Source organism: Heterodontus francisci, chromosome 5 (assembly GCF_036365525.1).
Source record: "Heterodontus francisci isolate sHetFra1 chromosome 5, sHetFra1.hap1, whole genome shotgun sequence".
Lineage (NCBI taxonomy): Eukaryota > Metazoa > Chordata > Chondrichthyes > Heterodontiformes > Heterodontidae > Heterodontus > Heterodontus francisci.
In genome coordinates this window covers 15,854,330-15,969,024 of record NC_090375.1, presented here as the reverse complement: position 1 = coordinate 15,969,024, position 114,695 = coordinate 15,854,330, and the positions used below count along the sequence as shown (strand labels likewise).

Here is a 114,695-nt window from a genome sequence, read left to right as displayed (position 1 = left end):
CCCTGCAGCCATGTCTCCGTAACCGCAACTATACCATAACCTTTTATATCTATTTGCACTGTTAATTTATCTACCTTATTGCGAATGCCCCGCGCATTAAGACACAATGCCTTTAGACTTGTATTTTTTAACATTGTTATTCATCTTACCTTTATTTTGCACTATGGCCCCATTTGTTTATTTCCCTTGCTTTCTCTGCCTTTGCTTCGTTCCTTTCTGTCTTTCATTTCTATCCTTGTTTCCCCCTCCTCTGTCTCGCTGCTCAGATTCCCATCCCCCTGCTATTCTAGTTTAAACCCTCCCTGACAGCACTAGCAAACAACGCCCCTCCCCCCCCCCCCCCCCCCCCCACAAGGAAATTAGTCCTGGTCCTGCCCAGATGCAACTCGTCCAGCTTCTACTGGTCCCACCTTCCCCAGAACCGGTCCCCAATGTCCCAGGAATCTGAATCCCTCCCCCCTACAGCTATATATTCATCTGACATATCCTGCTATTTCTGCTCTCACTAGCACGTGGCACTGGTAGTAATCCTGAGATTACTACCTTTGAGGTCCTACTTTTTAATTTACGTCCTAACTCCCTATATTCAGCTTGTAGAACCTCATCCCTGTTTTTACCTATGTCGTTGGTACTGATACGTACCACAACAACTGGCTGTTTGCCCTCCACCCTCAGTATGCCCTGCAACTGCTGAGAGACATCCTTGACCCTAGCACCAGAGAGGCAACATACCATCCTGGAGTCTCTTTTGTGGCCGCTGAAATGCCTGTCTGTTCCCCTTACGATTGATTCCCCTATCACTATAGCCCAGCCACTCTTCTTCCTCTCTTCCTGTGCAGCAGAGCCACCCATGGTGCCATGAACTTGGCTCTTGCTGCTTTCCCCTGAGCCATCTCCCCCAACGATATCCAAAGCGGTATATCTGTTAGAGAGGGGGATGGCTACAGGGGATTCCTGCACTACCTGCCTTCCTCTACTCAGCCTGGTGGTCACCCATTCCCTTTTTGCCTTTGAAGCATCTGCCTGCAGTGTGACCACCTCACTAAATGTGCTATCCACGATGATTTCAGCATCGCGGATGCTCCACAGTGAATCCACCTGCAGTTCCAGTTCCATAATGCAGGTAGCCAGTAGCTGCAGATGGATACACTTCCTGGATACACACTGGAAGCGTCCCTGATTTCCCACATAGCGCAGGAGGAGCATATCACGGGTGCAAGCTCTCCTGCCATGACTTACCTTTAGATTACTTAGTTACTCCCTTTAATTGCAAAATACTAATTACGCTAGGGGTCTTGTTCTACTCCAAACACTACCCACTACAATCTAAAGTCCTTACCTTTACTTTTGACGCTACTGATAAATCCTACTAAAAGTCAATACAGTTCACTCGTTAAAATAAACCTTACTCAAAAAAATGTTACTCACTTGTTCCTTATTATTAAGCTATTTACACATGCACCCTAACACTGGTGTACGAACCCAGCTATTTAGAGTTATTCCCTAACAGCAGTTACTCACCAAGCAATCACCTTGCATTTTTCCTGTGACATCACTGTTCACTTTGTTTTCAAACTCTGGCGCACCTGGACTCCTCTCTGCTGCTCTCCCGGAAGGTAAGTGTACTAGGCCGTGATCCTCGGGCTGTATTTATCTGCTCCTCATTCCGTGTTCTTCCCGCAGGTCCACTCCTCCCCGCTGCTCTCCCGGGAGTTAAGTGTGAGAAATAAGAGGACGGACTGCAGCTCAAGATACAACCTGTGAGGTAATGGAAGGAAATGGCCAGTGTAAATGAGGGTCCAGGTAATTCCAATTGTGAGATAAATGAGTCTGGGATCGGAGCTGCAGTATCTGAGGACAGCAATGGGTCAAGACTGGACGAGCACAGGGAGAGATACAACACTGTACTGTGGTAAAGGGAAGGGGTTAGGTGTCTTAGGTTACAGGAAGATATAGACGGGATGGTCAAATGGGCAGAAAAGTGGCAGATGGAATTTAACGCTGAAAAGTGAGAAGTGATACACTTTGGAAGGAGTAATGTGACACGGAAGTATTCAATGAATGGCCTGAAACTGGGAAGTTCCGAGGAACAAAGGGACCTTGGCGTGTTTGTCCATAGATCTCTGAAGGCAGAAGGGCAGGTTAATAGAGTGGTGAAAAAGGCATATGGGACACTTGCCTTGATCAGTCGAGGCATAGATTATAAAAGCAGGGAGGTCATGTTGGAGTTGTACAGAACTTTGGTAAGGCCACAGCTGGAATACTGTGTGCAATTCTGGTCACCACATTATAGGAAGGATGTGATTGCATTGGAAGGGGTGCAGAGGGGATTCACCAGGATGATGCCTGGGATTGGACATTTAAGCTATGAAGAGAGGTTGGATAGGCTTGGGTTGTTTTCGCTGGAGCAGAGAAGACTGAGGGATGACCTGATTGAGGTGTACAAGATTATGAGGGGCATGGAGAGGGTGGATAGGGAGCAGCTGTTCCCCTTAGTTGAAGGGTCAGTTACGAGGGGTCACAAGTTTAAGGTGAGGGGTGGGAGGTTTAAGGGGGATTTGAGGAAGAACTTTTTTACCCAGAGGGTGGTGACGGTCTGGAATGCCCTGCCTGGGAGGGTGGTAGAGGCAGGATGCCTCACATCCTTTAAAAAGTACCTGGATGAGCACTTGGCACATCATAACATTCAAGGATATGGGCCAAGTGCTGGCAAATGGGATTAGGTAGACAGGTCAGGTGTCTTTAATGCATTGGTACAGACTCGATGGGCTGAAGGGCCTCTTCTGCACTGTATTATTCTGTGATTCTGTTATTGCAGAGATGAAGGGATTAAGGGACAGTTTATACTGCCTCGGAATCTATTCAAAATTGTGCATGAGCAAATATTTCTTGTTTTACATTCACGATTTTCTGTATTTTGTCATCATGGATAATGCTGTCTGGGCTGGAACGCAAAGTTGACTCTTGTGTTTCCACGTTCTTCCTTTCCTGTAAAACATCCCTAGCAGCTTATGATCAAGCTTCTGCTCAGTGCTTCTAACCTCTGTTTCTTAGCTCAGCATCCATTTTTGTCTGATGAAGCCTCTGAAATATCATAGGATGTTCTGCTGTGTTAAAGACATTGTATAAATGCCTCCTCCCCTCTTTCAGGCAGCGTATTCCAGATCACAACAACTCGCTGTGTAAAAAGAATTCTCCTCAGATTTTTACATTTCTGTCATTTAGTTATTGATCCTTCTGCCAGTGGAAACAGTTTCTCCCCATTTACTCTTTACTACTAATGATTTTGAACATGGGAACACCACCCCCTGCAAATTCCCCTCCTAGTCACACACCATCCTGACTTGGAACTATATCGCCGTTCCTTCACAGTGGCTGGATCAAAATCCTGGAATTCTCTCCCTAACAGCACTGTGGGTGTGTGGAACCTGAGGTGAGCCACCCTCGGACAAGGGGTGTGGGTTTGCCTGGTCAGTATATTTCTCACACTAACTGTTCCTTAGGAATGTGTCATGTCTGGGTGATGAGATAAGAAGAGTGTTGTTGAAGCATAATGTCTCTTTCTGTTATTGCGCTGTACCAGCTGCAAGGCCAATGGTGAGATAGATATGTAAACGAAGGATTGAAAATTACTGTATCTTATTCGTTTAGAGCAAAATCTGAATTGTAATATTATTGGTGCTTTAGAATGCAAATTAAGGATTGAACTATTGTTGTAAGATTATTGGTTGCAGAATAGTATAATTGCCATTGTTTTACTGAAATTCTTCAGAACATCGCACTGAGTCTCAATGTGAGCTCCACTGTGTTTGTTCTCCTTGTGCACAAGTTAATAAAAGTCGGTTGCGAGTACTCCCCGTGCCAAGTCTGATTATTTTACTACAGTTTCTTCGACAGGTGTACCCGCACCACAAGGACTGTAGCGGTTCAAGAAGGCAGCTCACCACCACCTTCTCAAGGGCAATGAGGGATGGGCAATAAATACTGGCGTTGCAGAGAAAAAGACCTGAAATTGTAACAGCAACAACAGCAACCTTATTTTAAAAAGGTTGGGACAAAGAGCCATCCATCTTGAAGCACCCTCTCCTATTTACCTTCCATTACAGCCTGCTGCTCCTATCAAGCTGGAAGACCTCTGATTGATCCTCCAGCTTCGAGAGCCCGCCCACCATCCTTAATTGGACAGAGAATCTGTCTCCGGGCCAATCAAGGGGGCACCTCCCATGAAAACCCCAATGAGTGACTGCTTTCCCACACCACGGGCAGATTCAGAACCCAGGAACAGTCCCGAACTCTGTTTCCCACCCCATCCAGCCCTTGAACTCCGTCCCATGCTCTGTAGAATCATACAGTGCAGAATGAGGCCCTTCAACCCATTATGCCTGTGCTGGTTCTTTGAAAGAATGACTTTACTTCAAGGAATCATAAAATGATACAGTACAAAAGGAGGCCATTTGGCCCATCACACCTGGGCTGTGCTGGCTCTTTGGCGGAGTTAATAGTCTCACTCCCCTCCTCATAGCCTTAAAACTTTATTCCTTTTTAAGTATTTATCCAATTCCCTTTTGAAAGTCCCTATTGAATCTGCTTGCACCATCCTTTTAGGCAGTGCTTACCAAATCATAGCAACCCGCTGTGTAAAAATAATTCTCCTCTTCTCCCCTCAGGTTTTTCTGCCAATTATCGTAAATCTGTGTCCTCTGGTGACTGACTCTTCTGCCAGTGGAAAATTTTCCCTACTTACTCTATCAAAACCTCTCGTAATTCTGAACATCTCTATTAAATCTTCTCTTCAGATTCCCTGCTCTAAGGAGAACATTCTCATCTTCTCCAGTCTCTCCACGTAATAGAAACTCCTCAGGCCTGATATCATTCTAGTAAATCTCGTCCACACCTTCTCCAAGGCCTTAGACCCTTTCTAAAGTAGTATTGATAAAGTAGAGGAAAACAAGTTCATATGATCATGTGAACATACAAATTAAGAGCAGGAGTAGGCCATTTGGCCCCTTGAGCCTGCTCCACCGTTAGATAAAAATCATGGTTGATCTGATTGTGGCCTCAACTCTACTTTCCTGACTATTCTCTATACACTTTGACTCCCTCAATCAAGAATCTATCTAACTCAGCCTTAAAAATATTCAATGACCCAGCCTCCAATGCTCTCTGGGAAAGAAAATTCCAGAGACTAACGACCCTCTGAGAGAAATAAATTTCTCCTCATCTCCATCTTAAATGGGAGACCCCTTATTTTAAAACTGTGTCCCCTTGTTCTAGTCTCTCCCACAAGGGGAAACATCATCTCAGTATCCACCCTATCAAGTCCCCTGAGGATCTGATATGTTTCAATAAGATCACCTCTCATTCTTCTAAACTCCAATGGATACAGATCCAACCTGTCCAACCTTTCCTCATAAGATAACCCTCTCATCCCAGGAGTCAGTCGTGTGAACCTTCTCTGAACTGTTCCTACTGCAATTATATCCTTTCTTAAGTAAGGAGACCAAAATTGTATGCAGTACTCCAGATGTGGTCTTGCTAACACCCTGTACAGCTGTACCAAAACTTCCCTATTTTTATATTCCATTCCCCTTGAAATAAATGACAACATTCCATTTGCCTTCAGGATCACGTGCTGTGCCTGCATACTAACTTTTTGTGAATCATAGAAATTTTAAGGCACAGAAAGAAGCCACTTGACCCATCATGTCTGTGCAGGCCGAAGAACGATCCACCTATTCTAATCCCACCTTCCAGCATTTGGTCCGTAGCCCTGCAGATTACGGCACTTGAGGTGCATATCCAGACTCCTTTTGAATGAGTTGAGAGTTTCTGCCTCAACTACCCTTTCAGACAGTGAGTTCCAGACCATCACCACCCTCTGGGTGAAAAAGTTTTTCCTCATCTCCCCTCTAATTTTTCTACCAATCACTTTAATTCCATGCCCCCTTATCAATGACCTCTCTGCTAAGGTGAATAGACCCTTCACCTCCACTCTATCCAGGCCCCTCAAAATTTTGTACATTTCAATCATCTCCCCTCAGCCTTCTCTGTTCCAAGGAGAACAACACCAGCCTATCCAATCTTTCCTCATAGCTGCATTTTTCCAGTCCTGGCAACATCCTCGTAAATCTCCTCTGTATCCTCTGTAGTGCAATTACATCCTTTCTGTAATGAGGTGACCAGAACTGCACACAGTACTCGAGTTGTGGCCTAATCAATGAGTTATACAGTTCCACCATAACCTCCCTGCTCTTTTATTCTATACCTCGGCTAATAAAGGAAAGGATTCCATATGCCTTCTTAACCACCTTATCGACCTGTCCTGCTACCTTCAGGGATCTGTGGACATTCACTCCAAGGTATCTTACTTCCTCTACACTTCTCAGTATTTTTTCATTAATCGTGTATTCCTTTGCCTTGTTTGACCTCCCCAAATGTATCACCTCACACTTCTCTGGGTTGAATTCCATTTGCCACTTTTCTGCCCATCTGACCAGACAATCAATATCCTCCTGCAGCCTACAGCTATCCTCCTCGCTGTCTACCACACGGCCAATCTTTGTGTCATCTGCAAACTTCTTGATCATGCCCCCTACATTTACGTCCAAATCGTTAATATATACCACAAGCAGCAGGGGACCCAGTATTGAGCCCTGCGGAACGCCATTGGAAACAGCTTTCCAGTCGCTAAAACACCCATCAACAATTACCCTTTGTTTCCTGCCACTGAGCCAATTTTGTATCCACCTTGCTGCATTTCCCTGGATCCCATGGGATTTTATTTTTTTAACCAGTCTGCCATGTGGCACCTTGTCAAAAGCCTTGCTAAAATCCATGTAGACCACATCAACTGCACTACCCTCATCTATCTTCCTTGTTACTTCTTCAAAACATTCGATCAAGTTGGTTAAACAAGATCTTCCCTTAACAAATCCATGCTGGCTATCCTTAATTAACTTGTGCTTTCTAAGTTTATCCTGTCTCTCAGAATAGATTCCAATAATTTTCCCACTACTGAGGTTAGATTGACTGGCCTGTAATTATTTGGTCTATCCTTCGCTTCCTTTTTAAAGAGGTACAGCATAAGCAATTCTCCAATCCTCTGGCACCACACCTGTATCCAGTGAGGACTGGAAAATGATGGTCAGACCTTCTGCTATTTCCTCTCTTGCTTCTTTTAACAGCCTGGGTACATTTCATTTGGCCCTGGTGATTTATCAACTTTCAAGGATGCTAATCCCATTAATACTTCCTCTCTCCCTATGTTTATCACATCCAATACTTCACACAATACTTCCTTAACTACAATATCTGCATTGTCCCCCTCTTTTGTGAAGACAGAAGCAAAGTATTCATTAAGAACCATACCAACATCTTCCACTCGTACACATAGGTTATCTTTTTGGTCTTTTATGGGCCCTACGCTCTCCTTAGTTATCCTCTTACTCTTAATGTATTGATAAAACATCTTTGGGATCACCTTGATTTTGCTTGCCAATATTCCTCTCTTTGCTTTCCTAATTTCCTTTTTGATTTCACCCCTCCACTTTTTATACTCCTCTTGGTTTTCTGTAGTATTGAGTTCTCGGTGTCGGACATAAGCTTTCCTTTTCTGCCTTATCTTACCCTGTAGGCTCCTTGACATTCATGGGGTAGTTGAGGCAGAAACCCTCAACTCATTCAAAAGGAGTCTGGATATGCACCTCAAGTGCCGTAATCTGCAGGGCTATGGACCAAATTCTGGAAGGTGGGATTAGAATCGGTGGATCGTTTTTCGGCCTGCACAGACATGATGGGCCAAGTGGCCTCCTTCTGTGCCTTAAACTTTATATGATTCTATTAGACTTATACATTTTAATTTAGATGGGGGGGGGGGGGGGGTCTGCCATTACTAGTCCATTTGAATAGGGAGTCCTTCAACCAAAAATGTTTAAAAGATGCACAAATGAATAACCTGGCCAGAATTTACCATCTGATTGTCACTTCATTGTGCATGAAGATTCTGTGACTACTGCCTCGCTGCTTGACGCAGTACATGTTAATGACTGAGTATTTTTGGCGGCGGGGGGGGTGCAGGGTAGTGGGTGGGGTGTTAATATCTGCATCGTCCCCCTATTTTTGTGAAGACAGAAGCAAAGTATTCATTAAGAACCATACCAATATCTTCCACTCCTACACATAGTTACTTTAACTATGCAGAACAGGAGGGTATGGTTCCCCCTAAATGTGCTGAGTTAACTGATATTAGTTGACTTCGAACAGGATGCAATTGTTGGAATGCGCACCCTGGACTCAGGAGGGGGGAAAAAAACACAAGCTGGCTAACCCACTCCTGTTTGCCATCCAGCGACCACACTGGAAACTGCAGTTGTGGGCACTGAGCCAGGGCAGAATCTGGCGTGATTGTGATGCCACCATAGTCAAATAGCTTGTCAGCTGCCTAACTTCACTCATCCAGTGGCGACGTGAGTAAGCCATGTGAAATTTGGGGGGGTGGGGGGGGGGGGGAGTGGGTGGGCTGGTAATTCTGACCTGTGGCCTCTTACTTTGTAATGCTGTGTGTGAGTGCTTCAACCCTGGGCACGGCGTTACGCTAACTGTTTCCAGTTTAAATAAAAAGGTGAATGCAAGACTTAATTTTTTTGGGAATGCTCATATAATTAAGTTTCTATGAAATTGGTTCATATCAGGGCAATTAGGGATGGGCAACAAATGCTGACCTTGCCAGCGATGTCCACATCCCATGCAATGAATGAAAACAAAATTAATCGTACATTTAGAAGACTTCTCAAATGCAGTTTACAGACAATGACAGTATTTCTGACAGTAGCTGCATTCTGACTCAAAATTCATCGTGAGTTGAGAATCACTGTTAAGGTCATTGCAACATTGACGTACAGCACATTCTTAAATCTTGAATTATGCCCTTTGATAATATATTATAAGACACCATAATGTAATTAGTGAAACACCCGGAGCTCTGGTGTGAAATGTGTTGGTATTTTAATGTGTGCAACTGTCATCCAAGCTTCGTTAATTGTTACATTATTTTTGCAATTCATGTTTGGCATTTTGTTGCATTGTTCAATATTTGGTTTTGTTTTAAAACCATCAAGTTACAATTTACAAGCAAATATTCTTAAAGCAAAATCGCCGTTCACGAATTGATTATGATTTATTTTGGGACACCACTGCTTGAATCTTCCTCTGTCTTTTCCATGCCTTGAGACGTCTGTCCAGCTATTTCACATCCGGGCCTGCTGTAAAGCCTGTTATAAAGGTTTATAATGGTTTACAATGAGAAATAATGTGTTGGCGAGTAGACCTATTGGAAAAATGTCATTAATTTATATAAACAACTTCTTTAGTAGGCCAGTTGGCAAATGCAGTGCCCAGGGGACAGCTTAACTATACAGAACAGGAGGGTATGGTTCCCCCCAAATGGGCTGAGTTATCTGACATTAGTTGACTTCGAACAGGATGCAATTGTTGGAATGCGCACCCTGGACTCAGGAGGGGGGAATAAAAACACAAGCTGGCTAACCCACTCCTGTTTGCCATCCAGTGACCACTCTGGAAACTGCAGTTGTGGGCACTGAGCCAGGGCAGAATCTGGCGTGGTTGTGATGCCACCATAGTCAAATAGCTTGTCAACTGCCTAACTTCACTCATCCAGTGGCAATGTGAGTAAGCCATGGGGGGGCTGCTGAAGGCTGTGGAAATGTACACATGAGCACAAAAACACAAGAAATAGGAGCAGCAATAGACAACGTGGCCCATTGAGCCTGCTCTGTCATTCAATACGATCATGGCTGATCTTAGGTTTCAATTCCACCTTCCTGCCCGCTCGCCATATTCCTTGATTCTCTGAGAGACCAATAATCTATCTATCCCAGCCTTAAATGTATTCAATGATGGAGCATCCACAACCCTCTGGGGTAGAGAATTCCAAAGATTCACAACCCTTTGAGTGAAGTAATTTCTCCTCATCTCAGTCCTGAATGATCGGCCCTTTATCCTGAGACTGTGTCCCCGTGTTTTAGATTCCCTGACCAGTGGAAATAATCTCAGTGTCTACCCTATCCAGCCCCTTCAGAATCTTGTATGTTTCAATGAGATCACCTCTCATTCTTCTAAAACTCCAGAGAATACTGGCCCAATATACTTAGCCTCTCATCATAGGACAACCCCCTCATCCCAGGGACTGCCTCCAATGCGAGTATATCTATTTTATTTATTTAGAAATACAGCACTGAAACAGGCCCTTCGGCCCACCGAGTCTGTGCCGACCATCAACCACCCATTTATACTAATCCTACATTAATCCCATATTCCTACCACATCCCCACCATCCCTCAATTCCCCTACCACCTACCTATACTAGGGGCAATTTATAATGGCCAATTTACCTATCAACCTGCAAGTCTTTGGCAGGAAACCGGAGCACCCGGTGGAAACCCATGCAGTCACAGGGAGAACTTGCAAACTCCACACAGGCAGTACCCAGAATTGAACCCGGGTCGCTGGAGCTGTGAGGCTGCGGTGCTAACCACTGCACCACTGTGCCGCCCCATATATCCTTTCTTAAATGTGGAGACCAAAACTGCACACAGTATTCCAGATGTGGTCTCACCAAAACCCTGTATAATTGTAGCAATACTTCCATATTCCTGTACTCCGATCCCTTTGCAATAAATGCCAACATGCCATTTTCCTTCCTAATTGCTTGCTGTACCTGCATGTTAACTGTCTGCATTCCTTGTACAAGCACACCTAAGTCTCTTTGAGCATCGACACATACAAGTTTCACACCATTTAAAAAATATTCTGCTTTTCTATTCTTATGACCAAAGTGAACAACTTCACACTTCCCTACTTTATACTCCACCTGCCATCTTGTTGCCCACTCACTTAACCTGTCTATATCTCTTTGCAGCCTCTTTGTGTCCTCCCCACAGCTTACCTTTCCATCTACCTTTGTATCATCAGAAAACTTAGATACATTTCTCTGTCTCTTCTTCTAAGTCATTAATATAGATTGTAAATAGCTGAGGCCTCAGCACTGATCCTTGCGACACTCCACTACTCACTGCCTGCCAACTTGAAAATGCCCTGTTCATGCCCACTCTTTGCTTCCTGTCTGTTAATCAATCATCTATCCATGCTAATATATTACCCACATCTCCATGAGGCTTTATCTTGCCTATTAACTTTTTGTGTGGCACCTTATCGAATGCCTTTTAGAAATCCGGGTATGCGACATCTACTGGTTCCCCTTTATCTACCCTACTAGTTATGTCCTCAAAAAACTCTAATAAATTTGTCAAATAGGATTTCCCTTTAGTAACCCCATGTTGATTTGTTCTAATCATACTGGGCTGGATTCTAAGAGCCGATTGTGGCAGCAAGCTCAAAAAATGGCAGCCCGCATGCCAGAGAGCCACTGTGATCTCACGCATGACAGCTGATTGGCCCACCCACCCCCCAATCTCATAGAGGAGGCGGGTTGTCCATCCCCGGCAATGGCGTCAGCTGCCTGTATGCAGATGTGGTGCCATTTTTAAAGGGCAGCCAGTCCTCCCGGTTAATTTGAATTTTAAAGATACACCCCCCCACCAAAATTTATTAAATAAATTTCTAATGCCCCTTTCTCATCCCCCAATAACAATTACATTCACTGTTTGTCCTTCCTCACCCCCCCCAAAAACACTTACTTTTTAAATCTGACCTTCCCCCTGCCCAGTCTGCACAAAGTTTAAAGTTTACCCTTTTCCACCATTCCCTACATCCATTATGTTTATTTGACCCCATCCCCCACCCCGCACTGAAAATATTAACTCCTCCCCTTTCCCCACCAGTGTCACGCTGGCTTTCCCCGGATGGGGAATTGGAAGTGCTGGACTGCCAGTCACCGCGCCGAAGAATGGTGCCACCTGGAGGATTGGGTTGGGCCCTCCTGGCATCACTCTCCGTAGCGGACCACTGCCGGTCCCATCCTTTGACCTCCACCCTGCCACGGAGCCCGGCATCGAGGGCTTGGCCAAATCCTGCATGCTGTGTTTTTCTAAGTGCATTGTTGAAACTTCCTTAATAATAGATTCCAGCATTTTCCCAACGACTGATGTTAGGCTAACTGGCCTGTAGGTGCCTCTTTTCTCTCTCTCTCTCCTTTCTTGAAAAGCAGTGCAACTTCCAATCTGATGGGACCATTCCCAAATCTAAGGAATTTTGGAAAATCATAGTTAGCACATTTACCATCTCTACAGCTATCTCTTTTAGAACCCTAGGATGTAGGCCCACCAGGTCCTGGGAATTTATTGGATTTTAGTCCCTTAAGTTTCTCCAATAGTTTTTGTCTGCTGATATTAATTTCCTTAATTTCCTCACTCTTGTTAGCCCCTAGGCTACTGTCTATTTCCCATATGAAACTTGTGTCTTCTACTGTGAAGACAGACACAAATTATTTGTTCAATGCCTCTGCCATTTTCTCATTCCCCTTAATAATTTCTCCTGTCTCTGCTTCTAAGGGACCAACGTTTACTTTAGCTACTCTCTTCCTTTTTATATACTTATAAAAGCTCTTGGAATCTGTTTTCTATTACTGGCTAGTTTACTCTCATTCTGTTTTTTCCTTTTTTATCAACTTTTTGGTGGCCCTTTGCTGGTTTCTAAAACACTCCCAATCCTCAAACTTGCTACTCTTTTTTACAACTTTGTAATCCTCTTCTTTTAATCTAATACTATCCTTAACTTCCTGAGTGAGTCACGGATGTGTCTGTCTTGCTAAGTTATTATTTTTCAAAGAAATGTATTTTTGTTGAACATTTTTAATTGTTTCTTTGAAGTTTTCCTACTGTTCATTTACCACCATACCTTTTAGTCTATTTACACAATTTACCTTAGCCGGTTTGCCCCTTTTACCTACGTAATTGCCTTTGTTTTAAGTTTAAAATTCTTAAAGTTAAGATTTAAGTATTCCCAACACACGTCAGTTAGGTTAATTTCCTGCCTGGGGCCTGCAAAAGAAAGTTAGTGTTTGTCTGGTGGAGTGGTGGGGAGGGGTGGTGGGGGGGATGGGGATTAGGGTGGAATGTGGGGAAGATTCCAGTAATACTGAGTCCTCACTCCCTTTCTGCCTTCGTCAGAAAATGCACTCTGTGGTGGGGATGGGAAGGAGGAGTTTACAATGTCAAAACAATGACAGAAATATCTCATTCAAAGTATTACCCAGTAGTTATACCCTATACCTCTGGGGCCCTTCTAGCCATTAAGACTCTCCTTAAAAATCATCTCTTTGACCAAACTTAGTTACCCTCCTAACAGCATCTTCTTTGGCTTAGCATCCATTTTTGATTATGTTTCTGTGAAATGCATTGGAACATTTTCTCCATGTTAATGTTGCTATATAAATGCAGTTGTTGTTTCTTTGCTTCTATATAATGACTATTTTACTAAATAAACTGGATTGCTGGTTTTCACCTGAACAGTACAGTCTGACAGTGTGGTACCTTCCACTTTTCAGTGAACAGGAGTGCATGGTGGGTTGCCTTTGCTGTCTGTAGTGCAAGATATCAGTAAACGGATAATGGCTAATGTCAACAGAGTTCAGAACCAGAACCCAGAGATAAAAGGGCCCAAGTTTTGACATTATCCTATTGCTGAGGCTATAGAGTCAGCATTACACATGGACAGGTGACCTCACTGGACAAACCATGGATATAATTTTGTGGTACTCCAGCACACTTTTCATGATGTGATAAAATTATTAAAGATGATTAAAAGAGTTGATAGGTAGGTGGAAGGAAACTATTTCCTCTGGTAGGTGAGTCTAGAGCAATGGGGAGTGGGGGGGAGGCGTAACATTAAAATTAGTCTTAAGCCATTCAGGGGTGATGTCAGGAAACCTTTCTTCACACAAAGGGTGGTGGAAATCTGGAACTCTCTCCCAAAAAGCTGATGAGGCTGGGGGTCAATTGAAAATCTCAATACTGAGATTAATAGATTTTTGATAGGCAATGGTATTCTGGATTATGGAACTAAATGGAGTTAAGATACAGATCAGCCATGATCTAATTGAACAGTGGAACAGGCTCGAAGGGCTGAATCGCTTCCTCCTGTTCCTAGGTTATTACGACAAGTCATGGTTGCAGTATCCGATGCTGGCGATGTGAAGAGCAATGGGCTGCCTGCTGTCTGCTGGACAGTTGTCTGATGTGAAAGGAAAGGGAAAGGGGTCCTGGGAGAGCACTGGACAAGGAGCATAGAGGGCCCCGGAACTTTATTTTGCAAAAAATCAGTAGTGGCCTCCCCTTCAATGCCTCCTCCAAATGGTGCTTTGTGGCTGGAGGAATGCTTAAGTATTGAGGAAAGGTGTAGTGGGGGATGGTAGAATGGGGGCTTGTTAAATTGGGAGCCTAATACAAACTTGGGTGTAGGTTCCTAACCAACCTTGTGCTCAACACTGGCATTGACCTATGGTGGGCACCCCATTTATCCTATGGGTTTCATGCCTCTGCACCCAATAGTAAGCAGCAGGTGCCCAATGTGTCTTTGTATTGCTAGCTTATATGCCAGCTGAAGCAAAAACAATACAGCTCCCTATTGGGCAAAAATATTGTCATCAATTGCCAAAGTATGCTCTAACTGTATTTAAATATTTGATTTACTGAAAATCAATCTTTAATGGATCGATTTCAAACACTCACGTCGGCTAAACAAGTTCCTTGATTTTTTTCAGTCTTGCTCATCTTTGTCTTGTATTTTCGCCTCAGGCAGTATACACTAATCAGTGTGATTAACAGCATGACAAGGAACACGGCTACAGATGAGACCGCTGCAATTAAAACAGTGTCTTCCTGTTTGCTGTGAGTCTCACAGTATTTGCCAGAATACCACCAATCCCCACCTGTTGGGCACCTGTAAAAGAGTAATATTTCAGGTGAATCCTGTGATAGGATGATGCACTCAGTACTGAGAACGAAAGGAGTTTCTTTGTTTTATTGAATAATATCTAATTAAGATCCAGTATTTACAAATATACACAAGGAATTTTCTTGAGGCTTACATGGAATTTTACAGCACAGAAACAAGCCATCAAGGATAGCAGGCAGGCTCTTGATGCTGCAGGCCAAATCAGAGGGTCTGGAGCTTGGGCAGCCCCACAAGGGGAGGTGGGCGCCGCTGAGGCAGTTCAGAGACCGCGAGGGTGCCTCAACCTGGAGGAACCTCGCCGGTTAACACATCAGTCATGAAAAAAAAACTGGGGTCTCGACCAGTAGGTGAATTAAAGTGGAGGGGAAAGCCCTCTGCTGGATCGGCCTCAGCTGCAATCGCTGGCTTTTCATGAGCGCAGCCCCTCTTTGGGGCATGGAGCCTCCAGCTCAGGTTGGACCCCAGCCTGCCTCCAAGGGGGCTGTTCCACCAGTGGCAAAAGACCAGCCACACTGCGAAATTGCCCCTAGTTGGGGCCTTTACACTGTTAATTGACGGTCCGCCTCTCTCCGCAGCCTGCCCCGGGAAACTTTCCCGCTGGTGGGAATCTGCGTTGGGGAGCCCTCCCCCGATACAAATTCCCACTGGTTTCCCATCCCCTTGCCTCCAAGCCCACCAACAGGGCACCAGGAAAGTCCAGCCCTTCAGTGCAGTACTGAGGGAGTGCTGCACTGTTGGAGGTGCCGTCTTTTGAATGAGACAGTAAATGAAGGCCCCGTCTGCCCTCTCAAGTGGGCGTAAAAGATCCCATGCCACTATTCTAGGAAGAGCAAGGGAGTTATCCCAGTTTCCTGGACAATATTTATCCTCACAACCAACCTTACAAAAGCAGATTATCTGCTCATTATCACAAAGCTGTTTGTGGGAGCTTGCAAATTGGCTGCCACGTTTCCTACATTATAACGGGGACTACAATTCAAAAGCAGTTCACTGGCTGTAAAGTGATGTGACATTGTGAAAGGTGCTATATAAATAAAAGTTCTTTCTAGGTTACGGTACCTTTCTAATTTTTAATAGTCAGTCTAATATTGCAACCATAACAAAAGACATTACCTGCATACAGGTTCGCTATCTTTAACAATGCAGACACCATCATTTTTACATTGAACGCCAACGCATGGTCCTGAGGTATTGGTTGCTGGTTCAGTGGTCATGCTGGCAGATGGGGTGGGGGTAGAGGTGGGTATTGATGGTGTAGGTTGAGGGCCAACAAGATGAGATACATCTAAAAGGACAAAGTGCAACATGCATCATATCTCAACGGACAACTATGTTCTGAATGTAAAAGCAAAATACCGCGGACGCTGGAAATCTGAAATAAAAGCTGAAAATGCTGAAAACACTCAGCAGGTCTGGCAGCAACTGTAGACAGAGAAACAGAGTTAATGTTTCAAGTCAATGACTTTCACTAGAACTGCGTTCTGACAACTGACACGATCGATTTCAATTGGATCACATCTGATCCGATACAATTTCATTTCAATATATGCGCAAAACTCTGTTGTACTGTTTATCCTGCAGCGTTCAGCACTGTCAGGAATGACTTTATCATCATGCTGTGCATAGTGATGTTTATCCAATAACCAAAATAGCAATACATTAATATACTTTGTTGAAAATGGTTTACATATTTAATTAATTATGTAAACTTGTTGAAAAATAAGGATTAGTACCATCTTTTTTTAATTTTTCATGGGATGTGGGCCTTGCTGGCTAGGCCAGCATTTATTGCCCATCCCTAATTGCCCTTGAGAAGGTGGTGTTGAGCTGCCTTCTTGAACCGCTGCAGTCCATGTGAGGTAGGTACACCCACAGTGCTGTTAGGAAAGGAGTTCCAACATTTTGACCCAGCGACAGTGAAGGAACGGCGATCTAGTTCCAAGTCAGGATGGTGTGTGGCTTAGAGGGGAACTTGCAGATGGTGGTGTTCTCATGCATCTGCTGCCCTTGTCCTTCTAGGTGATAGAGGTCATGGTTTTGGAAGGTGCTGTCTAACGAGCCTTGGTGCGTTGCTGCAGTGCATCTTGTAGATGGTACACACTGCTGCCACTGTGTGTCGGTGGTGAAGGGAGTGAGTGTTTGTAGATGGGGTGCCAATCAAGGGGGCTGCTTTGTCCTGGATGATGTCGAGCTTCTTGAGTATTGCACCCATGCAGTCATGTGAAGAGTATGCCATCACACTCCTGACTTGTGCCTTGTAGATGGGGGACAGGCACTGGGGAGTCAGCAGGATTCCTAGCCTCTGACCTGCTCTTGTAGCCACGGTATTTATATGGCTACTCCAGTTCAGGTTTCTGTCAATGATAACCCCCAGGATGTTGATAGTTGGGGATTCAGCGATCATTATGCCAGTGAATGGCAAGGGGAGATGGCTAGATTCTCTCTTGTTGGAGATGGTCATTGCCTGGCACTTGTGTGGTGTGAATGTTACTTGCCACTTATCAGCCCAAGCCTGGATATTGTCCAGGTCTTGCTGCATTTCTACACGGACTGCTTCAGTATCTGAGGAGTCATGAATGGTGCTGAACATTGTGCAATCATCAGCGAACATCCCCTCTTCTGACCTTATGATTGAAGGAAGGTCATTGATGAAGCAGCTGAAGATGGTTGAGCCTAGGACACTATCCTGCAGTGATGTCCTGGAACTGTGATGATGGAGCTGCGATGATTGACCTCCAACAACTGCAACCATTTTCCTTTGTGCTAGGTATGACTCCAACCAGTGGAGAGTTTTCCCCGATTCCCATTGACACCAGTTTTGCTAGGGCACCTTGATGCCATACTTGGTCACAAGGGCAGTCACTCTCACCTCACCTCTTGAGTTAAGCTCTTTTGTCCATGTTTGAACCAAGGCTGTAATGAGGTCAGGAGCTGAGTGGCCCTGGCGGAACCCAAACTGAGTGTCACTGAGGTTATTGCTAAGCAAGTGCTGCTTGATGGCACTGTTGATGACACCTTCCATCACTTTACTGATGATTGAGAATAGGGTGGTAATTGGCTGGGTTGGACTTGTCCTGCTTTTATTATACAGGACATACCTGGGCAATTTTCCACGTTGCCGGGTAGATGCCAGTGTTGTAGCTGTACTGGAACAGCTTGGCTAGGGGTGCGGCAAGTTCTGGAGCACAGGTCTTCAGTACTATTGCCAGAATGTTGTCAGGGCCCATAGCCTTTGCAGTATCCAGTGCCTTCAGTCGTTTCTCGATATCATATGGAGTGAATCAAATTGGCTGAATCTGTGATGTTGGGGACTTCAGGAGGAGGTCGATATGGATCATCAACTTGGCACTTCTGGCTGAAGATTGTTGCAAATGCTTCAGCATTATCTTTTGCACTGATGTGCTGGGCTCCCCCATTGTTGAGGATGGGGATATTTGTGGAGCCACCTCCTCCAGTTAGTTGTTTAATTGTCCACCACCATTCACGGCTGGATGTGGCAGGACTGTAATGCTTAGTTCTGTCTATCGCATGCTGCTTCCACTGTTTGGCACGCAAGTAGTCCTGGTTTGTGGCTTTCGCAGGTTGACACCTAATTTTGAGATATGTCCTCCTGCACTCTTCATTGAACCAGGGTTGGTCTCCCAGCTTGATGGCAATGGTAAAGTGGGGGATATGCTGGGCCATGAGGTTACAGTTTGTGGTTGAGTACAATTCTGCTGCTGCTGATGGCCCACAGCGCCTCATGGATGCCCAATTTTGTGTTGCTAGATCTGTTCAAAATCTATCCCATTTAGCATGGTGGTAGTGCCACACAACACGATGGAGGGTATCCTCAATGTGACGACAGGACTTTGTCTCCACAAGGGGTGTGTGCAATGGTCACTCCTACCAATACTGTCATGGACAGATGTATCTGTGGCAGGCATATTGGTGAGGATACGTTTTTCCCTTACCACTTGCCGCAGACCCATTCTAGCAGTTATGTCCTTTAGGACTCAGCCAGCTTGGTCAGTAGTGGTGCCACTCTTGGTGATGGATATTGATGTCTCCCACCCTCAGTGCTTCTTCCAAGTGGTGTTCAACATGGAGGAGTACTGATTCATCAGTTGAGGGGGTGGGGGCAGTAGGTAGTAATCATCAGGAGGTTTCCTTGTCCATGTTTGACCTGATGCCATGAGACTTCATGGGTTCCGAGTCAATGTTGAAAACTCCCAGGGCAACTCCTTCCTGACTGTATACCACTGTGCCACCACCTCTGTCCTGCCAATGGGACAGGATATACCTGGGGATGGTGATGGCAGGTCTGGGACATCATCTGTAAGGTATGATTCCATGAGTATGACTATGTCAGGCTGTTGCTTGACTAGTCTGTGGGACAGCTTTCCCAACTTTGGCACAAGCCCCCAGATGTTAATAAGGAGAACTTTGCAGGGTCAACAGGGCTGGGTTTGCCATTTCTAGTGCCTTGGTTGATGCCAGGTGGTCCATCTGGTTTCATTCTTTTTCAGCTGTTTGATACAACTGAGTGGCTTGCTAGGCCATTTCAGAGGGTAGTTACAAGTCAACCACATTGCTGTGGGTCTGCAGTCACATGTAGGCCAGACCAGGTAAGGACAGCAGATTTTTCTTCACTAAAGGGCATTAGTTAACCAGATGGGTTTTTACAGCAATGGACAATGGTTTCATGGCCATCATTAGACTCGCTTTTAATTCCAGATTTATTAATTGAATTCAAATTCTATTTTTACCATGGTGGGATTCGAACCCATGTCCCTGGAGCAATACCCTAGGTCTTTGAGTTATTAGTTTAGTGACAATACCACCATACCACCACCTCCCCTACTTACCTGAGAATTGATAAACATGACAGGTGTGTATATCGTCTGTTTTCTTTAGAACTAAACTGTGCACATTCTGGTCGCTGCATTATATAACGGATCTGATGGCTCTTGAAAAGGTGCAAAAAATGGTGTATAAGGATGACACCAGAACTGAGAAGTTATAACAGTCAGGAAAGACTGAATAGCCTGGGGTTCTTTTCTGTAGAAAAGGGAAGGCTGACACATGTCCTCATAGAGGTTTCTAGAAGGGGTTTGATAGGGGAAATGCAGAGAAGATATTTCCACTTTTTGCAGAGTCAAAACTACAGGCCATATTTATAAGATGTAATTATAAATATAAAGCCATAAATATAAATATTCAGCAGAATCTTCTTTACCCAGAGAGTGGTGAGAAATGTGGAACTCGCTACCACAGGGAGTGGTTGAGGTGAATAACATAGATACATTTAAGGGGAAACTAGATAAACACAAGAGGGAGAAAGGAATAGAAGGATATGTTGATGAGGTGAGATGCAGTAGGGTAGGAGGAGGCATGGATCTGTTGGGCTGAATGGCCTCTTTCTGTGCTGTAAACTCTATTTAATTTTATGTGAGGCAAAATGCTCAGTTTAAAAAAAACTGGTGACATCTTGTATTAGTTAGACAGTACTCTACTATGTAATATAAATAGCTTGTAGCCTTATCTCATTGTCTACTTTAAAGTGCTTGAACTGTAAGGTGTAAAAGTGTCCAAAGCATAGAATCATACCTTCCATGGTTAGGAGAAAATAGGCACCATCTCCCTTGATAAACTCTCTGCTTTTCAATCTCTCATGGGATAGAAATATACTGGTTCCCACTCCTGGCCCCCGATAATACTTGGTACCATCAGGTTCTGTCACCAGGATTCCTACCTTCTCAGGCTTGTCCCAAAGGAAGTGTGTTTTATTATCTATAAAGCAAAGCCAGACAACAATTAATGTGGACAGCCAAAATCAGAAATGAATACAGAAAGGCTAATTAAGATATTTACCAACCTTCAGTGTAGGTTTCATTAGGATCTGTTGTTACACTTCTTTGCATGGACATACGCCGTCTAATGTCTGGATGTTGATCCATTAACAACATAGTCCCTTGCTTCCATGGGCATGGCCATTGTAGACTGTTATCATTATTTCCACTGACCAAATGGAAATAAACAGCAAGGTAAAAGGGTCTGTTCCTTGTCCCATTTACGTACAAGCTGATCTGAAATGCATATCCGTCACTGGAGTAGTATCTCGGACTGTAAATTTGGCCAGCCGTTCCTGAGGGACTTGTGTTTAAGATGTGGGTAAAGTTCTTGATGTGCCACACGTGTGTGGGGCAATGCATTTCTGAGAGGTTGACATCATCGATGGAGATGCCTCCGGTGGAGCTACTACCTCCTTTCACTCCTTCAAAAGCAACACGGAACTTTGTGGAGACAGTCAGGCTAATGTGGTGAAGCTGCCAATAGTTCAGACCAGCACCTGTCATTAAAAAAAAATTCAAAATATATTTTTCTGCAGTCGCTGAGCCATTTTGAATTTATCTATACTTTGAGTGTAGAAGGTACAAGCTGCGCATTTAAGAATGGTGAATTATATCGAAATATTTACATGCAAGCTCTCCACCATTGAGGTTTTTTTTCTTGTGCTATTTCTGGGCTTGTTGTAGACTTATTGACAGAGATTGCTCGCTATGATTAGTCAACTACTCCACATCACTGTGCTGTGAGTCTACCAGGATGGATCGTGGACTTTTATTGGCTATTCCTATACATCCAAAATGAAAATCAACCCCTGTTTCCTGAAATATTGATTTTCCTCCAAATTACCCCCTGCCCCTCCCCCATAACCACCCTAAGAAATCCAAAGCATTATATTTGAAATGGTTATCAGGCCCATCCAATTTAATTGCAATCAATTCATCACACTGATAGCAACATAGGAACAGGACAAGGCCATTCAGCCCCTCAAGGCTGTTCCACCATTCAATGAGATCATGGTTAGGATTTTACTCGGGCAACAGAGGTCTCGACGTCTGGAAAAAGCAACGTTGAGCACCCAGCATCGCCTCTTCTCTGGGAGGTCCGCTGAATCTAGGGCCAGTAAGGCACTTAACTGGACAGCGGTGGGCCTTCCATGGGATCAATCTCCCTGGCGACAGACGTCTCGCCTGCTGAGATCTGCCGGGCAATCAGAGACTAGATGCTTTTTGACTGAGCAGCGCCACCACGGAGGCGCTGGCTGCTGCCAGTTGAGCACCCACCTGAGGTCCAGGAGCAGCGCTGGACCCAGGCCACAGGTAGGTCAAGATGAGAGGGCTGTCATGGTGTGGAGGCCATGGGTGGGGGGTGGGGGGGGGGTGATGTAGAGGGTTGGTAGCAAGAGTGGAGTGGGGGGGAGCGGGCGGTGGTGACTCTCAACAGGCCTCTGCTTCCTGACGCTGGATCCCTTGTTCAAGTACGGCTAATTGCGGTGGCGGTGGGATGAGGTCCTTAAATTGGGCATTAATTGTCCAGTTAAGGGCCTCAATTGGTGCACTTGATAATAGCAGAGGCGGGATCCCCTCATACACCATCCTACCCGATTATATACTCTCCCTGCCTCCAAAACCCCCGCCCCTGCCATGGCTGATCTGTAACCTAACTCCATATGCCTACCTTTGCTCCACATACCTTAATACCTTTTGCCAGCAAAACTCTATCAATCTCAGTTTTAAAATTAACGATTAACAATTGATCTAGCATCAATTGCTATTTGTTCTGAACTTCTACCATGCTCTTTATGAAGAAGTATTTCCTAATTTCTCTCCTGAAAGGTCTGGCTCCAAGTTTCTGACCGTGATACCCTAGTCCTAGACTCGCCAACTAAAGGAAATAATTTCTCCCAATCTACCCAACTGTTTCCCTTAATATCTGAAAACTTTGATCAAATCACCCCTTAACTTTCAAAATATGGAATACAACTTGAATTTGTTTAGTCTCTCTTCATAGCTTGGGCGGGAGTGTGAGCTGTGAGGAGGATGCAGAGAAGCTCCAGTGTGATTTGGACAGGTTGAGTGGGTGGGCAAATACATGGCAGATGCAGTATAATGTGGATAAATGTGAGGTTACCCACTTTGGTGGCAAAAACAGAAAGGCAGATTATTATCTGAACGGCGATAGATTGAGAAAGAGGAAGGTGCAGCGAGACTTGGGTGTCCTTGTGCACCAGTTGCTGAAAGTAAGCATGCAGTTGCAGCAGGCAGTTAAGAAGTCTAATGGTATGTTGGCTTTCATAGCGAGAGGATTTGAGTACAGGAGCAAAGATGTCTTGCTGAAATTATGCAAGGCCTTGGTGAGACCACATCTGGAGTATTGTGTACAGTTTTGGTCTCCCTACCTGAGGAAGGATGTTCTTGCTATGGAGGGAGTGCAGCGAAGGTTCACCAGACTGATTCCTGGGATGGCAGGACTGATGTATGAAGAGAGATTGGTTCAATTAGGCTTGTCTTCACTCGGGTTTAGAAGAATGAGAGGCGGTCTCATAGAAACCTACAAAATTCTAACAGGACTGGACAGACTAGATGCAGGAAGGATGTTCCTGATGGTGGGGGAGTCCAGGACCAGGGGTCACAGTCTAAGGATAAGGGGTAAGCCATTTAGGACTGAGATGAGGAGGCAGACCTGTGGAATTCTCTACCACAGAAAGCAGTTGAGGCCAAATCATTAAATATATTCAAGAAGGAGTTAGATATAGTTCTTAGGGCTAAAAGGATCAAGGGATATGGGGAGAAAGCGGGAACAGGGTACTGAGTTTGGATGATCAGCCATGATCGTATTGAATGGCGGTGTAGGCCGAATGGCCTAGTTCTGCTCCTATTTTTCGATGTTTTCTATGTTTTCTAACTCTTGGAGTCCAAGTATCATTCTAGCGAATCTACGATGCACTCTTTCCAAGGACAATATGTCATATTCCTGAAAGCAAATTGGTGAAGGGTAGAACTGGAGCCAATCTTTACACATCTTTATAAGCATTTATTTACAGTGTTGCACATTACAAACAAGCACCTGCTAACCCAACAACCAGAGGAGTGCCTTAAAGGAGGAAAGCAGGTTGGAGAGGCAGAGAGGTGTAGGGAGGATATTCCAGAGCTTGGGACCGAGGCAGTTGAAGACACAGCCACCAATGGTAGTGCAATTAAAATCAGGGATGCACAAAGAGGCAAGAATTAGAGGAGCGCAGAGATCTTGGAGGGTTGTGAGGCTGGAGGAGATTACAGAGGTAAGGAGGGGCAAGGCCAGAGAGGGATTTGTAAACAAGGATGAGAATTTTAAAATTAAGATGTTACTTGACCCGGAGCCAATGTAGGTCAATAAGAACAGGGGTGATAGGGGAATGGGGCTTGGTGCGAGTTAGGATATGGGCAGCAGAGTTTTGGAATGACTTCAAGTTTACGGAGGGTAGAATGTGGGAGACCAGCCAGGAGTGCGTTGGAATCGTCAAGTCTAGAGATAACGAAGGCATGGATGAGCAGTCTCTAAGCAAACCCTCAATGCTGCATTATTAACCCTGATGTGATGTAGTTCAATGCCTCATCTATCCCCAGATTCTCTGCACTTGTGAAACGGATAACAATTTTACAGAGCAGCCTTGCAAATGTATCAATCTAACTAAACTTGTAAAAAAGTGTAAACGGGAGGAAAGATTTAAATTATCAATAATGAGGTACTCTCTTTGGCCTCCTTATCTCGAGAGACAATGGGTAAACTGTGAAGAAATCTGCAATCTAGGTTTTGATGGAGTGGACACAGGGAGGGTGTTTCCACTTGTGGGGAAGAGAAAACCAGAGACCATCAATAAAAGATAGTCACCCAGAAATCCAATAGGGAGAAATCCAGTGGTGAGAATAGGGAACTTGCTACTACAGGGCCCATACCGTAGATGCATTTAAGAGGAAGCTAGATAAGCATATGAGAGAAAAGGAAACAGAAGGGTTATACTGATAGAGTCAGATGAGGAAGGATGAGAAGCCAAAAGTGATGCAGAAATGCTGACATGGGCTGACTGGCTTGAATGACCTTTTTCTGTGCTGCATATTCTATATATCTGTGGAACCTTACACGCTGATCTCATCATCTCCATCAATCTCTCCACTCTCTAGAAACACACTCAGCTAACCATAAAATGCTTTGATTTATTAACTTCAAATGAGCTTTCCTGGTAACTCTTCCTAAGAATTAATTGCACTTTGTATAAAATATTCTGCCTAATCTCCCTTCTTACACCTTGTTTGTTTCTCCTTGGTATCTGAACTAATTGCCATGATAAAAACAAAATTTTCTGAGGCAACCTTGTCAATCGATCATGGAATCATAAAATCATAAAATCATGCAGTACAGAAGGAGGCCATTTGGCCCATCGAATCTGCGAAGAGCAATCCTCTTAGTCCCACTCTCCTGCTCCGTCTGCATATCCCTTTGGAAAGCAACTATTGAATCTGTATCCAGCACCCCATCAGGCAGTGCATTCCAAATCCTAACCACTTGTTGTGTAAAATAGTTTTTCTTCATGTTGTCTCTGCTTCTTTTGTCAATCACCTTAAATCTGTGTTCCTTGGTTATCGACCCTTCAGCCATTGGAATAGAACATAAGAACATAAGAACTAGGAGCAGGAGTAGGCAATTCAGCCCCTCGAGCCTGCTCCGCCATTCAATACAATCATGGCTGATCTCATCTTGGCCTCAACTCCACTTTCCTGCCCATTCTCCATAACCCTTCAACCCATTACTAATTAAAAATCTGTCATCTCCTCCTTAAATTTACTCGATGTTGTGGCATCCACTGCACTTTGGAGTAATGAATTCCACAGATTTACGATCCTTTGAGAGAAGTAATTTCTCCTCATCTCTTATTTAAATCTGCTACCCCTTATCTTAAAACTATGACCTCTCGTTCTCGATTGCCCCACAAGAGGAAACATCCTCTCTACGTCTACATTTTATATTCCTCAATTAGATCTCCTCTCATTCTTCTAAACTCTAGAGAGTAAAGGCCTAAACTGCTCAATCTCTCTTCATAAGACAAATCCCTTATTCCTGGAATCAATCTAGTGAACCTCCTCTGAACTGCCTCCAATGCAACTACATCCCTCCTCAAGTAAGGGGACCAAAACTGTACCGCAGTACTCCAGGTGCGGTCTCACTAATGTCTTGTACAGTTGCAGCAACACTTCCCTACTTTTTTATTCTATTCCTTTGGCAATAAATGCCAAAATTCCATTTTCCTTCCTTATTACCTGCTGTACCTGCATACTAGTTTTCTGCGATTCATGCACGAGGACACCCAAATCCCTCTGCACCGAAATACTCTGAAGTTTCTCTCCATTTAGATAGTAATTTGCCTTTCTATTCTTCTGACCAAAATAGATAACCTCACACTTATCCACGTTAAATTCCAAATTTTGGCCCATTCACCTAACCTATCCATATCCATTTGTAAATTTCTTATTTCTTTATTGCAACTTACTATCCCACCTATTTTAGTGTCATCTGCAAATTTGGCTATAGTACCTTCTTTCCCTGCATCCAAGTCATTAATATATATTGTAAATAGTTGGGGCCCAAGGACCGAACCCTGTGACACCCCACTGATTACATCTTGCCAATCAGAAAAAGACCCATTTATCTCGACTCTCTGTTTTCTGTTGGTTAGCCAATCCTCTATCCAAGATAATAAATTGCCCCTAACTCCATGTGATCTTACCTTTTGTGCGGCACCTTATCAAATGCCTTCTGGAAGTCCAGATATACTACATCTACAGGATCCCCATTATCCACTCTGCTCATCACAGCTTCAAAAAACTCTAGCAAATTAGTTAAACATGATTTACCCTTCATAAAACCATGCTGACTCTGATGGATTGTGTTTTGACTTTCTAAATGTCCTGTTATGACTTCCTTAATAATGGATTCTAACAATTTCCCAAAGACAGATGTTAAACTAACTGGTCTATAGTTTCCTACTTTCTGCCTCCCTCCCTTTTTGAATAAGGGTGTTATATTAGCTTTTTTCCAATCCACTGGAACCTTTCCCGCATCCAGGGAATTTTGGAATATTATAACCAATGGATCCATTACCTCTGCTGCCACTTCCTTTAAGACCCTAGGATGTAGGCCATCAGGCCCTGGGGACTTGTCTGCCTTCAATCCCAATAGTTTGCTCAGTATTTTTTCCCTAGTAATGATGATTTTTCTATGTTCCTCTTTTTCTATAACCTCTGCATTACCTGTTACTATTGGGATGGTACTAGTGTCCCCCACCATGAAAACTGAGGCAAAATACTGATTTAGTGTCTCCGCCATTTCTGTGTTCCTCTCTATTAACTCCCCAGTCTCATCCTCCAAGGGACCAACATTCACTTTAGCTACTCTCTTACCTTTTGTATACTTATAGAAGCTTTTGTTATCCATTTTTATATTTTGCGCTAGTTTTCTTTCCTAATTTTCCTTTTTTCTTTTTATTACTTTTTAAGCAACCCTTTGTTGATCTTTAAAAGTTTCCCAATCTTCCAGCCTGCCACTGGCCTTTGCAACATGGTATGCCTTAGCTTTTGTCTTTATGTTATCCTTCACTTCCTTGCTTAACCATGGATGTTTTTCCCCCCTCTTAGAATCTTTCTTCCTCTCTGGAATATAGTTTAGTTGGGAGGAATTGAATATCTCCTTAAACATCTGTCACTGCTCATTAATTGTCCTACCTTTTAGTCTTCCTGCCCAGTCCACTAGGGCCAAATCTGTCCTCATGCCTATGTAATTACCTTTGTTTAACTCCAGAACACTAATATGGGACTCCAGTTTCTCACCCTCAAATTGAATTTGAAATCCTAGCATGCTATGATCACTCTTCCCTAGAGGATCCTTAACTATGAGATCGTTAATTAATCCCACCTCATTATACAATACCAAATCTAGAATAGCCTGCTCCCTGGTTCATTCCACAACATATTGTTCCAAAAAAAAATCTCTAATACATTCAATGAACTCTCCCTCGAGGCTACTCTTGCCAATTTGATTAATCCAGTCTATATGCATATTAAAATCACCCATGATTATTGCCATACCTTTCTTACAAGCCCCCATTATTTCTTGGTTTATATTGTGCCCCACTGCGGAACGAGGGTTTGGGGACCTATAGATTACTCCCACCAGGGACTTCTTTCCCTTGCTGTTTCTTATTTCTACCCAGACTGATTCTACGTCTTGATCTCCAGTGCCTATATAATTTCTCACTATAACACTGATCTCTTCTTTTACTAACAAAGCTACACCTCCTCCTTTTCCTTCCTGCCTATCCTTCCGAAATACTGAGTACCCTTGGATATTCAATTCCCAAACCTGGTTTCCCTGCAACCACGTCTCGGTAATCGCCACTAAATCAAACCCATTTGTCTCTATTTGCGCTGTTAACTCATTTATTTTATTCCGAATGTTTCGTGTATTCAGATACAGAGCCTTTAAATTTGTTCTATTATCAAATTTCTCTACTCTTGTACAATTCCTTGGTGCAATATGACGTTCACACATTCTGTCCCTTCCTTTTATTTTCTGGGAACAATCAGCCTCATCAGTAACCTGCATTCCTACCTTCTCCTTTAACTTTGACTTCTTAGTTTTCCATGCAACTGAACCCTCCCCCCCCAACTATTTAGTTTAAAGCCCTATCCACAGCCCTCGTTATGCGATTCGCCAGGACTCTGGTCCCTAAAGATCTCATATTTCTCAAAGCAGACTTTTCCTCTTTGACAGAATTTCTGAGTAACCCTTAAAGTAGGAAACAAATATTGAAGAAGCGACCGTCATGTGGGGAGATTTTGTTAAAATGACTGAAGACAGTAATTTAAGAAAACAAATTTTGATGCAGAGAACATTTTTTCCCCACAAATGTCTGTGAGTTGTGTGTGAGGAACTTCACTGACAAGCGGAAGGACGTGCTCTTTGGTCTCTATCTTTTCTGCCTTTTCAGCCTCCACAGTACCGGGGAAGAAGCTGATTGAAGTAACTGGTAAGTTATTCTACTTCTTATACTTATTACACTAGCAGTAATCTCCTGATTACTACCAAGGCCACATGCTAGTGAGTATAGAAATGGGAGGATACACCAGATGAATGTGTGGCTGGAGGGATGGTGCAGGAGGGAGGGCTTCAGATTTTTGGGCATTGGGACCTGTACAAGCCGGACAGTCTACACCTGAACAGGACTGGGACAAATATTCTTGTAGGAAGGTTTGCTAGTGCTGTTGGGGATGGTTTAAACTAGTTTGGCAGGGAGATGGGAAACTGAGTGCAGTCTCAGATAGAACAAATTCAGGGCCGGGAATGGGAGGCAGAAAATTTGTGGGTGACTCTGAAAGATAGAAGAACCAAAGGTTAAAACGTGTGCAGCACAGGAATTTGGCAATGTTAAAGGGTATTTATTTAAATGCAAGGAATATAGCAAATAAAGCTGATGAGCTGAGGGCACAGATAGACACAGGGCAACATGATATCGTTGCTATAACGGAAACTTGGCTTAAATAGAGGCAGAAATGGCAGCTCAACATTTCTGGATGTAGAGTTTGCAGGTGGGTTAGAGAGGGGGATAAAAAAGGAGGGGGTGTAGCATTATTGGTTCAGGAATCAATAACAGCTCCGAGGAGGGATAATATGCTAAATGAATCATTAAATGAGGCCATATGGGTTGAGCTCAGAAATAAAAAAGGGGCAGCCACACTTCTAGGAGTGTACTATCTTTCTTCTTTGGCCTTCTTGTCTCGAGAGCCAATGGGTAAGCACCTGGAGGTGGGCAGTGGTTTGTGAAGCAGCGCCTGGAGTGGCTATAAAGGCCAATTCTAGAGTGACAGACTCTTCCACAGGTGCTGCAGATAAAATTGGTTGTCAGGGCTGTTACACAGTTGGCTCTCCCCTTGCACTTCTGTTTTTTTTCCTGCCAATTGCTAAGCCTCTTCGACTTGCCACTCTTTAGCCCCGCCTTTATGGCTGCCCGCCAGCTCTGGTGAATGCTGGCAACTGACTCCCACGACTTGTGATCAATGTCACAGGACTTCATGTCGCGTTTGCAGACGTCTTTAAAGCGGAGACATGGACGGCCGGTGGGTCTGATACCAGTGACAAGCTCGCTGTATAAGGCGTCCTTGGGGATCCTGCCATCTTCCATGCGGCTCACATGGCCAAGCCATCTCAAGCACTGCTGGCTCAGTGGGGTGTATATGCTGGGGACTTCTGTGTTGGAGATACAGTCCTGCCATCTGATGCCAAGGATTCTCTGGAGGCAGCGAAGATGGAATGAGTTGAGACGTCGCTCTTGGCTGACATACTTTGTCCAGGCCTCACTGCCATAGAGCAAGGGACTGAGGACACAGGCTTGATACACATGGACTTTTGTGTTCAGTGTCAGTGCGCCATTTTCCCACACCCTCTTGGCCAGTCTGGACATAACAGCGGACACCTTTCCCATGCGCTTGTTGATTTCTGCATCGAGAGACAGGTTACTGGTAATAGTTGAGCCTAGGTAGGTGAACTCTTGAACCACTACCAGAGCGTGGTCGCCGATATTGATGGATGGAGCATTTCTGATGTCCTGTCCAATGATGTTCATTTTCTTGAGGCTGCTGGTTAGGCCAATTTCGTTGCAGGCAGCCGCAAACCTGTCGATGAGTCTCTGCAGATGCTCTTCTGTGTGGGATGTTAATGCAGCATCGTCAGCAAAGAGGAGTTCCCTGATGAGGACTTTCCATACTTTGGTCTTCGCTCTAAGATGGGCAAGGTTGAACAACCAGCCATCTGATCTTGTGTGGAGCAAAATTCCTTCTTCTGAAGACTTGAACACCTGTGAGAGCAGCAGTGAGAAGAAGATCCCAAACAGTGTAGGTGAGAGAACACAGTCTTGTTTCATGCCACTCAGGATAGGAAAGGGGTCTGATGAGGCGCTGCTATGCTGAATTGTGCCTTTCATATTGTCATGGGATGAGGTGATGATACTTAGTAGCTTTGGTGGACATCCGATCTTTTCTAGTAGTCTGAAGAGACCACGTCTGCTGACGAGGTCAAAGGCTTTGGTGAGATCAATGAAAGCAACGTAGAGGGGCATCTGTTGTTCGCGGCATTTCTCCTGTAGTAGGGAGAACAGCATGTCAATGGTGGATCTCTCTGCTCGAAAGCCACACTGTGCTTCAGGGTAGACACGCTCAGCCAGCTTCTGGAGTCTGTTTAAAATGACTCAAGCGAAGACTTTCCCCACTATGCTGAGCAGGGAGATTCCACGGTAGTTGTTGCAGTCACCGTGGTCACCCTTGTTCTTATAGAGGGTGATGATATTGGCATCGCGCATGTCCTGTGGTACTGCTCCCTCATCCCAGCACAGGCAAAGCAGTTCATGGAGTGCTGAGAGTATAGCAGGCTTGGCACTCTTGATTATTTCAGGGCGAATTCCATCCTTTCCAGGGCCTTTTCCACTGGCTAGAGAATCAATGGTATCACTGAGTTCCGATTTTGTTGGCTGTACGTCCAGCTCATCCATGACTGGCAGAGACTGGGCTGCATTGAGGGCGGACTCAGTGACAACATTTTCCCTGGAGTACAGTTCTAGGTAGTGCTCCACCTAGAGGTCCAATTGCTTGTGTTGGTCAGTGATCGTTTCCCCTGATTTAGCCTTGAGGTGGGGGCGATCTTCTTGATGGTTGGCCCAAAAGCTCTCTTGATGCCATCATACATTCCTCTGATGTTTCCGGTGTCTGAGGCCAGCTGAATACGACTGCATAGGTGTTGCCAGTCGTCATTGCACAGCGCCTGGCTGTTCTTTGTGCAGTGCTTCTGGCTACTTTAAGTGCTATAGATGTTAACTCGCTGGGGGCTTTCTTGTAGTTCAACAGTGCAGTGCGCTTAGCGGCTATGACAGGTTCCAGCTCTTCAAAGTGAGATTGAAACCAGTCTGCATTCTGCTTCTCACGTTTGCCAAAGGTGGTCATTGCTGAATCATAGATGGCGTCTCTGATGTGGGCCCACTTCGTCTTTGCATTCTCTGCAGGAATGTTTTGAAGGGCTTTTTCAAGTGAATTTAGAAACTTATGTAACAGCTGTGGATAAGAAATTCTGTTAATGTTGATGCGTGTGCAGCCCTTCTGCTTGGAGTGATGTAGCTTCTTTGGTTTGAGTCTAACTTTGCTGCACACCAGGGAGTGGTCGGTGTCGCAGTCCGCACTGTGAAAGCTGCGTGTGATTTGGACACTGTTTGTAGAGGCTCGCCTTGCGATGATGAAGTCCAGCTGGTGCTAACAATGTGATCTTGGGTTTCTCCATGAAACCTAGTGACAGGGTTTAGTATGAAAGAACGAGTTGGTGATGCAGAGGTTGTTTTAGTTTTTTTAGAGATACAGCACTGAAACAGGCCCTTCGGTCCACCGAGTCTGTGCCGAACATCAACCACCCATTTATACTAATCCTACACTAATCCCATATTTCTACCACATCCCCACCTGTTCCTATATTTCCCTACCACCTACCTATACTAGGGACAATTTATAATGGCCAATTTACCTATCAACCCGCAAGTTTTTGGCATGTGGGAGGAAACCGGAGCACCCGGAGGAAACCCACGCAGACACAAGGAGAACTTGCAAACTCCACACAGGCAGTACCCAGAATTGAACCCGGGTCACTGGAGCTGCGAGGCTGCAGTGCTAACCACTGCGCCACTGTGCCGCCCCAGGTTGTGATAGGTACACAACTCGAGCAGTCTCTGTCCATTCTCATTCATCCTTCCAATGCCATAGCGCCCAAGGCAGGAGGGCCATGAGTCATGGTCGGCCCTAACCCTGACGTTAAAGTCTCCCAGCAGGAACAAATGTTCGGTATTGGGAATGCTACTAATGATATTAGTATCATTATTAGTGGTTCAAGAGTTCACCTACCTAGGCTCAACTATCACCAGTAACCTGTCTCTAGATGCAGAAATCAACAAGCGCATGGGTAAGGCTTCCACTGCTATGTTCAGACTGGCCAAGAGAGTGTGGGAAAATGGCGCACTGACACGGAACACAAAAGTCCGAGTGTATCAGGCCTGTGTCCTCAGTACCTTGCTCTACGGCAGCGAGGCCTGGACAACGTATGCCAGCCAAGAGCGACGTCTCAATTCATTCCATCTTCGCTGCCTTCGGAGAATACTTGGCATCAGGTGGCAGGACTATATCTCCAACACAGAAGTCCTTGAAGCGGCCAACATCCCCAGCTTATACACACTACTGAGTCAGCGGCGCTTGAGATGGCTTGGCCATGTGAGCCGCATGGAAGATGGCAGGATCCCCAAAGACACATTGTACAGCGAGCTCGCCACTGGTATCAGACCCACCGGCCGTCCATGTCTCCGTTATAAAGACGTCTGCAAACGCGACATGAAATCGTGTGACATTGATCACAAGTCGTGGGAGTCAGTTGCCAGCATTCGCCAGAGCTGGCGGGCAGCCATAAAGACAGGGCTAAATTGTGGCGAGTCGAAGAGACTTAGTAGTTGGCAGGAAAAAAGACAGAGGCGCAAGGGGAGAGCCAACTGTGCAACAGCCCCAACAAACAAATTTCTCTGCAGCACCTGTGGAAGAGCCTGTCACTCCAGAATTGGCCTTTATAGCCACTCCAGGCGCTGCTTCACAAACCACTGACCACCTCCAGGCGCGTATCCATTGTCTCTCGAGATAAGGAGGCCCAAAAGAAAAAGAAGAAAGAAAAAAAGAAAGACTAATGATATTATGGAGTTCCTCGTAGAACTGGTCTTTAACTTCAGGTGGAGAGCAGAGTGTTGAAGCATATATGCTGAGTAGGTGTACTGGACCTGAGGCAGTGAGCAGTCGGATGGACAATATGCGTTCCGAGCCATTTGAAGGTGGCTCTATCATGCTGAGCAAAGAGTCTCTGATGGCAAAGCCCACTCCATGCTGTCTTGGTTCTTCAGGATCCCTACCCTGCCAGAAGAAGGTGTAGTCTTGCTCTCTTAGAGATCCACTCGCAGGGAGGCGTGTCTCCTGAAGTGCTGCAGTGTCCACATTGAGTCTACTGAGCTTGTTGTTAACGATGGCGGTCTTCTGAGAGTTGTTGATTTGTGTAAGGTCTTCCGACAGGCCAGGACACATAGTTCTGATGTTCCAGCTTGCAAAACGAAGGACTGGTACCTTCTTTCCTTTGTCTGTCGTGCTGTTTGGTGCGGTGTTACAGTCCGCTTGTCAGGCAATGACCCTGAGCTCGAAGCACCCATTGAAGCAGGTGGACTGTGGCGGGACAGAACCTTACTGACCTTACTGTGGCTGCCCGGTTTGAGGTGGGCGGTAGCTGTCCAGTGAGATGCAATGACCTCTCCACCGACAAAGGCAACCTGTGGCACCCAATCTCTGCGCCAATTGAGCTGGACCTATAACCCGTAACTGCTGCCTTCCATGTTGTTTTGGTCGCTGTGAGGCGACTATGGGGTGACCTCTCCATGGCGCATGCCTGGGTGGATGTTTGGAGGTTGTGAGTTGCCCAAGTGTCAAACCCCCTGTCGGCTTTCCTAGTGGAGTCCAAAGGAGTGCAGAGCACGACGTTTGTCACTGGTATGGCTGCAGAAACTGCCGGAAACATGCCAAAGGTGGCACATGACCGCCTTAGGAGTTCCACTCCGGATTTTCTGTTCGGGTTTACTCTCTTAGACTTGGTCTCTCCCGAGGCGCCCATAAGGCAGTGAGGTGGTTAGCTCCTATCCCTAAGCAGGGGCCCTAACAAGTAAACTGTGCGATTTCATGGAGGGAGAGGGTGGGGGGGAGGGGGTGCGAGGAGGGAGGAGTGTACTATAGACCCCCAAATAGTGAGAAGGAGATAGAGCAACAAATATGTAGGCAGTTTTCTGAGTGCAAAACCTATAGGGCAATAATAGTTGTGGATTTCAATTACCCTAATATCAACAGGAATAAACAGTGTGAAGGGCACAGAGGGCACAACATTCTTAACTGCATCAAGAGAACTCTTTTAGCCCAATGAGAGGGGGCGCAATTCTAGATTTAGTCTTCGGTAATGAAGCTGGACAAGTCGATGAAGTAGCAGTGGGTGACCATTTTGGAGATAGTGACCATAATAGAGTTAATTTTAGCATAATCATAAAAAAGGACAAAGATAAAATAGAAGTAAAAGTTCTAAATTGGGGGAAGGCAAATTTTACGAAACTGAGAGGTGACCTGGTGAAAGTAGACTGGATACAGCTACTTGAAGGAAAATCAGTGGCAAACCAGTGGGAGACATTCAAAAGCGAGATTCTACAGGCACAGTGTAGGCATGTCCCCACAAAGATAAAGGGTGGTACTGCCAAATCTAGAGCCCCCAGGTTATCTAGAAGCTTACAGGGTAAGATAAAGCTGAAAAAGAAAGCTTATGACAGTCACAAATATTTTAGAAAGCCTGGAGGAGTATAGAAAGTGCAGCAGTGAAGTAAAAAAGGAAATTAGAAAAGCAAAGAGAGGACATGAAAAATTATTGGCAGGTAAAATCAAGTAAAATCCAAAGATGTTTCATCAGTACATTAAGAGCAAGAGGATAACTAATGAAAGGGTAGGGCCTATCAGAGATGTACAAGGGGTATCATGCGTGGATGCAGAAGATGTGGGCATGGTTCTTAATGAGTTTTTTGTCTCTGTCTTCACAAAGGAGAGGGTGATGCCGACATTGTAGCTAAAGAGGAGGAGTGTGAAATATTAGATATGATAAGTATAATGAGAGAGAAAGTTCTAGAGGGTATGACATCCTTGAAAGTGGATAAGTCGCCAGAGCTGGATGTATTGCAACCCAGGTTTTTAAGGAAGCCAGGGAGGAAATAAAGGATATGCTGAGGATCATCTTCAAATCCTCACTGGATACGGGCGAGGTACCAGAGAATTGGAGGTCTGCAAATGTTGTACCATTCTTTAAAAAGGGGGCTAGGGATAGGCCAAATAATATAGGCCGGTCAGTCTGATCTCAGTGGTGGGTAAAGTATTAGAATCAATTCTGAGAGACAGGATAAACTGCCACTTAGAAAGGCACGGATTAATCAGGGATTGTCAACATGGATTTGTTAAGGGAAAGTCATGTCTTACTAACTTGATTACATTTTTTGAGGAGGTAACAAGGAGAATTGATGAGGGTAGTGCAGTGGATGTGGTTTGCATGGATTTTAGTATGTAATTTGACAAGGTCCCGGGTGGCAGATTGGTTAGAAAAATGAAAACCCATGGGATATAGGGGAATGTGGCAGGTTGGATCCAAAATTGGCTCAGTGACAAGAAACAAAGGGTAGTAGTCGAATGGAAAGCTGTTTCCAGTGGCGTTCCACAGGGCTCAGTGTTGGGTCCCTTGCTTTTTGTGGTATAAATTAATGATTTGGACTTAAATGTGGGAGGCATGATCAGGAAATTTGCAGATGACACAAAAATTGGCCGTGTAGTTGATAGTGAAGAGGATAGCTGTAGACTCCAGAAAGACATCAATGGTTTGGTTGAGTGGGCGGAAAAATGGCAAATGGAATTCTGTCCAGAGAAGTGTGAGATAATGCATTTGGGGAGGGCAAAGAAAGCAAGAAAATACACAATAAATGAGAGGATATTGAGAGGTGTAGAAGAAGTGAGAGATCTTGGAGTGCATGTCCACAGGTCCCTGAAGGTGGCAGGGCAGGTAGATAAAGCGGTGAAGACGGCAAATGGAATGCTTTCCTTTATTGATCAAGGTATAGAATACAAAAGCAGGGATGTAATGCTGGAACTGTGTAAAACGCTGATTAGGCCACAGCTGGAGTATTATTACGGAAAGGACATAATTGCTCTGGAGAGAGTACAGAGGAGATTTACAAGAATGTTGCCAGGGCTTGAAAGTTGTAGCTATGAGGAAAGATTGGATAGGCTAGGGTTGTTTTCCTTAGAACAGAGGAGGCTGAGGAGTGACTTAATAGAGGTGTACAAAGTTATGTGGGGCCTAGATAGAGTAGACAGGAATGACCTGTTTCCCCAGCAGAAAGGTCAATTACCAGGGGGCACAGATTTAAGGTGATGGGTAGAAGGATTAGAGGGGACATGAGGAAAAACTTTTTCTCCCAGAGGGTTGTGGGTGTCTGGAATTCACTGCCAGGAATGGTGGTGGAGGCAGAAACCCTCAACTCATTTAAAAGGTACCTGGACATGCACCTGAAGTGCTGTAACCTGCAAGGCTATGGACCAGGTGCTGGAAGGTGGGATTAGATTGGGCAGCTAGTTTTTTTCGGCTGGCACAGACACAATGGGCTGAATGGCCTTCTTCTGTGCCGTAAATTTTCTATAGTTCTATGATAATGTTCGATAAAGATCATTATATCAAGGAGTCATATCTTATTACACGAAATACAAAGAGATGTCCAGAAATCTTATTTATGTGCAAGGGTTATATCACTCTTTCAAATCGCATATTAATAAATTTTTTTATGCTCATTCTTTGGCCTTCATTGACATACCTTTTATTCCACTGACTTTTGTTAAAGTGCCATTGGGATTAGCTTCATTGTAAATTCTGACCCAAATGTTCAACTCATCCATCTCACTTCCACTGTTGAAAGAATAGAACTCCAAACATTGAAAGCCCCGCTTCGGGTAATAGATCCTGCTTTCCAAAAGGGCCTTCTGTCCCACCTGACCAGTACTGCTACTGAAGTGCATAAAGTATCCGATACCTGCCACATAAAAGGATTGAAACATCAATTGAATAAAGTGACCACTATTTTTTCTCCATTTTAATGAACACATCATTCATATAACATGATATATATATTTGACAGCATAACCTCCTTTCAGCATATATTTGTCAAATTGTGTTTTCCAAAGATCTTTAAACGAGATCAAGGCAGGGAAAATGAGCAGGTGCTCATCCCGTCAGTTCTGCCCAGATTGCATCTACCGAGGCTCTTCAGTATTAACGCTGCCTGAGTTTACAGGGTCAGTGGAGGGAGTCTCTTTTGTATGGGGCATCATTTCAGTGACTGGCCACCATCAGAGGGGAAAGTCAAGCCCCCACTTCCATAATGTTATCACCCATCAGCAATTACCGCTGCACATGAGGGAATGTGCGAACTAGACCCCAACGGCTGGATTTTAACAAGGCCTCAATGTCATGATCCGTGGCCCTTCGGGGGTGGAGGGGAGGGCCTGAAAATGGCTCCAGAAGAGGCCCACCAGGTACCTTGACGCCAGGAGGGCTCGGACCACAATTTAAATATGCAAATCAATAAAATTAATAATTTAAATACACTTACCTGAGAAATTGAAGGCCCGTCATGATCTTCGGTAAGGCGGTCAGAATTCCTGCACCTTCAGATCCCCGTCCAGGGAAACAGTGCACCACTTTGGTGGGGAGGAGAGAGGAGGTATGTTTATCAGTGCGGAGGGGGGGGGGGAAATGGGTTAAAATACACTTAATGGGTGTAGGGGATAGTGGGAAGGGTTGAACCTTAAACTTTGTGCAGTTTCTGGGGGTAAGGTCAGATGTAAAAGGTAAGTGAGGGAAGGGCAAATAGTTAGCGTAATTGTTATTGGAGGGATGGGAAAGGGGCATAAGAAATTTATTTATTTAGTTTTGGGAGGGATCTTTCTTTAAAAATCATTAATAAACATCAATCAGTCTGTCTTGCCATACATTCTCAGGAGTGGCTGACATCAGAATGGTGGGATTTAAATCAGGCTGGTGGTTAAAATCTGCTGTGCCTTCGACTCCCACTCCCACGCATGAATGCTGTCTATTCCCACCTGGAGTTAAACCCACCCTCTTATCTCCATAAACAGCACAGACCATCTGGGCCGAATGGCCTGTTTCAGTGCTGCAAATTCTGCGCAAATCTATATAATCCGAACAGCACATGCTATTCCACCAAGGAAAGTTTGCAGGGCTGTGGGAGAAGCGAGCAAGGGAGTGGGACTCATTGGATAGCTCTTACAAAGAGCCAACCCATACTCTGATGGGCTGAATGGCCTCCTTCTGTGCTGTATGATTTTATGTTCCAGTGTTTCATTTTCTGTTTCTAAAAGGCACCTTGTGGGCTTCTCTGCCAATCTAATGCCAATTATTTTGAAGCGGTTAGGTGCAGTTTTGAGTTGTGGGCACACATTTGGCAAGAGCTAGGTTGGGGCTGTGGGAAATCATTTCCTAACATAACGCTTTATAATGATGAAACTGTATTGCTTTACCTTCACAGTTACCGTTGTTGGTGTGGTCTTGGTCAGGTCCTGGCAGGGCCTCGGTAACATGTTGCCAAACTGCACCGTTTTCTGGATGTTGAATCATGCCGCAAATACTTTCCAGTTCAAAACTGCACCTATCTAAAAAGCTAAGTGAGGACGCTAGCAAAAAAAACCAGAAAGGTGAGAGTTTATCTTTTACTTCAACAACAGCTACTTGCATTTATATAGCACCTTTCACAACCACAGGACATCTCAAAGCACTTTACAGCCAATGAAGTTGTTTTGAAGTGTAGTCACTGTTGTAATGTAGGAAACACGGCACAATTTGCACACAGCAAGCTCCCGCAAACAGCATTGTGATAATGACAAGATAATTGTTTTTGTGATGTTGGTCAAGGGATACATATTGGCCAGGACACCAGGATAACTGCCCTGCTCTTCTTCAAAATAGTGCCATGGGATCTTTTACATTCAACTGAGAGGGCTGACAGGGGCCTTGGTTTAATGTCTCATCCAAAAGATGGCACCTTCGACAGTGCAGCACTCCCTCAGTACTGCACTGGAGAGTCAGCGAGAGTCAGCCTTGATTTTTGTGCTCACGTCCTGGAGTGGGACTTGAACCCACAACCGTCTGACGCAGAGATGAGACGTAGCAAAATGTCCCAAGGCACTTAACGAGAGCATTCGTCAATAAAGAAAATTGACACTGAGCCACAGAAGGAGATATCAGGAGAGGTGACCAAAAGCTTTGTCAATGATGAGGTTTTAAGGAGCATCTTAAAGGAGAAAAGAGAGATAGAGAGAGTCGGAGAGGTTTAGGGAGGGAATTCCAGAGCTTAGAGCCCAGGCAGCTGAAGGCATGGCTGCCAATGGTGGAAGCGATTAAAATCAGGGATGTGCAAGAGGCTAAGATTGGAGGAGTGTAGAGATCTTGGAGGTTTGTAGGGATGGAGGAGATTACAGAGATAGCTTCAAGACAAATGAGAGTGTAGGCCAACTGCCTCCTACAGTGAAAGATGGTTCAGCTGTAGCTCGGGGACTCCTAATATATCAGACCTTATGTATGCAGACCTGAGGAATGTTTGCATGGTTTGACCCTTTCCCTTCAGAGTTCTAATAGTGGCCACATCACCGTGGATGGTGCTGAGCAAAGCCTTGTGTTTCCTTATGGTGGAGGGTTGGTTGGGGGAGGGGGGGGGGGGTGGCCGGAAGAGGAAGATGGAGAGAGAAAGATTTCCCACTGGGCACTCTTGCTAACTTCTTTTATAGAACAATTGGCAGGTGCCTGAGAGGAGGTTATTTGTTGATTTCCTCTCCTCTGGCCCAAGGAGTAAATCTGGGGGAAAAGTTAAACAATAATTACTCTTTAAAACAAAAGGATAATTGATAAACTAATATAAAGCTTTAAAGATCCCAGAGCACCATTTCAAAGAAGAGCAAAGGAGTTCTTGATTGTGGCCTGGCCAATATTTATCTCTCAATCAGCATCATTAAAATAGATGATCTAATCATAACCATTGCCTCTTGTGGGGGCTTGCTGTGTACAAATTGGCTGCTGCGTTTCCTACATTGGTGCTTTTGGGATGTCTTGAGATCAGGCAGGACGCTATATAAATGCATGTCTTTCTATCTGCATTCAAGAACTTCTTTTCCATAGTTTCATGTCTTGACAGCAGGGACATTCCAGCTGTGTCCTTGTTACACAGTGATATTTGCTCTGTCTCATATGGGTACCGAGAGCTTGACATAAAAAAAAGCAATCCACATGCTGAGACATAACTAAAAACATGGTTTATTTTAAAAATTAATTTACAGGATTGCTGACATTTATTACCCATCCCTAATCGCCCTTAACGGAATGGCTTGCTAGGCCATTGCAGAGTGCCATCAATCAGGTTGCTGTGGGTCTGGAGTTACACATAGACCAGACGGTAAGGACAGTAGATTTTCTTCCTTACAGGACATCAGTGAATTAAATTGGCTTTTATGACAATTTAGTATTTTCATGGTCACCAATAGTAATTTTTTAATTCTGGAATTATTCACTGAACTTAAATTTCCCAGCTGCTATGGTGGGATTAAGAACCCATGTCTTCAGCTCATCAGTATAGGTATGAGGATTATTCATCCAGTAACATAACCATGATGCTACCATTACAGTTTGATCTACATAAGCACCAAGTTGAAGATTCATTGGTTCCAGGACCTGTGAAGCCTCAGCCCCCATGATCACCAAACCAATGTGTTTCTCGTCATTCCTTTTAGACTTGCTAACTTGTCGCAAATTCCACTCGCGTCCAATTCTATCCAAATCACTGGAACTCACTGCAGTTGTAGAGTCGGTTGAGTCTTTGAACATCATAGTCACTGAAATCTAACCGTTGTCCAATCACATTACTGAACTCTGCAATCTTGGTGACTATTGTTGGCTCAGAGCCATTGTTAAATGCTGTCGAGCTGTAGTGCAGCACAGAGGTGTAGTCATAAGGTATGTTGAGGTCAGTACTTTCCTTGTCATCATATTTATTGAAATTGTGCTCTTTACCTGAATTAATAACAACACAAGAGAACTCATCAACAAACAGCCTTGTGTTGGCAATGCCAATGATAATCTCTCTCCCCGGACAGAATCATCCCAGTTTACCATTTTCAATCCTGTCCCACATTATTGTGACATAGTCATCACGATCAGCTCTTGACTGCTCATGCCAGAATCCCAGTGCATGAAGGAACTCATGTTCAATGGTTCCCATTCTTTCACATCCCTCACCAATGGAGAGTTCCTGCCTCCCTTCTTGTTGGTTGCCAACAGAGGACCAGCACCTGAAAAGAAATGAATTCTTCATTTTAAACTTGCCCTTCTTACTAGTCCATTAACAAGTACAAAAGAAGTGAACAGTGCCAAAAAAAATAAATTGGCAGCTAGACAGGGCATTGGACAGACACTAGAAAAATGAAGCCGCATCTTTTGTTTCTGCAGTTTGTCGTATTTATATTGCTTCATGGCCTCGCCCCTCCCTATCTCTGTCATCTCATTCAGCCCTATAACCATCTTAGATCTCTGAGCTGCAAAAATTCTGCCCTATTGATCATTCCTGATTTGCAGCTCTCCATTGATGGCCATGTCGTCAGCTGCCTGGGCCCTAAGCTCTGGAACTCCCTCCCTACATCTCTTCACCTCTCTTACTCTCTCTCTCTCTCTCTCTCCTCATTTAAGTCACTCCTTAAGACCTACATCTTTGGCCAAGCTTGACCTCTCCTAAAATCTCCTTTTGTAGCTCAGTGTCATACTTTGTTCCATAATGCACCTGGGAAGCGCCTTGGGACATTTCTTTCCATTGAAGGAGCTATTTCAATGCAAGTTGTTGTTGCTGTGTTATTTTTCTGGTAGTGTATTCCTTGACTGGTGTTTCTTGTGGCAAGAAATTAATGTTTCAGCCAATGAAGTTTTGAGAGACAGCAAAGTACGACAGTAGCACAGCCTGCTGTTACTGAGTCCTGAAGACCAGTGTATTCTTATCTGCACCTAGTTAATGTTGCCATGCTAGTACTAAGGGACTCTGTAACTCCTGGGGTTCTGTTCTGGAATAACACAGAGTGACTTCTCGTGCCAAGTGCCATTTGTAAAAATGTAAATTGTGTGTAGGACGGCACTTAGTTGGATCACAGATAAAATGGTCAAGGACGTTTGCTGCCAATGCTGGACTGTGATTGACAGCCAGGAGCTGCTAATGTCTGTGGAACTATAACCATCCTTCAGGAAAGAAAAGAGATGATAGATGGAAAAAGTGATTGTTAAAATAACGAGATTGAAATAAGATAGAATTAGGGAACATAAAATGCCGATTTAACTCATATAACCTATACTAAAAGGCATTTGGCAGTACAGAACTTGAGTCTGTTTTCAAAGCTTTTCGTCTTGCACTCATCAGGACAATCTGCAAGAATAACCAATGTAAGGGAAAACAACAACTTATACTGCTTGAGAAGAGAGTGCTGATTGGTTGGAAAGTGAACTCTAATTGCTAGAGGCGTTGCCATGGCGAATGCTGCAGTTTACAGTGACTGACAGTTAACTGCCGAGCTTTGTTTAAACTTTAAACCAAGCAGCTTGACTCGGATTGGTCAAGGCATTCCCTGAGGAATGAACCAGCGAATGGCTGTCATTTATTTTGTTCAGCTGAAACAGGTGCACTGTTTGTACGTTCTTTCTGTCTGCAAAGAACAGGGCCCTGTGTATTAATATACGTAGCTTCCAGTACACGCAAATGTACCACGCTGCCAGCCCTACTGACAATCTTAAATTGGTTGTCAGCGTAATTCCTATCACACTGCTGATTATTTAGCAAATGTTGTCCAATTGTGGAATCAACAACATGTCCCTTCTGCTGTTCCTAACGGGCAAGGCATGGGCCGTACCCAACCAGCCTGTGCTTGCAAAACTCAAAACACAGTGCATTCAGATAAAGAGCGTTTCATTCTGTCTTTCCATCATTTTTTCCTACTCTGACTTTATTTGCTGGTTCACTCTTATGTTTGTATGGTCTGTCCCTTTCTGTCGCACTCTGGTTATCATTGCCCGTATTGCTATCCTGCATTATTGTCTTGCCCTTTCTCATTAACTTTCTAAATTTCCCCTCAACTGAACTCTCCCCCAACTATTTAGTTTAAAACCCTCTCTACAGCCCTAGTTATATAATTTGCTCCCTGCTTTTCTTCAGATCGTGCCATAGGATCTTTAAGCACCAGCTGAACTATTGGAACAGGCTCCGTTTAACATCTCATCTGAAGAGCAACATTTCTATCACTGTAACATTTGCCTCACTGTGACACTAAAATGGGGAACTGAGTATTATAAATTTTATTATTTTATTTTAAGATACAGCACTGAAACAGGCCCTTCGGCCCACCGAGTCTGTGCTGTCCATCAACCACCCATTTATACTAATCCTACATTAATCCCATATTCCCTACCACATCCCCAATCTATACTAGGGGCAATTTACAATGGCCAATTTACCCATCAACCTGCAAGTCTTGGGCTGTGGGAGGAAACTGGAGCACCCGGCGGAAACCCACACAGTCACAGGGAGAACTTGCAAACGCCGCACAGGCAGTACCCAGAATCGAACCCGGGTCGCTGAAACTGTGGTGCTAACCACTGTGCCACAGTGAATATACTAGAGTGAAACTTTTTCTGACTTTGTCTTGCAAAGAGGGAGATAGTCATACTTTACAGAGAGATCAACATGACAGTTCCGCTCGTGTCAGCCCTTCATCTCTTACGGGGATATCACATATTGTTCATGTTTCCATCTGCTCTCAGGGGTGTTAATGGGAATGAGCTGTGAAAGAAGCTGGCCTGTGGCCTAGATTCAGCCAGACATTTGTCAGGATGAGGTGATACACAACCCCCTCTGCCAGCACAGTTATGGTGCCCCCCTCCCTATGTCCTGCTTCCTCCTGCATAGCCACTTGTAATCACTTAAAAGGAGAGAGGTATGGAGTACTCACCTTGGCAGAATGAAGGAAGTCATTGACCATCTTGTGGCACTGCATCCATGTCCGGGGGAGAGCTACTGGCCTGTTGAGGCCTTGGTCAGCAGCGCAGGAGCACAGGGACCCCAGGCAGGGGGGGACCGCAGAACAGGGACCCCAGGCAGGGGGGGACAGCAGAACAGGGACCCCAGGCAGGGGGTCAGCAGCACAGGGACTCCAGGCAGGGGGGGACAGCAGAACAGGGACCCCAGGGAGGGGTCAGCAGCACAGGGACCCCAGACAGGGGGGGTCAGCAGAACAGGGACCCCAGGGAGGGGGTCAGCAGAACAGGGATCCCAGGCAGGGGGTCAGCAGCACAGGGACCCCAGGGAGGGGGTCAGCAGCACAGGGACCCCAGGCAGGGGGTCAGCAGAACAGGGACACCAGGCAGGGGGACAGCAGCACAGGGACCCCAGGCAGGGGGTCAGCAGCAAAGGGACCCCAGGCAGGGAGTCAGCAGCACAGGGACCCCAGGCAGGGGGTAGGCAGCACAGGGACCCCAGGCAGGGGGTCAGCAGAACAGGGACCCCAGGCAGGGGGACAGCAGAACAGGGACCCCAGGCAGGGGGTCATCAGCACAGGGACCCCAGGCAGGGGGTCAGCAGCACAGGGACCCCAGGGAGGGGGTCAGCAGAACAGGGACCCCAGGCAGGGGGTCAGCAGCACAGGGACCCCAGGGAAGGGGTCAGCAGAACAGGGACCCCAGGCAGGGGGTCAGCAGCACAGGGACCCTAGGCAGGGGGTCAGCAGAACAGGGACCCAGGCAGGGGGTAGGCAGCACAGGGACCCTAGGCAGGGGGTCAGCAGAACAGGGACCCCAGGCAGGGGGTCAGCAGCACAGGGACCCCAGGCAGGGGGGGACAGCATAACAGGGACCCCAGGCAGGGGGTCAGCAGCACAGGGATCCCTGGCAGGGGGTGCCAGCAGAGCAGGGACCCCAGACAGGGTGGGACAGCTGCACAGGGACCCCAGGCAGGGGATCAGCAGAACAGGGACCCCAGGCAGGGGATCAACAGAACAGGGACCCCAGGCAGGGGGTCAGCAGCACAGGGACCCCAGGGAAGGGGTCAGCAGAACAGGGACCCCAGGCAGGGGGTCAGCAGCACAGGGACCCTAGGCAGGGGGTCAGCAGAACAGGGACCCAGGCAGGGGGTAGGCAGCACAGGGACCCTAGGCAGGGGGTCAGCAGAACAGGGACCCCAGGCAGGGGGTCAGCAGCACAGGGACCCCAGGCAGGGGGGGACAGCATAACAGGGACCCCAGGCAGGGGGTCAGCAGCACAGGGATCCCTGGCAGGGGGGGCCAGCAGAGCAGGGACCCCAGACAGGGGGGGACAGCTGCACAGGGACCCCAGGCAGGGGATCAGCAGAACAGGGACCCCAGGCAGGGGATCAACAGAACAGGGACCCCAGGCAGGGGGTCAGCAGCACAGGGACCCCAGGCAGGGGGACAGCAGCACAGGGACCCCAGGGAGGGGGTCAGCAGCACAGGGACCCCAGGCAGGGGGGACAGCAGCACATGGACCCCAGGGAGGGGGTCAGCAGCACAGGGACCCCCGGCAGGGGGGACAGCAGCACAGGGACCCCAGGGAGGGGGGGACAGCAGCACAGGGACACCAGGCAGGGGGGACAGCAGCACATGGACCCCAGGGAGGGGGGGACAGCAGCACAGGGACCCCAGCGAGTGGGGGACAGCAGCACAGGGACTCCAGGCAGGGGAGTCAGCAGCACAGGGACCCCAGGGAGGGGGTCAGCAGCATAGGGACTCCAAGTTATTCACTCAAACCTCGACTCCAGCAAACAGAAGTGAGAAGAGTATAGGCAGCAGAGGAAGTGGAAAGGATGCACCAGTGTCAGGAGATAAAACCTTGAGAAGCAAAATGATGCTCTTACCCACTGCCTTTGAATACAGAGATGTAATTTTCTTCACCAGTCCAAGGCTTATAATCAATGCAGGATTTGAGGCGATACTGCTCAAAAGCCTTTAGGATCATACCTTTCGCATTTACATCTACAGGAGAAAAAGAGTTTAATTGCCAGAGAGAATTGCTCACAAGTTGTTCACAAATATCCATACATCTATGTGTGTTGTCTTGCATGTGGCATTCCATTGCAATGTTCACCCTGTAAAGATTTTAGTCTTACATGCACAGTGGCGCAGTGGTTAGCACTACAGCCTCACAGCTCCAGCGACCCGGGTTTGGTTCTGGGTACTGCCTGTGCGGAGTTTTCAAGTTCTACCTGTGACCGCCTGGGTTTCCACCCGGTGCTCCGGTTTCCTCCCACAGCCAAAGACTTGCAGGTTGATAGGTAAATTGGCCATTGTAAATTGCCCCTAGTGTAGGTAGGTGGTCGGAGAATTGAGGGAAGGTGGGAATACGGGATTAATGTAGTATTAGTATAAATGGGTGGTTGATGGTCAGCACAGATTCAAAGAGCCTGTTTCAGTGCTATATCTCTCTATGACTCGATGCAATCTTGATTTAAAACTGAAGTTGTATTGACAACACCAATTATAGCATTTGAAGTCAGAATCCATGTGGAATAAGTCGGAGCCGGAGACAGTTGCCGAGGAAAGGGATGTGGCTGTGGGGGTGAGTTTCGGTAGCTACATGGTCAAAGACGAGATGGAAAACAGTGAGTAGGGAAAAGAGGCGAACGGAAATCCTGTTGGAGAGAAGGGCTAAACTTCCTCAAGGTGGGCATTCCTGGAAGAGACATGACGGTGAATTAAACACTGATACAAAAGCAAAATAATGTATATGCTGGCAATCTGAAATGACTCAGTTCTGATTGAAAGGTCACGGACCTGAAACGTTGGCCAGGATTTTATGTGGCCCCCTGAGGCAGGAGGGGGCACAGAGTATCATGACGGGAGTGGGGGAGGTGTGAGGTGTTGGAGTGCCCGCTGCCTCCCTGTCACCAAGCGATCTTCCCGGGGGTGAGATAGCCCTCGACGACGGCCTTCCTGCCCAGAGGCCAATTGACGTTCTTAAGTGACCTATTAACCGTCAATTAAGGGCCTCTTCCCACCGCCACTGGGATCTTACCAGCGGCAGGGTGGCCTTGATCATGTGGAGAGGACGCCTTGTAAAACGAGGCATCCTCCCTGCAAGCTTAGGGAGTGGGGTCCCTCCTATATGGGAAATCTGTGGTCCACTGAGGACACCCTCTGGGAACCAGTTTATCCTCTGAGACACCCTTCCCCTTGGACTGCACGACCATTCCCACCTCATTCACCTTGGGCCCGGGGTTCCAGCGCTGGGCCTGGATCCAAGGCCTCTGCAGTACCGGCAGTGGCCACCACTCCTGCAGAGCTGCTGGCCCTCTGTTGGTCAACAGCTATTGGAGGTGCAATCCCCTTTAAATGGACGGAGAACTCGCTACCAGAAACTTAAATTTAAAAAGACTGGAGAATCACTCCGGGGGTGGGGGTGGGGCAGTGGGGTGGGGGCGGTGGGGGCGCAGGGTTGTGATCATGAAACGGCAGAGGAGAGGTTACCCCTGTCTTTTTAGCCTGGTGTTGGGAGCTCAACCTCCAGCACAAAATCCACCCCATTAACTCTGACTCTCTCGCCACAGAGGCTGCCTAACGTGCTGAGTGTTTGCACCATTTTCTGTTTTATTTCAGATTTTAAGCATCCGCTATATTTTGCTTTTGTACCAATGAGATTTTGAATTCCACTCTCAGTCTGAAATCGCCTAAACTCAGTGGTTCTTTGTGACCCTGTTTACACAGATTCCTTGGGTAGTCCCTGACTTAGCTTCAACATATAATGGCTTGAAAGTAGAAGGGTGGATCACTGAATTGTGCATGGTTGATGGAGATTTACCGGTAACTATTGAGTTGACAACTTTAGGGATTTGGTTGACGGATTAATAAAACTGATCAATAAACTAATTCAAGTAAAAAGGGAAATATAAAAACTACAAATCTGAAATTAGAAGCAAACAATGTTGAAAATGTACAGCAAGTCAATCAGCAGCTGATATGTAAATTAATTATAGGAGTTTACCACAATTTGGTTCCAATCTTGCATTAGAATCCAAACATGACAAGAGCCTGCTTTTCAGATGATGATTAATTTTTTTTTCAATAAACCAACTATTTACAATCTATATTAAAGGCCTGGGTGAAGGGACCGAGTGTAGTGTGGCCAAATTTGCTGATGATACAAAAATAGGTGGGAAAGCAAGTTGTGAGGATGACACAGAGGGCTGAATTTTCTCCGAAGTTGGGAACGGAGGCGGGGGGAGGGGCTCCAAAAATACTGGCGCCAGGTGGGGTGACAACGTCAAAGATGGGGCTCCCCATCCCCCCCCCCCACCCATCATTGAGGCCAATTAAAAAAGCTTGTTTAGAGCTTGATGGAAGGGGAGGGTGGAATATTTAAAGGGGCAAACGAGTTTCAGAAGCTGTCATTTTCTGAACAGCTGAGGGGAGGTGGGTACACAGTGCGGGGCCAGTCAAGGCTGCCCCAAGGCATCACCCCAGCCCCATAAGAGGGTCAGCAGGAGCAAAGGGGGACGGGGCATTTGGTAAGGGGGTGCTCTTGACACTGCACAGGTGGCTGGGTGAATTGGCACTCAGTGCCTGGGCTTGGATCGAGGTCGGCACCCCCTCTGGCATTGCGGGGGGAGAAGAGTAGGGGGCAAGGCTGCCAAGGACAATTGGGCAGCCACCTGCCCAGAAGGAAGGCTCAAGCTGGCATTGGAGGCACAGCTGTCAGATTTCAGGGCCCAGTGGCGATGAGGGGCAACACAGGGAGGGCAGAGCCCCGGGCATTAGGAGGGCACGGGAGAGGAAAGAGCGGCAGGAAGGCAGTGGAGGCCAAACCCCCAACACAGGGATCTACTGCCGAAGACGGAGCTACCTGGAGAATGCTGAGATCCAGTGCTGTGGGAGACTGCGACTCTCCCGGCAGATGGTCACAGACATCTGTGACCTCATCATTGGGGATCTCGCACCTCGCGGTACTGGTCACCAATGCCCTGCCAAAGGCCGTCAAGGTGGCATCTCAAAAACAGCTGCATACCACTGCATCTAGCTGCTCACTGATGCCCTCTTTGCCCGAACTGGAAAGTACATTCATGTAATGACAGACATGGCCTCACGGGGACAGAGAGCATTGGGTTACTGGATTCCCCCAGGTGCAGGGTATCATCGATTGCACCATATGGCCATCAAGGCACACAGCGACCAGTCAGTGACGTCCATCAACAGGAAGGCCTTCCACTCCTTCAACGTCCAGCTGATCTGCATGTGTGTCCTTGCTTTCTGGCAGCTGCCATGACTCCTTCTTCCTCTACCAGCCCTGGCTGCCTCAGATCTTCACTCCGCCCCCCAAAGTGTGTGGATACATCCCAGGAGACAAAGGGAATCCCTTGAAGTGGTGGCTACTGACCCCTCTACGAGAGCCCCAGACAGAGGCACAGAGGCGATACAACCAATGCCGCTTGCTCAGCAAGCCAACCATTGAGCAGGCCATCAGACTTCTGAAGATGCCATTCCGGTGCCTGGACCGGTCGGTGGCACCTTCCAATACCCTCCTGTAAGGGTCTCAGTCATTGTGATGGTCTGCTGCACTCTCCATATGGCCCTGCAGAGAGGTGTGCACCTTAAGGACAGTGGGGGAGTAGACTGTTCATTGGGGGAGGTGCAGGAGGTAAGAGAGGAGGAAGAATTGGAGGCTGAGGAAGATGATGTTGAATAGAGAGTTTCCCCTGCTGCGAGACAAGGTGGCCTCCTCCTGCTACCCTCTGGGAAGAGGACCTCCCTCCTCTCCCTCACGGCCTCCAACATTAGATCTAGGCCGGCATCGATGAAGCGACGGGCTCGCCTGCCCCAGGTGCCAGGCCTCTGTCTCCCCTGTGACATCTCGCTTCCCTCTGGTGAAGTGGAAGGCTTTGGCACAAACCGCAGATCTCTCCCTCAGGACAACCAGCAGCCTCAATAATGGCTGCCATGGGGAGTCCAAATCAGTCCCACACTTCATCTGACCTGCCTCCATTCCGACCCCCACTGGCTCTAACTGAACAGGAAACCCGTCTCCATATCAACTGAGGGCTCACCCTTGTGAAAATCTGAACTTTAATCAGTTTCCCAGCAGAGGCGGGTTTCTGACCCGAAAACAAACCCGGCTCCTGTTTCTCACCTCTGTGGTGAAAATTCAGCCCAGAGAGTCTGCAAAAGGATTTAGATAGGTTCAGTGATTGGGCAAAAATTTGGCAGATGGAGCATAATGTGGGAAAATGTGAGATTGTCCACTTTGGCAGGAGGAATAGAAAAGCAGAATATTCTTTACATGCAGAGAGACTGCAGAATGCTGTGGTCTAGAGAGACCTGGGTGTCCATGTACAAGAAACACAAAGGCTAGGATTTTATGCTGCCGATGGGGGTCTGGACGTCCAGAAAAAGCGAAGCCGAGAGCCCCGCGTTGCCTGTTCTGTGGGAAGCTCCTGAATCTAGTGTCAATTATTCATCAGATACTAGGAAGTTCAAGAAAGTGTTATTTACAGATTTGACACCTGCAAAATCTTTTTGACACAAATTAGCAATTGAAGGGTCAGCTTTGTGTAAAAGATTTAAAATACCATTTCGTTTTACTAAGAGGCTAATGTTATCATGTTAATAGATGAATTTGGCCACTTTTGTTTCCCAGGTTGCTGGAATGCTTCACAAGAGAGAGAAGAATAGACAATCTCTCCCTCCCAGCCTAATCTGGCTGATAAGGTGATGGTGGAAGGAATAAATGAGAGCCTTGATGTGGGGTGACAGCAGAGGAATGGCAATTCATTAAAACTTTACAATCAGTAAATTAAACGTAGATCTAAATGAACGCAAACATTGAGACAGCGCATTCAGAGAAATGCAAGTTAAAAAGGCAAAACTAATTGGTTGAGATCGGTATTAATACCTACTTAAATTATCTTCCAGATAGTATGGAATAGTTGTTGGCCATCTATATTTGTCATCTGTGATAGAGCTTCTGCCAATTTTCTGGTATCAAAAGAGACATAAACCAAGTCAGTCATCCCGTTCGCAATCATACGTATACGCGCTTCTGGAAGCACCAGCTTTCCTTAACTGTCTGCTGAATATTTACATTAAATATTATCGTTACCAGCTTACCTTGTCAATATTGATGTCCCCTTCGACAAGATCCAATCCTAGTTCTGCCGAAGATAAATACAAAATTAGAGGCACCGGAGGAGGTGCGAAAATGATTTACCAGAATGAATGGAGAACTGAGAGGTTATACCGATCAGGAAAGATTGAACAGATTGGTGCTGTTTTCTCTAGAAACGAGAATACTGAAGGGGGCGACCTGAACGAAGTATTAAAATGGATCAGAGAATTTGATAGGATAGACACCAACAAGATGTTTCAAGTGGTGGGGCAGTTCAAAGCAAATATGAAATAGTCACGAATAAATCCAACTGGGAATTCAGGAGAAAGTTCTTTACTCAAAGAGTGGTGAGAATGCGGAACTTGCTACCACAGGGAGTAGATGAGACGAATAGCATTGATGTAGTTCAGGGATAGCTAGGTAAGCACATGACAGAGCAAGGAATAGAAGGATATATTGACAGGGGGAGATGAAGAGGGGTGGAAGGAGGGTCATGTGCAGCATAAACTAGCATGGGCTAGTTGGGCTGAATGTCCTGTTTCTGAGCTGTAGATTTGATGTGATTCTATGTAAAATTATCTACAACATCAGAGTGCATTTATTGAAAAAAAAGTGATGTAACACAAAAATAGAGAAGTCAACATAGGTCAGTAACTATACCTGACTTCCCTGCACTCAGTCTGGAATCGCTCCGGATTGTAAGTACAGTGGACACTGGGAACCAAAATGCCGCCAGCAATCAGGGTCGCCAAGTTAAAGCAGGCTGCTGATCAGCTCAGACCTTACTGTGCATGTGAAGAGGAAGAGATAGTGATCCCAAACGGCGGAAGGTGAGGAAATTGGGATTGAGAAAACGTCTCCCATTTAAAACAAATTGCTCAACTCGCAGCATCTCAAAGCCACTGTTATACAGGCCGCCTACTCCAGATAGCAATGGAAAGATTGATCATAATTGATATCAAATGAATACACGTTACCTTCATTTATTTCAAATATGTCATGATCTAATCCACGGTCAACATCCACTTCTAAAAGAACAATGAAAATGGATTTATTCAGCGATTTTTCTCTATAACGGTTAAGAATATTACATTAGAATTGTGGAATGATACAGCAAGGAGAAGGCCATTCGGTCAATCGTGCTTCTGCCAGCTCTTTGAAATAGCTATCCAACTCATCCCATTTCCCTTGCTCCTTCCCCATAGCCCTGTAAATCTTTCCCTTTAAGTATTTATCCAATTCCCTTTTGAAAGACACTGCTGAAATTGTTTCCGCCGCTTGTTTCAGTCAGTGTATTCCAGGCCATAACGACCTGCTGCACGACAAAAAAATTCTTCGCAATTCTTGCCGTGCTTCAGTGCCAATTATTTGTACACAAACATTTTCTTTTTCTTTCAGGAATAACCAAACCTTGATGATTTTCTGCGTATACTCTAGCCTGTGTTAGACAGCTTTAGTATTCATAATGTTCAGCACTACACACAGGTTAATGTTTTTATCAAGGCTGCTCTTATACTGGGATCAGCTGCTGATGCCCATCAATCTTGGTGGCACTGCCTGGTGAATTAGTAAAGGAACAGAAGAGAATGCTGTGCTAAGAGTCTTACTGGTCTTCCTTACAGCACTGCTCCCCTGATGCCTCACTGTCCTCAAGGAAGAGCGCTTGGTAAATGTTTGTTTTGGTTTGTAAAGGATGCTCTTCTATGTTAAAGGCGCTATTTAAATGTAAGTTGTTGTAAAGGATAAAATGCATTAAGTCATTGAAGTGTTTAGAAATTCGAGCATGCATTGCTTATTTCACTGACATAAGGCAGGCACCAGACGGTCCAATATGGTGGTGCGCGTGTGATCTTTCTGTGTGGGAGGTGCCATGTTGCATGGCATCCAGGGCCTAAGCCAGAAGTATTAAAAAGCCCCATTAAAATATTTAAATAATGGTCCTACTCTGGTTGTAGGATCTTTTTGCGATATTGGTCTTTCCCAGCGCTTGACTTACCACACGATAAACGCGCTCAGAAACTCGTAGCACTAACAGGCAGCAAGGTACCTTCAGCACGCTGTTTAAAAGGTTCCTGAATTACACACAGGTTCGCTGCTGCTTTGTTCTTTTAGGCTGCGGAGATTATTTTGGATTATTTTTCTGCTCTCCACAACCGATTCCTGACTTCTACTGACAACTCTTTGCTATTACTGGCCTGCATTTGTCCATTGGAAAACAGTTTCACGCCAGTCATGGGTTGTCTGAGAGGTCTGCAGTTGGGTCTGGAGGATAAGGGGGAGAAGATAAGAAGACAGGAGAGAGTCGGAGAAGAGGGAAGAGGGGGAGGAGGGCACGGCGCAAGAGAGCAGACCCACAGTGAGTCTTCGGGGAGCACTTCACCGACCTCAACATCACTGAAGGACAATGTGTGAGGCTTCTTCATTCCAGCAGGAGGCCATCACTGAACTACAGTCACACAAAACACAGAACTTCAAAACAGCACGATTGAAGGAAATGTGAAATCAGATTTTAAAATTCTATTGGGGTTCAGTGATTTGGAGATCTACAGTAAAAGAAAATGCTGGAAAGTATTTGAAGAACTCTGGAAAGGGGCAGATAATTCCCCTGTGTGTACAAGCTAGCAGTGATTTAGTGTTGTAACATTCATTGAGCGAACCAGTTTAATGCAAGTTGATAGAGAGAACTTGGGGTGAATTTTAACCCCCAAAAATGGGTGGGTTGGGTCAGGTCAGATGTTAAAATTTGAAAGACCTGAAACTTGACCCCTGTCAGCCTCCAACCCATCTACTTCCAGGTTTAACAGAGGTAGAACAAGGGGCAGCAGCCAATCAGCTCCGAGGAGGCAGCTTTTCCACTTTAATGAGGTTGGCAGAACTGGCTTTGAGGGTTTAATAGCCGGCCTTGCGAAACCCGGCAGATGAAGGGAGGTGAGGACAGATTCGCAGAGAAGGTAAGTGCCTTTACAGCACGGCTTGGGGGCCAAGAGGAGCAGGAGCCACCCAAGCTTCTCCACCCCACATCAGACCTTCCCCAAATGAAGACCACGAGGGAGCCAGTGCTGGACCTACCTGCCCCTGTGGCCTGCGCTGGAATGCTCCCCACCTGACTGGAAGCCAAGCCTATCAATCAGGCTGACTTCAGGCGGAGAACCTGTCAAGGAGAAAAAATGCACAAGAACTCCATAGCGTGTGGGGAAAGACAGCTTTCTGGATTTCCCATCTGAAACTCCGCCCTCAGCCACCCCCCCTGGCCCCTCTCCCCGCTCCGTACTGACTTACATAACCCACCACAGTTAATATCCAGGTCTGAGAGTTAACAGCTTTCTGATATGTTAAGGGTCTAGTTAGCACCGCGTAAAGGTAAATCCTAAATTTGCCTATCCTAACATTTGAGCCCAGCGCCCATCGTTTTGGCCACAAAACAAACATTCAAAGGCAATGGTGAGATTTAGCAGAAGGGCGTTAAAATAGAAAATATTGAATGGTGGGAGCTCAAATCTTTCAAAATGTGCAGCAGAATGGGTTCATCTGTGTGGGCTGATTGTCCAACTCCTGTTACTGTTAAGAGTGTTATAAGGTGATTCTGCACCACTTTCGCAGGTTTTATTCCAATTGTCTGTGCAGTAGTCATGACGCACCCTAATTCTGAGAATGAGCAATGAATAAACCTGTGTGTTCCTGGAAAAGCACTGACAAAAACTAGGTCGAGAAAGGAACATCTCTCATAGTCAGTGCGATGAGATCAAATTAAACTCCTGGGCATGAATTTTCAAAACGTGGTCGGGAACCCATCACCCGGATGAATCTTTAAATATTCGTGACCTGATTGGACACCAAGCCTGCCTTCTGCCCAATCAGTGGCACCGAGCATCTGCAGGAGGTGGGAGCTGCCTGCCTGGCATAAGTGGCAAAGTCCATCAGCAGCCATGATGGGACCAGCCACTGCTGCTGCCTTGCCGATGAGAGCAAGCAGCTGCTCAGAGGACCAGCGGAAGAAAGAGGTCCTGCGCTTGTCCCAGGGTAAGATTCCCATGGGCCCAAAACATTTCATCTACCAACAATAAAGTTTGTCCTCTGCCCACTGTGAGCCCGACAGCTGTGCACTATCATGACCGGTCCAGTGCGGAACCCCCTGCCCCTTACCGTGCTGCTCCACGAGCTTAATGGGCCCTTAATTGGAGGCAAACGGGTTCCCCGCTCCCTCCCCCACCTCCCCTGCCGCCCTCACATTGAAAAGCGTGGACGGTCCTGGAGGCGCAGGTTCCAAAAACAACTTCCAGATTACGTCCACACCCAATCCCGACCCAGCGGCCCTTTGAAAATATGGCCCCTCAAATACATGTTAAGAGCCTGCTGCCAATCTCGGCGGCAGGCACAAGTAACAGCGGCCCACCTGTGCGGCTCATTTAAATAACCAGGGCAGCCCACCACCGCTCCCCCCCCCCCACCAAGTTCGTGGAGGGTGCAGACTGTCCATCCCCGGCAATGGTGTCAGCTGCCTGCACGCAGACGCTGGCGCCATTTTCAAAGGTCAACCAGCTCTGCCACCCAATTTAAATTTTTAAAGTCCTAACCCCCCCTCAAAATTAAATAAACACATTTTAGGCGCCCCTTTCACACACCCCCCCCACCAATAACAATTACAATAACTATTTGCCCTTCCCCCCAAAAAAACACTTACCTTCTACATCTGACCTTCCCCCCCCCCCCCAACAAACTGCACAAAGTTTAACGTTCAACCCTTCCCACCATCCCCAACAGCCATTACGTTTATTTAACAAATGTACCTCCTCCCCGCTCCCGACAAGTGTGGCTCCTTATTTCCCCAGACGAGGATATGAAGGCGCAGGAGTGCCAACTGCCGCACCAAAGATTTCAGTGGGCCCTCAAGATCGCAGGTAAGTCTATGTAAATTTATTAATTTTATTCATTTGAATATTTAAATCGTGGTCCCGTCGCCCCGCAGCAGGAGCGGGGGTGGTGGGGGGGCCGCCACAGAACCTCACTGTTGCCGGGAGTACTGGGCTGGGCCCGCCCGACGTTGAGGTCCGTGGCGGGCCTCATCCGGAGCCATCTTCAGGCCCTCCCCCACCACAGAACTTGACACCTGAGGGAGAACAAAATCCATCCCACAGTGTGTTTCACTGATCACCTAATCGTTGTCCGGATTATTGCTGGTGAGAGTCTAATGAGAGAAGTAAACAAGGTGACATCACTTTGTGACATTCCTCACTGATGCCCAAGTTAATTTGGGGTAGCAGTGAGTTCAGATATAAAGAACGGTTAAGATAACAAGATAACACCACTTCTGTTTGGTGAAATGGATTAGATTTCAATGTGACTTGATTGAAGTTTTCGATAGTAAACAAACTAGAATATTTACATAAATGTACATAAATTTATTTACATAAATATTTACATAAATTTACATAAAAGTCTTACTTTATAATGAATTAATTACAAAGTTCAATGAGCAGTGTGTAATATTATGAAGAGAACTGACAAATTGTTCACTTTGGCAAGGTGCACAAATACCAAGAGACACGACAAGAACAACAACTTGCATTTATATAGCGCTTTTAACATAGTCAAATGTCTCAAGGCATTTCACAGAATCGATTAACAAATAAAATTGAACACCGAGCCATAAAAGAAGATATTACAAGATGACCATAAACCCCCACTATCTTATCTAATCTTACACTGGTATTCTTGAAATATCTTGTGCTTTTATGTAAAATATCTGGTCATTTTTACAAACAAATGAACATCAAACTTACCGATCACTCGTGACGTTGGCTAATGAAAACAGAAAGGAATATGCAAGTTAGAGGCCAGTGACGATGTTCTTTTCTGACAACGTCAGATGTTAAGTCAACATTTTCCACTGTACAAACCTAGTTGGTGAAATTACTTATTTTGACATGAGAATGATAAAGTTGAATGAAATATATTTGCTGTACATTCTCTTAGTGTCTTTGAATATATAAAATAGCGAATGTAACTGCTTTATTCCAAAAGGGAGGGAGACAGAAAGTAGGAAACTACAGGCCAGTTAGTTTAACACCTGTCTTAGGGAAAATGTTAGAAGCTATTATTAAAGATGTTATAGCAGGGCACTTAGAAAAATTCAAGGTAATCAGGCAGAGTCAACATGGTTTTGTGAAAGGGAAATCATGTCTAACCAATTTATTGGAGTTCTTTGAAGAAGTAATGTGTGCTGTGGTAAAGAGGAACCGGTGGATGTACTATACTTAGATTTCCGTAAGGCATTGATAAGGTGCCACATCAAAGGTTATTGTGGCAAATAAAAGCTCATGGTGTAGGTGGTAACAGATTGGCATGGATAGAGGATTTGCCAGCTGACAGGAAATAAAGAGTAGGCATAAATGGGTCATTTTCTGGTTGGCAGGAAGTAGCGAATGGTGTGCCATAGGGATTAGTGCTGGGGCCTCGACTGTTTACAATTTATATAAATGACTTGCATGAAGGTACAGTTACTAAATTTGCTGATGACACAAAGATAGGTAAGAAAGTAAGTTGTGACGAGGACATAAGGAGGCTACAAAGGGATATAGATAGGTTAAGTGAGTGGGAAAAGATCTGACAAATAGAGTATAATGTGGGAAAATGTGAAATTGTCCATTTTGGCAGGAAGAATAAAAAAGAACCATATTATCTAAATGGTGAGAGATTGCAAAGCTTGGAGATGCAAAGGGATCTGGGTGCCCTAGTGCATGAATCGCAAAAGGTTAGTATGCAGGTACAGCAAGTAAATAGGAAAGCTAATAGAACGTTATCGTTTATCGCGAGGGGAATTGAATACAAAAGTAGAGAGGTTATGCTTCAGCTATTTAGTGTGTGTGTGTGTGTGTGTGTGTATTGGAGGGTAGTTTATTATTTTACTTAGATAACTTTAAGTACAATAAAGTTAATTTCTTTCTTTGTTAAACTCAAGAAAACCTGTCACAAGAAACAGGAGCAGGAGTAGACCACATAGCCCATCGAGCCTGCTCCGCCATTCAATACGATCATGGCTGATCTTGGGCTTCAATTCCACTTTCCTGCCCGCTCCCCATATCCCTTGATTCCTTGAGAGACCAAAAATCTATCTTTCCCAGCCTCCAATGTATTCAATGATGGAGCATCCACAACCTTCTGGGGTAGAGAATTCCAAAGATTCACAACAGTTTGAGTGAGGTAATTTATCCTCATCTCAGTCCTGAATGATTGGCCCCTTATCCTGAGACTGTGCCCCCGTGTTCTAGATTCCCTGACCAGTGGGAACAATCTCTCAGTGTCTACCCTATCAAGCTTCTTTTTATGATTATAGCATGTAAATAGTTGAACACTCACTGAATTGGCAAGCATATCTACTTTTAAAAAGAAATAAACCTTGTTGCGGTCAAACAAGGAGAGGGACAAGAGGGGAGCTCTTCGACCCCTCCTCATCTGATCGTAACACTTAAAAAGAGGTGAAAATTAGTAACCTTTAGTTAGTCATTGCAAACCGGAAAGAAAGATCACAATATTTGTGCCGTTAACTTACCAAAGCAAATGCAATGGTTGAAACTGCAAGAGAACACAAAGAAAAGTAGAGAAAGCTGGAAGCCATGGTGCACACAGTGTATCTATCTCTGTGTGATTGGGACTTTGGCAATCAAGTTGTTAATGATGAGGACTTTGGCATTCAACTGCTTTGACAGCAAGAAACCCAGTGACAGAGGGAAAAAAGATTGCTGCCTTCTGTAAGCAAGGCGGAATGTCCCAAATGTAAACTTGGATACCTGTCTCACCTAATTATGCAACAAAACTAATCACGCGCTGTTACAAATGGGTGGACTTTGAGGATCATTTATCTGGGATGTTGATTATTCATGAGTGTTTAAGAAGTTCAAGACAGCCTCTGACAGCACCATTTTCTATGATAGTATTTATTGAAAATGCATTGAAGTCTCTTCCACTAATGGCAGCGCTGGAGTTATCAGTTGATAATGATCTTTGAGTTATGCTATGAAAGTGGGCTGTTGTTATTGTCCCAAGGGTCTTTGTCCTCTGCTCCTTGTTTTAATTTATCAGTTGCTATCATAGAATCTTGGAATGTTTACGTCACAGAAAGAGGACACTTGGCCCATTGTGTCTGTGCCGACTGCAAAAAAAGTCATCTGAACTCAGCATAAGTGGTTTCGGAGCATGACATGTGTTATATATGTATATATTGTTGTACTATCTGTAAAGTGTTAGGAACTAATTAGCCAGGAACAAGTTGTTATGTGTAAGTGTTCCAGTGGGGGGGCCTCATTCACGGCTGCACTGGGGAGTCATGTTATATGTAACACAAGAACCAGTTCAACCAGGTTCTACAGCACAAAGCATGGTGCTGAAATAAACCAGACTGACTCCAGCCTTTTCCAAGTTTAAAGTGTGATTCTTTCCAACATCTGGGAACTAGAAACAACATAAAGACGAAACATGGTGGTAGCGAGTGTCTGTGAGTAAACCTACAACATTTTTAAAAGCATCAGATTGAGAAAAGTGACCCAAATTCGTGCCAGAGAGAAAGACAGAAAAACTGAGTGACTCGTGCAAAAACTCTAAAAAAAAACCTAAATGTCAGTCGGGACAGGAATGAATGCACTGCTACAGTCCATAATGAATTGAGGAGTTGATGATGTTGTAGAGGCATTTGAGATGTTTAAGCAAACGTGCAATTTGGCATTCATTAGTTTCCTAAAAAGCACTAGTGAAGAGGAGAGGGTCAGCTATATCCTTCTGTGGGCTGGAGATAAAGGATTTAATTTATTTAACATCTGGGGCCTAAGCGGAGAGGACAGCAGAAATCCAGACAACATTTTTGAAAGACTCAGCACCCATCTCCAGCCAAAATCAAATCATCGGATATGTCGATATGAATTTCAAGACCTCAGACAGGAACTAGGTGAGCCTATTGACAATTTTGTAGCAAGATTGAAAAATGCAGCCAGAAAATGTAAATTTAAAGACACAGATGAACAGCTGATAGATCAGCTCATTTGGGGTTCTGCATATCCTGAAATACAGAAAGCTCTAATCAGACAGGACAAGCTCACAATATCACAGGCTGTAGACACTGCCAGAGCACATGAGGCCACGAGCAGACAGATGAACACTCTGACCTCCCAAATGGCTAGCCTTCAGTTAAGCCAAGAGACAGGCAGCAGGGTCAATGCAATGAAACAACAGCTAAAGAATGTACACCAAACAAAGAGAAAGAAGTGCAGAAGCTGTGGACGACCACATGAATTGACAGATAGAAGGAAATGTCCCACATATGGATCAATCTGTAGAGCTTATGGAAAGACCAATCACTGGGAAAAGATGTGCAGAACAAGGTAAGAAGGTGGTAGATGAGTTATCAGAGCCAGAGTAACAGGGCGAAGGAATTGTGAAAGAAACCAAAACATCCATACCCTGGAAGACGGCGATGGGTTTGAGAACATGATAGACATAGGAACCATAGAATTGCACAAAATGTCTGAATGTGACAGTTCCCAGAGAAAAGAAATTCATACAACCATTCAGGTCAGGAATAGGCTGAGAAATAAGCCCACAATGATAAATCTGAAGGTGAATATTGATACTGGAGTGCAAAGTAACACCATTCCGCTCGGACTATACCAGAAGATCTTTCCTGAAAATTTGGAGAAAAATGGTTAAGCAAGGGAAGGTGCTCTGAAACTAAACAACGTCATGCTAACAGCATACGGGGAACTGAGATTTGACAGCTAGGATCAACCCAAATCAGAGGGACACACAAAGGAAAAGATGTGAACTGTATGTTCTACGTCACAGAAACAGATGGTCCAGCTATCCTGGGGTTGAGCAGTTGTGAAGAGCTGCAGATTTTCTCAGTAAACCAGTAAGTGACATGACATCGCCTGTACAGCATGCTAACTCACCACTAAGAGCAACAAATGCCAAACCTACAAGACAGAGGCACAACATCTTACCACGCAAGCGATACAGTGAATAATATTTTAAAAAAAGAATACACGCTATAAAAGACTCTAAAAAGGGGTTCAGATTATTTCCAAAAGTCGGATGATAATCCTCTTTATTTATATTGACAGTTATATTGATATAGGGCAATATGTTTTAAAGAAAGAGGGATGTTATATATGTATATATTATACTATCTGTAAAGTGTTAGGAACTAATTAGCTAGGAACAAGTTGTTATGTGTAAGTGTTCCAGTGGGGAGCCTCAATTACGGCTTCACTGGGGAGTCATGTTATATGTAACACAAGAACCAGTTCAACCAGGTTTGACAGCATAAAGCATGGTGCTGAAATAAACAAGACTGACTCCAGCCTTTTCCAAGTTTAAAGTGTGATTCTTTCCAACATCTGGGAACCAGAAACAATATAAAGACGAAACAACATGCCTGAACGAAACTTGGCCTAATGATACTTGGTGAAGTACTAGGGGGTTAAATTTCGGGAGCAGCCCCTCTGTCTGCCCAGTGTTATCCCCCATGCATGGATGGTGAGGTCTGACAGGATATTGGGTCTCAGACCACAACGTAATGAAGACAGCAGGAGCAGGCATGGGTATGTGGTGAGGTATCATCAGGAGGGTCGTGCAGGCTGTGAATGGGGGTAATTAAGGGTGTAATCAGGGGTTGGAGAATAATTGGGGATTGTGGAGGCTGCAAATTGGGATGTGCAGGTAGTCATTAGGGGTTGAGACATTGCAGGGAGTAATTGGGGATCAGGGTGGTCTCGATCAGTGATTGGAAATCAGGGGTCGGGGTCATGACCTGGAGATCAGAGGTTGGGGATCTCAGGACCAGGAGCAGTGATGATCAGCATGGACTGTTGTAAATACTTAACTTTTTTTTTGGTTCATGCGGTGTTTATTGATGGTTTCACCTGAGTGTGCTTGCACTGGCTTTTTCAGAGTGGGAATGCGAAGCAGGCATCAGATGCTGTGTGCATCTGGCCTGACAACTGCTTCAGGCCTGGGTAGAGGCCACCTCTTATTTGTCCTTAACCAATATGGCGGGTGGCGCACATGTAGTCGGAGTGTCCTGTCTGGCATTTTGGGGACTTAGCAGGCCATGGAGTATCTGAGAAACATGCACTGCACAGCCCAATTTAATCTCCTGAATATTTTCAGCTAATCAGATAACTGTGAAATTGCCTCCTGATGGTTGGAAAGGCCCATTTAGAAACAAAGAGCAATGTTACGCAGGACACCTTTGTTGCTCTTCTGTATGGGGCTGATGCCCCGGCCTAAATTCCAGGATGAGTGACCTTTGTTTGTGACCCCGCCATGGTATCTGGGGTTGGGGGAGTTTAGCACTTTGCAAGCAACAGCCAGGCTTCTCACGCATCTGCCAGATTTGGGGAAGGGGAGAAGCACTGATGGTCGGTTGATTTTTTTTTATCCTACGAGCACCGGATTTTTACTTGATGGATCTTTTACTGGAGGGCGGATGAAGGCCAAGAAAGGGACCCTTTATTTGGGGTGGTGGGGGTAAGGGTGAGGGGGTGCTCAGGTCAAGAGAGAGGGCTGAACCCCCTGGTACTTGGTATTGAAACTACTGGAGCGGGCTGCCACGTCTGGGTCCCATGGAAATTCGGGGCCATTGGACCTTTTACAGCAACTGACCAAACAGCTGGGGCTTTAGTTTTAACATCTCGTCACAAAGACAAACTCTTTGACAATGTAGCACACCCTCGATACTGCACTGAAGTGTCCACTTAGATCATTTAATGGACTTTGTGTGAGCAAGAAGTGGTGAGATTAAGATGTAAATTTGAAGAGTTGGGTGGAAAAGAAAGTAATTACGAAACACTTTTTTAATTTGTTCTTGGTGTGTGGGCACCAAAAGGTGCTGGTGGGCCTCTGAAACACTGGTGATGCTAGGAAATTGCAGGATATCAACCCAGCAACAAACCACCATTAATTTTCCTTTGTGTCCACCACTGAGGAAAATGCAATATATTGAACGAGGAAAGAAATATCAATCTGTTACTTGATACTACGGGAGCCATCATTAAAACTATAGTTCACATGTGATTGCTTGATTGCTAAAGATCAGTACAGTACATCTGTGATAAAGGGATGAGTTCAAAGATCCAAACCTGAGTCAATCTATTGACTTTAATCGTGCCCAACTGGGCGGCCTCCTCAGGTGCTGAGATTCCTGGCTGCTGCTGGCAATATACCAAGACAATTAATTGGCCACTTAAGGGCCTCAATTGGCCTGGGGCTGGTGGGCCGTTTGCCACCTTCTCCGCCACTGATAAAACGGCAACGATGGCGAGTAGGCGACAGGAACGGCACCCACTTCCCCCCCCACCCCCCCCCCAACACTGTCTCCATCCCACTACCGGGAGGCGTAAAATTCCAGCCTATGTTTCGATGATCACCTTCATATCGATAAGGGGCGGCACAGTGGCGCAGTGGTTAGCACCGCAGCCTCACAGCTCCAGGGACCCGGGTTCGATTCCGGGTACTGGCTGTGTGGAGTTTGCAAGTTCTCCCTGTGTCTGCGTGGGTTTTCTCCGGGTGCTCCGGTTTCCTCCCACAAGCCAAAAGACTTGCAGGTTGATAGGTAAATTGGCCATTATAAATTGTCACTAGTATAGGTAGGTGGTAGGGAAATATAGGGACAGGTGGGGATGTTTGGTAGGAATATGGGATTAGTGTAGGATTAGTATAAATGGGTGGTTGATGTTCGGCACAGACTCGGTGGGCCGAAGGGCCTGTTTCAGTGCTGTATCTCTAATCTAATCAAGTTGCAAGATCTCACCTTGCCAGGATTAATTCATGTCTTTAATCTCCCACAGGGCCTTCAAGCATCCAGCAGGAGGTGGTGCAAGACTCCATCGAGGGGGTCACTCACTCTGAGGATGCACCGTCACAGGACTCACGCAGACCATGCACCAGCTCAGATACTCACTTCGGTGGGACCAGTAAAGAAGATATTCGGACTTTCACCTGGTGGCTCACACATCACAAGAGAGCAAGAGCAGATGGTGGAGACAGGGGCAGCAGTAGAGAGTCCATGGCTGGGGCATAGTTGTTATAGAAATGTAGGAAGAGGAGGAGGCCATTTCGCTCCTTGTGCCTGTTCCACCATTCAGTGAGATCATGGCTGATCTGTATCCTAACTCCATATATCTACCTTTGTCCCATATCCCTTAATATCTTTGGATCACCAAAAATTTATCAATCTCAGGTTTAAAATTCACAATTGACCGAGCATCAATTGCTGTTTACTGAAGAGAGTTCCAAACTTCTACCACTCTTTGTGTGTAGAAGTGTTTCCTAATTTCACACCTGAAAGGCCTGGTTCTAATTTTTCGACTCTGCTCTCTAGACCTAGACTCCCCAACCAGCGGAAATGGTTTCTCTCTGACCACCCTATCTGTTCCCCATGTCTCGCAAACTTCGATCAAATCACCCCTTAACCCTCTATGGTCTGCCTGAAAGCATGGTGGAAGCAGGTTCAGTGTTAACTTTAAGAAGGGAATTTGATAAAAAGGGAAAGTTTTGCAGGGCTATGGGAAAATGGCAGGGGGAGTGGGAATAATTGGGTAGCTCTTTCAAAGAGCCAGTACCGACATGATGGGCCGAATGATCACCTCCTGTGCAGCAAGATTCTCTGAGAAAAAGTATTTCCCTGTTAAATAAACAATATGTGTTACGCAGAATCTGTTTGTCTTTGTATCTTCTGAGATTAGTCTGTCCTCTTCGCTTGCAAACAGACACCTTTCTCCCATTCTCATCCGATTGCCCTATCACCCTGAGCGTGCTGCACCTAATCATTCTTTTAGTTCTGACAAATATTAACTCCCATAAACCCATTATAAATAGCAGTGAGATTTGGAAAGCCATTTCAGATGAAAGTTCATATATTTATTTTACAATTTGTTCTCTTCAAGTGCATGTACAAATGGATAAAATGCTGTGCTACTTCCAGAATTCTTTTTAAAATATTGTTTTTGAAAGACAAGCTATTATGTCAAAGTACTCATTACAGTAAATCATTCTACATTGTGCTTATACAAAGTTCTGGTCTCTGAGTACAAAGGGTAAAATTCAAACATTATAGACAGCCAGAGAAAATCCATAGGACTGATCCCGAGTGTCAAATGGCTAAGTTGAGAGGAAAGTTTGGATGGATTTTTGCTTGGAATTTCCTCAGAGCCGCTCCCAGCTTGCTCAAGATAATTTTTATTTTAACCGGACGTGTGGCAGAAACCCCATCAACATGTGTAAGTTCCCCTCCAAGCCACACACCATCCTGACTTGGAACTATGTCGCCGTTCCTTCACTGTCGCTGGGTCAAAATCCTGGAACTCCCTTCCTAACAGCACTGTGGGTGTACCTACCTCACGTGGACTGCAGCGGTTCAAGAAGGCGGTTCAACACCACCTTCTCAAGGGCAATTAGGGATGGGGAACGAATGCTGACCTAGCCAGTGACATCCCCAGAGAGAAAGCCTTGCATTTATATAGCATCTTTCACAACCTCAAGAAGACCCAAAGAGCTATACAGCCAATGAAGTGCTTTTGAAGCGTAGTCACTATTGTAATGCAGGAAACACAGCAGCCAATTTATGCACAGCAAGCTCCCACAAACAGCAATGAGATAATGACCAGATAGTCTGTTTTCTGTGATGTTGGTTGAGGGATAAATATTCGTCAGGACAGAGGTATATAAAGTATGGGCAATGGAAAAGGTTCAGTATGTAATATTGCTTTAAAGTAAATGACAAAAGGCAAGAGGACGCATCTTAAAGCTAGTTAAAGTCAATTGCAGATGGTGTTGGGAAATTATACTTCCCACAGCGATTAATGTATAAAGTAGATTCTTAGGAATGGTGTCGGAGGTTAAAATCCTGCAATCAGTTAAGAAATAATTGGATGCTGAATTGGAGGATATCAAGAGCTCACTGGATAGAGGAATTAAAACGGGCCATTTGTAACTATCTTCAGATTGTGTGATATCCATATTTTTAGAGATTAACATATAATTTGCATAATGCTTGCAGGGCAACATATTGGCTACAGCATGAGGTCAATAATATGGCCTCACATAACACCAGCACCTGTGCAGGAATGATCGGCTGTGCATTGCTGATGATGTTTCCAGGAGGGTGAATGATGGGCTGGGTACCAGCAGTCAGTTAAGGGCTGGCATGATGTTCCAGCACAGATGTGAAGAGCAATGATGGCACTAGGGCGGGTTTGCAGATGTAAAAGGGGTGGCAATGGGAAAGGTGCTGAATCTTGGGCCTCCCCTTTAACACCAGTTGCAAAAGGAGTAGCTCTACTGCTCCAGTCGCATTGTAGGGCAATCCGTTAGCATCTTAGTAACCCATCTGACATGCCTTCAGCTGCCTGGGCCCTAAGCTCTGGAATTCCCTCCCTAGACCTTTCCACTTCTCTCTCCTTTACGATGCTTCTAAAAACCTACTTCCTTGTCCACGTCACCTGTCCTAATACCACCTTATGTGATTTGGTGCCAAATTTTGTTCAATATCGCCCCCATGAAACGTCTTGGGACATTTTATATCATTAAAGGCGCCATATAAATGCAAGTTTTTGTTGTTTATGCACAAGCTCCTCGTGAGCTTTGTGTTGGGTAGCCACATTGAGAAATGCCGGGTATCTGCAGCATTGCAAGTTCAGGCCTCCACAGTCAATAGGGTGGCTGGCAGGCAGCCAGTGCATTTCAGACATCAGATACCCAGCCCCCATGTACAGCCTGGCTACCCGACCCGAACCCGACTAGATCTGACTACATGTGTCGGGTTCAGGTCGGGTCGGGTCTATATTCCAAGTCCAGCATTCGGGCTCGGGTCGGGTCGGGCTGGACACTGCTTCCAGGAAGTCACGGGATCATGCTTACCCATGATTCCCCACAACTCCAGCTGCAGGAGTAGCCTGCTGCCGGAACAGATGAAGGAGATTCGTATCGGGTCGGGTCGGGTCGGGTCGGGTCGGGTCGGGTGCGAAAAAAAATTAAAGGACTTGAGCTCGGGTCGGGTTTTAGTTTTATACCCGGGCCAGGCTTTACCCCTATATCTCGCACCAATGCTGCTGAACATGCAAGAAATAAAAGACACAATTTATTATTTTTATAACTCTGCTGGTGCTAATGCAAGGTTACCAAGAATTATATAAAATCTACAGCACAGAAAAAGGCCATTCAGCCCAAATGGGCTATGCCGGTATTTATACAGAAGAGAGGAGACACAAGGATCATTGGATAGGAGCAGAGGAGGAGGAATCAGTTGGTGAGATGTAGTGACTGTGTTGGGACAGATGAGAGTCTATTCACATTGGAAACTGCTGTTGAAACCGCCTGTGAAGGAGAAGCAGTGCGACAGAATGATCAATCAGGCAAGTGATGGAGAAAGGATTGTCAGTCTCATAGGTCCAATAAAAGTAATGCATTGATTATTGCTATGTAACACAAACATGAATATTTACAACGAAATATACAATTACAATCAAGAACTTTCATCAGAATAGAAGCTTCAATTAATAAAGTGAAATAGTTTGTTGTAAGGAATTATTGCTTCAAAATTGACAATTATCCTGACACGCAGAAAGATTTTTCAAATTTGTTCCAAACCCATAATAATCAGAGTTTTGGGCGAGATGCTTCACTGCTTGGTCATGAATTCACTTTTTTGAAAAAAACTGATCTTTTTCGGTGTGAATGATTTGCTGTTGGAAATGCTTACTGAAATGGGATTTGAATAAAATCCTGATATGAAACCAAGATGGCGGCTTGCAACATGGTTTGTTCATCTTGACTATCATCCTGAAATGAGGAGACAGAATAGTTTTGAGATTAACATTTATGCAGTAAGACTTTATCTTGTTTTTTCCGCCCTCTGAATTGTGCTTCAGCCCACTGATACTCGCTGTACACTGACAACAGTTTTGGCAACAGTCAAGAGTGCCTGCAGGGTGCTTCCCACCAATATGCTAACCCTGGTCCTGACCCCAGCTCTCACACACCCACAGTGCAGATTGTTGCTAGCATTTCAGATGCTAGGTTGAGCTTGGAGGTCTCGGAGTCAAGAAGGCAGCTCACCACTACCTTGTCAAGGGAAATTAGGGATGGGCAATAAATGCTGGCCTAGCCAGCGATCTCACATCCCATATGAATAAATAAAACAAAGCATTTGGACTATCCACTAGATATAAATAGGGTATGAAATTACACTCACCACAAAGTAATTATATGAAAATTGGTGCCGCAGTGTAAGATGGCCAATGAAGTTTCTGCTGCGATAATTTGGATCTCCCCATGGCATCGATGCACAAATAGGACAGACCTACAGGACAAAAATTCAAAGTTACAGGTAGAAAATACAGCCCTTTCATTGGTTGCCTCTTAGTCACAAGGCTGTGAGTTCAAGCTCCACTCCAGAACTTCAACACAAAAATGAAGACTGACACTCCAGTGCAGTATTGAGGGAGTGCTGCACTGTTGGAAGTGCTGAGTTTCATATGAGACATTAAGCTCAGTCTCTGTCTCCTCTCTCCCATGGTGTTACTTCAAAGAAGGGCAGGGGAGTTCTTCCTGGTGTCCTGGCCAATATTTATCCCTCAATCAACATCACTAAAACAGGCTATCTGGTCATGATCACCTTACTGTTTGTGGGATCTTGCTGTGTGCAAATTGGCTGCTGTGTTTCCTGTGACTGCACCGCAAAAGTACTTATTTGGCTGTAAAATGCTTTCGAATGTCTGGTGGTCGTGAAAGTTGCTATAGAAATGCAAGTCTTTCTATCCATCAACGTAATAAATTTCACAGACAATATTTAATTAATTTTTGAACAAGTAAACACCAAACACAACTGATATACCAGCATATCCCCCATGGAAATGGTCGTGGTGAAGCGAATATGGTGAGCAGAATTTTTGCCCCAATATGGGGGGTGAGAAGGCAGAAGGGTGGGCGCGTAATTCTGTCAGTTTGCCTGCACCATCCCATCCCCGGGCCATTTTCCTGGAAATGGGATGGGGGCGAAGAAGGGCTACCTATTCACAAATGGTGGATATCCAATTAAGGTAAGTAAAAGGCCAATAATCAGAGGCTGACTGGAATTTTCCAGTTGGTCTGTGGGCCCCCCATAGTTTCGGGAACAGGCCAGCTGCCTGGAGGCCGCTTCCCTATGGCAGACCGGGGGACCAGGGTATCAGGCAGGCTTTGAGGCCCTCCCCACCTACCTGGCCACAGCTGAAGGGATTTCCCCTCCATAATGGTGGCACAGCTGCTGAGGCCATTTTTAATGCACATTTTTTGAAGCTTGCAGAGACTGAAGTCAGGACAGACCAGGTCAGGACAGCAGATTTCCTTCCCTAAAGGACTTTAATGAGCCAGAAACGTCTTTACAACAAATAAAGAGTGCTGGAAATACGCAGCAGGTCAGGCAGCATCTGTGATTTTTCTGTTTTTGTTTCAGATTTCCAGCATCTGCAGTATTTTGCTTTTATCTTGGGTTTTTACAACAATTGACAATAGTTTCATGGTCACCATCAGCCTAACTTTTAATTCCAGATTTATTAATTGAATGCAAAATTTTGAGGTGGAATTTGAACCCATGTCCCCAAAGCATTAGCTTGGACTCTGGATTAATAATCTAGTGACATTACAACTATACCACCTCCCCCTAGCTTGGTTTATTTTCGGGAGCTTGTCTGAGTTGGAGAAAAAGAACGAAAGCCTTTCATGACCTCTTCATAAGTACTTCATTGGCTATAAAGAGCTTTAGGGACTCCTGAGTTCATGAAAGGCGCTATAGAAATGCAAGTTCTGTCAGTCTCTCTTTCTCTAACTCTAATCAATGCCATTCTGGCTGATGAGACTGACTCAGCAAAGGCCAATGATTGGACAGAGGGCCTCCTGGTCTAAATGTTATATATACTCACCAAGCCATGGGAGAGCATCTACTGCTTTTCTGCATGGAACTCACACACTGCAAATGTTTTGATCGCACAAACTATATAAAGATTAAGAAGCAACATGGCAGCACTTACCACTCGCTGGGGGTCATAAAAATGACTTGTAGTACAGTGTATTATTAAACCATCTTCATTATAGTTCCTGTCTTGGCAATATGGGCAGGTATAAGTTGATCTATTTGATTCCATGTAACTTGAAAGGAGAAAAAAATTGCTACATTATATTACTTTTAGGTTTCAGGCTTAAATGATAAAACAAACAGCACAAACACATCTGAAACAACTTTAAATACAACATTCAGCAACTTTATATATATATATATATATATATATATCTGACAAAAGGTCACACAGATCTAAAACAATGGGCTCAATTTTGTGGAGGTGAGGCTCCCTGCACTGGGCCGAAAAGGCAGGGAAAGCCCAGCTCTGCCTTTTCGTGCCCACTTCCATGCACCCCCCACCCCCCCCCCCCCCCCCCCGCCCCCCCCCCCACCACCAGAGCGATCTTCTGGTCTTTTTAAAGTTCTGGGAGCCGTGATCCCCATCCCTTTAAGGACTGAGATCCCGCCTCCGTGAGCTGCCAACCAATCAGAGGATCAGCGGCTCAGCAGTATCAGCAGAGCCACAGGGAGCAGTGGCCACTGCTGGTACTGCAGAGGCCTCGGATCCAGGACTCTGGACCCAAGGTGAGTAAGGCAAGGTAACCAGGGCCAGTCTGGAAGGCCCCAGCGAAGGAGGTGGGGGCATGATCGTACAGTCCAGGGGGATGGGGGTCCAGGGAGGGGGGGTAAAGTGGTTCCCAGTGGAGGTCCTCCATGAGCCACAGATTGCCCACAGAGGAGGGAACCCCCCCCCCCCCGCCACCCCACCTCCACAGGGAGGGCGCCTTATATTACAAGGCGACCTCCCCATTGTAGCGGAGGCCCCTCTCCAGCCGCTGGTAAGATCAACTGGATGGACTGTTAATCGGTCACCTAAGGGCCTCAACTGGCCTCTGGGTTGGAAGGCCGTCGTCGGCCTGTCCCACCCCCAGGAAGATCGCTGGGCAGTTGGGAGGTGATGGGCCCTCCATCCCGCTGCCCCCTTGCCATCCATCGCGATACTCAGTGCCCCCGCCTCTGAACCCACCTCAGGGTGCAACATAAAATCTCAGCCATTAACTCTGTTTCTTACCACAGGTGCTGCCTGACCTGCTGAGCGTTTCCAGCTTTTTCTGATTTTGTTTCAAATTTCCAGCAGCCGTAGTATTTTGCCTTTTGTTTACAAACTCCCAGCTTATGGGCTTAATCTTCAGGGGAGAATTTCCTGTGACTATTCTCTGATGGTCAGCAAACATCAGGAAATTGGGTGGGTTGTAGTGCATTTCTGTCTGATTTTCCTGTTTAATTGATGGAGAGTGATTGGGCAGATTGCCATTCAGTTACGCGCGCCTACCCACAGGATATCCTGCTATTCTTGGCTCCCAGGAAACCCAGTGCCCCTTTCTAAACTCTAATTAGTATTGGTCCAAGCTGCTCAACCTTTCCTCATAAGGCAACCTCTTCATCCCAGGAATCAGCCTAGTGAACCTTCTTTGAACTGCTTCCAGTGCAAGTCTATCCCTCCTTAAATAAGGAGACCAAAACTGTACATAGTACTCTAGATGTGGTCTCACCAATGCCCTGTACAGTTGTAGCAAGACTTCCCTACTTTTATACCCCATTCCCTTGCATAAAGGGCAACATTCCCTTTGCCTTCCTAATTACTTGCTGTACCTACATGCTGACTTTTTGTGATTCATGTACGAGGACGCTCAGATCCCACTGTACCGCAGCATTCTGCAGTCTCTCTCCATTTAAATAATAAACTGCTTTTCTATTCTTCCTACCAAAGTGGATAACCCGATATTTTCCCAATTTATACTCCATCTGCCAAATTTTTGCCCAATCACTTAACCTATCCATATCCCTTTGCAGACTCTCTGGGCCGGATTTTATTCCAGCGACGGGGGTACCGGTGGTGAGACAGAAGGTGGGGGGAGAGCCCGCCTCGGCCCTCCTTCAGACCCCCGTTGATATTTCATGGGGGAGGCCAATTCACAGGCTGTGAGTACTGCAGGAGGCCGAGGGCATTGGAGACCCTAGGACAGGTAAGTGGGGTGGGGTTCACCAGAGCCATTCAGGCAGGCCCTGGCAATGGTGTGGCAAGAGGCAGGGTTACTGAGGGTTGGGGCGTTCTTCCCATCGGGGGCAGCCATCGCCACCAAAGGGTCCTTGCTTGCCCCCAAAGCAGGTCTCACCTGGCGGTGCCTCCACACGGTGGCGTGCCCCTCCATCTTCAATAAAATCGGAGCAGAGGAAGGAGGAGGCCATTAAAAGTGGCAGCTAATTGGCTTAAAATTCCAGCCTCCATTTTCTATTAGTTAGCCTGTTCTCTATCCATGCTAATATATCACCCTCAACACCATCAGCTCTTATCTTGTGTAGTAACCTCTTATCAAATGCCTTTTGGAATCCAAATACACTACATCTACCAGTTCCCCTTTATCTACCCTGCTTGTTACAACCTCAAAGAACGTCAATAAACTTGTCAAACATAATTTTCCTTTCATAAAACCAAGTTGACTCTGCTTGATGGCACTATGATTTTCTAAATGTCCCGCTACTACATCCTTAGTGATGGATTCCAGCATTTTTCCAATGACAGATGTGAGGCTAACTGGAATATAGTTACTTGCTTTCTGTCTCCCTCCTTTCTTGAATTTCTATTTGATAGAGCCAGTAGGGAGAAACTGTTTACCCTGCCCAAGAGGGTTGATGACCAGAAGTCTTAGATTTAAAATAATTGACAAAAGAGAAAGGAGGGGAACTTAGTTCATACAAAGGTCTGCAATGCACCACCTGAAAGGGTGGTGGAAGCAGTTTCCATAAGAACTCAAAAGGCAATTGGACATATATGTGACGAGGACTAATTTACGGGGTTAGTAGGATAAAGCTGGAGTGTGGGGCTAAATTGACTAGCTCTTTCAAAGAGCCAGCACAGGCATGATGGGCTGAATGGCCTCCTTCTGTGCTGTAAGATTCTATGGCCCTGATCTCGACAAGAATGGAATGGGCAGGCGGGGGCTGGGTTACTTTCAGGAAACCCTTAAATTGCCTCCACAAATCTTTGTATGGACCAAAGACTGAAGCAGTAGCAATGAAATGCCACTACTTTAACTGTAGCAGAAATTTGTTAGTGATTTGTAATTTGCGGTGTACATAATCCATTAAACCACTCGCAAAACAGTGACACATTACGTAAAATTTTCTCCAGTCACTGAATATCTAATGAGGTGTTAAGTAACAAAGAGGCACTGTTTACAAGCACTAAATTAGGTTTACCAACAAACAGGATTTCATTTGCACTAATTTCAAGTTGGAGCTGCCCCAGAGTCTAACGAATTCATGAACAAACCAAACAAACAATCTGTTAACATGGTCACGTGGTACTGGGGACAACGTGTCGAAGAGTCTCCTGATTACCACAGCATCCATCCATGAATGATTGTATGTGGGACTGACTGTCTCAGGGTGGATGGCTCTGAGCTGTCACACGTGAGCTGAACATGTGTTCAGTTGGTATCATACATACGAGTTCACTTTGTTCTCCCGGCAGGTTAGAAGCTTACGTGTGTGACGCAGGTGTTGGCTGAGGAGGTGTACTGGCTTCAGAGGGTCCACCGTACTCCTCCAGGTACTTTGAGCAGGTTTCTGTGTGCGCCCTCATGTTGATTAAGAGCACCTGAATAAGACCCCACACTTTCATTAGACATCGAAATGTAGGAATACAGGAACAGGAGGAGGCCATTCAGCCCCTCAAGCCTGTTCTGCCATTTAATGACATCATGGCTGATTTGCGATCTAATTCCCGATGCCCATCTTTGTGCCACATCCCTTAACACCTGGGGATAACAAAGAATCTATCAATCTCAGATTTAAAATTTACAATTGTTTGAGCATCAACTGACATTTGTAGAAGAGAGTTCCAAATTTCGACCAACCTTTGTACGTAAAAGTATTTCCTAGGCTGGTATTTTACCAGTGGCAGATGTGCACTTTGCCACCCAGAGAGGCCTCCCTGTGGCCTCAGTGTGCGGGGGTGGGGGTCCTTCCTGCTCGGGCACCTTGTGCCCCAGGGAGGGCCCCCAGGCAGCAATGTGCTGCCCCACTGGAACAGCCGGCCCAACCTCGCGATCGACACCCCCTCCCCCCAACGCCGGCCACGGCCCTCACCAGGGCCTGCTTGATTGGCCCCAGCAATCCACTTACCTGCACTCCGGGGCCTCCTCATTGGTCACAACTCCCGGTGGTGCTGCTGGGGCTGAAGAGCTGCCAGCTCTCTGATTGGTTGCAGCTCTTGGAGGCGGGTCCTCCTGCCTCAGGAGAAATGGAAGCCATGACTGCAGACAGTAAATTGCCTGAGGACTGTAAAATATGGGAGTGGCTTCCAGGGTTGGTGGCGACAGGCTGGCCCCCTGACTCTCCAGCCGGCGGGTGTGGCCACTGCTTCCGTATTAAATCCCAGCCCTCATTTCACTCCTGAGAGGCCTGGCTCTAATTTTTAGACTAGGCCCCCAAGTCTTAGACTCACCAACCAGTGGAAATAGTTTCTCTCTATCCACCCTATCTGTTCCCCTTAATATCTTGAAATAGATAACACTCGCTGCTATTTCTCAGAATTATACAAGTTATCTGAAAGCATTTCTTACCAAAAGTATATTAAAACGTTTTTTTTTCAAGAATATCCTATCATTACCTTGGTCTTATAATGAATACTGGGCTGGAAGCCCTGAAGGGACATACATTTTTACCGTAGTTAGTCAACAGTGAAAGCAACACTCTGTACCCTTACAAACTCAGAGCTGGTGAATCTGGTGCATTTGTCTTGACATGGACAAAAATCGGTTGCGCATCTTAAATACAGAGGCCCCTGCAACACCTGTTGCCACTGTGACATTGCAAAAAATGAAATACAAATAATGAAAACAGCGGCCCTCAATATTCTGTATCCATTTCAGTGCAATGATGAGATATTTGTGAGGGGTTTGAGGGAAATCAGTATGGCGCTCAACGTCACTGGATCTCTGTCCCTTCTGTTGTCCCTTGGTTGTGAGGTCTGGTGGCAAAGGTACTTTTCATTCGTTTTCTTTCTCTGTGGATATCACAGGTGACCTAATAGGTCTTTAGATTATGATGGGGTTTGATAGTGTCGACGTAGAGATATGTTTCCACTTGTGGAGGAGTCTAAAACCAGAGGCTATAAATCTAAGATAATCACGAATAAATCCAATAAGGAATTCAGGAGAAACTTCTTTACCCAGAGAGTGGTGAGAATGTGGAACTCGCTACCACAGGGAGTGGTTGAGACGAATAGTATAAAAGCATTTAGGGGAATGCTAAATAAACATATGAGGGAGAAAGGAATAGCAGGATATGCTGATAAGGTGAGATGAAGAGGGGTGGGACGAGGCTCATGTGGAGCATAAACACTGGCATGGACCAGTTGGGCCGAATGGCCTGTTTCTATGCTGTACATTCAATGTAATTCTACATAACTTGGGGTATCTTAAGGAAACTGGCAATTTGTGAAATGAGAAACTTTTTCTGTCTATTAGGAACTTCTTTGTCTGATCTTGTTGACATTGATGCTACTTTTCACAATCTTTCAGTAGGCATCGCAGCTCCACTGCAAATAGACCAGATACTGAACTGCAGTAGCCACATAAATACTTTGGCTACAAGAGCAGGTCAGAGGCTGGGAATTCAGCAGCGAGTAACTCACCTCCTGACTCCCCAAAGCCTGTCCACCATCTACAAGGCACAAGTCAGGAGTCTGATGGAATACTCTCCACTTGCCTGGATGGGTGCAGCTCCAACAACACTCAAGAAGCTCGACACCATCCAGGACAAAGCAGCCTGCTTGATTGGCACCCCACCCACTCCCTCCATCTCCAATGCACAGTGGCAGCAGTGTGTACCATCTACAAGATTCACGGCAACAACTTACCAAGGCTCCTTAAACAGCACCTTCCAAACACGTGACCTCTACCAACTGGAAGGACAAATGCATGGGAACACCACCACCTGCAAGTTCCCCTCCAAGTCACACACCTGGAACTGTATCGCCGTTCCTTCACTATCACTGGGTGAAAATCCTGGAACTCCTTCCCTAACAGCACTGGGGGTGTACCTACCTCACATGGAGTCATTTACGGCAGAGAAAGAGGCCATTTGGCCCATTGAGTACATGCTGGAGGAATCCAGTCAGACCCACTCCCCCACTCGATTCCCCTAGTCCTACAAGTTTATTTCCTTCACGTACCCATGCAATTTCCTTTTGAAATCATTGATTGTTTCTGCTTCCTTTGGAAGGTGCTGTTGAAGAAGCCTTGGTGCATTGCTGCAGTGCATTTTGTAGATGGTACACACTGCTGCCACTGTGCGTCGGTGGTGGAGGGAGTGAATGTTTGTAGATGGGGTACCAATCAAGCGGGCTGCTTTGTCCTGGATGGTGTCGAGCTTCTTGAGTGTTGTTGGAGCTGCACCCATCCAGGCAAGTGGAGAGGACTCCATCACACTCCTGACTTGTGCCTTGTAGATGGTGGACAGGCTTTGGGGAGGAAGGAGGTGAGTTACTCACTGCAGAATTCCCAGCCTCTGACCTGTTCTTACAGGCACAGTATTTATATGGCTGGTCCAGTTGCTTTTCTGGTCAATGGCAGCCCCAGGATGTTGATGGTGGGGGAATTCAGCAATAGTACTGCTGTTAACTGTCAAGGGGAGTTAGTCATTGCCTGGCACTTGTGTGGCGCAAATGTTGCAACAGTGACTGGAGGTTAAAAGTACATTTGTTCACCATATAGCACTTGGGACATGCTGAGATTGTGCAAAATGTGATATAAGTGCAATTAATTTCCTTCAGCAACCTCCAAGTCACAAAAATATAATGAAAGTTATTGAGACAGGATCTGGCCTGTGGGAAACCGCACTGCCAGCCAATTGGTAGATTATTTCCTTACATATACTCCTCAGCTTTCTTCCTAACCATCCTTTGTTAGTTATCAATCTAAGACTGATGTATTTGTTTTATTCCTTCCTTAAATCTGGGGGAATGTTGGTTTCTTTTCAGTCCTCATCCCCTCCCTATCCACTGCATTGTCAGGAATCACTTTGGGATCCTGCTTGATTCATGGAGTTGGGCTCTAACATTGGAAATTTGGACTGGCTCAGAGGCACAGTTGGTCCGCAGGTGAACAGTCCTATTTGGCCATTGTTACACTGGCGCATTGGAACACCTGGACTCATGCGTCCCTGTCTTCAGGTGTGCGACCAAATCTAAACAAAGTGATTCCTGACAATGCAGTGGCCCACTGACATCATCAGAGTGCGCCAAGCTACATCTTGCCAGGACTAACTGGCACATGCGTGGGATGACGTCATCGTGTATCCGCACCTGGTCCATCTTCGCGCATGCGCGATAAAGCGTCATTGGGTATCCAGCCCCCCACTCGCCTGCAGGAAGCGGCTGAATGGGAGACTTTGAGGCTGGAGCTCTCTCCCCTCGGCAACTCGCTCCAGGCCTTGATGCTTCCTCCTCTCAGCCGCTCGCTCCAGATCTCGCTGCTCCCCCCCAACTCCCCTGGCCGATTGTTCCTCGCTTCACACCACTCTGCTCTCCAGCCGCTCGCTCTCCGGCCACTCACTCCCCACTTTCCCACCCACACCCCCCTTCCAGCCGCTAGCTCTAGGCCGTGCCACTTTCCTCCTCTCATCCACTTGCTCCTAAGTCGCCCCTTCTGGCCCGCCTTGCTTCTTCGGACGGTGCGTGGAGAATGATCAAACGTAGGAGCGAGTGGGTGAGAAGAGGGAAGCGGTGCCACCTGTAACTAGCGGCTGTGGGGGCGGGAGGCGGGAAGCAACCGACTGACCGGAAAGCGGATGGTGCGAGGGGGGAAACAATCTGCCAGGGAAGTGGGGGGAAGGGCAGCGAGGACTGGAGCAAGTGGCTCTGGGGGGGGAGAAAGCGAGTTGCCGAGGGGGGAGAGCGGCCAGTGGGGCGGGAGCTAGTAGCTGCGTTCGGGTGAAATCAGTCCTGGTCAGTCATATAAACGAATCACAATAATGAATTGGCAGCATATTTTAGACTCTGCCTGATTTTCTTTTCCATCGATTGGGGTGACAACTCACCATCTTCCAATGGAAATTCAATCCTAAAATTCCTTTTGTATTTAATAGGATTACTGGAATATTAAATGGATCTGAGGATTACAGTTAGTATCCTATAACTACATAGCATATTACTGGGCTTCCATCCAACTTAATGTAAGGTTAGTTTGCTGGAATGATCTAGCCATAAGCATTTGATGTTCCAGTTGAAGAGCCTGCATTTGCGTATGTGCAACTACTGCGCCACCTAGTGGTTGCATTGTCAGCAAACGCGGCCATCTAAAATACACTTGACTTCTCTGTGCTGTGAGATTACACTGCCAATCGTAAGACTGTGTTTGACTTTAAAGTGTCTCAGACTTAGTATGAGAAATCCCTCAGAGTTTGTTCAAATTTCGTACATTATGAGATGTGCATACTCTGCACCCGAACACAACAAATGCAGCCAAAACACCAAGCGTCTGCTCTTCATTGACTAACCTCAATGTCACAACTTCTGCAATTTGCTTTCTTGGTCATCATCCGTTTCTCAATGTCCGTGGCACGTTGCTCCATTTTAGAAGTGGGTGCTCGACATAAAGAACATTTTCCATCATTGACATTGAAGTTTGTAATGTGGCAATCTTGGCAAAAGCTGAAAGGAAAAGTTATAGAGACACAGTAAGGCTGGGACTGCTTTCGATATAAAAGAAAAGGGTGACCTGATAATGGTCTTTAGAATTATGAAGGGTTTCGCTGGGGCAGACGTAGAAAAAATTTTTCCACTTGTGGGGGAGACCAAAACTAGGGACCATCAATATATGATAGTCACTAATAAATCCAATAGAGAATTCAGGAGAAACTTCTTTACCCAGAGAGTGGTGAGAATGTGGAACTCGCTACCATGGGGAGTGGTTGAGGCGAATAGTATAGATGCATTTAATGGGAAGCTGGATAAACATATGAGCAAGAAAGGAATAGGTGGAAGAAGGCTGCTGTGTATCATAAACTGAAGCACATACTAGTTGGGTCGTCTGGCCTGTTTCTGTGCTGTAAATTCTATGTAATCTTACTTTGTAAGGTAGAGTTGTGTGAAATGGCATTGGCAAATCTTGGATTGGAATTGATTGAATTCTTGCAGGGAAAAGGTTATTATTAATGGTAGTAGCTCTGCCTGCAAGGAGACCATGACTAATAGTGTCTCACAGAAATCGGTAATCGGACCATTGCTCGTCACAATCATAGAATTGTACAGCACAGAAAGAGGCCATTCGGCTTGTTGTGTCTGTACTGGCTCTCTGCAAGAGCTGGTCCGAAGACCCTCCCAATTAATCCCACTGCCCTGCTCTTTCCCCATAGCCCTACAAATCTTTCCCCTTTAATTATTTATCCAATTCTCTCTTGGAAGTTACTATTGAATCTGCCTCCACTCCCTTTCAGGCAGAGCATTCCTGATGACTACATTTCGCTGCGCAAAATATTCATGCCGCCTGTTTTTTTCCCCCCCAGTTATCTTAGGTCTGTGTCCTCTGGTAACTGACCCTTATTTACTCCATGGAAACTCTTCATGATTTTGAACACCTCCAGTAAATCTCCCCCTAACCTTCCCTGCTCCAAGGAAAACAGCCTCAGTTCCTCCAGTCTCTCCACGTAACTGAAGTCCAGCATCCCTGGTACCATTCTGGTAAATCCCCTCTGTCGCCTCTCCAAGGCTTCGACATCCTTCCTAAATTGTGGTGCCCAGAATTGGCTGGAATCTTTATCAATGATTTGGATGCAGGCGTGGGGGAACTGCCTGCAAATTCACGGATTTGTGCGAGTGTTGGATTGGGAAAAACAACTACATGCCAATCTAGACGTCTTGGCAGAATGTGCCAGTGTCTGGCAGAGGTAATTTATTTCGACTTATGTAGCGTTATGCACTTGGGTAGGACTAATGCCAACCACAGGTATGTGATACAGGATCCAAAGTAAAGTCTATTGACTGTCATTGAGACCTCAGTATGAGGGTATACAAATTTAAGCTTCAAGACATTGTTATAGCAAAAGCAAACAGTGTGTTGGATGGATCACGAGGATGAACCAATATCAAACAATAAGCATTATACATTCCACATATAATATATGCATTATATGTGCTCACGGACCTACACTGGCTTCCATTCTGGCATTGCCTCAATTTTAAAATTCTCATCCTTGTTTTTAAGTCCCTCCCTATCTTAGCAACCTCTACCAGCTCTACACCCCTCCTAAATCATAGAATTATAGAAAGTTTACTGCAAAGAAAGAGGCCACTTGGCCCATCGTGTCTGTGCTGGCTGAAAAACGATCCACCTATTCTAATCCCACCTTCCAGCATTTGGTCCGTAGCCCTGCAGATTACGGCACTTGAGGTGCATATCCAGACTCCTTTTGAATGAGTTGAGGGTCTCTGCCTCAACTACCCTTTCAGGCCATCACCATCCTCTGGGTGAAAAAATGTTTCCTCATCTCCCCTCTAATTTTTCTACCAATCACTTTAAATCTATACCCCTTCGTCACTGACCTCTCTGCTAAGGTGAATAGGCCCTTCACCTCCACTCTATCCAGGCCCCTCAACATTTTGTATATTTCAATCAAATCTCCCTCAGCCTTCTCTGTTCCAAGGAGAACAACCCCAGCCTATCCAATCTTTCCTCATCGCTGTGCTTTTCCAATCCTGGCAACACCCTCGTAAATCTCCTCTGTACCCTCTCTAGTGCAATTACATCCTTTCTGTAATGAGGTGACCAGAACTGCACACAGTACTCAAGTTGTGACCGAACCAATGAGTTATACAGTTCCAGTATAACCCCCCTGCTCTTATATTCTATACCTCGGCTAATAATGGAAAGGATTCCATATGCCTTCTCTGTGTTCCTCCAATTCTGGCCTCTTGCCCATCCCTGATTTTAATCGCTCCACCATTGGCGGCCGTGCCTTCAGCTGCCTGAGCCCTAAGCTCTGGAATTCCCTCCCTAAACCTGTCTGCCTCTCTCTCAGCCCTTCCTCCTTTAAGATACTTCTTGAAACCTAACTCTTTGAACAGGTTTTTGGTCACCTGTTCTAATATCACATAGAAACACAGAATAAATTAATGGCAAAGAAGGAGGCCATTTGGCCCATTATGTCCATGTCAGACATCTCCGTATGTGGCTCGGCGTGAAAAGCATACCTGTGCAGTCACTGAGTAAGCAAGGGCTGGACCAGAAGTGTCTGTACTCACACAAGCAGGAGAGCTAGCTGAATGGCTCCTATTGCCTCCAACCCAGCACAGTTATCCCACTGCTAAACTGGTATGTTTTATGCCCGGGAAATGGGCATCCGCATATAAATTCGTACACCACTGTTCAATTCAAAATAAGAATGATTCTTTAAAAAAAGTATCAGAAAAATTTGGATAGTGTGATATTTTTATCAATTAAAAGTACGTTCCATAAAGATGTAAAACACTGAATTTATTTAAGTGTAGGCAGAACATACTCGAAAAGGAAACATTTGCAAGGCTGTGGTGAAAGAGCAGGGGAGTGGAACTAGTTGAATATCTCTTTGAAAGAGCTAGCACAGACAGTGCGGGCCAAATGGTCTCCCTCTGTGCTGTCACTTTCTAAAACAGCTGTGGGTGTAGACAGGTTGACTATTATTTCCTGGCTTTCTTAAAACAAGTCCAAAGATACATTTGAAACTCCTCTAAGCACGGCTCGCTCACTCACCCAATCCTGTCCCCTTCAAGCTAGCTGATATTAGTCAAATCTACACATGTCCAAGTCAACCTGCATAAACAACTTAACAATTGAATTAGGTAATAAAGCAAACTGAATTGTTTTTAAAAAGCAGGGCATAATCTGATACTAAGGCTCCAACTTTATTGACAACCATAGAACAAAATCATTGAATTATAGAACTGTTACAGCACAGAAGGAGGCTATTCGGTCCCTCGTGTCGGTGCTGGTTCTCTGCAAGAGCAACTCTCCTGCTCCCACTCTCCCACCTTTTCCTCGTAGCCCTGCACTTTTTTTCTCTTCAGATAATTATCCAGTTCCCCTTTGAAAGCCCTGATTGAATCTGCCTCCACCACACTCTCAGGCAGTGCATTCCAGACCCGAACTGCTCACTGTGTAGAAAAGCTTTTCTTCATGTCGCCTTTAGTTCTTTTGCCAATCACCTTAAATCTGTGTCCTCTTGTCCTCAACCCTGCCACCAGTGGGAACAGTTTCTCCCTATCCACTCTGTCCAGACCCCTCATGATTTTGAACACCCCTATCAAATCTCCCCTCAACCTTCTGTAAGAACAACCCCAGCTTCACAAAACTGGGAACAAATGAGAGCAATTCACTGGAAAGTGTGAAATCTCCAAGCTCTTTGTTTTCCAGATTTTACTTACACATGTCCACACTGTGTTTTTATAGGTCTCTCCAGTGTCTGCAAGCAAACTGGGCACTCGAAATCCATATCTCCATCTGAATCTATCTGATCCAGGTCTTCAGTGTGTTTCGTAGATGACTTGTGACTGTCCCCATCCAGGATCACACTCAGCAATGATTTAAATAAAGACAGAAAAGCCAAATGAAGGGAGAGAAACGAGTGAGTTTTCAAGACAGGCAAACTGAAAATGAAACTGCAGTACATCGATTGTTTTTGTATCTACTTCACTTGGTAAATCGGGAAGTCCCGAATACTTTCAAAATTCCCCTTCTGAAAATGCAGGTGCTATCTTAATTCTGGGAATTCAGGATGACGTGCACTTTCCACATTGTCCTTCAGGATTTGCATTTACTGCAGGATGAGATTTGTCGAACTAAGGGAATTTTCACATCTCACACTTAATGACAGCCAGAACCATTTTCTAAAATTTCCCAAAGGTGCAGGAATGAATAGTCTTAGCCTCAAATTGTTGTCTATGTTTCTTTTTAAAAGAACAAATTGTTGCCCTAAGTACACCACACTTTATTAAGGATGTGAAGGCATTAGAGAGGGTGCAGAAAAGATTCATGAGAATGGTTCCAGGGATGAGCAACTTCAGTTACGTGGATAGACTGGAGAAAATGGGACTGTTCTTATTGGAAAAGGAACAGATTAAGAAAATCATGAGGGGTCTGGACAGAGCAGATGGGGAGAAACTGATCCCACTGGCGGAAGGAATCGAGAACCAGAGGACACCGATTTAAGGTGATTGGCAAAAGAAGCAACGACGACGAGAGGAAAAGATTTTTACACAGCGAGTGGTTAGGATCTGGAATGCACTACCTGAGGACGTAGTGGAGGCAGATTCAATCAAGGCTTTCAAAAGAGAATTGGTTAATTATCTGAAGAGAAAAAAATTGCAGGCTACCAGGAAAAGTCAGAGGAGTGGGACCAGATGAGTTGGTCTTGCAGAGAGCTAGCACGGACATGATGGACCAAACGGCCTGCTTCTGTGCTGTAACTATTCTCTGATTCTCTGATTCTATGCCAACTCAGGTACAAGAGAAACTGGACAGAATCTTCCTGGTCCCATGTGGGCAGACTTCAAGGCGGGTCAGGGAGGACTGTCTGAGAAAAGTGGTCAGCAGCCTGCCTCCCGACCATCTCCCTGGATGCAGGTCAGCACCTGTAGAGGTTTCCTGCCCAGCAGCAGCCAGTAGCCAGTCTGCATAACAAAGTGTCCATTTGTGGGTTGATTGGGGACACCACCAGGATCTTCCCCGATAGTGGGCAGGCCCCCCACCCCCACCCCCACTGAGGGCCAAGCCCTGCAGGTGCCTGGAGACGGTTTTCCAGTGACTGGCCTATGAGGTCAATTAGGCCCCCCAGCAGTGGCCACAGGGGTAGCCTGACATCTGTGGACCACCGTATATTCTATTAAATTTTATATCTCTTCAAAGGGTTCCTCAAGATAGAGGCGACCTTGTTTTCCCCCTCCGACACCTTCTGATTGGGCTTGCAGCCTCAGGGACTTGCCCTTAATTGAACAACAGACCCGGAAGCAGCCTCTTAATTGGTCACCTCCGGGAAGATCTCCCAGGCAGACGCCCTGACAGACAGAGCGGAGTCGGGGCCGGAAAATGGTCCAACTCACGCTCATAGCCTTAGGGCAGAAGATTCCAGCCAAAGAGAGGGAGAAAAGAAAGACGGAAAGGAAAAGTCTAAACAAGTTCAAATTAAAGTCTTACATTATTAAAAACTCCAACAGTAGAAACCTGAAGGAATGAGGCAACACACTTATAATAGTTCAGTTTCAGCGCCAGAGGGGTTAACAAGCAGTAATTAACAATCTCATATAAAACAGAAAGTGCTGGAAAAACTCAGCAGGTCTGGCAGCATCTGTGGAGAGAGAAGCAGAGTTAACATTTCAGGTCAGTGACCACTGTTTTTATTTCAGATTCCCAGCTTCCGCAGAATTTTGCTTTTATTAACAATCTCATGTTGTTAAAAGGGTATTTAGCCTTTAAGGCCCCGATCCTGACTCGGGTGGGTTTTGTGAGTGGGTGTGGAAGGGAGTTTTGTCCAGAGGAATTCGGAATTTTCCCTACGTGCTGGGGAGTTTTGACTCATCCCTTTTCTCAAATGGCAGGTTCTCCGCCCAGAAGCCAGCTTGATTGACAGGCTTGGCTCCCAGTCAGGCAGGGAGCACACCAGAACAGGCCATAGGCCAGCAGCAGGGATGGAACATACGAATTAGGAGCAGAGGTAGGCCACTCGGCCCCTCAAGTCTGCTCCGCCATTCAACAAGATCATGGCTGATCTGATTGTAACCTCGACTCCACATTCCCAGCTGCCCCCAATAACCTTTCACCCCCTTGCTTATCAAGAATCTATTTACCTCTGCCTGAAAAATATTTAAAAATCTGCTTCCACCACATTTTGAGGAAGAGAATTCCGATGACTCACGACCCTCTAAGAGAAAAAATTTCTCCTCATCTCCGTCTTAAATGGGCGACCCCTTATTTTTAAACCCCTAGTTCTAGATTCTCCCACAAGGGGAAACATCCTATCCACATCCATGTTGTCAAGACACCTCAGGATCTTATATATTTCAATCATGTCGCTTCTTACTCTTCTAAACTCCAGCAAATACAAGATACATGGGAGCATTGGGATGAGATCTGGATCTTGGAAGTGGGAGGTTGTTGATCGCTGGGGGATTCCGATCATAGTTGGGAGTGGTGGAGGTCTTTGTATTCCAGGGGTGCCCTATGGTGGGTGGGGAAGCAGGTCAGATTGGTGGGCCGGGGGGGAAACACTCTCACTCCTCTTGGCCCACAAGCAGTGCTGGACAGGCAGTTACCTTTTCCACCCAGTAGTTCTCACCTCCCTTTAGCTGTTAGGGTAAACCCGGAAAACAGGTTAAATATGAAACATGCAGCCTCATTGTAATATTTAAATGGCCAACCCACTTCCTGCCTCTGTTAGAAGTGGAAATTGGGAGGACGATCTGTAGGTGAGTTCGGGGTCAGGGTTGAGAAGTTAAAATTTTTTTTTATTCTTTCATGGGATGTGGGTGTCACTGGCAAAGGCAAGGCCAAGGTCAGCATTGTTTGCCCATCCGAATTGCCCTTGACAAACTGCGTAGCTTGCTAGGCCATTTCCGCCAGGGCCGCTCAGCTCCTGACCTCATTACAGCCTTGATTCAAACATGGACAAAAGAGCTGAACTCAAGAGGTGAGGTGAGAGTGATTGCCCTTGACATCAAGACAGCATTTGACCGAGTATGGCATCAAGGAGCCCTGGCAAAACTGAAGTCAATGGGAATCAGGGGGAAAACTCTCGACTGGTTGGAGTTATACCTAGCACAAAGGAAGATGGCTGTGGTTGTTGGAGGTCAATCATCTGAACTCCAGGACATCACTGCAGGAGTTCCTCAGCGTAGTGTCCTGGGCCCAACCATCTTCAGCTGCTTCATCAATGACCTTCCTTCAATCATAAGGTCAGAAGTGGGGATGTTCACTGATGATTGCACAATGTTCCATGATTTTGATCCAGCGACAGTGAAGGAACGGCGATATAGTTCCAAGTCAGGATGATGTGTGACTTAGAGGGGAACTTGCAGGTGGTGGTGTTCCCATGCATCTACTGCCCTTGTCCTTCTAGGTGGTAGAGATTGCGGGTTTGGAAGGAGCTGTCAAAGGAGGTGTGGTGAGTTGCTGCAGTGCATCTTGTAGATGGTACACACTGCTGCCACTGTGCGTTGATGGTGGAGGGAGTGAATGTTTGTCATTGGGGTGCCAGTCAAGCAGGCTGCTGTGTCCTGGATGGTGTTGAGCTTCTTGAGTGTTGTTGGAGCTTCACCCAGCCAGGCAAATGGAGATCATTCCATCACACTCCTGACTTGTGCCTTGTAGATGGTGGACAGGCATTGGGGAATCAGGAAGTGGGCTACTTGCCGCAGAATTCCCTCTCTGACCTGCTCTTGTAGCCATAGTATTTAAGTGGCTGCTCCAGTTCAGTTTCTGGTCAATGGTAACCCCTAGGATGTTGACAGTGGGGGATTCAGCAATGGTAATGCCATTGAATGTCAAGTGGAGATGGTTAGATTCTCTCTTGTTGATGGTCATTGCCTGGCACTTGTGTGGCACGAATGTTACTTGCCACTTATCAGCCTAAGCCTGGATATTGTCCATTTCTTGCTGCAATTCTACACGGACTGCTTCAGTATCTGAGTCGTCGCGAATGGTGCTGAACATTGTGCAATCATCAGCGAACATTCCCACTTCTGACCTTATGATTGAAGGAAGGTCATTGATAAAGCAGCTGAAGATGGTTGGGCCAAGGACACTACCCTGATGAACTCCTGCAGTGATGTCCTGGAGCTCAGATGATTGACCTCCAACAACCACAACCATCTTACTTTGTGCTAGGTATGACTAATCTACCACACAAATACTGCAATTTCATGCCATTCAGTGCTGTACAATGGGGAGGCAGACAGTGAGATGCTATTTCTGTGATGCTAAAAGTGGAGACAGCATCCTTTTGATTTCTGCATTTAGTTGCGCATCTGCCCCTTCCCTGAAGTTACTGTTGCGTTTGTGCTTAAATATTGGTGAGGGCCATTAGCCTCACCATTGCTTTGAGAGCAAAATCTGCTCCAGTGGCCTCTCTCCTGCATGTCAAAAATTATTTTATTTCCCCCTCCAGTCGTTATTTTTAAGTCATTCTTCTTTCATGCCAAGCTTGAAAACATGCTTGAGTGGATCACCAGCTTCCAAAGAAATATGCTGACAAAGCTTCAAAAAGCTCACACCTCAAGAAGGGATTATAAACCATGGTAAACATTGTCGCTGGGCTATCTAATTTAAACTGAAGTTACACAGAACAGTCCTTCACTTGAACTAGAGACGGTTATGGGGTGGAACATAAATCCATGTTCCTACATGTGTCAGCTGTGGCTCAGTGGGTAGCCAACTTGCGTCTGAGTCAGAGGCTGTGACTTGAAGTCCCACTCCAGAGACTTGAGCACAAAATCTAGGCTTTCACTAGAGTGCAGAGCTGAAGGAATGCTGCATTGTCGGAGATGAGAGACAATGTCAAACCGAAGCCCTTATGCCCTTTGAGGTGAATGTAACACATCCCATGTCACCATTTCAAAGAAGAGCAGGGGAGTTCTTGCCAGTATCCTGGCCAATATTTATCCCTCAATCAACATTACAAAAACAGATTATCTGAGCATTATCTCATTGCTGTTTGTGGGAGCTTGCTCTGCACACATTGGCTTTTTTGATTCATTCGTGGGATGTGGGCATCGCTGGCTAGGACAGCTAGGTGAGTTGCCTTCTTGAGCCACTGCAGTCTATGTGAGGTAGGTATAACCACAGTGCTGTTAGGAAGGGAGTTCTAGGATTTTGACCCAGTGACAGTGAAGGAACGGCGATATAGTTCCAAGTCAGGATGCTGTGTGACTTGGAGGGGAACCTGCAGGTGGTGGTTGTTCCCATGCAGCTTGTCCTTCTAGGTGGTTGAGGTCGTGGGTTTGGAAGGTGCTGTTGAAGGAGCCTTGGTGCATTGCTGCAGTGCATAATGTAGATGGTACACACTGCTGCCACTGTACGTCGGTGGTGGAGGGACTGAATGTTTGTAGATGGGGTGCCAATCAAGCGGGCTGCTTTGTCCTGGATGGTGTTAAGTGTTTTGAGTGTTGTTGGAGCTGCACCCATCCAGGCAAGTGGAGAGTATTCCATCACACTCCTGACTTGTGCCTTGTAGATGGTGGACAGGCTTTGGGGAGTCAGGAGGCTGCTACGTTTCCTACATTACAACAGTGACTACATTTCAAAAGTACTTCATTGACTGTAAAGTGCTTTGGGACATCCTGAGGTCATGAAAGGCGCTATAGAAATGCAAGTCTTTTTCTGTAAATAGGGGAACCCAAATTTGAAGAAAAAAATTGATTCTGGGGATATGATTGGTGATATGTCCCTCTGAACATTGTTAAATTCTTCCATTAAAGATGATCAATTCTGGTTCATTTTGAGCAGTTTTCCCCTCTCAATAAATGGAGTATTAATCTAACAAATTAAAAATACAAAGTGGCAATTGAATTTTCAATAAACCTACCAGACCATCACTTCGAAAGAAAGACTTGCATTTATATCATGCTTTCAAGACCTTTTAAAGCCAATGAAATACTTTTTGAAGTGTAGTCACTGTTGTGATGTACAAAACACTGCAGCCAATTTGCACACAGCAAGCTCCCACAAGCAGTAATGTGATAACGACCAGATAATTAGTTTTACTCATGTCAGATAAGTATTGGCCAGGCCACTGAGGAGAACTTCCCTGCTTTTCTCCAAAATAGCGCCATGGTTTTTTTTTTACATCCACCTGCGAGGGCAGATGGGGCTTCGGTTTAATGTCTCATGTGAAAGATGGCACCTCTGACAGTGCAGCACTCCCTCAGTACATCAAATGCTATGGTTCCTGACAACATCCTGGCAGTCCTAGAGAAGGCCTGTGCTCCAGAACTAGCTGCGCCCCTAGCCAAGCTGTTCCAGTACAGCTACAACACTGGCATCCACCCAACAATGTGGAAAATTGCCCAGGTATGCCCTGTCCACAAAAGGTAGGACAAATCCAATCCAGCCAATTACTGCCCAATCAGTCTACTTCTAATCATCAGCAAAGTGATGGAAGGGGTCGTTGACAATCCTATCAAGCGGCATTTGCATAGCAATAACCAACTCACTGACACTCAGTTTGGGTTCCGCCAGGGCCACTCAGCTCCTGACCTCATTCCAGCCTTGATCCAAACATGGACAAAACAGCTGAATTCAACAGGTGAATTGGGAGTGACTGACTGCCCTTAACATCAAGGCAGCATTTGACCGAGTATGGCATCAAGGAACGCGAGCAAAATTGAAGTCAATGGGAGCTGGGAGAAAACTCGCCACTAGTGGAGTCTTTCCCAGCACAAAGGAAGATGGTTGCAGTTGTTCGAGGACAATCATCTCAGTCCCAGGACATCACTGCAGGAGTTCCCCAGGGAGGTGTACTAGGCCCAACTATCATCAGCTGCTTCATCAATGACCTCCCCTCCATCATAAAGTCAGAAGTGGGGATGTTCACTAATGATTGCACAATATTCAGTACCATTCGCGACTCCTCAGATACCTAAGCAGCCCGTCTCCATAAGCAGCGAGACCTGGACAACATCCAGGCTTGGGCTGGGAAGTGGCAAGCAACATTCACACCACACAAGTCCCAGGCAATGACCATCTCCAACAAGAGAATCTAACATAAATAAGAGAATCTAACCATCCCCCCTTGACATTCAATGGCATTACCATCGCTAAATTCTCCAATATCAACATCCTGGGGGGTTACCATTGACCAGAAACTGAACTGGAGTAGCCATATAAATACTGTGGCTACAAGAGCAGGTCAGAGGCTGGGAATTTTGCAGCGAGTAACTCACCTCCTGACTCCCCAATGCATGTCCACCATCTACAAGGCACTAGTCAGGAGTGTGATGGAATACTTTCCAATTGCCTGGATGAGTGCGGCTCCAACAAAACTCAAGAAGGACGAAGCAGCCCGCTTGATTGGCACCCCATACACAAACATTCATTCCTTCCACCATCAACGCACAGTGGCAGCAGTGGGTACCATCTACAAGATGCACTGCAGCAACTCTCCAAGGCTCCTTCGACAGCATCTTCAAAACCTGCGACCTCTACCAACCAGAAGGACAAGGGCAGCAAATACATGGGAACACCACCACCTGCAGGTTCCCCTTCAAGTCACACACAATTCTGACTTGGAACTATATCGCCGTTCCTTCACTGTCGCTGGGTCAAAATCCTGGAACTTCCTTCCTAACAGCACTGTGGGTGTACCTACCCCACATGGACTGCAGCGGTTCAAGAAGGCAGCTCACCACCACCTTCTCAAGGGCAATTAGGGATGGGCAATAAATGCTGGCATTGCCAGTGATGACCACATCCCATGAAAGAATAAAATGGAAGGACTCGTTGTTGTGGTTACATGCTCTGTTGTTTGTGTGACCTTTGGGCTGTGTGAGTCACAGCATGAAAAGTCCCTTATCATAGCAGGCTAGTGAAAATAAACACAAAGTAAAAATGCTGGAAATGTCATTGAGTCATTTACGGCACAGAAGCAGGCCATTCAGCCCATTGAGTCCATGCCGACTCTCCACGGAGCAATCCAGTCAGTCCGACTCTCCCACTCGATCCCCGTAGCCCTGCAAGTTTATTTCCTTCAAATGGCTATACAATTTACTTTTGAAGCCATTGATTGTCTCCACTTCCACCACCCTTGTGGGCAGCAAGTTCCAGGTCATTACCACCCGCTGCATTAAAAGTTCTTCCTCATATTCCATCTCTTGCCCAAAACCTTCAATCTATGTCCCCTAGTCCATGTGCTATCAGTTAATGGGAACTGGTTTTTATTGCCTAGCTTATCTAAGCAGGAATAGGTGACTTGCCAAATCCATCCCTGCATCACAGAGAGGGCATAGATGCCAAGAATGTTTCTGTACTGACGTCAATCAGAGTGACTGGGAAATTCTAGAACTGTATAGCTTGCAAGCACAACATGAAGTCCTGTAACATTGACCACAAGTCGTGGGAGTCAGTTGCCAGTGATCGCCAGAGCTGGTGGACAACCATAAAGGCGGGTCTCAAGTGTGGCGAGTCGAAGAGACTTAGCAGTTGGCAGGAAAAAAGACAGAAGTGCAAGGAGAGAGCCAACTTGTAACTGCCCCGATAACAAATTTTATCTGCAGTGCCTGTGGAAGAGTCTGTCACTCTAGAATTGGCCTTTATAGCCACTCCAGGTGCTGCTCCACAAACCACTGACCACCTCTAGGCATTTACCCATTGTCCCTCGACAAGGAGGCCAAAGAAGAACAAAGAACAATACAGTACAGGAACAGGCCATTCAGCCCTCCAAGCCTGCGCCGATCTTGATGTCTGCCTAAACTAACACCTTCTGCACTTCCGGGGCCCATATCCCTCTATTCCCTTCCTATTCATGTATTTGTCAAGATGTCTCTTAAACGTCGCTATCGTACCTGCTTCCACCACCTCCCCTGGCAGCAAGTTCCAGGCACTCATCACCCTCTGTGTAAAAAATTTGCCTCACACATCCCCTCTAAACTTTGCCCCTCGCACCTTCAACCTATGTCCCCTAGTAACTGACTCTTCCACCCTGGGAAAAAGCTTCTGACTATCCACTCTGTCCATGCCACTCATAACTTTGTAAACCTCTATCATGTCGCCCCTCCACCTCCGTCGTTCCAGTGAAAACAATCCGAGAGAAGATAGCTTGCAGGTTTCAATCTAAAAAATTTCACCTGGAATTATTTCGATAATCTGTGTGCAGAATCAGCCGTGTTTACAGATGCATGGTGATCACAGGGCCAAGCACATTTCTTTTCTGGCCTCTTGAACATCCCCAATTTTAATCTCTGCATCATTGGCGGCCGTGCCTTCAGCCGCCTGGGCCCTAAGCATCTGGGATACCTTCCCTAAACCTCTCCACCTCTCTCTCCTCCATTAATACACTCCTGAAAACCTACCTCTTTGACCAAGCTTTTGGTCATAGAGTCATAGAGTTATACAGCACTGAAACAGGCTCTTCGGTCCATCGTGTCTGTGCCAGCCATCAAGCACCTAACTACTCTAAAACCATTTTCTAGCACTTGGCCCGTAGCCTTGTATGCTATGGCATTTCAAGTGCTCATCTAAATACTTCTTAAATATTGTGAGGGTTTCTGCCTCTACCCCCCCTTCAGGAAGTGCTTTTGAGATTCCAACCACCCTCGGCGTGAAAATCTTTTTCCTCAAATCCCATCTAAGCCTCCTTCCCCTTACCTTAAATCTATGCCCCCTGGTTATTGACACCTCCACTAAGAGTAAAAGTCTCTTCCTATCTAACCTATCAATGCCCCTCATAATTTTGTATACCTTCGGTCATCTGAGCTAATATCTCCTTATGTGGCTTGGTGTCATGTTTTGTTTTATATTGCTCCTGTGAAGCACCTTGGGAAGTTTTATTGTTAAGATTTATGTTAAAGGCGCTATGTAAATATAAATTGTTGTTATTGTTTTCATGTCAAGGCTTAGATTCTCTATCTGAATGAAGTGGATAGTGGGCGTAGGGTAGAATATATTTCACCACCCCTCGCCCCCAACTCTATGAAAAGTGGGCTGATGTCACTGGTCAGCCCATTTCCCATTGGGTGATTGTGAATTACACTAATTCAGCCTAATTTTAACATTGGGGTGAGCTCCATGTTTTAGGAATGCCTCTCTGTTTCATCTGGGAATCAGCATACTGTCGCAGCATTTAAAGGCCTGCAGCATTTAAAAGCCTACAGCAGCTAAAGAGACAAATGTATGGAGGGGAAAAAGTTTTCTTCAGCAAAACTTTTCTTTTGTGGGGTGGTAGGGGGAGCCTCTAGGTTCACTGATGCAGCTGTAGAAATTCTGCTGCAGGGAGTCAGGCACTAGCTAGAATGGAGTAATGCAAACACTCAGGAAGAACAGTACATACACTCTGGAAGGATGTGGCCAGGGCAGTCATGTGTAAAAGACTACGAATGCACAACAATTCGGTGCAAGAAAAAGTTTCATAACCTTACCAGGACAGGGAAGGTAAGAGGAGCCAGTCATAACTTGCAAATGTTTGAAATAAAAACAAGAAATGCTGGAAATACTCAGCAGGTCTGGCAGCATCTGTGGAGAGAGAAACAGAGTTATCGTTTCAGGTCAGTGACCCTTCTTCAGAACTTGCAAATATTAGAAATGTAAAAGGTTATAAGCAAGTAAAGCGGGGTGGGGCAAGAGATAACAAAGGAGAAGGTGTAAATAAGACAAGGTCACAGAATAGCTGACCAGAATGTCGTGGAGCAAAGGCAAACAATATGTTAATGGTGTGTTGAAAGACAAAGCATTAGTACAGAAAGGGTGTCAATGGACTGAAAATTGAACAGTCGCAAGTACAAACATGAAAAAAAACAGTGGGTAAGCAAACTGAACAAACTAAGATGAAATAAAATAAAATAAACACACAAAAATATTTTTAAAAAGAAAAAAGAAAAAAAAAACTAAAAATGAAAGTAAAATGGGGGGCCCGTCATGCTCTGAAATTATTGAACTCAATGTTCAGTCCGGCAGGCTGTAGTGTGCCTAATCGGTAAATGAGATGCTGTTCCTCGAGCTTGCGTTGATGTTCACTGGAACACTGCAGCAATCCCAGGACAGAGATGTGAGCATGAGAGCAGGGCGGAGTGTTGAAATGGCAAGCAACTGGAAGCTCGGGGTCCTGCTTGCGGACTGAGCAGAGGTGTTCCGCAAAGCGGTCACCCAGTCTGCGCTTGGTCTCCCCAACGTAGAGGAGACCACATTGTGAGCAGCGAATACAGTATACTACATTGAAAGAAGTACAAGTAAATCGCTGCTTCACCTGAAAGGAGTGTTTGGGGCCTGGGATAGTGAGGAGAGAGGAGGTAAATGGGCAGGTATTACACCTCCTGCGATTGCATGGGAAGGTGCCATGGGAAGGGGACGAGGTGGTGGGGGTAATGGAGGAATGGACCAGGGTGTCGCGGAGGGAACGATCCCTTCGGAATGCTGACAGGGGAAGGGAGGGAAAGATGCATTGGGTAGTGGCATCACGCTGGAGGTGGCGGAAATGGCGGAGGATGATCCTTTGGATATGGAGGCTGATGGGGTGGAAAGTGAGGACAAGGGGAACTCTATCGCGGTTCTGGGAGGGAGAGGAAGGGGTGAGGGTAGATGTTCGGGAAATGGGCCGGACACGGTTGAGGGTCCTGTCAACCACAGTGGGGGAGAATCTTCCAAACGCATCTTCCTCTCCCTTTCCCTGTCAGCATTCTGAAGGGGTTCCCTCCGTGACACCCTGGTCCACTCCTCCATTACCCCCACCACCTCGTCCCCTTCCCATGCAATCGCAGGAGGTGTAATAACTGCCCTTTTACCTCCACTCTCCTCACGATCCAAGGCCCCAAACACTCCTTTCAGGTGATGCAGCGATTTACTTGTACTTCTTTCAATGTAGTATACTGTATTCGCAGCTCACAATGTGGTTTCGTCTATATTGGGGAGACCAAACGCAGACTGGGTGACTGCTTTGCGGAACATCTCTGCTCAGTCCGCAAGCAGGACCCCGAGCTTCCAGTTGCTTGCCATTTCAACACTCCGCCCTACTCTCATGCTCACATCTCTGTCCTGGGATTGCTGCAGTGTTCCAGTGAACATCAATGGAAGCTCGAGGAACAGCATCTCATTTACCGATTAGGCACGTTACAGCCTGCCGGACTGAACATTGGGTTCAATAATTTCAGAGCATGACAGGCCCCCCATTTTACTTTTATTTTTAGTTCTTTTTTTCTTTTTCCTTTAAAAAAAATTTTTTTTTGTGTTTATTTTATTTTATTTCATCTTTGTTCAGTTTGCTTACCCACTGTTTTTTTTCATGTTTGTACTTGTGGCTGTTCAATTTTCAGTCTGTTATCAGCCTATCTGTACTAATGCTTTGTCTTTCAACACACCATTAACATATTATTTGCCTTTGCTCTACGATCTTCTGGTCAGCTATTCTGTGACCTTGTCCTTTGTTATCTCTTGCCCCACCCCCGCTTTACTTGCATATAACCTTTTACATTTCTAATATTTGTCAGTTCTGATAAAGGGTCACTGACCTGAAACGTTAACTCTGCTTCTCTTTCCACTGATGCTGCCAGACCTGCTGAGTATTTCCAGCATTTCTTGTTTTTATTTCAGATTTCCAGCATCCGCAGTATTTTGCTTTTATTGCAAATGTTTGAGACTGGTTTGGAGATGAGAATCTCAATGAGATTTGACTGCTTTAGTTGGTGCATTTTGGTACATCTTTCCACAGGCCAATGGCCATGCAGAGACAGCTCCAAGTATTAATAGATCGCTGAAATGGACATGATTAATTCCATTTTCTTTCAGCTTGGCATGAGGCTGAAATAACTTAAGGCTAGGTTGTCTCTTCAGTGGCTCCTCTAGTAGCACTCTTACCTCTGATTGTGGGTTCAAGTCCCAGTCTAGAGGTTTTGACTGTAGTATTTAGGTGACACTCCAGGACTGAGGTGGGTGCTGCTTTTTAGATGAGAAGTTAAACTGGGATCCCGCAGCCCTCTCAGGTGGACATAAAGAATCCCATGGCATTAATTCTTGGTGCCATCTTGAAGAAGATCCAGGGTCCTGGCCAATATTCCTCAACCAACGACACTGAAAACACACAATCTGGTCACTATCATATCCCTGTTTGAGGGCGCTTGCAGTCTATAAATTGCATTTGCTACATTACAACAGTGACAACACCTTAAGAGTACTTCATTGGCTGAAAAGCATCTTGGGACATCCTAAGGTTGTGAATGGCGCTATATAAATGCAAGTTCTTTCTTTTCTTTTGTGGCAGCTGGATTATGCTGGTGTTTATGCTCCAGACTAGCCTTCTCCCACCCTACTTTATCTAATCCTATCAGCATATTCCTTTCTCCTTCATGTATCAATGCTATTCACTTCAACTATTCCATGTGGTAGTGAGTTCCACATTCCAAACTCCCTCTGGGTAAAGAAGTTTTTCCTGAATTCCTTATTGGATTTATTAGTGACAAGTGTTGAATATGGTCCTTCCTGCCTTCAGCATGATACCTGGCAGCTCTGGACTCCAGTTTTATACCAGTGTCATTGTGAATCAAGGGCAGAAAAGGCTGCAAGCGAGGGCATTAGTGGCTTTTGTGGGGTTTTTTATTCATTCTGTCATGCAGGCCCCCACCTGCCAAGAATGAGGCACGCTATTTCGCCACATAAACATTAAAACTTAAAATTGTTGCTGGGAAGAAAAGAGGGCCTATTACAAGGAATTGCCAGGCCCCAAGCTGGAAAGACATTTTTGCATACTAGCAGACAGTGTTGGAACAAAGGAACCAGTCCCTGCTTCCCCAATACACAGAAGACATGGTCAGACCAGTTTAGTCACATGACTAACTGGCTGTTGGAGTTTTTTTGAATTTGAACTTTCCTCAGACTTTTAAATCTCAGAAAGCTGTTTGTTTCTGGACTGAAACGACGTCTCTCCTGTCTGCTCTCATCTCGCTCTCTCCAGCTTCGGAAACCATTGAAGACACATGAACCCCAACAGAGAACAAGGTTTAAGAAGAATATTGGGCTCCAACGAAAAGAAAGAATTACCTACAAGCAAGAACTACCGACAAAAGGACTACAGTGAGCTCGAAGCACAGTAACAAGAAACTCTTCTGATATTGCCTCAAAGCTCTCTATTTTTATTTTTTCTTCTGCTCTTTTCTGTCTCTATTTGCATGTGCATATTGCGTATGCATGCTAGCATGGGGTGCTGCATGTATCCATAGGTGTTAACCGAATTGGCGTTTAAGTTTTAATAAATTTCACTTTTCGTCTTTAAACCTAAGAAGGTCTGTTTGTGCTCACTTCTTTGTCTTATAATTAGAAAGCGGTGAACGAGGATTCACCAAGGGGGAGCTCAAAACACACTGTGTTTAAAATTTAACCCTGTTACAATAAGACCAGATGAAGGCCGAGAAAGATCCCTAGACACCTTTCTCAACTGGTCTTAACAATTCGTGTGATGTGGGCATTGTTGGCTAGGACAGTATTTATTGCCCATCCCTAATTGCCCTTGAGAAGGTGGTGGTGAGCTGCCTTCTTGAACCACTGCAGTCCATGTGGGGTAGTTACACCCACAGTGCTGTTAGGAAGGGAGTTCCAGGATTTTGGCCCAGCGACAGTGAAGGAATGGCGATACAGTTCCAAGTCAGGATGGTTTGTGGCTTGGAGGGGAACTTGCAGGTGGCGGTGTTCCCCTGCATCTGCTGCCCTTGTCCTTCTAGGTGATAGAGGTCGCGGGTTCGGAAGGTGCTGTCTAAGGAGCCTTGGTGAGTTGTCATACACTTTGAGACCATGTGATCTCCTGGGCGAGTGAGCTATCAGATAAGAAACCCAGGCCAATTTGGGAGAAAGAAACATCTGGGAATTTCTTATTGACTCCACAGGCCATTGAAGCTAGTGCAAGTGATCACTCTGGCCCTGATTAATGTCATGCAGTAACCCCCTCTTTGGTTGTCTTTGTAAACTGATGATTTCTTTCCTGTCTCTGGTCACGTGCCTGCAGTTGCAACAACTTCCTCCCCCGCTGTGGCCACAAAAATGAAAACTCACATTTCAATTCCTTTAAAACCTGCCATAGTGCTGGACTTCCTCCCAACTGTCAAAGAGAGCTGTATTTTGCACTGGCCTTTCGCCTGCCATGCAAATGTGGGATGACATAGAAAATGGTAATTGGCAAAAAACACAGAAGGCAGATGAGGAGAAATTTGTTTGATGAAGTGAGTTGTGATCTGGAATGCATTGACTGAAAGGGTGGTGGAAGCAGATTCAATAGTAACTTTCAAAAGAGGATTCGATAAATTCTTGGATAGGAAAAACAAAATCATCTTGGAAAGAGCAGGGGAGTGGGACTAATTGGATCACTCTTTCAAAGAGCTAGCACGGACACAATGGATCAAATGGCATCCTGCTATGATGTATTTTTCTATGGCCCTCATAGTTGCGGGGAGGGAGAGGGACTGCCTATCGGCAGCCGGGAAACCCATAGGTGCCAGGAATGTAGAGGTCTTGCTGAATATAAATTTAACGGCAGGACCTTTTTGGAATATTTTTATTCCATTTACAACCCAGAACATTGAGAGGCTGGCTGGTTGCCAGGCAGAGACTGCTGCAGCTGGGGAGGGTTGGGGAAGATCGGAGCTCAGCAGGGAAGAGGGTGGGTAAGGTCGCTGGTGGGATGGTGGGGGGAAGCCCGACAATCCCAGGGAGAGAGAGGTATCACAAGGAGCTGATATCAGTCGGAAAGAGAGATTGTGGGGAGGGAAAGATTGGCAGAATGGGGGGAGGGGTTGGCCAATCATGGGGAGGGAGAAATCACATGGTGGGGGAGGGCTGAAGATTGTGGGGATGGAGAGATCGTCTCGTGATCCTTTGGCTCACAAGCAAGGGTTCCTGATCCTTGAGGTATTGTGGGTCGGTGAGGGAAGAAAATTGGTGAGGACATCAGATTGCAGGGAGGGGTGAGGTCCAATCGCAGAGGAGTGAGGTCATTGACCGATCACGGGGAGGGAAGCAGCGTAACTTGGTTGGGGGTGAGAGCCCAAGGGGAATCAATGCTGCTCCTCTTGGCCCACCAAGAGTGTCAGAAAGGCACGTACCTGATAGATCTAGCAGAACAGGATCAAGGACTCTCTTAAGTTGCACAGATCAACACCTTGCAATGTGCTGCATTTACCTGCAGAGACGTCTGGGAACTTTCATATATTTCTAAGAAATTTAAACTTTGCTCAGTTGTTGGCACTTTGGCACTGCAGTTGTGATCCAATAAATAAGGCTGCTTGGAAATTCAACATTATCCAGTGCCAAAATCAACAAGTGCTCATGTTGAAATATATAACAGTTTTGTGCATCATCCAAGTGGTCGTCTTAGCAATTCTAAAGTGAAGCAAGTATTGCATTATAAAGATACCTTCATAAAACTCTTTATTAGTCAAGGTATGGAATATAGGAATAAAAACAAGAAATGCTGGAAATACTCAGCAGATCTGGCAGCATCTGTGGAGAGAGAAGCAGAGTTAACGTTTCAGGTCAGTGAAGAAGGGTCACTGACCTGAAACGTTAACTCTGCTTCTCTCTCCACAGATGCTACCAGACCTGCTGAGTTTTTCCAGCATTTCTTATTTTTATTTCAGATTTCCAGCATCCGCAGTATTTTGCCTTTATTATTATGGAATATAGGAGATGGAAGGTTATGCTGGAACTGCATAAAACACCAGCTGGGCTACAGCTGGAGTACTGTGTGCAGTTCTGGTCACCTCACTATAGGAAACATGTGATTGCACTAGAAATGGTACAGATCAAATTTACAAGGATGTTGCCTGGATTGGAGAATTTTAGTTATGATTGGATGGACTAAGGTTGTTTTGTTTGGAACAGAGGAGGCTGAGGCGAGATCTCATTGAAGTGTATAAAATTATGAGGGATCTGGATAGAGTGGATAGGAAGGCCCTCGACCCCTTGGTTGAGTCGTCCATAACGAGGGGGTATAGAGTTAGAGAGAGATAGGAGGTTTAGAGGGGATTAGAGAGAAAATGTTTACACCCAGAGGGTGGTGGGGATTTGGAACTCACTAACTGAAAGGGTGGTAGAGGCAGAAACCCTCAAAACAATTAAAAAGTACTTGGATATGCACTTGAAGTACCGTAACCCACAAGGCTACAAACCAAGAGCCAGAAAGTGGGATTGTACTGGATGGCTCCTTGTCAGGGTTTTTCAAAAATTCATTCATGGGATGTGGGTGTCACTGGCTGTGCCAGCATTTATTGCCCATCCCTAATTGCCCTTGAGAAGGTGGTGGTGAGCTGCCTTCTTGAACCGCTGCGGTGAGGTAGGTACACCCACAGTGCTGTTAGGAAGGGAGTTCCAGGATTTGGACCCAGCGACAGTGAAGGAACGGCGATATTGTTCCAAGTATGTGGCTTGGAGGGGAACTTGCAGGTGTTGGTGTTCCCATGCATCTGCTGCTCTTGTCCTTCGAGGTGGTAGAGGTTACGGGTTTGGAATGTGCTGTCTAAGGAGCCTTGGTGCATTGCTGCAGTGCATCTTGTAGATGGTACACACTGCTGCCACTGTGCGTCGGTGGTGGAAGGAGTGAATGTTTGTGGATGGTGTGCCAATCAAGTGGGCTGCTTTCTCCTGGATGGTGTCGAGTTTGGATGGTGTCGAGCTTCTTGAGTCAGCTTCTGGAGCTGCACCCAAGCTGCGGGCAAGTGGAGAGTATTCCATCATACTCCTGACTTGTGCCTTGTAGATAGTGGACAGGCTTTGGGGAGTCAGGAGGTGAGTTACTCGCCACAGGATTCCTAGCCTCTGACCTGCTCTTGTAGCCATGGTATTTATATGGCTACTCCAGTTCAGTTTCTGGTCAATGGTAGCCCCTAGGATGTTGATGGGCTCCTTCTGTGCTGTAAATTTCTATGACTCTATGATAAGCTTTTATTATTGTGAAGGTTAAGTACCTTTGCACTGCATGCATTAACATGCTTAACTCTTGTTGCCAGATGATCTCAATCTTACTTCTCCTGCTTTACATAGTTCCTGGATATTTATAAGACTTGCATTGGTAAAAATATGTGGCATACAGGTTTGTATTTCTCTTGCACAATGCACCTCACTATATGTTATTCAGGACGCACATGATCAGGAACCTTAAGAGGTTCTCCCTGCAAAAAAAGTGTTGATAACTTATTTGTTGGACTTCTGTTTCATGCTCTCCCACCCTACCCTTACCCACCCTCACAATGGAAAATGGAAAGCCTCCTTTCCAAAAATAACTTCACAGGTTCCTTTTTTTTATTCATTCATGGGATGTGGGCATCATTGGCAAGGTCAGCATTTGTTTCCCATCCCTAATTGCCATTAAACTGAGTGGCTTGCTAGGCCATTACAGAAGGCTGTTAAGAGTCAACCACATTGCTGTGGGTCTGTATGCCAGACCAGGTAAGAAGGGCAGATTTCCTTCCCTAACGGTCATTCGTGAACCAAATGGGGTTTTTTGCAATAATCAATGATCGCTTCATGGCACCATTGCTAAATTGAATTTCTTAATTAATTGAATTTAAATTCCTTCAGTTGCAATGGTGGGATTTGAAGCCGTGTCCCCAGGGCATTAGCCTGGGCCTCTGGATTACTAATCTAATGACGTCACCATTCCGCCACATTCACTCCATTTTGCAGTTGTTCCAAAAGTGGCTGAAAATGTTGCTTACAATAATCTTGCAGACTTCTGGGAAAACTGAAAGAGTTAATGTTGAAAGCCATGGGCACTTCAAGATAGGATTGTACGCTGCGAGAACAAAGAATTGTGCACAGTTGATATCAAAAAGGGTAGAAAACGTAGCAAAGTTGTTTTTAATGTAGCAAAATTATCAAAGACACTTCCGGGTCCAATCATTGGCCGGAATTAGGTAGCCTCAGGCTTGTCAAGGTTGAATGAAAGGCCATGTTTTGTTGACGAGTGTACCCTGACAGGATTGTCTTACCATATTAATTAAACCAGAGAAAGTCAAACAGATTTTCACAACACATGGGCAGATCTGGTTTTTAAAAAGCATATAAAAGTTGTGCATTATAAGTTCTTGATATATTGCTCTCCAGTGTATTTACATCAAAAAAGGACGTCCTTGCAATAAGGTATCACTCTGAATGGCTAAAGATTGGAGAATCAAATGAGTAAAAGATGATGTTTTAGACACAGAAGATGAGAGACAAGAGAGGAAGTCAAAGGAATAAAGGGGCTCCCATTTCCATTAACGCTGTGCTCACTGATCTGCATTGGCTTCTAGTTAAACAATGCCTTCATTTTAAAATTCCTATCCTTGTTTACAAATCCTTTCATGGCTTCACCCCTCCCATTCTCTGTTTCTCCATTCCACCCATTCCTCCAGCCCCACAACCCCCTCAGATCTCTGCGCTCCTCAAATTCTGCTCTCTTGAGCATCCCCGATTTTAATCGCTCCACCATTTTTGGTCAAGCCTTCAGCTGCCTAGGCTCTAAGGTCTGGATTTCCCTTCCTAAACCTCTTCGCCTCTCCAGCTCACTCTCCTCCTTTAAGATGCTCCTTAAAACCTACCCCTTTGACCAAGCTTTTGGTCACCAGTCCCAATATCACATTATGTGGCTCAGTGTCAAATTTTGTTGGATAACAATAAGTGCCTTGAGTTGTTTTCCCCACATTAAATGCAAGTTGTTATTACTGTTGTAAATGGGGTTCCTGCCACACCTCTGGTGAGGTTACGACAACAGAACAGGAGCAGCTCCGAGGAAATTTATGATGATTGTGACTTTTAATATTGTCAGTTAACAATATCTACATGTTTGACATTTAGGGCTTAAATTCTGTTGGTTGTGCTCATAAGTTGAAAAGAAATGTTTGTTTGTGACTTTATGGTCTGACTTCTTTGATGCTCTTGCAAGAACATACGAACATACAAATTAGGAGCAGGAGTAGGCCACTCGGCCCCTCAAACCTGCTCCGCCATTCAATAAGATAATGGCTGATCTGATTGTAACTTCAACTCCACATTCCTGCCTACTCCCGATAACCCTTCACCCCCTTGCTTATCAAGAATCTATCTACCTCTGCCTTAAAAATATTCAAAGACTCTGCTTCCACCACCAAAGACTCACAGCACTCAGAGAAAAAACTTCTCCTCATCTGTCTTAAATGGGTGACCCCTTATTTTTAAACAGTGACCCCTAGATCTAGATTCTCCCACAAGGGGAAACATCCTTTCCACATCCACCCTGTCAAGACCCCTCAGGATCTTACATGTTTCAATCAAGTTGCCTAAATTCCAGCGGATACAAGCCTAGCCTGTCCAATCTTTCCTCGTAAGACAACCTGCCCATTCCAGGTATTAGTCCAATAAACCTTCTCGAACTGCTTCCAATGCATTTACATCCTTAAATAAGGAGACCAGTACTGTACACAGTACTCCAGATGTGGTCTCACCAATGCCCGAAATAGCTGAAGCATAACCTCCCTACTTTTGTATTCAATTCCCTTTGTGATAAACAATAACGTTCTATTAGCTTTCCGAATTACATGCTGTACCCGCATACCAACCTTTTGCGATTCATGCATTGGGACACCCAGATCCCTTTGCATCTCCAGACTTTGCCATCTCTCACCATTTAGATAATATGCTTCTTCTTTATTCTTCCTGCCAAAATGGACAATTTCACATTTTCCCACATTACACTCCATTTGTCAGATCTTTTCCCACTCACTTGACCTATCTATATCCCTTTGTAGCCACATTATGTCCTCTTCACAACTTGCTTTCCTACCTATCTTTGTGTCATCAGCAAATTTAGCAACCATACCTTCAGTCCCTTCATCAATTGTAAATTGTAAAAAGTTGAGGCCCCAACACAGATCCCTATTTCACTCGTTACATCTTGACAACCAGAAAATGATCCATTTATGCCGACTCTGTGCTTCCTGTTAGCTAGCCAATCTTCTATCCATGCCAATATGTTACCCCCTACACCATGAGTTTCTATTTTCTGCAATAACCTTTTAATGTGGCACCTTATCAAATGCCTTCCGGAAATCTAAGTACAGTACATCCAGTTCCCCTTTATCCATAGCACATGTTATTTCTTCAAAGAACTCCAATAAATTGGTTAAACATGATTTCCCTTTCACAAAACCATGTTGACTCTGCCTGATAATGCTGTTGAATGTGAAGGGGAGAAGGTTAGATGGTCTGTAGTCTTCTGTTTTCTGTCTCCCTCCCTTTTTGAATAACGGAATTATATTCGCTATTTTCCAATCTAATGAACCTTCCCCAAATCTAGAGAATTTTGGAAAATTGAAACCAATGCATCAACTATCTCACTAGCCACTTCTTTTACGACCCTAGGACAAAGTCCATCAGGACGTGGGGATTTATCAGTACCACTTCCCAGGTGATTATAATTTTCTTGAGTTCCTCCCTCCCTTCCTTTTCCTGATTTACAGCTGTTTCTGGGATGTTACTTTTATCCTCTATAGTGAAGACTGATGCAAAATACCTGGTCAATTCATCTTCCATCTCCTTATTTTCCATGATTAATTCCCCAGACTCACTTTCTATAGAACCAATGCTCACTTTATTAACTCTTCTTTTTTTAAATATCTGTAGAATCTCTTACTATATGTTTTTATATTTCTAGCTAGCTTTCTCTCGTACTCTAATTTTTCCCTCCTTATTAATCTTTTAGCCATTCTTTGCTGTTTTTTATATTCTGTCCAGTCTTCTTACCTGCCTCCTATCTTTGAGTAATTATATGCTTTTTCCTTAAGTTTGATTCTATCTTTAACTTTTTTAGTTAACTACAGATGATGGGTTCTCCCCTTGGAATTTTTCTTTCTCGTTGGAATGTATCTATTCTGTGTATTCTAAAATATCCCCTTAAATGTCTGCCACTGCATCTGTTTTGACCTATTCCTTAACCTAATTTGCCAGTTCACTTTAGCTAGCTCTGCTTTCATGCCCTCATAATTGCCCTTATTTAAGCTTAAAATGCTGGTCTTAGACCCACTCTTCTCTCCCTCAAGCTGAATGTAAAATTCAATCATATTATGATTGCTGCTGCCTAGCAGCGCCTTCACTGAGGTCATTAATCCATCTTATCTCATTGCACAATACCAGGTCTAGTACAGCCTGCTCTCTGGTTGGCTCCAGAATGTGCTGTTCAAAGGAACGATCCCGAAAACCTTCTATGAACTCCTCATCTAGGCTACCGTTGCCCATCTGATTTTTCCAGTCTATGAAAAGATTAAAATCCCCCATGATTATCGCCATATCTTTCTGACAAGCATCCATTATTTCTTCCTTTATACCCCGTCCTACCATGTAGTTACTGTTAGGTGGCCTGAACACCACTCCCACAAGTGACTTCTTGCCTTTATCATTTCTCATCTCTACCCAAACTGCTTTTAAATCCTGGTTTCCTGAACTTAGGTCATCTCTCCATTGCGCTAATACCATAATTAATTAAGAGTTACCCCTCCACCTTTACCTAGCTTCCTGTCCTTCCTAAATGTCAGTTACCCTTTAATATTCAGGTCCCAATCTATGCCATCCTGCAGCTATGTCTCTGTAATGGCTATCAGATCATATTTATTTCGATTTTCGCTATCAGTTCATCTGTTTTGTTTTGTTTTGCTATTAAGAAGGTATTAATTCATTCAGTTGACATCTGATGCCCATCCGAATGGGATATTGCTAGTGTGAACATTAATATAATCCAAAATTGATCAATTAAAGCTAATTTGTTGAAACACATTTCAGCATCGAATACTTCCCTCGACAGGAACAGTAATCATTTGCAGATGATTTCTTCACGTTTGGCAAAGCTCAGAAATTTGTCCAGTGCCTTTGGATTAATATATTAGTTTTTTTTATATTCATTCATGGGATGTGGGTGTCATTAGCTATGCCAGCATTTATTGCCCATCCCTAATTGCCTTTGAGAAGGTGGTGGTGAGCTGCCTTCTTGAACCGCTGCAGTCCATTTGGGGTAGGTACACCCACAGTGCTGTTAGGAAGGGAGTTCCAGGATTTTGACCCAGCGACAGTGAAGGAACGGCGATATAGTGTGATATAGGATGGTGTGTGACTTGGAAGGGATCTTGCAGGTGGTGGTGTTCCCATGTATTTGCTGCCCTTGTCCTTCCAGTTAGTAGAAGTCGCGGGTTTGGAAGGTGCTGTCTAAGGAGCCTTGGCGAGTTGTTGCACTGCTGCCACTGTGCGTCGGTGGTGGAGGGAGTGAATGTTTGTAGATGGGGTGCCAATCAAGCGGGCTGCTTTGTCCTGGATGGTGTCGAGCTTCTTGAGTGTTCCTGGAGCTGCACCCATCCAGGTAAGTGGAGAGTATTCCATCACACTCCTGTCTTGTGCCTTGTAGATGGTGGACAGACATTGGGGAGTCAGGAGGTGAGTTACTCGCCTCAGGATTCCTAGCCTCTGACCTGCTCTTGTAGCCATGATATTTATACGGCTACTCCAGTTCAGTTTCTGGTCAATGGTAGCCCCTAGGATGTTGATAGTGCGGGATTCAGCGATGGTAATGCCATTGAATGTCAAAGGGAGATGGTTAGATTCTCTCTTGTTGGAGATGGTCATTGCCTGGCACTTGTGTGGCGCGAATGTTACTTGTCACTTATCAACCCAAGCCTGGATATTGTCCAAGTCTTGCTGCATTTCTACACGGACTGCTTCAGTATCTGGGGGGTCGCCAATGGTGCTGAACATTGTGCAATCATCAGCGAACATCCCCACTTCTGAACTTATGATTGAAGGAAGGTCATTGATGAAGCAGCTGAAGATGGTTGGGCTGTGCCTGCAATCTCATTCACACACAAAACTTGCGCAGATTGCTGGATTGGAATTTACCTCTGTCAGCTGATTAAAGCAATTTTCTCATCAGAAGTTTAGCAGCAACGAGAAGAGAATTACAGGCAATCACACAAGTGTTACCACTTGAGGTCAAATCTAATGAGTTCAAATTTCACTTTCGACTTTGAACAAAACATCATGGATAAAAACATCATTCACTGTCGTGCAGCCACTTAATTATTTTGCATTAAAAAACTCTCCTCATTTTCATGTGAAATGAAATCATTCTGGGCTGAATTTTACCAGCCCCTCGACACTGTGGGTCGCGGTGCAGGGGACCGGTAAAGTTCTGTGGGGAGAGGCCCGCCTCAACTCCCAACGTCGAGAAGGGCATATTACCAGCAGCGGGGGGAACCTCAGTGGGTTCCCGCCCCCTCGCTGCTCGGTAACAGTACCCCAATTACCATATTCAAAACGGCACTTACCTCTGCATATTATGCAGCCTGCCGCCTCTCGATGCACATTTCTGGATTTTATGTTGAACGGGCGGCTGTCACGTGCCGTCCCGTTCCCGAACAGAAAAACCGGCGGGTCATCAGAGGCAGAAGGTTTCGCTAATGAAGGTAAGTTCTGATATTCAGGGGTCTCACTCTGCATACTGGAAGGGAGGGCGGGGGGATATTTAGGTGTCTCACTCTGCATACTGGAAGGGAGGAGGGGGGATATTCAGAGGTCTCACTCTGCATACTGGAAGAGAGGAGGGGGGATATTTAGGGGTCTCACTCTGCATACTGGAAGGGAGGGCGGGGGGATATTTAGGGGTCTCACTCTGCATACTGGAAGAGAGGAGGGGGGATATTTAGGGGTCTCACTCTGCATACTGGAAGGGAGGGCGGGGGGATATTTAGGGGTCTCACTCTGCATACTGGAAGAGAGTAGGGGGGATATTTAGGGGTCTCACTCTGCATACTGGAAGGGAGGAGGGGGGATATTTAGGGGTCTCACTCTGCATACTGGAAGGGAGGGTGGGGGGATATTTAGGGGTCTCACTCTGCATACTGGAAGGGAGGAGGGGGGATATTTAGGGGTCTCACTCTGCATACTGGAAGGGAGGGTGGGGGGATATTTAGGGGTCTCACTCTGCATACTGGAAGGGAGGAGGGGGGATATTTAGGGGTCTCACTCTGCATACTGGAAGGGAGGAGGGGGGATATTTAGGGGTCTCACTCTGCATACTGGAAGAGAAGAGGGGGGATATTTAGGGGTCTCACTCTGCATACTGGAAGGGAGGAGGGGGTATATTCAGGGGTCTCACTCTGCATACTGGAAGGGAGGAGGGGGGACATTTAGGGGTCTCACTCTGCATACTGACAGCTGTCATGAACTTGATGGGCTAAATGGTCTCCTTCTGTGCTGTAATGACTCTCTGACTCTATGGGCTGAATTTTTCGGTGAAGACTGAAGTCTTGTGGCCCGGGCCGAGAGCAGGAGCTGACCCCGCTTCAGTGGGCGGTTGGACCGTGAGCCAGCAGCAGCCAATTAACAGGCCGTTGGCGGGGCCGCTGTCCAATTGAGGAGGGCAGCCAAGCCCACCAAAGAGCTGCCGGCTAAATCAGGCTCAGCAACCTCACTGCTGGCGGTGCCCATTGCTGAGGCTGCAGCTGCGGGGCAAGGCTGGCCCCATGATCTTGGAGGCGATGGCTCTAAATTCCCCATCTGCTGTGGTGGGTTCAAATTCATGTCTCCGGATCATTATTTCAGGCCTCTGTCAGCTAGGGCTGAGTTGGTAGCAGTCTTGCCTTGAAATCACAAGGTTCCGGGTGCAAGTCCCACTCCAGGAAATTACACAAATTGACTGCCGCGTTTCCTGCATTACAACAGTGACTGCACTTGAAAAAGTACTTTATTGGCTGTAAAGTGCTTTGAGATTTCTGGTGGTTGTGAAAGTGCTATATAAATGCAAGTCTTCCTTTCACCAGTCCAGTAACATAACCACTATGCTACTTCTTGTGCAAGAAGTTCCAAGAACTAAGTGGCCTGATTGAAAATTGGGAAAAGGGGTGTGGGGAGGAGGAGAAACTGAAGGCGAGGGAGGAATAATGAGGGAGAAATCCAGAGGTAGAGGAAATTCCATTCCCCCAAAAACTAATAGCAACTCACTGAAATTGCACTGATAACTAATATTAACCAATAGTAATACAAATAATCCACTGACAATGTAACTTGAGGCAAAATGTGTAATGCCTCAATATCTTACCTGTAACTAGTGGTAATCCTACAATCCATTGATAATCACCCTACAGACAGAACATCTCCTCCCCCTCACCCCCACACTATACAAGCCTTCCTACAATGCCACTTTTAACAGACTTCCTTCACCCTTCCTATCTAATTGAGTTCTGTAGATGTATGAAGGTATAAACCCTGAACGGGGAGCCCAGTTGGAGTCAACTTGTACTCGGACTTTGTGACAACGAGCTGGAAGAGACTGACCTGAATCAAAGTGAGAGAGCCTACAGAGGGCAGCAGGCTCAGTGTTTGGGTTATTATCACAGGGCACATTATTCCTAAACTCAGCCCATCACCAACATTTCTAAACTACTGCCTGGACTCAGAGAATGGTAGAAATTACAGCAGAGGAAGAGGGCATTCCCCCCAGTTTCTATGCCTATGCCGAGCTGCCACTCTCTCCTGTAACCTCATTCCTCCTCCCAGATCCTTCTATTCTAGATCCTTTTCAAGTACTTAGCCCATTCGCTTTTAAATGATGTTCTGGTTTCTGCTTCAATAGTCACCTGTGGTGAAGCATTCCATGATCCAATAGCCCTCAGTATAAAAACTTTCCTTCCCCCTTAGTTCTTCAAGTGAGAATGCTTGCTCTTTGCTGCCTTGTTTCTCATTCACTCATTAGGAGAAACAATCTTTCATAAATTACCCACAGTAAATCTGCCAGGTTTCACTCACTCCTCCACTGGCTGCTCCTCCCACCTCCACTCCCACTCACCGGGCTGAATTTTACCAGACCCCGACATCGGGGGTCGTGGCAGGGGTGCCCGGAAAATACTTCCAGGAGAGGCCCACCATGGACCTCGATGCAGGGAAGGCCCCGCCCCATTTCAGCAGCCGCAGCGAGGCCTCAGGGCAGCCCCCTGCCGCTTGGCGAGAAAAACTTAATTAACATATTGAAATAAATGATAATTACAGAATAATTACTTACCTCATTACGCTGGCTGTCCCACGCCGATATTTCTGCCGGTTGCCGGAAGTCCTGCGCCTTCGGATCGCCATTCGGTGATCTGAGGTATAACACTGGTGGGGAGCGGGGAGCAGTGAAATTTTCAGGGTGGGGGGAGCAGTGGGGAAACCCCTATGATTGGCTGAGGGGATGGTGGGAAGGGGTTGAAGGGGCAAAGGTATTAGAGTTCGGGGAGGAGGTTCGGGATGGGTAAAAATTTGTTTTGTGTGGAAAAGGCAATAAATGAAGTGTTTGGTCATTGGTGGGGTGGGAGAGGGTCTTCGATCTTTTATTAAATTTATGACTGAAAATGTACCCTCCATTTGGCTTTAAAAATTCAAATTACCTGTAAGGGTTTGAAGCCCTTTAATAATGGCGTTGGCGCCTGCGCGGTGGTGCCAGACACCGTTGCCGGGGTTGCAGCGCCCGCCCCCTCTACAAGATCAGGGGTGGGCGGTCCGTCCCGCCATGTAAATGAGCCCCAGCGCAAAATATTGTGGCGGCTCGGCGGTGCATATCTCGTGTATGCGCCATGCACTTTTTGAAGTTTGGCGGCGAGCTGTAAAAATTAAGTTCACCGTGTTTGTGGTTCCAGCTGCAGGAAATGTTGGATCTTCATCCCCGACTCATTCCCCATCTCTCCCTCCTCTCTAAGCCCCCATCCTCAAACCCATTCCCCAGTCTCTCCCTCTCTCCCCATTCCCCAGTCTCTCTCTCTCTCCCCATTCCCCAGTCTCTCCCTCTCTCCCCATTTCCCATTCTCTCTCTCTCCCCATTCCCCAGTCTCTCTCTCTCTCTCCCCATTCCCCAGTCTCTCTCTCTCTCCCCATTCCCCAGTCTCTCTCTCTCTCCCCATTCCCCAGTCTCTCCCTCTCTCCCCATTTCCCATTCTCTCTCTCTCCCCATTCCCCAGTCTCTCTCTCTCTCTCCCCATTCCCCAGTCTCTCTCTCTTCCCATTCCCCAGTCTCTCTCTCTCTCTTCCCCATTCCCCAGTCTCTCTCTCTCTCTTCTTCCCCATTACCCAGTCTCTCTCTCTCTCCCCCATTCCCCAGTCTCTCTCTCTCCCATTCCCCAGTCTCTCTCTCTCCCCGATTCCATAATCTCTCTCTCACCCATTCCCCAGTCACTTTCTCTCTCCTCATTCCCCAGTCTCACCCTCTCTCTCTCCCCCATTCCCCAGTCTCTCTCTCTCCCCGATTCCCTAATCTTTCTCTCTCCCCCATTCCCCAATCACTCTCTCCCCCCAATCCCCAGTCTCTCTCTCTTTCCCCGATTCCCTAATCTCACTCTCTCTCTTCTTCCCCCATTCCCCAGTCTCTCTCTCCCCGTTCCCCAGTCTCTCTCTCTCTCCCCCATTCCCCAGTCTCTCTGTCTCTCCCCATTCCCCAGTCTCTCTTTCTCCCCCCTTCCTCAGTCTCTCTCTCTCTCTCCCCATTCCTCAGTCTCTCTCTCTCTCCCATTAGCCAGTCTCTCTCTCTCTCTCTCTCTCTCCTATTAGCCAGTCTCTCTCTCTCTCTCCCTGATTCCCTAATCTGTCTCTCTCTCCCCCATTCCCCAGTCACTCTCTCTCTCCCCCATTCCCCAGTCTCACTCTCTCCCCGTTTCCCTAATCTTTCTTTCTCCCCAATTCCCCAGTCACTCTCTCTCTCCCCATTATCCAGTCTCTCTCTCTCTCTGTCCCCGATTCTCTAATCTCTCTCTCTCCCCCATTCCCCAGTCTCACTCTCTCCCCGTTTCCCTAATCTTTCTTTCTCCCCAATTCCCCAGTCACTCTCTCTCTCCCCATTATCCAGTCTCTCTCTCTCTCTCTCCCCGATTCTCTAATCTCTCTCTCTCCCCCATTCCCCAGTCTCACTCTCTCCCCGTTTCCCTAATCTTTCTTTCTCCCCAATTCCCCAGTCACTCTCTCTCTCCCCATTATCCAGTCTCTCTCTCTCTCTCTCCCCGATTCTCTAATCTCTCTCTCTCCCCCATTCCCTAGTCTCCCTCTGTCTCCCCCTTTCCCTGTGAGTTTGGAGTTCACACTCTCATTTTAGTGTAGTACCACTGAGCTCGGATTGGCATTAAAGTCATTTCTACAGGTATTTTGAATAAATGAGCTCAATCCTATTTTTTACACTAACTGGGAATTCAAAAATATTGAAGATTGTAACGGAATATCTGACTATTTGGTGTGACTACACTCAGCTGTGCATTCCTAGCTCAGAAATGTTAAAGATAATTAAATCAACAGAATCACAGAATAACAGAATTGTTACAGCACAGGATGAGGCCATTCGGCCCATCGTGTCCACACTAGCTCTCTGAATGAGATTTACCTGGTGCCTTTCCTCCACTTTCTCCCCGTAACCCTGCACATTCTTCATTTTCAGATAACTGTCTAATTCCCTTTTGAATGCTTCAATTGAACCTGCCTCCACCACATTCTCAGGCAGTACATTCCAGACCTTAACCACTCGCTGTGTGAAAAAGTTTTTCCTCATGTCACTTTTGCTTCTTTTACCAAATACTTTAAATCTGTGCCCTTTCATTCTCGATCCTTTCATGAGTGGGAACAGTTTCTCTCTATCTACTCTGTCCAGACACCTCATGATTTTGACTACCTCTATTAAATCACCTCTTAGTCTTCTCTTCTCCAAAGGAAAACAGTTAGTTTAGTTTAGTTTCGAGATACAGCACTGAAACAGGCCCTTCGGCCCACCGAGTCTGTGCCGACCATCAACCACCCATTTATACTAATCCTACACTAATTCCATATTCCTACCACATCCCCACCGGTCCCTATATTTCCCTACCACCTACCTATACTAGGGGCAATTGCTAGTGGCCAATTTACCTATCAACCTGCAAGTCTTTGGCATGTGGGAGGAAACCGGAGCACCCGGAGGAAACCCACGCAGACACAGGGAGAACTTGCAAACTCCACACAGGTAGTACCCAGAATTGAACCCGGGTCGCTTGAGCTGTGAGGCTGCGGTGCTAACCACTGCGCCACTGTGCCGCCCCAATCTATCTTCATAACTGAAATTCCTCATCCGTGGAACAATTATCATGAATCTTTTCTGCACCCTCTCCAATGCCCCCACGTCTTTCCTAAAGTGCGGTGCCCAGAATTGGACACAATACTCCAGCTGAGGCCGAACTAGTGTCTTATACAAGTTCAACATAACTTCCTTGCTCTTGTACTCTATGCCCCTCTTAATAAAGCCCAGGACACTGTATGCTTTATTAACCGTGCTCTCAACCTGTCCTACCACCTTCAATGACTTATGCACAAAAACACCCAGGTCCCTCTGCTCCTGCACCCCCTTTAGAATTGTCCCCTTTATTTTATATCGTCTGTGCATGTTCCAACGAAATTAAACTATTTTCTCAGGTAAATAGGAATTGATCTGAAAATGTCCCCACAGCCCTATATTCAGGACAGGAGCTGCTTGGGAAATTTCCTCATCTCCAGTGACTCAGCTACATCGCTGCCTGTTCCCCACCCGCCAGTGGTGGTTGAGTTTCCTTGTTAGCCCAGTGCCCCCTCCGATCCACGAAATGTGTGGAATCACCTCCGAAGCATCAGTACCTTTAAAGATACTCACACTCATTCTTTTCAAAGCTCCGCCGATAACTTTCTATCGATTCTATTTGCTTCCTTTGTTACTGAAAATTGCAAGTAAATCTTGTGTGACTGTGAGAGAGTATGAGTGTGCATGTGAGAGAGAGTGTGTGTGTTAGTGTATGTGTAAGAGAGTATAAGTGTGCGTGTAAGAGAGAGAGTGTGTGTGTTAGTGTGTGTGTGTTAGTGTGTGTGTATGTGTGAGTGAGTATGAGTGTGTGTGTGAGAGAGAGAGTGTGTGTGTGTTAGTGTGTGTGTGTATGTGTGAGTGAGTATGAGTGTGTGTGTGAGAGAGAGAGTGTGTGTGTGTTAGTGTTTGTGTGTATGTGTGAGTGAGTATGAGTGTGTGTGTGAGAGAGAGAGTGTGTGTGTGTTAGTGTTTGTGTGTAAGTGTGAGTGAGTATGAGCGTGTGTGTGAGAGAGTGTGTGTGTTAGTGTTTGTGTGTAAGTGTGAGAGAGTGTGTGTGTGTATGTGTGAGAGAGTATGAGTGTGTGTGTGAGAGAGAGAGTGTGTGTGTGTTAGTGTTTGTGTGTAAGTGTGAGAGAGT

The 114,695-nt window shown here is 45.6% G+C and overlaps 2 protein-coding genes and 1 long non-coding RNA gene across 3 annotated transcripts; 1 reads left to right on the top strand and 2 right to left on the bottom strand.

The window, feature by feature from the left end:
• Positions 1-8,656: 8,656 nt before the first annotated feature.
• Positions 8,657-59,425, bottom strand: mep1ba (meprin A subunit beta a). The gene is made up of 15 exons (XM_068031140.1): positions 59,219-59,425; positions 57,450-57,468; positions 52,647-52,697; positions 51,672-51,715; positions 51,461-51,539; positions 46,433-46,550; positions 41,647-41,825; positions 41,329-41,547; positions 39,009-39,161; positions 37,286-37,501; positions 20,789-21,262; positions 20,521-20,703; positions 16,045-16,216; positions 14,706-14,916; positions 8,657-9,269 (listed from the first exon to the last, which is right to left on the bottom strand). The coding sequence occupies exons 1-15, from the start codon at positions 59,282-59,284 to the stop codon at positions 9,246-9,248; spliced, it is 2,208 nt and encodes a 735-aa protein (XP_067887241.1). The 5' UTR covers positions 59,285-59,425; the 3' UTR covers positions 8,657-9,245.
• On the top strand, positions 28,788-65,362 carry LOC137369746 (uncharacterized). Its single transcript, XR_010975004.1, has 3 exons — positions 28,788-28,819; positions 39,017-39,182; positions 64,506-65,362. It is a non-coding gene; the product is annotated as an uncharacterized lncRNA (long non-coding RNA).
• A 193-nt stretch (positions 65,363-65,555) lies between these two features.
• On the bottom strand, positions 65,556-83,479 carry LOC137369744 (E3 ubiquitin-protein ligase RNF166). Its single transcript, XM_068031139.1, has 7 exons — positions 83,220-83,479; positions 79,319-79,472; positions 74,302-74,414; positions 70,725-70,842; positions 68,909-69,016; positions 68,417-68,496; positions 65,556-68,031 (listed from the first exon to the last, which is right to left on the bottom strand). Exons 1-7 carry the CDS (start codon positions 83,462-83,464, stop codon positions 68,004-68,006), a joined length of 846 nt encoding a protein of 281 aa, XP_067887240.1. The 5' UTR covers positions 83,465-83,479; the 3' UTR covers positions 65,556-68,003.
• Positions 83,480-114,695: the final 31,216 nt, after the last annotated feature.

Coding starts and splice junctions, on each gene's coding strand:
- LOC137369744 (XM_068031139.1), bottom strand. CDS start 83,464: ATGTACTGCAGTTTCATTTTCAGTTTGCCTGTCTTGAAAACTCACTCG. Junction 70,843..74,301: donor CCAACACCTGCGTCACACAC/GTAAGCTTCTAA, acceptor TCTCCTTTCAAG/TTACATGGAATCAAATAGAT. Junction 69,017..70,724: donor TTTATGACCCCCAGCGAGTG/GTAAGTGCTGCC, acceptor TTTGTCCTGTAG/GTCTGTCCTATTTGTGCATC.
- mep1ba (XM_068031140.1), bottom strand. CDS start 59,284: ATGGCTTCCAGCTTTCTCTACTTTTCTTTGTGTTCTCTTGCAGTTTCA. Junction 20,704..20,788: donor TAATGAAACCTACACTGAAG/GTTGGTAAATAT, acceptor TTTGCTTTATAG/ATAATAAAACACACTTCCTT. Junction 9,270..14,705: donor AAGGAACTTGTTTAGCCGAC/GTGAGTGTTTGA, acceptor CCTTTATAACAG/GCTTTACAGCAGGCCCGGAT.